The following is a 144,179-nucleotide window of genomic DNA, read 5'->3' as shown; positions in this document are numbered from 1 at the left end:
ATAGGACCTCTTGTAGGATCCTAGTTTCTTCAATGGAGTTTATAATAGTACCAAGTTAGCAATCATCAGACTCCAAACCTGGTTAGCCACAACACTTTACATTAGATTTGACCTCCATTAAGTAAATATCAAAGATAAGTGGACCAAGGACTAAACCCTGGGGGATACCACTAGTGAAAGATCTTTTGGAGGAGGCGGAGTTGCCCACCCTTATTTCCTGTGTTTTACCACATGCCAACATATCGCCAACATGTGTATATTCATTTTTTTGTAAAGCTGTGAAAACCTTATTAGACCTACAATGGTCTGTTTACAAGACCAATGTATAGCAACATTTTACAAAAAGTAAACTGCTGACCTTAGTTGGTACAGTGACCTGTTTTATATGAAGTAACTTTGCTGTTCATCTTAGGATGTTTCGGACATCCTTTAATTATTCAGTATTATGGTTTGCCATTTTCGTTCATAGCATGTAATTACTATTTACAAGCAAAATTCTGACAGAGAAGAATGTTTTCTCCTGTTAACACTATGTCAGAAAACAACTGAACAAAAGATTAAGAAAGATCTCTTCCTTACTGAATAATGTAGAATTGTTTTTATTAATACTTTTTTGACTGTACCACTGTTGTATCTATTATTTGCAGACTCATTTAAAATATGTATCTTTTTCACCAAACTACTAAACATTTCTTCAAACTAGAACTAGCATTCATTACATATATGGTCCTTGAGGAATAGCTGAAATTACTGTTGCAGCAAGGTACAGCAATAAGAGCTAAGATAAGATCTTATTGTCAGTACATAAAACAAACTGTTAATAGCAGCACATTAGAGTATGTAGGATATGCATTTGCATCCATATGGTACAGAAGTTGGACATATAGTGCAATTATTAGCAAAGTACTATTCATACAAACGTTTTAGGTAGATTAATTATTACGGAGGGAGACACCGAGGGAGATTAAGAGAGTGCAATGAGAATGTGTTTATTTTTTGTATTATTTTATGATTTACCTGTAGTTCTTATACAAACAAGAGGCATCATGCGTTTCCTTTACTTTTGTGTTTTCATCTCATCTGTTTAAAGATGTTTGATGTGCACATTGAGTTTTTTTTACATTCCTGATGGTTCTGTGGGAGAGGTGAAGTGAAATTCACCACAGAGAAAGCTCTGTTCTTCTTTAAAACATGCCTGTATTCAGCACATACAAAAAGAGGGGATGCCTCGTGTAAACCTTTGACTTGTAGCTGTTAAATGTGACAAGTGGGAGGAGTGAGGAAAGGACATCAGATAACAGCTTAGCAAAATAAAATGTTAAATAATGGTATTTTCTTTGCTGTCTCGGTCTGTCTAGGAGTAGTTGAAGAATTCTAGTTGTGTTACATGTGAAAACTTCCCTCTGCTGTGGGTGAGCTAAGTTCATTATTACTCTGTCAGTGATTCAGAAATTGTTTAATAACTATTAAATTGAAGAATAGCTGAGAATACTGTGTTATGCCTCTGCTGATGTAAGGATATAAAAACTATAAAATGCGAGTAGCCACTAAGCAACAAACAGAGATATTTTAATAAGCAACTGCTGAAAGTACAGATATTAGTGAAAACAATGATATTTTTATTTAGAAAATGTGTTAGAAAGGGTGTGTCTTCTATAATGCAAAGCATGTACTATGCTAAGTCAGGATCCTAATATGATGGATAAAGATACTAGTCCCTGCAGTAAATGGCACTAATTAATAAAGTGGAATGAGACAGTTAAGCTCCAAAAAGCATGCATAGACAGGACAACATAAACCAATTCAATAAATATAGAAGGTAGCAGTAGGAGGCATGTGGTAGAGATGTGCTGAACACCTTGGTGTGTGAACACACCCCTAAAGACCAAAGGAGTAATAAGGATAGTTCAAAAGGCTAGAGTCAGAAAAAGACAGATAGTAGACTCAGATAGCTCCACTTGTGAAAGCTTCACACTTGTGGAACAATCCTGAACATTACCAGAAAAATATGATAAAGAGAAAAGATGGAAATTAGAAGGGGACAATGATTGTAACAGACCACATCCCATAGGAGTTGATAGCTTTCCTTCACATGGTACTGATATGCCAGCTCAGGAAAGCCCTGACACCAGTCTGCCAAAGGGAGCTTCTACAAGACAACTGCAAGAGAAGATCATAGTAGTGGGGGTCTTCATACTTAAGAGGAAAATATCTGCTGATATAGAGGGTGACTGTCACCTACATCAGTGGAAGTACACCTAAAAATATCAGGTAGGGGCTTCAAAGACTACTAAATGGAAATAATGAGTTTATGGAAATCATAACTTGGGGAGGAAGCAACAGCACAGGCATAACACGATCAGCAGGTATCATTAAAGACACAGGAAATTCACATATCGGCAAGAAAAATATAGCAAGGTCAATACGTAAAGACATACTGCCACAGCCCACATGCAATACTAAGAATATGAAGCAAGCCAATGTAATAGTAATACATCTGGAAACAGATGTTGCAATCAGGTAACAATCATATCTGTATCTGGGAATACATGACAGGTAACTGCTCATACTTTGCTAGGGACAATTACCTTATGCATCATATAGATAATAAGGTTCTAGGATTTAAGCTGGTGAAACTACTGAAAGTGTTTTAGAGCTAGACATTATCCCTCTGCTGAGAACTCAATTATTTCACTGGGGTTAAAATTCCTAGTAGGTAACGCTAGAAAACTTAAAAAAAAACTCAGATTTAGGAAAGTGTACTTTGTCAAAATTTCTGATATTGTCATTATCACTGAAAGCTGATTTAGTAACAACAATATACTACTGGAACTCAAAGGATTTGTAGTCTACCATAATTATAGACTGAATTTAAAAGGAGGGGAATCTCCATATATGTATAAAAAATCATTTTTACAATCCAGCCACGATAAAGTGGAAATTATCTCTGGTGTGACTGATAGTTTTATTCCAATCTATTTACTACTTTGTACAGAAGGCCAAACTTCCCCCATGAGAATTATTATGAAGTAAATCCATGTTGGATCACAGGTCATTCAAATTCACTAACTATATGTGCCAATACATGCACATCAAATAACAACAGTCATTAGTACTTGAAGTAATCAATGATTAATCATTGACACAGGAGGCTAGGCTCCAAACAAGAGGAAAAGTAATTCTGGATGTAGCGTTAGGCATATAAACCACAAAATACAGAGGATGTTCAAGCTAGAAGTAGCTTGGGTAAATAATTAACTAACCCAAGCCTACCTTCTAATAACTATATCTGCCATTGAAGTGGTAGTCATTGTATCAACTGAATTATAGGAGCGTTTCAATGTATGTGCGCCTAATTTATCCATGATGTTTGTCAGATAGTGTAACTATTTACTCTTTGTAAACTGGTATTTTCTGCAAAATTTCTTGAATGTGTCCTCAAACGTTACTGTGAAATCATGTGGGTTAAGTAATTGACAGTTCTAATTGCAATGTAGTTGATAAATACACATTTTGAACCTATCTAGCAAACTCCCCTCCTTTCCAAGGGTAGTGTGCTAATATGTAAAGATCCTCTACCTTTGAAGGTGAGGGCAGCACTAAGTTAGAAAGAGCATCTTCTAAACTAAAACACAAATCTAGCATTTCTTTGAAGAATTAATGAGATGGAACATACGTGTTTGGATGCGAAGTGCTTTGTTTCAAATAATTATAAGTTGTAAACACCGTTGGAATCTTGTCTCTAGACTCTGGTAATTCAAATATTTCTAGAAGAAGGTTAATGAAGCAACTCTGCTGCAATAATTATAGCTTATGAAAAGCAATACATTGTGAAGAAGAGGACAACTGACACTAAGTATTCTCATCATCAGTTGGTTTATATTAACAAGAGTGCTCTTTGGCTGATTAAAACTATCCCTTACTCTCAGAAGAGAGAGGATATCTCCTCATTATTTATCTTTTATTCATCTGAAACTTTGAAGGTACAAATAAATATTTATGTCAGGAAAGCATAACCTTAGATCTGTGTTATCTTCATAAGTGGCCATAGTTAACAGAATCTAATTTGTTAATAATTTATAGTTAAAAAAACATAAAATAATCAAGGAAGCTGAAATGAGTTCTTGAAAGCAAACTTTTTTGGTGTTGTTTCAAAAGCCTTCTTTCAGTTTAATTTGTACAAATGCATATTTTTTACATACCATGAAGGGAATGGAACCCATTCCTAAGACAGGGTATACTTAAAGTTCATAAAATTAGTATTGTTTCAGTCTTTGATGCTAGCCAGAAGTGCTTTTCACAGCACCCGCTGTGCAACAGAATTGCCTCCTTCTCCAATTCATATGGGAGTACACATAATGGTAGAATATTTAAGTACAATTTTAAATTCTTTTTTTATTAATCTTGTTGCTCCTAGTATGACTTTAACTGTCTGGGCAGCTTTTTTTCACATTGCACTTCTTTTGTTTTTGGATTTTGGTATTTTAAGGTTTTGTATATCTCTGTATGTAAAACAGCATAATCACCCAGTGTAGCAATCTCAATATTTACTATCAAAATTCCAAAACTCACTCGGTCGAGTAATGACTTACTCAAAAAAAAAAACAATGAAAATAAAAACACCATTCTATTCAAAATAACGAAAAAGATAATGTTGGCATGTCAGTATTTGACATTATTTACATTACCAAGCTTACTTTGCCTTCTAATAATTTCCAACTAATGTTTTGCAGGGGGGCAAGCCCCCTTGCACCCCCCCACACCCCATGCTAATTATATATACAAACTCTGAGATCACATTACAGTGAGGGAAAAGGGTACATTTCCTGATCCCCTCTGTAGTGTGATCTCCAAGCAGAACATCGACTTCACAACAGCGAATGCACGCTAGCATTCGCTGTTGTGGAGTTGAACATATTTGGTTCAGTGTTACGTGAACTGGAAAACAGCCTTTTGATCATCCAAGTTCACGTGACTGCCACTCAAAATTTTGATAGTAAAACAATTTCAATGATTAATGCTATGCTTGTCTGTTTTTCTTTTGTTACTATATTTGATTTTCTTACAGATATTGTTTTTTGCGTTTTCATTATTAAACTGTTATTTTTTTTATTTTTGATTATTGAGTGACTACGTGGGCTTATTGGATTCCCATTTTTACGGAGGCACAGCCTTTACTGGAGCCTGGCACACTGAATGTTTTAAGTTTTTGGTTCTTGTCAGTGTGTCCTTTCGTGTTTACAGTTTGTGGAATGTTTGCACAATACCCGATGCAACAGTTTTGCCACATTGTTGAGCCTGTCAATATTCAGACCCTTGACCATGAGTACATCACACCCATCTATGATATGTGTAACTCTTTCCATTTCTGTTTTACAGAACCTACCTTTGCCTGTTTCTCCCACTTCTTCAATAGACTTTATAAACTAAAATGTATGCAGTCCCCTGTTTTGGACCACCATTATTACCCTTTCATCTGTTGGTTTCAATTCACCTCTTCAAAAAAATTCATGCATCAAATCTTGGTCAACATGAGGTTGTTCTATAAATTTTCTATACTTGTCGCTATATATGTGGAGTTTCCAGTTTTCTGTTCATTATCTTCTGGCCCTTTTCATTATATTCATTCTAGTTTTTAAAGTCTTTGTCACATTTAGTTGCTGTCTAATTTTTTTGTACTTCTGGTTTGTTATCCATTCCCAGTTTGTTCTGAGATGTTATTGCTAAACTTAACAAAGATGTCATCTTAGACTTCTTCACTTCATGCTTTAGAACTTTCCCTATGTTTGGATCTGATGAGGTCAGCAAATGGGTCTTCAATATATTGAAAGACCACTTACTTGAATCCCAAATCATCAAGATGACAATATTGAAACCACATATCTGTGAACTGTCAAACCATCAAATATGTTCACTGGGAAAGGAACCAATTGGGTATCATGGAGAAGTTTGCCCTTTTCCCCACTATAGTGTGTTCTTAGAGCTGGATTTATTTGGGGGGGTGTGAGGAGTGTGGTGGGCAAAGCCCCACACTTTGGTGGGTTTTACTGGCTTCATTGTGTGTATTTTGTCCTTGTGACCAAGTGGTTACTTTCCAGGTGAATGTTTTTGATGGTTTAATGATTTGCAGATATGTGGTTTCAATATTGTCACCTCAATGATTTCAGATTCGAGTAAGTAGTTTTTCGATATTTTGAAGTAGACCCTAGCAATTTACTTTATTTTATTTTACATTTGTTAACTGGCAAAGCCAACTGGACACAAGTGCAGTTTCAGTGGAGGGCCAGGAAGAAAAGTTTCACAAGAACACGGTCAACACAGATCACAAGTAGCTCACAACATACAATTTGATTAGATTAAATACAGAAAATATACAGCTGTTTCAAGATACACATGAACATAAAATATACACATGCAGATTGAGTTAACAGCATAAGTATAATCAAAAAAATATAGTGAGTTCTTAAAACATCTTAGGTCAGAGAATCAGATATAAACATCATATGTTTTGTGATAACTAGCATATGGTTTGTGATAATTCAGATAAGGGTTACTGTGTGTTCGGAGATTAAACTATCCTATACATGTAGTCAGTTTTGAGGAGGCCCATAACTCCTTCTGAGTGAGGAATATATAATCTTGCTTTGCACTGTTTTATATATAATTTGGGATCCACTATGTAATCCCGAAATACTGAAAATCCCGAATTTCAGTAATTCAGAATTACATAGCCAAAAATACTAAATGCCGAAACCCACAGAAGTGCAAAATTTAAAATCCCGAAGTTCAGAGATGTTGAATCAGCACTTCTGGTGGTGCAGTGTGTGAATGGAAGTTTAGGCAAGTGTGTATGTGTAAGTGTGTTGGTTAGGGGCTTTAGTGTGTGTAAGTGTGTGTTGTGACTGTCATGTGTGTGTGTGTGTGTGTGTGTGTGTGTGTGTGTGTGTGTGTGTGTGTGTGTGTGTGTGTGTGTGTGTGTGTGTGTGTGTGTGTGTGTGTGAGGGATTGTAAAATGTGTGGGTGTGAGTTTCCTTTGTATGTCTGTTTGTGCGATCTCGGAGTTAGAATATTTAAGTAGGGGGTGTGTAGGTGGCACAGCCCCCCACATGGGGGGTGCAGGGGGGCTTGCCCCCCTGCTTATTTGTAGTGTAGGATTATATATTTGATTGTGGGGGGAAGTTGTGTGTATGCGTATGGGCATGTGTGTGCTGTATGTGTAGTGTACATTCAGAGTTTTAAATTTTGCGGTTATGGGGTTTCGGAATTTTGTATTTTTGTAGTATTTTCAGCTATTTAATTTCAAAATACTGAAATTCGGGATTTCAGTATTTTGGGATTACATAGTGGACCCATAATTTGATAAGTATGAAGTGTTTTTTTTTTTATTTGTTTTTTTGTCCAACTAATAAATACCTTTTATGGCTAATCAATCACACCAAGTCAGTAAGTTAAAATAAGAAGAGCAAATTGATTTAAAGCTTGGACTTTATTCTTAGATGCCACAGCCATTTTCAATATTAGCTACTGCCTTCTGAAGTTTTGTTCTAATTTGTTCATGTTTTATCGCTGATCCTTCATCTATTCTACAATATTTATTCACTTCCTCCTGCCTAAGTTATTTTATGTCACATTCCCATCCCAGGTTGATATTTTCTTGGTGCAGCAACTATCCTTTTAGAAATGTTGCTTTTGCACATTTAAAAATATCAAATGCTACTCTTATATCATCTGTGAAAGTTTAACCATTTGTAGATTTGATTTCCGATCCTCATTTGAAGAAATATACAGTTTTACATCATCCACAAACTGCAGATGAGATGATTGCAAACAAGGTTGACTTCTGGGATTGAAACCATAGCCTAATTTGTTAAGTAAACCATATAATGGGTTACGTGTAGGACAGAACATTAGTGGTGACAATTACTTTGGAATATCTCCCTTTTAATTTTTATGGACCATGGTAGTGGTGCTGCAGTAGCGTTGTCACCTCACAGCAAGACGTTGGCACGTTCGATTCTCAGCTAGAGCGTCTTCTGTGTGGAGGTATGCGTGAATGGGTGTGCCTTCATTAAAGGTTGTGCATCAGGGCTGGTAACTCGGCACGTAAAAATCCACTACCAAACATTAGCGGACCAGAGTTCCGCTGTGGCGACCCCTAACCGGGATAAGCCGAAAGACACAATAATCTCCCTTTTAATTTTTATCCCGGGGATAATCATTTACTCTCTGTCATGTCCTAGTTGAAAAGTGGTTTGACATTGTTTTCATAATCACTGCAACATAACTGATCAGTCTATGGTCTATCTTATATATCTGTAACCATTCCATTATCCATGAACAGGGGATATTTATTTATCCTTTGTTGACCAAGTTAGCCCCAGTAGATAGTAACTTTTTTTCAGGGGAGACCTGGGGTGGTATTTATACCATTGGGGCAAATTTGGCCATGACATCAGTGAAATTCCCCTACTTGTCATTGTTGTGAGGGTGACCCATTTTGGAGGAGCACTTCTTGCTTCTATTCCAGGTGCAGAAGTGGCCTGGAGAAACAGGGAGGCAGATGAAGAGAGAAAGAGATGACACAGTGGTGAATAAAATGTAGGAGACAACAAATTTTGGGACTGGAGAATCTGTGCAGGATTCTGACCAATTGTTTCAAAGAAATCTGCTTGACAGAGAGGAGTTAGAAAATGGTGGCTGTATAATTACAACCTTCCAGTCAGAAAGATTGTGGGATGATTTACTAAAGAAATGGGGGTGCAGAGTAGCCAGAAAATGAAGGAGATGTTTCCAAAGGGGACATTATTGAGAAAATACAAAAGGAGGATGCAGCTACAGTCCTGATGAATAGTGGTGAAATGGAAAGGAAAATATATGGCAGAGAAAGTAAAAGAAGGCAAAAGTGGAGTAGGAGAAAAGAAGGCAGAAGAAAAGGAAAAATGAAAGTACATGGAAAGGATTCAAAGTAAAAAAGACATAGAAATGGACAGATATGAAGTGTGGGACAATTTAAAAGTGCCTTTGGGTGTAAAATCACATTAGGTAAGAGCATTTATTGTTATTAAAGAGACATGTTGTGATATTATATTTGGGACTATTTTTTCAATGGAAATTTTTCTTGGAAAATATGAAAAAAGAAATGTTGTAACTCATGGAATCTTTATGTGATAGAAGCATTTAACAGGGAAATAAAAAAGAAAATTCATGTACAAGTATGAACAAAAGTAGAAACAGAGACTTTGAAAAGGCATTTGAAAATGTTATGCAAAGAAGTGCTAGACATTGCAAAAAGTTTATGACAAAAGGGGTTTATGGACTGGTGGATGGGATTGTAATATTGTGTTAAAAATAGAAAGAGAAAATATGCATATACCAAGCATGTTAAATGTGGAGGGGAATAGGGGTGCCATAAAATTCTGTGGACAACCGAAAACATGTTTTTGTGAAGAAGGAGGACATTTGATAGGCAACTATGATAAAATATAACATTATATTTGTGGGGGAAATGAGGCATGATACAAAAACAAAATTAACTGAAATACAAATGTAACAACATCTGGGTTTTTTATGGGTGGATTGCAAAAATGAAAATAAGAGTAAGGAAAATGAAAAAGAAAGAGAAGGAGATATACAAAGAGATGAAATTTTAATAGTAGAAATAGAAGGAAAATAGATGATAAAATAATAAAGAAGGCATAGAAGAAAGTTTTAAAATAAGTGATGAAGAAGAACTAAATTGGGAGGGAGTAAAAGAAATAAAAAAATTCTATTGGCAAAAGGGTAAAAGACAGAACAATGAAATTTAAAGGGATAAGCACAAAAGAAAAAAAAGAAAGGAAATGGGTGAAAAAGAATATACACAGCTAATGACTGGGAGTTGGTCTAATGCTTAGATTCATAGATTCATAGATTCATAGATTAGTACTAAGCTAACTGCCCTTGCGAGTCATTTTAAGCCTAGCCAATTATCCCTTGTGAGACTCAAACCCTTCACCTTTTCTTTGTAAGGCAAGCACCTTAACCATTAGGCCACCCTCCCAACAGGTATATAGAATGCTAACATTTTATGCTTATACTAATTATACAGAAAGGGAAAACTCAGTTCATTAGATTTTAGGTGTTTGACTCACAGATGCAATGCACAATGTTTGATTCTCACCTTTGGGAGGGAAATTGGGTAGGCTTAAAATAGCCTATTAAGAAAACTAGCCTAGTGATTGGCTATGAACTTATGAAACCATGTATCTTAGGAAAAGGGGAAATTAAAAAAATAGAGTGTTTTCTGTATATGTGAATAGTATTAAGAATATAGTAAGAAGAACATGGATTTTGGAGTGGTATAATACATGTGATGCAGATGTAATTATATTATAAGACACAATATTTTTAACAAATGAAGAAAGATTACAAACAGAGAAACTATATGGATGAGACATAATCTGGAATTTAGGAAATGAAAGATATTCTGAAATAGCTGTATTCTATAGAAATACAGTAAGATATTCTATATAACTTTAGCAAAAATGGGAAGATTAACCATTGTTTATTTAAAATGGAAAGAACAGGTATATAGAATGCTAACATTTTATGCTTATACTAATTATACAGAAAGGGAAAACTCAGTTCATTAGATTTTAGACTATGTAGTGATAAATCATATTATAATAATATGAGACTTTGTGATTTAAGATGTATGCTTAAAAAGAAGGGAAATTATATAAGTAAAATGTTAGAAGTTATAAGATGTGGTAAGTTAAAACTTTGAGACAAAAATTCATGAACTTACAAAGGGGTATGTATACAAATGAAATAGATTGTTTTATAGTATCAGAATGTTTAGTTATAGGAGAAGGGGAGGTAGACAAAACAGGATTTTCTGATCATCTTGCAATATGGCTAGAGGTAAATAAAAAAGAATATATAAAAAGAAATAAGGATAAATGATAAGTCATGGAATGAAGAAGGATAGAGATTAGTAATATAGTTCTGAAAAGATCATTTTACTGTGCGAACATTTTATAAAAATGGTCTGAATGGTAGATGATATTTAAGGAAGAATATAACAAATGTTTTTTACAGTGGCAATACCATGTGAGAAAAGTAGAGAAAGGCAAATATAAAAGAACATATAATGATGCAATGGAAAATTTATAACATGATAGAAAAAGGAGAAAAAGTATTATATGAAAGAAATCAAGAAAAAATACAAGAATTGTTATATAAGCAAAGATATTTTTTACAAGGAAAAAGAGAAGTATCATGTTACTTAAGCAGATTAGTAAAGGAAGATGGTAATATAACAAGAAAAATAAAAAAATGTAGAAAGAAAGATAGAAATAACTCAGGAAAAGATTATGACTAGTGCAGATAATTCATACAAGAAATGTTTAAAGAAAAAAAAAAGGGAGTAAAAAAATAAGGAAGTGAATAAAACATAGAAAGTAAAAAAGTTAACAGAAAAAGTGAATAAAGATTTGGAAAAGGAGATTAATTTCAATGAGCTAAATAAAGTATTAAGACAAGGAAATATACATTTGGCTGCAGGACCAGATGGTATAGGGCATGACATGTATAAAAAATTAAGGGAATGGCAAAAAATGTTTGAATGAATGTTAAATGAAGGCTTTATGTGTAAAGAATAGTGTAATACTTAAATTCTTATGGAAAAAGGAAGACAGATGACAATTAGAAACATTGGAGATCAGTAGTATTTAAGAACAATGATTATAAGATCTTTATTAAGATAATCTGAAGAGATTTGAAGCTAAAATGGAAAATATTACAAAATATAATGTGTATTGTATAAAGGGGAAGGGTTTCAAGAAATATTAATAATTGTTAGAGATGTTGTGGATTATATTATGAATAGAAAAGAAGAAGTGAAAATCATGATAGAAGACCTTAAGGCATTGGAGACAACTGGACATGAAATCCTATAGGTAATAATGAAAGAATATAATATAAGTGAGAACGTTATGAAATTATGCATGTCAGTGTATAGTAATAATAAAGTGAAAATATTTGTAAATGGCTGGTTAAGCCAAGAGGTACATATGAAGAGTGGTACAAGACAGGGATGTCCAATGAGTTGTATACTCTTTGCACTGGTTATGAATGTGATAGTATATGAAATAAATAAAAACATGAAGGAGGCAGGGTGTATAACACCTGAAGGGTTAAGAAGTTCAGTGCCATTAACATATGCAGATGGCATAATAATTGCAAAAAAAACAAAATTTGGATAGAAGAAGTAATAATTTGTACAAATGAGTCTCTAGAGGTTTTAGGGATGGTTTTAAATAAAGAGAAAATTGAAGATTTAGGTGATGTAGTATAGATCAGTGGTATATATTTTACAAATGAATGAAATTTCTGAGTTAGGTATAAATATGGGAATAAAGATGTAAGTAGAATTCAATGGGAAACAATGGAATAAATAAAGCAAACATATCTTTTCTGTAGAACATATAAAACATAATTCAGAAAAAGGTTTATTTGATAAACTCAGTCTTGATGAAAAAATAGCATACTTAGCAAGTGTATTTATGCTGCCTACAGTATTTGAAAAGGAATTATTGCAGATATTTTTCTTTTATATGGGGTTTTAGATTAAACCCAGTAAAAAGTGGAGTTTTGTATGTAAATAAAGAAGAAGCAGATTTAGGATTAATTAGCCCAGTGGTACATGCTGCTTCATTAAATTTGTACAAAGTGTTAAAGTGCATAAAAGAAAAATATGAGAGATTAATACTAAAACTGTATACATATAAGTATGATAAATGTTGGGGTATGGTAAAAAGAGTAAAAGAGAAACATATTGCATAAATGAAGGAATGCAATGTTACCAAGAAAAAAATATTTTTGTAAAAAATAAAAAATTGATGATATGGAAAAAGATAGACAAGTGTGATGATAAAATATTACTATGTAAAATCATGGGAAAATCTAACAGATGAAAAAAAATAAACTTATACAAATAAGAAGCAAATGGTATAATCAGAAAATAGAAAGTCAAGATGTTTTGTGAAGACTGGTTAATAGATAAATTGCCAGTAATAGGAAGTATGTCATATAAAAAGAAAAGTGCTATAATATTTTTGCATTGTTGAGAACCATAAACTATGAAACATACAATTTTGAAATGTAAAAGATTAAATACATTATGGGAAAAACTATGTAAAGAAGATTTTTTTTTTCAAAGATGTAAAAGATGTTGGTAAAATAAACATGAATATACATAAACATGGATATTATAGGAATAGAAGTAAAGAATATGTTAAAGACTAGATAAAAAGTTAGCTTATGTTATATGGATTATATGGATTGAAAGAATAAATTTAATTATGTTTAATGGTAAATGGATTTTAGCAACATTAAGTAAAATCAGATGGTGGTTATTGAAAAAAGAGAGGGGGTTTAATAGGGATGAAAATTTAGTATGATTGTAAAGGAAATTATGGATATGTGTAAATGGATTTGTATATTTATATATTTATACAACGTAAATATTTGTAAATAGAGTAATTTGATATATAAATAAGGGTCTCTACTCTTTTGTGAGTAGGGGCACTGCTTGTTGTAGGACTTCCTGCTTCTAGTTCAGGCACAGAGGTGGCTCAAAGAAGCATGGAGGAGTTGAGAGTTCCGAGGAGATATCTGGAAAAGAAGGCAAGAAAGAAATGCTAGAATTCTGTTCAAATGCAAAGGAAACCGACAAGTAAACAACTTACTGAAAATAATTTGTGTGTTTCAAATGCAAAGGAAGTTGATCCTTCAAAAAATGAAGTGGTAGCAGGAGTAGGGGTGTATGAAGGAGCAGAGAAGCTGTTTGAGAAGGGAGATATGAAGCAGGAGAGTGATGTAAAGGTGGATGAGCCTTTATAAGATTCAGAGATCTTGTTCCAGGAGAGATAATTTGAAGGAGAAAGTGAGTTGCTGACAGGATGCATTATTGCAATCCTCCAATTAGGAGGGTTGTGATATGTATATTTGAATGACTTAATAAATCAAAGTGAACCAGAGAGTGAAAAATCTGTGTCATGGGGGATATTATGGATAGAATACAGGAAGATGAGGTGGAGGAAATTAGAAGAGAGAAGAAGAAATTGTATGCACAGACAGTGAAAAAAGGGCAAAAAGGAAAGAAATGAAGAAAGCAGGTTTGGGAAGGAAGAAACTTTTAATAAAAATATGCAGTAAGAAATAAAAAGAGCTGAAGAGGTATGACATTTGGGATAATATAATATAATATTGGCTTTGGGGATATCACCTAAAAAGGTAAGAGTATTTATTCATATTAATACAGTCACATTTTGTGATGTCTTTTTTGAATCAGGTCAGTATATGGAGAAATTTTTAGAACAGTATGAAGTAAAGAAAACATGCATTCTATGTAACTTATATGTTATACCACCATTTAACCGAGAGACAAAAAGGAACATTTATCTGCAGTTATAAAATTAAGTGGAAAAAGAAGTACTAAAAGATTATTTAAAGACTGCATGTAAAAATGTTATGGACATTACAAAATTGATGATAATATTGGTTTATAGACTGGAAGTTGGGAATGTGGTGAATATGGAAAATGAAAAAAATAATACATATTCCAAGTATGATAAATATAGAAGGAAACAGAGGTACTGTGAAATATTGGGGACAATTGAAAACATGTTTATTTTGTGGCAAGAATGATCATTTAATTAGCAGTTGTAACAAAAGGAAATGTTTTATTTGTGGTAAAATGGAGCATGAAGCTAAAAATGTGTAACACAATGAGTAAAATGTGAACAAACTGGGCATTTATGGATGGAATGTAAGGAAAATACAGACAATAAAAAGGAAAGGAGTGAAAAGTATGAGAAAGAACAAGAAAGGGGTTGGGAGGGTGGACTAATGGTTAAGGTATTTGCCTTACTAACACAAGGTACAGGGTTTGAGTCTCACATGGGATAATTGGCTAGGCTTAAAATGACTCACAAGGGCAGTTAGCCTGAACCTATGAGCCTAAGAAAGACCACAAGGACAAAATATAGAAGTAAATCAAGAAAAATAGTGGGAAGAATAAAAATGTTAGCAGAGAATGGAGAAGATGACAAAAACAAAACATAAAAGGAGAGATAAATAGTAGAATTGTGTGAACAAGAATATATGAACTGGAGAGTGATTAAAGAGAAATAAGAATCCATTGGGAAAGGGTAAACGTTAGAAAACAGACGTTTAAGAGTGTAGGTATGAGAGAAGATAAAAAGGTAAAGGATTGAATAAAAATAAAATAAACAATAAAAGAAAGAAGCTAAGAATTTTAACTATAAACATGAATAGTATAAAGAATATCAAAAGAAGGCTAGGTGTATTGGAATGGTATATAACACTTGACATGGATATTATTATATTGGAAGATAACAGAATTTTACCAGAAGGGGAGAGATTATAAGCAGAAAAATTATGGGAATGTGAGATTGTTTGGAATGTGGGAAAAGAAACATGCTTACCTATAGGTATATTATGTTGAAAGCCAATTGGAATTTTGGTTCACACCTTATTAATGTTGGGTAGAGTAACAGTGATAGATGTAAGGTAGAAAAAGCAGGTCTATAGAATTATTGAAGTTTATGTATATGTTACAAAAAAAGAAAGATGATATGTTCAAAAAAATTCTAAATTACGTTAGTGTGGACATGGAGATAATATTAATGGGGGACTTTAATTATGACCTAAGAAGAAGAAGAAAAGATGGAGCTGATGTTATGATAATAGAGATATTCAAAAGGTGGAAAATTATATATATATATATATATATATATATATATATATATATATATGGAATAATAAACATTATACCTCTAAAAGGAATAACATAAGAGCAGAGATAGAATATTTTTTTAATCTCAGAAAGTTTGAAAACTCTACATGTGACAGGATTTTCAAATTATTTAGCAATTTGGATAGATATAATAAAAAGATATTAAAAGATTTCATGAAAACAATTTAGATGATGTATGGTAGACAAAGGGTTAAACAATTATGAAAAGACCATGTTGGCATGGGAGTGTTTTACAAAAACTGGACACATTGGTGGATAAATTTTAAAGAAAAAAATATAAGAAATTTGTTCTTGGAATGGCCGGTTTAAAAAGAAAACAAGAGAAGCAAAAGTATAAGGAAGTAAGTCATGAATTGTTTAAAAAAGTAGTAAGAAACAAGAGAGATTTTTTTAAAAGACAGAGGAATTTATATGAAATGAATCAAGAGAAACATTTAAAAATGTTGTTTAAACAAAGGCATTTTTACAAGGGAAAAAGAAGAGTTTGGACAATATTTTCATAAAATGGTAAAAGAAAATTGAAGAATAATAAAATAAATAAGAAATGAGAAAGGAGAAAATGTAAAACACAGCAAGAAATAATGTCTGTAATCAAAGAGTATATAGAAACAATGTTTAAACGTTTAATATGAATAAGAAGGAAAACAAAAGTGGAAAGTTAAACAATTAACCAAAGATGATAATGAACAGTTAGAAAAAAATAACTGTGGAAAAAATGAATAATGTGTTAAAGGCAGTAAATGTTAAATCAGTTACAGGACTGGATGGGATTGAATATTATATGCATAAAATATGAGAGACTGGCAGAAGAAGTATTTTGTAAAAATATTAAATAAATGGTTAGAGAAAGGTATGAAAAAAAAATAAATATGTGTTGGAGCTATAAAATTAATATGGAAGAAAGAGGAAAAGGAAGATATAAGAAACTGGAGACGGACAGTGTTAAATAATGCAGGCTATAAGATATCTATGAAAGTAATAGAGAAGAGATTAGAAAATAAAGTACAAAATACTAGAAGAAACAATATTTGGAAAAAAAAGGAAAGGAAGTTGAGAACTTCTGATGATTATGACAGAAATTGTAGATTATATAATAAACAGGAAGTCTGAAGTTCAAATTAAAGCAGGTGATTTGAGTAAAGCATTTGATAAGATACAACATGAAACATGATATATGCTAAAATATTATAATATAAGTGAAAAAATAAATATTTGTTTATATGTATGAAACTAATAAAGTGAAAATAGTGGTGAACAGTTGGTTAATTCAAGAAATATATATAAATGGTATGTCCAGTGAGTAGTATTTAATTTGCATTGATTATAAATGCAGTTGTTAGCAAGATAAATACAGGTTTAAGAATAGCAGGATATAGGATGATATAGGAATAGAAAAGGAATTCAAGCACCGGTGATATTTTCCTATGCAGATGATATAGTTTTAACGAAAAAAAATAAAGAACGGATGGAGGAAGTTATCAAGCAACTTAATCAATATTTAAAGCCTATTGGTTTGTTTGTTTGTGTCTTTCGGCTTTTCCTGGTTAGAGGTCGCCACAGCGGAACTCCGGTCCGCTAATGATATGAATATGAATAAAAATAAAAGTAAAGGAACAACAGAAAAATAAGAGGTATTCAGTTTAACAGAGAAGTAATACATATATTAGGTATAAAATTTGGTATTGGCTTGCATAGAATGCAACACTTGGATAATATAATACAAAAAGAAAGGAATATTTAAAGACTATTGGTGTTGGACATGCTCCACTTAAAGAAATACCAATCCATCCAAGCTACATGCTCTAGGGACCTAAACCTTGTCACCACAATAAACAGAACATGCTGGAGGGATAGATTCCTGTCTCAGAGACTTCCCATACTCTGGAACAAACTACATATCTATATCAATGCTCCTCATTAGCACTCTTCAAGAAAAATCTTGATGATTGGATGGAAAATAGGAAATTCACCCTGGAGATCACTCCTGTGACTCTGCTCAACAGGGGCACAGGAAAATTATTTTCTTGAGTGGTGAAAGCCAGAATACCTTTTTGGATAGGCTTATATAGGCCCTAGGGCTAATAGCCTAGTACCTACCTATGAACCTATGAGCCTATTTGTTTTGGAGGACATATAAGTTGATATTTAAGAAAAAAGTATGCTTAATTCTGTCTTATTAGGAAAAATTGCATATTTAGTAAGTATGTTTATGGTGGTTGCTAAGTATGAAAAAGAATTAATGTCAGTTGCATTCTCATTTATATGGGGATACAGATAAAACCCTGTGAAAAGAGAGGTGTTATATGTCAAATAGAGCAGGGAGGATTAGGTTTACTTAATCCTGTTGTCCCTGCAGCTTCATTGAATTTCTATAAAGTGTTGACATGGTTAGAAGTAGGTAATAAACTGAAAACATGGAAAGGATGTTTGATTGAGGATATAAAAGAGTATCAAGACAAAATGTTGTTATGGAAAATAGATATAAACAATATAGAAAAGAACAGGAAAGTATGGTATTTAAATATAATGAATATGTATTATTGTATATATCTATGGAAACAACTAGAAAATTAAAAAAGAAAAAACATAAATGTGAGTGGTGTAAAATATTATGAATGTACAGACTTTTGTGGAGATTAACAATAAAGAAGTTACCAGTGAAAACTAATTATGCAACATAAAAAATAAAAGAAGAGTATGTAACTATTGTGGTAAAGTCAAAACTACAGAACATGTTTTTTAAGATGTAAAAGGGTAAAGGAATTGTGGGAACATTTTGTGAAAATAAGATTGTGGAAGGTATTAAAGGAATAAAAGATAGAGATATGAGTATGTTAAAATGTGGATATTATGGTAACAAAGGGAAAAAATGATCCTGAGAAAATAGATTAAAAGATGTTTTATATAATATGAACTATGTGGAACAAAAGATGAAATGAGTTAAAATGTAATGGAAAATGGATGCTGTCAGAAATATTGAAGAAAATATGATTTTGGCTGTGGAAAAAAGTGATGGTGGAATAATGAATGTAAATAAAAAAACTGGATAGTATAGAAAAAAATAAGTAGTAAAGTGTAAGCATTAAAAATGTATATAACTGTAAATAATGTATAATAAACAGATATAGTAAATATCGTAAATATGATATGGTGTTTATTAAAGCAACAAAAAGACAAGAGTAAGGGTTCTTTATTACTTACTCTTGTCTTTTTGTTGCTGCTAGATGGCACCAGAGGGCTGCTACAGCAGCAATGAAGAGGTCTAAGAGCAGCAACATAAATGAGAGAAAAGCTATGGAGATTTTGGAGGTGGAAAATGGGAGTTTGGAAAAAAAATGTTCAGTATGGAGAGTCAGAATGCAGATAAAGATTCCTGTGTGGTGGATGGAACAAATGACCACTGTTTAGCTGTTTCAATGGAAAATTAAGTAAGCAGTTTCAAGTGCTGCATTTAACAGAACTGGCATTAGGAGAGCTTGCAGATGATGCTCAGTTGAAAATAATAGAGCAGGATAATCCGAGTGATAGTTTTGCTGTTTCATGGGGTAAGACAGTAGATACATCTTTTAGAAGTGCTGAGGATGATAATTTGGAGAAAGAACCAGGTAATGTGGGAGCAGAGAATTTATTTATTTATTCATTTTGCTGACCAGGTAGAACATTAATCTAAATGGGCTTATTTCATTCTCAGCCCAGAAAAATATAAATATAAATGACAGTAAACAAGCAAGTTAACAAGAATTATAAATACAAGCAAAATGTTGTGTGTAGATAGCAGTAATCAATAACAGTAATAATAATAATAATAATAAAGTACACAGTACAGATGACAATAGGAAGGAGTTGTTACAGTAAGGAGGTAAGAAGATGAAGAGAGTTAAATAGTTAAGGGCTAGAGCATAAAGTGTAAAAAATACACCAAATATAAGGGCACACACCTCTTAACCATATATAATATACACAGTGTGGAAGAGATGTTATGTATTAGTGCATGGAAATAATGTGAGAAAGGCAAATGTGTCTGACTGATGAACGGAATTGTGGGGGATTAGGTGATGCATCCAGAGGGAAAGCTTTTGCAAATTGACTCGGACTTGATATGACCTTTGATGAGGATGAAATGATGGGTATGACTTGAAGTTTTTAAGATTAGTAAGGAGGAATTCCCAGAGTTTGGTGCCTAGGATGATGCAGAAGGCATGGTTAATGCAATGAAATCTGTTTTTTTTTTTGAATACCCAAGTCCAAAACAGCAAAAACACACCAATTAAAGAAAAACGCTGCTCCAAAGCCACAAATTGTACTTTAATGAAAATAATGTAAGCACTTTCATTCCCAACAATTACAGAAACTTCATCAGACAAAACAAAATGCTCTACCCCATGTCCTTTATATAAAAAGTAGTGCCAAATAATCAAATATTTAAAAAGCCACTAAACAGAACATTACGCGAGTACAATTTCTTTTTGATGGAATCTCTACAACATAACACACTCTAAACATGTATACATAAATCCTTAAAAAATACTTTAACCCAAAAAAAAATATAATAAAAGTACAATATATTAAATCCTATAGATAAATCCACATGTGCCATTCAAAAAATGAATGCATATAACACATATAAACACAATTATAAAACCACGTATATAAAAAGAACTGTGTAAAAAAAAAAAAAAAAAAAAAAAAAATATATATATATATATATATATATATATATATATATATATATATATATATATAAAATGTGCTTAATCAAATAATACCAGCTTTTAACTTTAAAATAGGTTTGATAGATATATGATCATTTAGCCCTGGAGGGGTGATGGCATTTAAAAATGCTTGCCAAAACAGTTCCCTTCTCTCTACCATAGTTTCCCAGTCACCTCTTCTATCTGGAACACCCACCTTTACTAAAATAAATTCAAACATCTTGTAACCAGAACAAATGGTGGAGTGTTTGTAAAGTGCATTACTTGTGTTCTTGCTTCTATCATATAGGTGTTTATAAATTCTGGTACGTAATGGGCCATTAGTTTTGCCAATATAAAATGCAGGACAAGTGGCACAAAAACAGATGTAAATTACTCCCTTGGTACCCCAGTCAAATTTACCTTTAACAGTAAACAATTTAGGGTAGCTGTGTACCAAAAAACTGCTCACTTCCAGAATATACCTGCATTGTCGGCAGGCCTCACATTTTTCATACAACAGCCACTAGTGTGACTATCCATAACTTGTTTGTTGTATTCAAGAATACTTTTGAAATTTTTGTTGCTTTTATAAACAAATTTAGGTTCCTGTGCCAACCTACCTGTGAGCCCAAGGGATCGAAAAACAGTTACCCAATGTTTTTTGATCATATCCTGGAGTAAGTAGATGACCCGTGTTGTATTGCAATACAAACACCTGTGAAGAATCATGACCACCAAAATCATTAATATTTACTGGATTTACAAAATCAGCTGGGTTAACACCCAAATTGTTTTTACACAAAAGAGGAACATAGCTAAGACTCCTATTCTACATATCAAATCAGTTGTGCTGTCCAACAAGGCTTTAGGACAACCCATTTCCAAAAATGTCTACCAATTTCTTAACCTCTACTTCAAATACGTCTCCATCAGATATCAGTCTGCTTAACCTGATGAATTGGGCCTTTACTAAATACTTTTTTTGCCAAGTTGGATGCTGGCTAGAAAAATGTAAGTATGCGTTAGAAAAAGTTGGTTTCCTATATATATTGGATTCATATCTAGAATCCTGTAAATTTTTGTAAAAGGTCACATCTAAAAAATCAATGGAAGTATTGTGATAGTTGTAAATAAACTCTAGAAAGTTCGTGGAATGGTTAAGGAAAACCATAAAACTTTCTAAATCCACAGGGCTTCCTTTCCACAAAATAAAAATGTCATCCAAAAATCTAACTTACAACCCTAACATGGGTGTAAATTCAGAACTTAAAGCAAAACTAGTTTCCCAAAACCACAAAATCATATTAGCAAAGACAAGGACAGAAGATGCCCCCATCGCAACACCTGTATGTTGTTTGTAATATTACCTTTCAAAATACACAAAGTTATTGGTCAGAACTAACTCCACACATTGATAGATAAGACTAATCTCATTGTTAGCCAGGTTAGAACCTTTAACCAAAGCCTGGTGGAACCAGTCCAAACCAACATCATGGGGAATAACTGAAAAAAAATCTCTGACATCAATAGTCACAAATAATACATTAGACAAAAAGAAGTCCCCGAAATTACATTCAAAAAATACCATGTCTTTTAAAATGTGGGGTCTGTTTGAAAAAAAGTTTTAAGCTTAGTATCCACATGTTTTGCCAGGGGGTTCGGTCTTCGACCCCACAGGTGCCACTATCTGTCTCAATGGAAGATCAATAACTGATTTGTGAATTTTTTGGATACCAAAAATTCCTGGAATCCTAGGTTTACGCACAGTCAGAAAGTCCCTAATGTGGTGAGGGAAATCAAATGTGATGAAAATATCCTCCAAAATGAGGTCTATACTGAGGTAAGCAATATTCATCTCATTTCGTGAAACCTCAACAAAAAATCTTTCATTGTGTAAAAATTCCAGCATCTTGGAAGAGCATAAAATTCTGTCCATAAAAATGACACCCCCTCCCTTGTCTGGCTTCATGATTCGTATACTGGGATCATTTGCTAATTTGTACAAAAGTTCCCTTTTTTTGGATATTGAAGAAATAGACCAGAATGATTAAGACTTATTAAATTGTAATGGGGGGTGTCTGAAGAGGTTGGAGGCAAAGAAAGACAGTAGTGTTCTTTGAGGAGCTTGTAGAGTTGGGATCCAAGAAGCAGGATGGCACATTGTTGTAATCAGTTAACTTTATTAAGCATGATACAATGATGCTCATTTCTAGGGGAGAAGGTAATGAAACAACAGATAGAGTTGCTTATAGTTTGGATTATAGAGGAGTTTCTCTTGGGATGCTGCTGCAACCAGTGAAAGTCCATATTCAAGCTGGGCTAGTAGAATGCCTTTGTCTATGGCATTCTTGGTTGGTCTGGAGAGAAAAGGGGTGGAATTTATAAGACCAAAATAGGAAGTAATTCATTTTCTTCTGTATTTGCTGTAGGTGAAGGTAAAAGTTAGTGTAGGATCAAGCCACATTCCAAGGTATTTGAAGGAGATGGCTTGATCAGTAGTGTTGTTCAAGACAGTCATGGATAAGAAGTAATTGAGAGTTTTTCTGCCATTTATGGGAGGTACCAAGCAACATACTTTAGTTTTGGAAATGTACAGCATTATCTTTTTGTTATTAAGCCATTTGATAACAGACAGGAAGTCTGCTTATAGGTGTTGCATAGCCGAGGAGGTCAGTTTTGTATGAAATATGACCATGCCAGAGGTGAGGGAGGTCAAATGGTAGTTTGTTAATGAAAATAGAAAAAAGGGGAGCCAGCATGGATCCCTGAGAGACCCCTTTAAGGAGAGGGGTGGAAGCAGAAAGGGTGTTCTGAAACTGAACAGAGAAGCACCAATTTGAAGGATATTTTTAAACCAGGGAGCTGTATCTGGGCTAATTCCAATTTCAGTTAGGTGATCTAACAGAATGTTATGGTCAACTAGGCTGAAAACTTTGGTGAGGTCAATAAAGATGGTAACAATGAGGAAGCCTTTGTCCAAAATCAGTAGGATATTATCAGCAAGTGTCCAAAGTACTGTAGAAGTGCTCCTAACAGCCCAAAAGCCATGATGTTATTAGGATAGTAGAATATACTGGGAGATGTAATGAATGAGTTGATTGTAAACTAATATTTCAAAGTTTTTCCCATATATGGGAAGAATGGAGATGGGATGGAAGTCAGTTGTGTAGGATGGAAAATGCATCAGTTAAAACTTATGTAGCAGTAACAGAAAGTGAAAGGGGAAAGCAGTGACAAATTGAAAAGGGAATCTGGTTTCGTGGCAGGAGAGAATGTAGCAGTTAAAAGTTATGTAGCAGTTACAGCAGATATAAAAGAAGAACAGCAACAAACTGTAAGTAAAACTGCTTTTAAAAAGAATAGAATACCAGCTGTGAGAAGAAAATTTAAAAAATGAGACTGAGAAAGACATTATGCATGGAACAATTTGGTAACTGCTCTAGGATTTAAAGCTCAAGAAATTCAGTATTTTATGCATATGTATATACACACACACACACACACACACACACACACACACACACACACACACACACACACTCGCGTGTGTGTGTGTGTGTGTGTGTGTGTGTGTGTGTGTGTGTAGGGATAGAAACTTTTTGTGACTTAATGTTTGAATCTGAGGGACTGGTGATAAAATTTCTGGAACTGTTCGGTGAAAAGAATGACATTTATCTATGGAACAATTTTTTTTTGTTTTGTTTTCTGATAATTTAAATGTTAAAAAAATGTTACTTTGTACTTTAGAACGGATATTAACTGGAAGAGGAAGATGTGAAAAAATGAATACAGGGTTTGTCTGAAATGTTTGATAACACTGAAAGTTAGAGATGAGAGAATCTTATGGAATGGATAGTGGAGGCTGGAAGCTCTTTTAAAATGTGAAAAAAAGCATGATAAACCATTTGCCAAGTGTTATTTTCATGGTTAGTTGTAGAGGAACATTAAGATATGCTGGCCAGCCTAAATTATGTTTCTTTAGTGGGGAAATTTCTCATCTAATTAATGATTATGTTAAGATAGAAATTTACCAGCAAGGGGAGAAAGGACATGCAGCAATAAAGGGTATGGCTGAATGTAGACTGTACAAAAAAGGGATACTTTTAATGAACTTTCTAGCAACAGTAAATAATGAAAAAGAAGGGGAAGTGGAAAAAACTATGCATAAAGAAGGACAAATTGAGGCTGAGGGATAAGATGAACTAGGTGAAGAAGAAAGTGTACAAGAAGAAAAAATATGGAGAGGGAAAGAAGGAGAGAGTTTGCATGCAGGAAAAGAGGTCAGAAGAAGAGAATTACAAAAAAACATTTTGAAGTTCTTGTCAGTGAAAAATCTGATTCTGAGGATTAGGGATTATTTGGGGTCTATATTAAAAGCATGAAAGTTTATTTACCCGAATACTTAAACGCCGACACATATTCCGTGAACCGCAAATACACCGAATGCCCTAAACCGCGAAATTCAAAAACTCGAACCGTAGTTGTCCCACCCCACCACCCGCTACATACTACCTACCCAAACAAACTAAATAAACCACATACATACACTAACCAAAACCCTACTTCTAACCCTAAACTAAACCTTACTTCTAACCCTACACTAAATCATGCATATACCACCATGTATGCACTTACCTTAACCCGCACCCTAACCCTAAGGTCTGTAACTATTGCACACTTACCTTAAGAAGCTATACCCAAACAAACTAAATCATCCACAAACATACACTTAACAAAACCCTACTTCTAACCCTACACTAAATCTCACATACATTACCATCTATGCACTTACCCTAAGGTCCGTAACTGTCACACACTTACCTTAAGGAGCTATACCACAGAAGGGCCAATCATGACGATTCGACATTTCAGATTTCGCGCTTCAGGACGATCAATGTTTTCGTGGTTCAATGAAGATGTGTCAACATTTAGGTATTCAGGTAAGTACACCTTCGTGCTTTTAATATAGACCCATTATTTGTACATAAACCCAGAATAATATTCAACAGGGAAAAGAGAAAAAAATAAGAAAACAAACATTTAAAATTATTTCCCCTAAATTTAAAAAAAAAAAATAAATGATTTTAATATACTTTTGGTAAATGTGAACAGTATTAACAATGTACAAAGGATAGAAATATTGGAACATAATTGTAAGATTTAATGTAGTTAAGATTTTGGATAGAAATACATTTTTACAAAGAAGATTATGAGTGTGACTACAGTAAGTGTACAGTTTTCTTCTGGTATAGAATGTAACAAAGTACTGGAAATAGTACAATAATGTTAGTTTATAGCTGATACATTGTACTGTTCACTAGGCTGACATGTTGAATGTCTGAACCAGAGAATATTCTGTGCTGTATATTTCAACTGTGATAGCAAACTTTCATAGATTTTAAATTAGTGTGTGCTGAATCTTTGATAATAAAGTTTATATATATATTTGCATGTTTACATATGATTTTGTATTCCTTACTGTAATGAAAGAATATTGCATACCACAATGGGTTCCAATCATTTTGTTGCATGTTCATTTGCTCAACAGAATGAACTAAATGGTCATTTGTATGAACAGTCAGTGTAGCAACCATTCATTTTGTAGGATGTATGCTTTATCTAACAAGTAAGTGGTGTGTGTGTGTGTGTGTGTGTGTGTGTGTGTGTGTGTGTGTGTGTGTGTGTGTGTGTGTGTGTGTGTGTGCATACCCAGATGTTTGCATTTTAGGGTTACAGTAAGGGTTAGGGAGAGGGATAGATGTAGTCCATGTATGTGTGTGTGTGTGTGTGTGTGTGTGTGTGTGTGTGTGTGTGTGTGTGTGTGTGTGTGTGTGTGTGTGTGTGTGTGTGTGTCTGAGCCTGTCTTGTTTAGTGGTAGAGTTATGGAAAGGGATTTTTAAGGAAAGGTATGGAGTTGTGGTTAGGGTTAACATGTATTACTAAGGTGATGTGGGGTGGGGGCAAAAGCTCTACTGCATCTCCTTAGTAATACATGTTAACCTCAGTCCTAACCATGCCCCTTCTCTGCCCTTAACCCTAGCCATACACTTTACCTTAAATATAACCTTTCCATAACACTACCACTAATCAGTCAAATTAGAGTCTAGTGCTGTGGTGGGTTTTAGTGTAAATTACTTTCCTTAATTCATCTTTATTTTGTTAAATATTTTGAAGGTTTGGCAGTGTGATTCTTTGTTGTGTTGTATTGGGTGCTTTTATTCAATTTGGTGCTACAGTAATGAATGACACTATAAACACCTCCATATATGTGATGCTTTCTCTGTCTTGTGTTGTTACGCTGTATCATATCTGGTGCATTTGCATTAGTTGGTAAGATGGTGTACTGGTTTCTTTTGAATTTTGTTAAATTCAATTGCTGGTAGTTTGTGGTAAGGGGTTCCAGGCTACTGTGACTGTTTTCAAGAATTCCTTCTTAACTTCATCTTTCAAGCAAGGTGACATCGTTAAAGTGGTTGGATATTCCAAACCTGAAGGACAGATGTAGAGTATTTCCTTTTGATTAAGTTTTGAAGCTAGATATAGACAGTAAGAGCATTTTAAAAGTTTCAATGTTAGGCAGTTTAGCTGAAGTTTTGCTCCTGCTATCCAGTTGTAGCCATTTAGCTTTATGCAATGTAATTTTTCTTGCGCTAGATAGTTGTATGAAACAACCAGTACTGTTTACTATAACCTTAGCTTGTGTGTTTATGTGCTGTGGACTGAATTAAGGACAAATAAATGCAAAAAACAGTCTAATTTAGGTATAGGCATTTGAAATGTTATGGCCCTCCCTGGTTATTGGTATAGTAGGCTGAAATACTTGTAGCCTATATTGAGTTGGGCTAGAGTTCGTTGAGTTATCAGATTAGTGTGCATGGAAAAGCTGAATTGATGATGTAAGATAATTCCTGAGTATCTTTGCTGCATTATACCTGAAAGGGAGGATCCATGTAGGACAGTAATGCATAGGTTAGTCTTGTTATTGGGCCTTTGTTGTGTGCCAAATAGCATTGCTGCTGCTGTTTTGCAGTTTATAACTAACTGCACCCATATTTATTTATTTACTTATTTATTTGTGTATTTATTTTGGTGTGTTTACCAGGGAAGGACACTGATTTCCCTGGAGCAATTTCAGACCCAGCCTGGTGGTACAGAGATTCCAATTAAAGGAACACCATACTATGGTTACAAAATTACGGTAAATACAGTATATGTGGTGATAAGTCAAGTCATAAACTAATTCATGTACTACTAATGGATGTAGGTAGCTCCTAAATGCTTTATCTCATGCATATGTCCCCTCAAATGATCTTTGTATGATCCCACTTATTCTCATTGGGGTTAATATATATTGATCAACTATGGGATGGTTAAGGCCAATCTATAATGATACAGGACAGGTTATTTTGACCACAAAAATAGAAATTGTCAAGGCTTAAAATGGCCAGCAAGGGCAGGTAGCCTGGTACTTACCTAAGAACCTACGACTCTTTGAACCTATAAAGTGAGAGTATATGAAGAAAAGTTGGTGCTTAGTAACCATTATAAGCTAGAAAGACTATATATACAAAATACACACTATATATAGTTTCATAAGTAAGTACCAGGCTAACTGCCCTTACAGGCCATTTTAAGCCTAGCCAGTTTTCCTTTCTGTGCTTGAAATAACTTAGTCCATTTGGTTATAGATCGGCCTTACCTATCCCATGTTTGATAACTACCCCTAATGAGAATAACAGTGATCATCCCGTAGATAATTTGAGGGAGCCCATGCATGGGATAAAGCATTTAGGAGCTGCATCTGTCTATTAGTAGTACAAGAGGCAGTTCAGGGGTAAATTTCCTGTTTCCCATCCATAGATCTAAGTTGTGCTTTAATATGGACAAGGAAGAACTTTGTTTTATGTGGATAGGGAGTCTGTTCCATGGCAGTGGTATCCTTGTGGAGCTATACCTGTCCCTCCAAACCATTTTGTTGATGTTGCAGAAGAGGGTTGGATCCCCGGACCAAGTATTCCTGATGCCATTTGCCTTGCTGATGTACAGTAAATTTATCAGTAATGGATCAGAGGATGTCTTACATGCCAGACACAGGTCACCTCTAAGCAGTTTATAGGATACCAATTATAGTGACAGGGCTTTGAGTCATTTCATGTAGGACAAGTTGTTAAGGTCTTGTATCATTTTAGTAAGGTATCTCTGTGGACATTCCACTTGTTGCATGTGGCCGCACAGATACAAGGGGACATTATATTCAATGATTGGCCTAATGAGGGCTGAGTAAAGAGGAATAATTTCATCCCTAGACCTAGACAAAATATCTTTGTTTTTAAACTGTACTGTACAGAAAAACTTTTTTACAATGATAGACACATGTTGGTCAAAAGTTAGGAAACTGTCTGCATAAGTTCCCAAATCCAAAACAACTGTGCCAACTCTTAGGGGCATATTGTCAATGTGGTAGTTCCCTGGAGTAGATGTCTTCCCAAAGGATACAATAATGCATCTTTATGGCATTTAATTTCTTCATGATTTTGGAACAATTTATTTACTTGGTACAAACCTTCCTGCAGAATTTCTAAGTAATTTGGGGATTCAATGACTGCTCCTAACTAGCAATCATCTGCAAACTTAGTCAGACAGAGTCCTTTGGTATTGGTTTTTACTTCAGAAAAGTAGATGGCAAATAGCAGAGATCCCAGCACAGAACCCTGAGGGACTCCACTAGTGACTGGCCTTTTTGTGGAGGTAATTTCTCCTCTTTTGATTACTAGTGTCCTATCTGTGAGCCTGTTGACAATCCAGTGGGTGACATGGGGGTTTATTCCCACTTTATGTAGCTTTTCTATTATGCCTAGGAATTGTGTCAAAAGCCTTGGTCAGGTTGAGGTGTGCGGTGTGCACCCTTTTGCCTTCATCCATTACTTTTGTGACCTTTTCAAAAAAAATCTTTCAGGTTCAGTAAGCATGAGCTACCTTTGATGAATCCAGACTGAGATGGGTCCAATGTCTTGATGTTCCCTTTGCCCTGATTGATTAATTCCACTATAAACCGTTCCAAGGTTTTGTATATGAGGCTGATCAGACTTATAGGTCTGTAATTGCCTGGGTCTATGGAAAGTCCTCCGTAATACAGAGGAATGAGTGTAATTGTTCTCCATTCACTTGGTACAAAACCTGTATGGAGGCTAACATTGAACAGTTTTGGTAGAGGTGTGACTAACTCATGCTTCATGCTATTTAAGATGCATCCAGGGATATTATCAGAACCCACTGATGCAGTATTTTTAGCTTTCATAGCACTTTTAGAGCTTAGTCTTTTGTGAGAGCTAGAGATGAGTCAGTTTCAGGTATATTTTGAGGAACAGATGGAGGGGAGAGAGGGGTAAGGTTAGAGCTAAATTTATTAGCCAGTAGGTTTGTTATATCTTCGGCCTCAGTGTAGGTAACATCATTCATAAACAGCTCAGCACATTTCTGTGTTGTGCTTTTGAGATTAAGAACATAAAAAAATGCCTTGTGATTTTCTTTGGCCTGGGAAGCTATTTTAGCCTCAAAGTGTTTTTTGCTGGATTTTATTAAGCTTGTAAGTTGTTTGTTTATTTCAGTGACAAGGGCTCTAATGTTCTCGCAATTCTTCTTATTTTTGGTCAAAATTCTTTTCATTTTATTATTAAACTTGTTGACATTATGATTCCATCATGTGGGCTTTTTTCTGAAGTTTGCTTTGCACTTGTTCCCATTTACTTGCTGATATAGTGTGATGGTGTACATTTCGGCATATTCAGTGGAGTTAACTGGGTTCAGTGGAGATTTGAAACTTGCCAGTGACTTACCTCTCAACCTCTTAGAGCAAGAAATCTGGATAATGCCTAAAATGAAGGGGGTACAAAGGCCCAAAAATAGGGATGGATTTTAAATATTGCTTTGATAAACTTAGAAAGCTCCTAAAATAACATATTTTGTATTAGCACGCATTTTCTGAAGGATATGAATTCTGAAACTCAAATCTCTGTCACTAGTGACTTGAATTCCCAGTGATTTACAAGAAAACCACAAATCTTATGAGGAACGCACCAAAAATATGAGGCCAAAATGTGGACATTCTGCAAAAGCCAACAGTTGAGAGGTGTGCCAGTCTATCACTTAGGAGTAGGTAGCTTGTCTTGAAAAAAATTTCTAAAGGTACCATGGGTGGAAGGGATCTCTAGTTTCTGTTTTATTTTGAAAGAGACTGCTTAATGGTCAGACCTAACAATTGATGAAGTTATGCAAGGGATTGTGCGAGATGCTCCCATATTAGTAAAGACAAGATCCAAGATATTATTCCTCCTAGTGGGGACTCTGACTAATTGTTCCAGGGAATTTTCACTGACAAATAAGAAATCTACACTATATGCACAATATATGCAATATATTGGGGTCTACAGAGGAGTAACTTTGATATAGCTAAAAGGGAGTACACTTTGGTGAGGCACCAGGTATGTGTAAGAAAATATAGGTGATGTGGCCAGGACTGTAGCATTTCTATTGGCTTTGGCTGATAAAATAGGCTTTTAGCTGAGGCTTGAAGATAGAACAGTTAGTAAGATCTTTCAATTGTCTGGGTAGAGATTGACACAGCTTGGGAGCTAAAGGGGAAAAGCTGTGGTTTGTACTTTGTATCTTTGTTTTATGTATTTAATTAGACTGGGATCTGAGGGGGAGTATGGTGGTGAAGGTAGACTGGCTTTGTGGTGAAGGGTATGCATGTGTTGAGGTGGAGGAGTTTGAAAAGTAGTGCTCCTAGAAGGTGGTTTGCTGTTTGACCTGGAGACACTTTGCTTTTATAATGGTGGGATAGCTGTGCTCAGATCTGGGGAAGATAAAAATGAACTGACAATGTTGGTCAGTGATTTGAGAGAGCCTACATTTTAGCTAGATGCTGCAGCTGTCAGTGGTAGTCCATATTCCAACTGGGAAAAGAAAGTACCTTTCCCTATGAGTGTTCATTCAGGTGAGAAGAGGTAAAGAAAGATTTTTCTGGCCCAGAATAAGAGGTGGTTGATTGTGGCTCTTATTTCAAACTAAATACCCAGGTATTTGAAGGTGTTTTTGTTTTAATTCCATGATTGTTTTCAACTTTTAACTCGTCACCTCTTACTCAGCCATGCTTGGATGGAAATCTGACTTGGCATGAAGCTTGTAAGAGTGTACTCAAGATAATAGGAGAGTTCCCTATACTCCTGCGATTAAGTATGGTTGTCAAAACATTTAAAGTGTATTTCTGTGAGAATTGATACAGATACATACCTCAAATTATGGCATATGTATGCCTTGTTATGTGGCATGTGTTTGCACAATTTCAAAAATAATGGTTGCAGCTGGAATTTGTATAGAAAAACAGGCTTTATTACAACCATTATACCCATTCCTGTTTGGCCTCGCCTCCCATTTTTTATTTTGTTTAGCAGGCAGTAGGTGTCTTGTTATTTAATCATATATATATATATTGTAGAGTCCAGTTGCTGATTCACCACCCCCCCCCCCAAAAAAAAAAAACACCAAAGTTTCTCTTTTTAAATTGACCTTCCTTTTTTGTTTTCTGCACAGACCTTGTAGCTATAGGCTGGCTGCTGTTGTTTTATGTCACCAGTTCTGTGTAATAGCAGCAGCCAGTTTGATTTTCATCCTCCAATTACATCTCTGCTTTCTGATCCTGTACATAAATATGGCTAGTCAGGAACTGCAGAGACAGGTGTTTGTAGTTCTCTCGATCAGGTCCGCACTGTACTGACATAAGGAGTCTCCTGGTGCATGTGACATTACTTTCTAGTTCTTATTCCAGATGAGCAGTGACATGAACCGGAAGTTATGTATCATTCAAAGTACTATAGTTTGCCATTCCTGTTCCTCCAATTGGTAGTTTACAACTTCAGAAGATTCCTGAACTGGAGTTATTTTGTAAGTGAGCTTCAGAAGAAAGTAAGTTTGCTTTCAGTTTTCTGTCAGTCATTGCACCAGCCTTGGTTGCTTTTTTTAAGTTATCCATAATCCAGTAATGCTTAAAAGTTGTTGCAAGCATATGTGCGTGTGTGTGTGTGTGTGTGTGTGTGTGTGTGTGTGTGTGTGTGTGTGTGTGTGTGTGTGTGTATGCACATGTGCATGCACATGCAGAAATGCAAGTATCTGGATAAAAACCACACAGGAGGAGAGAGATTTCCTTTGTTTGCTTACTGAAATAATTATTTTGCATTCTTGTTTTATCTCTTTTCTCATCATTTATGTTTGCACATCATCAGGCTGTATCTATCCCTCAGTATTCTTCACTTTATCTAGAATTCTTCAATAAAGAAATTGAAAGGTGCGGTTGCTCTGCTTGATTCTGACAACAGCAAACCGAGTTACATTACTGGGCCATTATTTATGTATTTATTCAATCACTTGATCACATGCCTGATGTGTACTCAGTCATACAAGTAGCTGTAATCAATGGTCACATCTGTGTATATATGGAGATGTTGTGATGGAGTGTAGTATATGCTTGTGACAGCAGAGAACAGGTGCATTTTTAGTCCATTATTTATGTATTCACTGATTCATTTTATCACAAGCTATCTGATATTTATACAGCTGTACAAGTAGCTGTAATTGATGGTCACATTTCATGAGAGGGTGAGGTGGCAGAGCTCTCAACTGTCCCTGATTTTGCCTCATTTTTTTATTTGCTCATTGAAAAAAATTGTTTTTTCTGGCAGATTGTTGTGAATTGTAGTCATTACATAATGACAGACATGTGAGTTTCAGACTTTATACTTTTGAAAAAATGCTTGCTAATTTTAAACCTGCTATTCTAGTATACAAGATCAGTATTTAAAAATCTGTACCTGATTTTGGGTCTTTGCCACTGATTCTTGACCTAGGAGGATAAGAGGACAGAAGGGTGTTGCAATGGCTCACAGTGCATGGTTCTGACAGAACTGAGCTGAAATCCATTCCTGGACAATTATTTTTGCATGCATTTATTCATTTCATTGTAAGTAGCCATCTGAGGTGTACACAGTTGTACAGTTGGCTGTGTTTGGAAAATATGGTAGGATTATCTTTGGTGGTTTGGGCAGGATGTGTATGAAAGCAGCTGATCTTTCACAAAGAGGTGTGTACACAAGTTCACTACAACCTGTATGTAGCAGTGTAGAGTTTTTTTTCTGCATTTATAAATGCTAATAATACATGCATATTATTTAAAATAATTAAGAATAGTACTGTCAACATTAAGAAGCAAAGAGACATATGGAAGCTGACATCATTTCTTGTATGGGGGCAGTGATATCATCACTGTGGGATGTGCAGAACTTGAATTATGAAATGTGCTTGCATATTTTCTATATATGTTGTATGTCAGCTTTGTGTTAGAGTGGCTTGTGCAAACAATCAGTAGCATAGTAAGGGTGGATTGAATGGTGAATTACCCCAGGTGCATAATGTTATAAGGTATAATCAGGTAGTGCAGAAGTGCACTTTACTTTTTTTTTCTTGCTGTTCACTTGAAGAGCTGAGGGAGGTGTGGTCTGCTATAGAAAGCAGATTAATACAAATGTACTAATCTACTTGATACAGTGTCAGCCAAAGTGCTTTTCCTTTTTTTTTTTTTTGCTTTTACCTAAGGAATTGGGAGGGCATGAATTGGCTTGTGAATTAGTAAGACAACTGTAACAAATGTAACAATGTACTGACCAGCTTGCTGCTGTGTAATTTTCTTTTCTTTTTTTTTTTTTTGCTATTTCCCGTAAAGCTTACCAATGTAGCATTTGGCTTGCTACTTTCTAATCCAAAGTATTTTGTTTTGTTTGTTTGTTCTTCACTTAAGAGCTGGGAAGGGTGGGATGCTTCATCGGCAAAGGGCACTGGGTGCTGAATGAGCCAGCTACTGCTAGGCAAGCAGGGGCAATTAAACAAAAAATGATAGTAAGAGGAGCAGTTTAAATAAACAGGTCCAGAAATGTTAGTCTTTCTTTCAAGTATAAGTTATTGATATTGACAATATTCTAATATCAATTCTAGTATAACATGAGTGGTGGGCCGACCATTAAGTATCATGTTGGCATCTGCAAACTGATATAGTGCAAGCATGTGCAGTGACATAATCTTACTGAATAAGGCAAATTCACCAGATTTGATACAGTGAAATAATCTTACTGAATAATGCAAATTCCACAGATTTGATACAGTAAAATAATCTTACTGAATAAGGCAAATTCACCAGATTTGATACAGTGACATAATCTTACTGAATAAGGCAAATTCACTAAATTTGATACAGTGAAATAATCTTACTGAATAAGGCAAATTCACTAGATTTGATATAGTGAAATAATTTTACTGAATAAGGCAAATTCACCAGATTTGATACAGTGAAATAATCTTACTTCTTCTTCTTCTTTCGGCTTTTACCCGGTTAGGGGTCGTCACAGCGGATCACCTGTCCGCTCGTGATTGGCAGTGGAGTTTTACAGTGTCGGCAAATTCACCAGATTGGATACAGTGAAATAATCTTACTGAGTAAGGTAAATTCACCAGATTTGATACAGTAAAATCTTACTGAATAAACAAATTCACCAGATTTGATACACTGAAATAATCTTACTGAATAAGATAAAATCACCAGATTTAATACAGTGAAATAATCTTACTGAATAAGACAAAGTCACCAGATTTGATACAGTGACATACTCTTACTGAATAAGGCAAATTCATCAGATTTGATACAGTGAAATAATCTTACTGAATAAGGCAAATTCACCAAATTTGATACAGTGAAATAATCTTACTGAATAATGCAAATTCACCAGATTTGATAGAGTAAAATAATCTTACTGAATAAGTTACATTCACCAGATTTCATATAGTGAAATAATCTTATTGAATACGGCAAATTCACCAGATTTGAAAGAATGAAATAATCTTACTGAATAAGGCAAATTCACCAGATTTGATCCAGTGAAATAATCTTACTGAATAAGGCAAATTCACCAGATTTGATATAGTAAAATAATCTTGCTGAATAAGGCAAATTCACCAGATTTGATACAGTAAAACAATATTTCTGAATAAGACAAATTCACCAGATTTGATAATGTGAAATAATTTTACCTAATAAGACAAATTCACCAGATTTGATACAGTGAAATAATCTTACTGAATAAGGCAAATTCATCAGATTTGATACAGTGAAATAATCTTACTGAATAATGCAAATTCACCAGATTTGATACAGTAACATAATCTTACTGAATAAGGCAAATTCACCACATTTGATGCAGTAAAATAATCTTACTGAATAAGACAAATTCACCAGATTTGATACAGTGAAATAATCTTACTGAATAAGGCAAATTCACCAGATATGATACAATGAAATAATCTTACTGAATAAGGCAAATTCACCAGATTTGATACAGTAAAATAATCTTACCGAATATGACAAATTCACCAGATATGATACAGTGAAATAATTTTACTGAATAAGGCAAATTCATCAGATTTGATACAGTGAAATAATCTTACTGAATAAGGCAAATTCACCAGATATGATACAATGAAATAATCTTACTGAATAAGGCAAATTCACCAGATATGATACAGTAAAATAATCTTACCGAATAAGGCAAATTCACCAGATATGATACAATGAAATAATCTTACTGAATAAGGCAAATTCGTCAGATTTGATACAGTGAAATAATCTTACTGAATAATGCAAATTCACCAGATTTGATGCAGTAAAATAATCTTACTGAATAAGACAAATTCACCAGATTTGATACAGTGAAATAATCTTACTGAATAAGGCAAACTCACCAGATATGATACAATGAAATAATCTTACTGAATAATGCAAATTCACCAGATTTGATGCAGTAAAATAATCTTACTGAATAAGACAAATTCACCAGATTTGATACAGTGAAATAATCTTACTGAATAATGCAAATTCACCAGATTTGATACAGTAAAATAATCTTACTGTATAAGGCAAATTCACCAGATTTGATACAGTGTAATAATCTTACTGAATATGGCAAATTCACCAGATCTGATACAGTGAAATAATTTTACTGAATAAGGCAAACTCACCAGATTTGGTACACTAAAATAATCTTACTGAATAAGACAAATTCACCAGATTTGATACAGTGAAATAATCTTACTGAATAGTGCAAATTCACCAGATTTGATACAGTAAAATAATCTTACTGTATAAGGCAAATTCACCAGATTTGATACAGTGTAATAATCTTACTGAATATGGCAAATTCACCAGATCTGATACAGTGAAATAATTTTATTGAACAAGGCAAATTCACCAGATTTGGTACACTAAACTAATCTTACTGAATAAGACAAATTCACCAGATTTGATACAGTGAAATAATATTACTGAATAAGGCAAATTAACCAGATTTGATACAGTGAAATAATCTTACTTAATAAGGCAAATTCACCAGATTTGATACAGTAAAATAATGTTACTGAATAAGACAAATTCACTAGATTTGATACAGTGAAATAATCTTACTGAATAATGCAAATTCACCAGATTTGATACAGTAAAGTAATCTTACTGCATAAGGTAAATTCACCAGATTTGATACAGTGTAGTAATCTTACTGAATAAGACAAAGTCACCAGATTTGACACAGTGAAATAATCTTACTGAATAAAGCAAACTCATCAGATTTAATACAGTGAAATAATCTTACTGAATAAGACAAATTCACCAGATTTGATACAATGAAATAATCTTACTGAATAATGCAAATTCACCAGATTTGATACAGTGAAATAATCTTACTGCATAAGTCAAATTCACCAGATTTGATACAGTGTAGTAATCTTACTGAATACGGCAAATTCACCAGATTTGATACAGTAAAATAATCTTACTGAATAAGGCAAATTCACCAGATTTGGTACACTAAAATAATCTTACTGAATAAGACAGATTCACCAAATTTGATACAGTGAAATAATCTTACTGAATAAGGCAAATTAACCAGATTTGATACAGTGAAATAATCTTACTGAATAAGGCAAATTCACCAGATATGATACAGTGAAATAATCTTACTGAATAAGGCAAATTCACTAGATTTGATACAGTGAAATAATCTTATTGAAAAGGCAAATTTACTATATTTGATACAGTGAAATAGTTTTACTGAATAAGACAAATTTGCTAGGTTTGATACAGAGTAGCAGCACAAATGTGAGCATCACGTATATTGTGGTCATTACAGTGCAATGAAATTACCGAACAGCATTTGGAAATAATCATAAAAATATTAAATATTGTTCATATTTGCTTTAGTTAGTCAAATATGGAATGTATGCTATTATGCCGTGGGAGCTTATCCAAGTGATGGATTTTAACACAACAATGACAGCATAATGTGGCAGATAAGATGAAAATGCCCACTGATATAAGTGTTTATTTGAAACACATATTGTTAATTAGCAGCATTCCACTCTTTTGGATAATATTGCATGAACATTATATTATGTAAAGGAGCCATATATGTTTGGGGACAATGAATGCAGAGTGTAGGATAAAAAGTGACACTATACACACTAGGATAAGAAAACACAGTCAGACATATAACTATATGTGCTATATTCATATTACTGTTATTATTCTAAAATCCAAACTAATATTTCTTGAAGATATATAATGTGCCAGGAACAAAAGTATGATAGGTACCCTCAGTGAAAACTTCACTGTGGGATATGCAAAGCTTGCATTAATGAAAAGTATTTGTGAGAGGTTATAAAAAATATGAAATATTTTACATATATACATTAATAAAAATTGTGGTAATGTGATTTGCTGGGTATGAACAGTGATATATTCAGCATGGAATATATAGGGTTGCAGTTATTAAAGTGCATTTAAAAAAAGTTATGAAAAATATGTAATATTTTCCATATTTACATTAGTTATGCAGAAATGGAGTATGATATAGTCAATTAAGAGTGGAATATGCAAGCTGTGGGTGTCAATTAAAATGGCATTATAAAATGGCAGCAATCTACCTTCTCCAAGCACGATGCCACAATATGAGCATAAGTTGATTGACTTTAATAATTGGCTCAGTTTTTGGTCTCACTCCAAGAGGGTACAATATTTGTCAGCATGACAGGATATGGACCAACAGACCATGCTGCTTTGCCAGGGAAAGTCAAGACCTGTCCCTCTAGGCTTTCAAATATTGGCTAAAACATTGTTCTCCCCATTGTGTCTTTTTTAGGCAATGTCAGACTAACAAGGCTTCTAACATAAAACCAGCCCTAGAAAATGTAAAGGTGTTACTGCTCAATGCCAGTATAAACAGGAAACTGTAATCCCTCCAAGCTCTCTTCACTCTGGAGAATGCAGATGTTTGTGCACTTATCAAGATATGGTTTAAAGCTATGGAGAGCACCTAGCAGTGCAGGGCTACAATGCCTTCCACACATTTAGACCTGCTACTGAGCAGACAGGGAATAAAGGTGAAGGTGTCTCGATTTACATCAAAAGTGAACATACCTCAAGGCTGGTCAAACAGGATGATTCCCTTGAGCTTCTCCATATCCAAATTGCCATAGGCAAAGTCTCATTACCATAGGCAAAGTCTCATACCATATCACTGCAAGCTGTAGGTCCCTCTGTGTGAGCCAGAAAACTCATAACACATACTTAAACGTACTGGATCCACTCACCATTCAACCCAATACCATATTCATGGGTGACTTTAACTACCCCACTATAAACTGGGAATCATACACAACTCCAAACTTGCAGGTGCAGAGATTCCTGAACTTTGTCAATATAAACACCCTGGACTAGAAAGCCTATATGCCTATTAGCTGCATGAACATACTGAATCTGGTCCTTAATAGCATGTAAGAATGCTACCCCTCCCCAGTGTAATGTCCTATCTGGTATGATGGGACCATAAGGCTGTCTCCTTTGAAACTAAAATAAAATACAGGACCCCTGCAAACCCTGGAACATTTAGGAACTATTCTAAGACAAACTTCCTAATATCACATGATAACTTGGCAAAATTTCAAACCTCTTTGAATCATGATAATATTGCTGTCTATGTAGGATTAATTGCAGAGACCCTGTACAATCATGTTAATAGATACATACAGCTGTGCCCACCAGAAATAAGAAGGAGAAATCTCAGAAATAAGCCACCCTGGTGGAATTCCATCATTAGTTGGTTGTATAACAAAAGGAAGAATGTCATGGCAAAAAAAATAGAAAGTGCAATGTCCAGCAGGATAAAAGCTCTCTCATCAACCTAAACAAGCAACTCAGGAACAAATGAAGTCTACCAAAGTCAAATCTGATTTAAGAATAGCCTCCCAGGTCAAGGATAACCATAAGGCTTTCATTAGCTATTTCTGTAGTCTGAAACACAGTACACAACAATGTGCACGGCTAAGTGTAAATGGAGCCAGAATGAGATAGAGGATATAGCAAATCTACTAGATGACAAATTCAGCTCCTCTTTTATCCCATCTCTTCCCCCAGTCACCCCTTGGGAAATACCATCAAATGTAGCCCCCCCAACTATCACTAAGGAGCAGGTCCTTGATGAGCTCTCCAAGGCTGAGAATACTGCATCTATGAACCATGGTAAGAGCCCAGGATACCTCCTAAATAGTATAAAACATGACTATTAGGACCACTATAGTCACTATTTAACTATAGCCTCCAGATGAGCTTCATGCAGAACTGTATCCAGCACTAGCAAACCTAGGCAGTTGCCTAGAGCCCAGTGGCTTGGGGGGCCCACTGGCTGGTGGTCTGCACAAAACTTAGATTTCTTTTTTAAGAACACACTCTGCATGTGCCTTTAATACAACACATGTACATTTAAACATTCCAACTATGTGAGCCCTGAATTTACAGACAATTAGAGCCTGAATACTCTACACCAACTAACAATCTGTAATCATCAGGTGTATTTTCTAGGACTGTTGAGTTTCAGTGCATTTTCAAGGACTGTTGAGTTTCAAGGGAAGAGAAGCTTACTGTTTATGCTAAGTCTGTTTTCATTGTGAGACTGTATTGCTTTGTTTAGCAAATAGCTATCAGCATTTGTGCTATAGAATCTGAAATAAAAGTTTTAAATATCTCTAATCATTCTAGAATTAAAGAGGAAAATAGTGTGTACACTGACAGGTTTGAACAATGTTTATCATAACTGGGGAGAAATAGCCAAGTAATGGGACACTGGAATGACTGCTGGGGGTGCTGCTGTGGGGTGAGGGGCCCTGATCCATTCATCCCTTTTTACCATCTAGCTTGGGCTTCATGCCATATGAATGGAGAACTGCAATGGTCATTCCTCTACACAAGGATGGGGAATCTATGGACCCCAGTAACTATACCCCATAAGTCTGATTAACCTCATCTCATATGCAAAGTCATGGAAAGAATTATCATGGAAATGATTAACAATGACATTAGAAATCTTGAGACATTGGATCCAACTCAGTTTGGTTTCATGAAGGGCAGATCAAGCCTACTTAACATGGTGGGCTTCTTCAAGAAGGTCACTAAAGCAATGGACAGGGGCAAAATGGTGCATGCTGCCTACCCTCACCTGGCCAAGACATTTGATACAATACCCCACTTGGACATTACAGACAAACTCACAGAATTAGGTATAAACCCCAACGTCTCTCACTGGATAGCCAGGTGGCTCTCAGATGGGACCCAAGAAGTTAGGATAGGATAGTACCTCTCTACAAAAAGACCAGTCACTATTTCAGGCCCTCTGGGCTCTGTGCTGGGTCTGCTCCTTTTTGGCATCTACTTCTCTGATTCAAGACCAACGTCAAGGTCCTGTGACTGACCAAGTTTGTAGATGATTGCTATCTTGGTGCAGTTATAGCATCCTGCCAAAATGCTAATATTCTTCCAGAAGAGTTGATACAAATAACTGGTGCCAGAACCACTGTCTAAAACTCAATGTCAAGAAATTCTGAATAGTATCCTATAGGAAGTTGCCTACCCTGGAAACAATCTCATTGATAACATACCCAAAAGAGTAGACACAGTAGTCAGGGATTTGGTGATGCATGCAGACAGTAACCTGGCTTTCAATCATCATAAATATTGTACATAGTGGTTTCTGCTGATTACCTTCTTGAACCATTTTTTTCTACTGTATATAAACAATTCCTTTGTTTTTAGAGTGATCTTTTATTACACAAATTATTTTTATTTTTTCCATTTGCTGCGTGTTCACATTTTTGGCTGAAAATGATATTAGCCCATTGGGATCAGTGCTCTATTCCAGTTAAATTGTATGCATGTATGTATGTATGTATGTATGTATGTATGTATAAATAAATAAATAAATATGTACCTACTGTTGTAAGGAAATCTTTCAAAGTTATGCAACCTATAAGCAAGGGTATGACATCTAAGTCCAAGGAAATTATTGTCCTACTGTATTCGTCCCTTATCAGACCCATCATTGAGTACAATGCCCCCTTTGGTATGTACTGGACCAGGCACATGCTAAAACCAGAATGTTCATAGAGGTTTCTAACAAAAAGGATACAGGGAATTAACAACATGTCCTACACAGATTACCTTAAAGCCCAATAATCCTTCTTCTACAGACTGTTGAGAGGTGATCTATGCCTGGCATCCAAGGCATCCTTGGATTTTGCTCTGATGGACCTCCTGCATTTCTATAAAACAAATAGTATCAGAATTACACAATCAAGGCACTTTAACCTTTCTTGTGACAAACACAGGGCATGTTGGAGGGATAGGTATTTGTCTCAGAGACTACCCTTCTCTGAAACAGGCTTCCTATACATGTGAAGCAGAGTTCTTTCCTAACCCAATTCAAAAATAACTTGAACTAGTTGATGGGGAATTGGAAAGTCACCCCTTGCCTGGCAGCTATCTCTCTAATGGACAGTGGCAGCCTGCAAATGCTCAACCACCCATGTCTGAACCTACAATATACTTCTTAGAATAATCTTAAAGTTCCTAAAACTTGTCAGATATATTTGGGACGTATGGCTAGGCTTACAAAGGCCACTGTGGTCATTACCCTAGTATACATGTCTATCAGCCTATGAATCTATGAAAATGTTGGGTAATATGAAAGGTTCTACAGCAATAAATGTTTGTTTAGTAAAGTAGTTATGAATATTAAGATACATTTCCTATTGGAATTAATATTGCAAAAGCTGTTTAGCCTACATTCAAATAAATGACGCCGTCTTATACATAACATTATGCCACAGAATTTTGCCACTCATCGTTGACATCAAATGTGAGTAGTTCTGTAGATTAATATTTTTGTTTAGAAATATTGTGAATATGATATGTATAATGTGCATTGATTATGTAATATTAAAAAAACAGCGCTGTGACAACCATTCTTGTCAGACATCACTGGAAAGCTCTTTACTCACTCATCTATTGGGTCTGCCTTGCATAATTTAAAAAAGTGCAGCTTTTGTTTTATCATGTTACTGATACATTTTTATAGGTAAAATACCATTTTTTTAAATAAATTTGCAATATAAATTCAATGTCAGCAAACAGGCTTTTGATACTAATGCCAGTGCATTAGACCATTTACTAACCAGCAGATTTTGCATTTTGCACCACAACATTATCTTTACAGCTCACATTCCATTTCTGAAACATTGCTTTAGTGCATTAGATTTTATTGAAAGAATGCTCAGTAAAACCTGCTGTTTGTAACACTCAGTATTTGAGTTACTACAAACGATATGAAGTGTACTCTTAAATGAGGTTTTGAGAGAAAATCTCTTGGGAAGCAAATTACTTCCTAGATTAAATGATTTCAAGAAAGAAGGGGATTATTTACAGTTCTACTGTTCACGACTGAATGAGTTAAAGGCGTTTTTGATCATTTTTTTAGTTGTCCCAAAAAGCATAGTTTTAGTTTTGCTAGAATTTAACAACAATTTACTGGTGTTAAACTATGTGAGGAGATTCTAATTAAATAATTCCAAAACCTACGGAAAACACTGCAGTTTTATTCTAATCTGATCATTCAGAAAATTATGGAGACATCATGTTTGGTTGATGAACTGTCCTAGTGAAGTAATATATAATGTCATCAACATATTGTATATAACATAGAGTAGGTAAGTCATGCCACACAGCAGCATGTACCAAATAAACCTGCTGCACTAAAGCAATGTTTCAAAAATGTAATGTGGCCTGTAAATATAATGCAGGATCAGAGGTAAAAAAGCACATTTTAATAATGCCAGTACTCCTTGTCGTACCATTTATGCATCAGCACAGAGACAGGAAAAGTGACAGAGTGCCAGCAAGTTAAGTGTTTGATATCACCAGTACCTGCCATGCAGCACACTTACCAGCAGGGCATGCAGGTATCTCACCTGTACATCAGGTTACACCAGACTGCTTCTCCTGTGTTACAAGCCTGTATTTCTTACACAGTGGGCTACCTCATGCACTGAACTGTTTGTGGGACATTTGTCACTCCAGTACTATTATTCTCATACATAACACAGTCTACATAAACTTAGTGGTCTGCTGTCACTGACACTGTACCAGCCATGACACAGGTGATAGGTTGGGCTGAAAATGAAATAATAAATGCATTTAAGTTGTTGCTATTATACATAATGCACAACATGCTTCTTCTCCCAACCCCAAAAGAAAACCACCTTCAGTGTATTCCTACAAAGGTAGACTGGGTTAGCAGTGAAGGAACAAATGGCCAGAGTAATACATTTCAACTTGTTGGCAGACATATATAATAGTATGCATTTTAACCCCCACTCACAAAAGAAAGCCATTTGTATATATCTGATATGTTGAGAAGGAAGTGCAAAATAATGATCTCAATAATATATTCCAATTTGATGCTTACAAGCAGTACACTGTCCCTAGACAAGCTAGAGCAACTTTTTGTGCACTCCTCTGAGATTTGATTCTGAGGAAAGCTTAAAGAAATAAGGACCATATGGTCTCCACCCAACTCCATACAAGCTACAGCACAATTCTGTACACACCTCTGAACAGGGTCACTTTTAGATTATGTAGTAACTTGGTCAGATGTTGAGAAAAGGCCTCCTCCATAACTAAACCTGTTTCAAAATTTCCTTATGCAGCCAGGGAATTTGAGTGTTTTTTTATGTATTTTTTAAAGATAATTACTTGTCAACTGCTTTTAATGTTGGCTACAACACTCTTTTCTGCAGATCTTTGAGTACAGCTGGTTGAAGTTAGTAGGGGACATTTGGAGGTGGGGGTAAGGACACGTGCTCTCTCTCTCTATCTCTCAATATATATATATATATATATATATATATATATATATATATATTTCTATATTTCTGATAGCAAGCATGTATGTGTCCCCTAACTATATAACCATAGATAAAATTGGTGATATTATTTTTCCACATGATTTTCACACACAAACACACATGCACGCACGCACACACACACACACACACACACACACACACACACACACACACATATATATATATATATATATATATATATATATATATATATATATTAAAAAAAAACACAAAATCTACTTGAATGTAGGGGGGGGGCAAGCCCCCACACCCCCCCTACTTTAATATTCTCACTTCGAGGTCGCACTACAGTGGGGAAAAGGAAATTTTCCCTTACCGCACCGTAGTATGACTGGAACAACATTCATACTTATGTGAAAGTGCTGCTTTGGTAAAAAGCACTTTCGCACAAGTATGCTCACCAAATTGGGATTCGGTGAAAGATGCAGTCGAGCATTGTTATGGATCCCATATATATATATATATATATATATATATATATATATATATATATGTATATATGGATCTACTTTAGTAGATCGAAGTTTTAAATGTTCAAAGCTGATATGGCCGAGACCATAACATCGAACATTTAAAAGTTTAAACACTGAAATAAAACAAACAAAAAAACTAAATGTTTGTAGCAGGGGGGCAAGCCCCCCTGCACCCCCACATCCCCCACTACTTAAATATACCAACTCTGAGATCACACTACATTACATAAAAGGTAAATCTTCCTGTTCTGCACTCTATAGGGATCTCCATTCAGTCCGTTCAAACTTTTAAAAGTTCGATCATATGGTCTTGGCCATATGCTCTTTGAACTTTTAAAAGTTCGATCAACTGAAGGGGACCCATATATATATATATATATATATATATATATATATATATATATATATATATATACTGACACTGCCCTAACAAACCAGCTATAACACAAAATGTGTGCATGCCCACAGAGAAACACACACACACTCTCACTCACACTGTACACTTGATACAGACAAACTGGAGGAATTCAAGTTTACCTACATAATGCCTTTGGGTTGCTGAGAAACCAGAACTCCTAAATCAAACTCAAATGGAGACAGGGAGGACATATAGACTCTACAAAGAAGGAACCATAGACAGGAGTCACACATGCACACATATATACCAATTATCATTTTACCCTGATAATAGCAAGCTGAAAGTATTGTATAACACTGCTCTTATCAAGCTAGTTCACTGACTGTTTTACTGTGATACAGTAACTGCAAGGTTAAGTCATTTTTATGTACAGTCAGGCTATCTGCCCATCAATTACAGCCAATTCTTGACTGTATATGTAAACCTCAGATATCTGATTCAAATTTTAAAAAATGGTCACAGCAAAGCATCCCAACTACTTTCACATACATACGTACTAGTTCTTCAAAGCTAGATTAGTAACAGTTTGACTTAATTACTACAGCAGTGTTGGAATTTTTTATCCACAGACAGTCCACATATCCAGCACCTGTAATCACTTTTCAGACTATGCACAGATTAGATGTCTGAATGTGGAAAAAAATATGGCCACAGTAATATATGTCAAATTTGTTTCACACAAACACCCAAATAACTTATCTACGAAAACCAGATTAATTACCATTTAATCTGAGCAAACAAATGAGGATTAATCATTTTTATCCACAGACATTCCACATAGCCAGTAATCAAATCCATTTTTTGGCTACGTACACCTTAACTCATTATATCCGAGTGACACCTCCAGGTGCATCTGCAGTTAACTCCTACTGATGCCTGTAGGTGTCAGATATTGCTTGTTCATATTTTCATCAATAATTACAAAGAAATGCTATGTACAAGGTTTTAAATGATTTCATCTTAAAGCTTACACAATGGCAAACTCAACTGCATTAATATTGGACCTCTGTCTAGTGCAGGTAAAGTGATATTAACTGTTGTTTTTATGATATTAATTTATATGGTTACAATTTTCACATTTTTCTAAATATCTCAACAACCAAGTAACACAGACACAACTCCTAAGCCTCATATGAAAGCTCACAGCTAGATGAATAAAACGCAGCTGACATTATATATGCAACTTCAGTGGTTGCCAAGATATTATAAGTTGTTTGCAAACTATTCCAAACATAATAGTTACCATGCTAACTGTGATTTATAAAATTCAGTTTAAGACCTGGAACCTAAATAATAATACCACTATAAAAATAGTTTGTGCTGAAGGGTTTGCCATTTATACTTCTTTCATAACCACTATGGTTTCAGGGATATGAACATTTGTTTGAAATGTGAGGACATAATTTGATTCTGTCAAAAGGCTGAGGCTTTGCCCATTGAACATTACAGTGCAAACTTCCTGAACTCCATTGGAACGAATGAGTTAAATGTTTGATTGTGATTAAAATGGTCACAATAATGTATTAAAGCTTAGTTTCACATAAACAGTGCTCACAATAAAGTATTCCAATTTGCTTCATACAAATGCAACTTAGTCCTGCAAAGTCATAACAAATACTCTTAAACAGCAGCACAAACAATTAGTTTAAAACACAGACAGCCCCTATACGGAGTGATTGTGCCCATTTTGTTGACTGTGTACACCTCTGCTGTCTGACTGTAATAAAATGAATATAGTAATAATTTACTCCAGATCTGTTTCACACAAGCACAGTTAAATTGGTGCCATTATCCACAGCAATATATCCTTACTACCCATAAGAAATTAAAAAAATCTTAGTCTACTGATAGAAACCCATAATATAGTTTCCACCATACAAAATACTTCCATCACTTTCAGTAGGCAACCACTACAGTCAAGAATAAAGTATTCTTGAACAGACCTACAAGATTAGTATGCAGCTCCTTCCATCATCCTTGAAATTCCCATTGATTCAAAGTGGGTTGTCTGACCATGTTTCTTCCATTTGCAATGCTACATAGCTACATAGTCTTTATATAAGTGCTCAATTTGTGCATCTGGCTTTGGAAACCAAATAAACATTTGAGATGGGATTTTTATCTTTATAATTCTTGGCTGCTAAGTATGCAATTCTTCCAGCACTGTTTTTCTCGTTTTCCATGGGATAATAACTTTGGCTCACCAGGGAATACAAAACTTTTGTCTACAAATAATTCAGAAATGTTCTTATAGTAAACTTTCAAATCTAGATTATAAAACAACCTTTCTTCAGATAACATTAACACTATGGAAAGCTGACAAACTATATAGTCATTCAAACATCTGTGTGTTTTTTACAGGAAGTTCTTGGAAATTACCTTTTATCAGAGCACTGAATCATTCTGGTATTCCTTCTGTCACTTAATCAGAAGTCTCTGGTAATGGAATTCTTAAAGGATTAACAGCATTTTTGTGTCTGTTGGAATGGATTACAAAGTCTGGTAATCATAAGCATAAACAATTACATTGGTGGGCAATTCGTTATGCTCACAAAATAATGTTGACAACAGTGAGCAGTCAGTAACCACCTTAAATTTTCTACCTCAAAAGTGGCGATTTATTTGCTCAAAAATCAAAGATGTAGTTTCCTTTTCAATCCTGAATATATTCCTTTACATGTGAAAGGCAAGTCACCAAAAGGTATAACATAACAAAGTCAAATAAATAAGTGCAATTTCTAATAATTAAAATAAAGAAAAAAAGAGGCAGCTCAACTATGGAGATACTAGAAAGGGACTAGGTGGTTGATAATGAAATATAGTATGATATGTTAGTAGTGGAGTAACTATGAATCTATTGTTACATATAAGATTGAGAAGTGAAGTAGTTAGGAAAGTGGGAATGGTTGGGGCTACTAGAAATGTTATAAGAAATATTATTTGGATAGATGAGGAAAGACAGTGATGAAACTGTAACGGGGGGGGGGGCAATGAGATAGTGTTTCCATTGACATAGAACTGGTTCCTTTAGTGACCTGTACAATGGTGTCAGTACTGTAGAACTGGTTCCTTTAGTGACCTGTACAATGGTGTCAGTACTGTAGAACTGGTTCCTTTAGTGACCTGTACAAATGTGTCAGTACTGTAGAACTGGTTCCTTTAGTGACCTGTACATAGCTGTCAGTACTGTAGAACTGGTTCCTTTAGTGACCTGTACAAAGGTGTCAGTATTGGAGAACTGGTTCCTTTAGTGACCTGTACAAAGGTGTCAGCACTGTAGAACTGGTTCCTTTAGTGACCTGTACAAAGGTGTCAGCACTGTAGAACTGGTTCCTTTAGTAACCTGTACAAAGGTGTCAGTACTGTAGAACTGGTTCCTTTAGTGACCTGTACAAAGGTGTCAGTACTGTAGAACTGGTTCCTTTAGTGACCTGTACAAAGGTGTCAGTACTGTAGAACTGGTTCCTTTAGTGACCTGTACAAAGGTGTCAGTACTGTAGAACTGGTTCCTTTAGTGACCTGTGCAAAGGTGTCAGTACCGTACCCTGGTTAGGTACAAAATTCCCATATTAGTTTTAATAGTGAAGCAATGCTTTTAACTCTCACACAGGTTGCTGGAGACACCTCATGAATTGCTTTTATTTTGTTTGCTGATGGGCAAATCCTTTTTTTAATATGTACCACGCACTTAGACTGTGACTTGCCAAACTTACATTTAGATCTTTTTTATTTTATTTTATTAATTTGTTTGTCAGGAAATTAGGCTCAGAGGTTTAAGACTATGTGGTGTTAGACATAGACCCTGCACAGCCCTGGGCTTGATTTCTGTAAGTCAGAGCAAACCAAATAAATACAACTTGTGGAAGAAAAAAGCAGTTTATTTACAATATCAGCAAGTCAGCACAACATTAAGCATGGAAGGTACAGAAAACAAAAAACTAATTATCCATAAAAGGTCAGTGTTCACACAGTTCTCAGAATTGTACACTTCCATTCTGACCATCTATTTTCTCTCTCCATACTGTCTTGCATATCCCACTAATTTCAGAAAAAAAGTATGATTCCAAACAATCAGAATAAACAAAATGGCATGCAAATGTTATTACACATCTTGTTTTTTTCTCATGCAACTGTGTGGCCTTGTCTTCACTGAACTTTGAAGGGTTTTTATTCTTATCAGTTATGCTGACAGGTATTGCAGGAAACATCCATGCTTGCTGTACCTTGATACAAGAAGGAAGAGCTCAGCATGAAATTTCTGCTTATTTTTTTCTTGGGAACAGAAAAGACAAATTAACCCCCCTACATACAGGTTTATATTTGGTTTTCAGCCCCATACTTTATCCAGTCACTCAGGACAAGACATTTTCATATTAACAAAGTTGTCCTGTTTGTAAGGTATTACTGTCTAGAGTAATTTCACTGTATGCGTGTTTTTACATTTAAAGCAATTAAAGTAAAGTAACAATATAAGAACTTTCACTGACCACTGGGTAATTGCATATTGCTTTCAGTGCATGCTTAGCAGCTTCCAGGTCTGCCCTTTGGTCTGGCATACCCACTTGCAGTTTAAGCTTTCAATGAATCCTTACAATGGAAAAATATCATGCCCCAATCCAAACTTTCTAACCAGCCAATATATGATGTCATCATCATAAGCATTATGGAGAGATGGATCATAGTCAGCCAAAAAGAGGATAGTTGGAAAATTTGTCTCTTCCAAAATGTAGTCATGACTTTCTCCTTTAAACTGCATTGACTGTGCTAGCAAATATTATTTTGCCACTTTTACATCTAAAATATATTACTTATTTTGCTAGTCTTTAAGAATAAACCTCCTTCTGTTTATTTGTAAGAAGTAACTTTACAACACTATGAGGAGTCTGGGGTATGACAGATACAAATGCTACCATGTGCCTTACTTGCTCTATATCCAGTGTACTTTTAAAATGTACTTCAGGTAATTTGTGTATCCTCTTTCAACAAATGCAAACATATTTCTAACATACAGAGCAAAAGCAAAACCACTGCACCAGATAAAGTCCAATTCTAATGCCACAAAAGTAATCCAATGAATTCAGACAGGCAAAGGACCAGCACAGCATAAAAATATTCATATTTATTCAAATAAATGACATATAAAGAGTCATTATTATGAAAAATCAACGTTAAACATTGTAAAAAACTTAGTTAAAAGCAGTAGCATATGTCAAAATTAATAACTGACAAAATAATAACTGACAGAGTATCATAAAATTTACTGTTATATATTGAATGAGATTGTGATGTTTAAAGTTTTATGTAGCATGATAGAACCTGCAAGATTCTATTGATGCCTTTAACACACTTGACTTTCTAATTTGAGTAATTACCAATTAATGATTTTAGGATGTGACTGGACAAGGTGTTTTGTAAAAAAAGGAGTTTGTGAGGGCATTTTATGTCTGATGAAGCATAGTGGTACTATGTGAAAGCGTGTACACTATATGTCATTTGTTTGAATAAATGTGATTATTTTTATGCCATGCTGGTCCTTTGTCTGCCTGAATTCATTGGATATCACTAAAATATCCTAATGGATGTAACTATCAGTTTATTTCTTTAAGAGCTTCTGGCCACCAGTACAGTAGTTTAGCTGATCAGTCCTGTTTGAAACATGAACTTGAATTTAAAATATCTTGATACTGTCAGAAGCAATCAAAATGGCTGATCAAGACAAGGCCATTTTCAGATTGTCAAACATTACTTCTTTATCATTTGTCCACTGTATTTCATCATCTCCTGAATTAAAAGATCATACAGTTGCTATATTCATGCAGTCTAATCTTCAACCAGTTCTCATGAAATGATAACCAAACCTACAAACTTTCTTAGTTTAATCACTATATTTGGTACAGGAATATAAGTATGGCTTTGATTCATGATTTGAGTGGCTAGCTCCCTCTGACAGAAATCATTCCTAACCAAAAAAAAAATAAAGTCAGCCAGCTAAGGAATAAAACCTGAATCCACTTTATTCCACCAAAGTTAACCACATTCATCACAAATACAGTTGTAGGAACTACACTGAAACATCTTACACCTTAAGTATTATCACTAAAAACAACAATTAACCAATGAACTTTAAAAAATACTTAATTACATTACCACACCCATTACCTAACCTTCCTACTTAAAACAGGAAATACATAAAAACATTGCATAAGATTATATAAGTTGAATTAAAAAATTGTTATGCATATTGTATCCAAATATACACACACACACACACACACACACACACACACACACACACACACACACACACACACACACACACACACACACACACACACACACACACATCCTTATAAGAGTATTATACATCTACTACATTTTTCAATTTTAGTGTACAACTAATGCTCACATATTTATTTATACCTGGGCAAATAGTGGTATTCAAACACAATTGCCATTTCAATTTGCATATCTCCAAATGTTCAGGTACTATCCAGCCCTGTGTATCAATGATAGCCTGCTGTATTACCAGCAACCTGAAAGTATGATCCTTGTATAAACCTACATGCCTGTACAAAGTATTTGTTGATTTATGACCTGTAAATGCTCATATACTCCTTCCCTTAGGTGACTGGAAGTTTTCCCAGTGTAAAATGCTGGACATTTCAAATACTTTGCTAAATAAACAACATTTTTTGATTGACAATTATGATGCCCATTTATAAATATATTATTATTCTCCAGCCTAAACTTCTTTCTTGTAGTTATTAAATAGCGGCATTGATTACACATACCACATCCTTTTTCCTACTCATAGGTCTACTCATGTCATAAGAACGCAAACCATTATTTTCCAAAATATCCTTAAAAGACTGTTCTCTCTTGAAAATAAATGTTGGTTTGTTCCCTAATTTATTTGTTACATTTTTATCCATATGTAGCAAATTCCAATTTTTCTCCATAATGCCACATATCTTGGATCAATCTTTCTCCATAATGCCACATATCTTGGAACAATCTTTATTATAAGTCAAAATAAAACTGAGGTTTCTATTCTCCTTCACCCCATTTTCTATTGGTACCAATTCATTACAAGTCTGTTCACCCAATATGAATCAAAATGTATCATCTTTACCAAGCAATTCAGTTGGATACCCTCTCCTTTTAAACATATCATTCCTAAACTGTACTTGTAATCTACCCAGTTAATCTGTGTCTAAGTTCAGTTTCAAACCTGCACCTTCCAGTGCTTGATGCACTTTAAACAACACATTTAAATGCTATTCATAGCTTTCTAAATATGAATATTGTGTACATATTGTATTTTTTGATATCCAAGGTGCAGGCATTCAAAAGACATGTGCCAAGGTTTGTGGAAAACATATTTGAGAATTATAGAACTCCTGTAGTAACCTTGTCACAAGATACGGTTGATCATCAAGAGAAAGTATCAAATCTGAGAGAAGATTCAAGTTTTACAGGAAAGAGAGAAAGAACTATTTACAACACCTAAACAACTGAAGTACTTTGCATCAGTGTAGAGATTAGCTACCAAGTCTGGCGATGTATCACTAAATGAGCTACCTGTGGAGTATAATGTGTTTTTACATGCCATTTGCTGTCTTTCCTCTTCATGGTCAAAACTGGGCTGTTACAAAGACAATTGCGTTTTACTGCCATACTTTGTTCTTCTCATTTACTCATGACTTGCGTCAAGTATGGGTCATCTTCAGCAAAAATGTTATACTGTATTTGAAACCATGGTCATCTCCCTGCATCCACCTGCACCATTTCTTTCACTAACCTGCAGACATTTTTTTCATTTAGCCCAGAGGTCAGGAAATCTTTCCTCTGAGCTTTGGTTTCTACTGCTTTTCTCTTGGCCCTGAAGGTATTTACATCTCATCATCTTCCACCTTTCTACTCTCTGTGGGCCTTCAAGAAGTTGTAGTGAATAACTCTGAACACAAGTACACAGATTTGTATTTCCACAGACTCATATTGCCCAAATACACTGCTGTTACTCAGGACATCAGTTCCCAGGATTATAAGAGAAAAATGTGGATTTACCCAGACATCACATTTAGGTCCTTTCCCTGTTCCTCTCGCAGGTCCATGAAAATATACCATTACTTTTTTTACTTTGATAGGCAGAGATAGAAAACCTACTAAATCCAATTATAATTGTTACATCCCCAACTGTATCTGGAATTAATTTTCATGCTGTGCTTGATGTTGCGACCCCAGTATGAATCAAAATTCTTTACCATGGTCCACTCTTCATTTATTTCTTTTCAAAAGGCATCTCATTCCTCAGGATCAGTGGGGCAAGAATAGATAATAAGGTTGAGGCTCACCCCCATCTTTCATCTATTTGTCCCAGTGTTGTTACAGCTGATGCTAACTTAATATTCTTCTCCAGCAACATCACATGTGTACTTGGTCCTGTCTGCACTTCTGGTTGTTTTTATTTTTGCAACTGACGCTGTAGGGACACATAGGAATTGTCAGTTTATTTCTTTTTCTGGTTGTTAATCAGATCAGTAGAAGATTTACTGTCCTGCTCAGTAGCTACAGTTTGGCTGCATCAGTAGGCATACTTCTCACAAATGTATAGGCTTTCTTTTCATCTGACTGCAAAAGATGTTTCTATTTTTGAATCAAGTTAATTACTGCCTCTTGTAACTTTATAGCTGAATTTAAATCTATAACTCTCCACAAGAAGTGTTTTATCATTAATTTTTGGTCCTCAGGATTAGGTTGTCAGTTTTTTCTCAGGCACTAAGCACAATGTCAAACATAAATAATATGTAGTCTTTGTTACATTTTCTTATTTAGAAATTTTAAATGTGTCCAGCATTTTAATATAAAGTACTCCATGTCCAATGTGTGCCAGAAATACTGCCTTTATCCTTCCGGTAGTATTTTTATATTATTATATTTTGCTAGCATTTGATTACAGGGAACATCTGACTTGACCACTGAGGCCCCATTTTAGAAGAGGCTTATGGAGAAAATCTCCAAAATAAACATAGTAAAAAAGTAAAAAAGAAATGAAGAATGAATACAAAATGTAAATGAATAGTAAAAAAATCAATTACAGCTCAAGCAAAAGTAGAAACCATGTAGATGTGTAGTTGTAAAGTTTCACGTGCTGACAACTTTCAATATCATGTGGACAACTGGTTAATTGAAGATCTCAGCATGATTATATTATATTAAATTCATATAATGTGCACTTTGGTGCCATGGAATACTTAAAAGAAATAAGGCTAATAAATAACTAATTTCAGTTACAAAGGAGATACATATTTTCTTGAAAGAAGTTCTTGGAGGAATTGAAATGTTAGGTGGATGGTTACTTACCACAAACAATGTAAATAGTATATATTTTGACCTGTGGTTGAGTGGCAGGGAAGTATTCAATAGGCGAGGAACTGGTCCATTTGGTTTACCATAAAGTGGTTTTTCAATTAGATTTTGTAGTGGAAGAGTGTTCCAACATTTGGTGTCATTTATAGAATACAGAGCAGACTGGTGTTTATTTATTTAATTTATGAGTTTGAGCAAGGTATTTGTCCTTGGATCTGAGAGATCTGGGAGGAGTTTTTATTAGATTTAGCCTTGCCCCTTTTTGACCAGCATCTACTTGACTAGGTTTTAGTTGTATCAGTAGGCTGTTGGGAAGAAAGGAAATAAATATGCCTCAAAATCCATTCTATTATAATCAAATTGTATTTTCTCAGCCCATTGTTCAAGCATACTCCGAAATGGTGATTTAGTTTTATTTTACACTTTGGGGCACTTTTAGTAACACAGTTCTCTCTACTACAGCTGATGCATTATTTTCAATCTATATCTTTACTTATGCCTAATTTGGACACTTAGTTGTCCTGCCCTGCCTGGCAGATCTGGTTCTGGAATTTCTATCTGAAGGTTTTAAATCATATTTTGCAAGTCCTTTGACTCCTACAAAACATTAGGATTAGTTTTATTCCAAAACTTATTTTACATCTGTAAGCACACCTTTTCCTGGATTTAAACAAAAATTTTCAAGTTCCAGCACTGTGGCCATCTGGTCACAAAGTTTTTGTAAAATCTTAAGTGTCCCAGAGTTCTTCTAGTTTCTTCTTGGTTATTTTTGAAGACATGGGGACTTCTTCTTGAGACAATCTTTTGGACTCACCTCTCATGCTTGCGAAATCACACTACTTTTTGCATCAATCCCCATTCTCCGGGCTGGATCACCCATTATGAGGCTGGATTAACCATAAAACCCCATCTTTTAGTAGCATGAGGCAGTTTATTTGCCATGTCAGCAAGTCAGCACAGTTCTAAGCATGAAAGGCATAAAAAAGAAAAGAAAAGAAAAAATAAACTAGGTATCGGTCAGTAAAATGGCACTCCACTCTTTCCATACTGTTTTTAATTTCTCCTAGTCTTTGGGGTTTCTAATACCATGATGGGAATGGACCCCATTTCTAACTCAAAGTATGATTAAAGTTCTTGAAATTAGTATTGTTTCAGTCTTTGATGTTAGCCAAAAGGGCTCCTTGCAGCACTCACAATGTGCCCAGTAATGACTCCTTCTGCTATTCGTATGGAATTGCATGTATCAGTAACATATCTAAGTACGATTGTAAATTCTTTTTTATAAGACCCATTGCACCTACTACATTTGGACCAGTCTGAGTATTCTTCTTCCACACTGCCCTCATTTCTGACCACAAATCCTAGTATTTTATGACTTTGTGTCTGTCTGTATGTAAGACACTATAGTCAATGGGTGTAAAAATTTCTATGATCATTGCTACTTCTGTCTTCTTTTCATGGACTACTACATCTGGTTTTCTTACATCTAGTTTTTGAACTGTTGGTAAAGGGTGATCCCATGTGATACAAACTTCATCATTTTCTATAATTGCTTTGTGGCTCATGTTTTCAGTGCTTTTCAGCTACTTCAGTATTATAATGTTTGCACAATCCCCAAAGCAACAGTCTTGCCACTTTATTATTCCTTTCAGTATACAGTCTTTCTGCCATTAGTATATCATAACCAGCAACAAGATGTACGACCGTTTCCAATTCTGTTTTACAAAACCTACATTTGTCTGTTTCTCCCACATGTTCAATGGACTTTATAAAGCAACGTGTTTGTATTCCAATATCTTGGGCCGCCAATATTAACCTTTTGTCTTTTGGCTTAAATTCACCTTTTCTTAACCATTCCTGCTTTTGATTCTGCTCAACATGAGGTTGTTCCAAGAGTTTTCTATTCTTGCCTTCTCTTTCACCTTATATTCTTTGTTTTGTTTTTTGGCACATTTAGTTGGTCTGATTTTTATCTACTTCTGATTTGATTTTCATTCTTGTTTGATGCTGATATGCTTCTGCTAAACAAATCAGGGCAATCACCTTAGGCTTATTCTCCTCATGTTTCAAATCTTTCACTACTTTTGTGTCTTGTGAGATCAGCGAATAGGTTTGCAGTCACATGATTACATGTAATCAATTCTGAAGAGCCCCATACCTCCTTCAGAACGGGGAATATATAGTCCGGGTATGCACTGATTTTTATAAATCATTTGATGAGCATGAAGCATCCTTCTTGTTTTCCTGTCCAACCTATCCAACACCTTTTGGGGCCGGTTATTCACACCAAAACTGCAAGCTAGGACAGGAAGAGCAAATTGGTTTATAACTTGGACTTTGTTTCTAGATGCCAATGCCATTTCAGTATTAATTTTAGTCTTCTAAAATACACCTTACCAAGTTTTTGTTCGCATTTGTTCAGTTTTTATTACTGAACATTCATCAGTTCCCAAATATGTATACACTCCATCTTGTTCATGTTCTTTTATATCACATTCCTGTCCCAAACTGAAGTCTTCTTAGTGCTGCAGCTTTTCTGCTTTAAAGGTTGCTTTTGCACATTTATCAAGACCAGTGGTGGCTGGTGACTTCAAATCAAAGGGGTGCTGCAGGAGACAACTGAATGCGTGGGGTCAATGGGAAGGGGTGTGGTCAACTAGAAAGGGGAGGGGCTATGCTCAAAACCACAAAACTAATTTTAATTAAATACGCTGCCCTGGGTGCCAAACTGTCATTATGAGAGTCCAATCAAGACAAAATGAAGTGTAGAAGAATACAAATATTTCAATGCATTGGTTGCATGACAGCTTACTTAATATCTAGATGGAAACAAAAAGGTTGTGAGGCATGAAAAAATAAATTACTTTTTAAATACATTCCTGGAATGCCAGTCAAAATCAAGTATAAGAAAAACAAGCAGCACTCAACTCAAACCACTTCTCCTTGCACTGCAGTTCTAATTATAAGTTATATTCACCTTTATTAAAGTACCAAGTAACACGCTGAAAGTAGAAATCTCTGTGATGCCCCCACTTGTAAAAATGCTTCTTATCCAAAAAAGACCTGCTGCCTGACAACTATCTACTTGTTTCATGAGGAAAACATGATCAAAGTAAAAAATGAAAAGCAAACAAGAAACAAGCTCAAGATACATTGCTTGAAGGATTACTGTACAGGTTATGGACCACACATGATTGACATTCCGTTTAGTTTACGGGTAAAGCCTGCAGAGATTACTGGAAGTCTCCAAAAAGTGTAATGAGCTTCTTAAAATAATGTAATCCTGTTCTTTATTACAAATACTGTCATATGCATTTCAATACCAAAGGCGTATACATTATCTAGTTAAGTATTCTCTGCATGGCAACAACAGAAAGGCTTTCAATGTTGGCAATTCTTTAACAGTATGCTTATTAAAGCTTACTTGCATCTTATGATCTCAGACAAGCTTACCTGATGGTTATTAAAGCATTGCTACTTAAACACAAAGCAACAGGCACTTTGAGTAATAAGCATAAATCAACAGTACAAAAATATGACAAACCAGACCAATCTGCAAAATCAAGGACAGATGAAAAGCCACTGTAGTACTTGTGTCTACCTTGGATGGGGGGATACTCTGCACATTTACATTGCATAACTACTCCTTGCCTTGCTTGGGGGAGTGGGGTGCAACAAGTATGTCACAATTTGAAATGTCTCTGGCTGACTGTGATGGCCCTGACACATTTGTCATACCTCTCAACCTCAGAGCAAGAAATCTGGACAAAGTCATACATAGAAGTGGGACAAAGGCCCAAAAATATTTTAAATATTGCTCTTATAAACTTAGAAAGATAATAGAATAAGTCTTGCATTAGTATGAGTTTTCTGAAGGGTATGAAATCTGAAACTCAAATGTCTGCCATTATTTTCTAACTTCAGTCTTTAATGATTTGTCACTAATTTGCCAAAAAAAACACTTTTATGAAAAATGGACCAAAAATGTGATGCAAAAATATAAAATAGGCACACAATACAGCTGGCAACCTGTCAAATAGGGGACACTTTAATATTAGTACTGCTAACTTGAGCAGCTGATAAAATAAAAGAATCTACACGCATTTCTGAAATAAAAGTAATCTATAACTCTGATTATTACAGTTATTTCTTAATTGTAAACCCTCCATGTTTTCTTCCAAAATTGCTATTTTGCAGAGGGATTATTAGGGGGAAGAGCAACATTTTGAGCCAAAATCGAGGACAGTTGAGAGGTTTGGTTATGCCTAATTCATTAAAGCAATTTATTTGCATGTACCTCTCAACCTGTTAATACAATAAATCTGGACAAGGCCAAATATATTACGGGAACATATAAACAGTACAAAAAATGCTCTTGTATAAACTGAGACAGTTGATAGAATAACAGGTCTTACTTTAGCATGCATTTTTCTTAAAGTTATGAAGTCTGAAATTTGGTGTGTCATTATTTAGTGACTTAATTCCTAAATGATTTGCCAGAAAATCACAAATTTTATGAGGAACAAACCAAAAATAAGAAGCAAAAATCTATTAATTCTTTGAAAATCTGGACAGTTGGGAGGTATAGTTCAGCTGGGGCTGTCTGAGTTTGCCGCCCTTCCCCCTCACAACATGGTCGAATGGAGCCTCCCCTCTGCAGCCATTCCAATGATCCATTACTTGGCTATTTCACTCCATTTACCATAAACACTAATGTGAATACTGCTTTACTTCTATGATGATTTGGACTTCATCTGAAAGTTTTATTTTGCATTTTACAGCACAAACACTAAGACATCTGCTAAACAAAGCAATGCAGTCTCACAATGAAAACAGACTTAGCATTAAAACTTCTCTGCCCTTGAAACTCACATTAATTGAAACAGCATTGAAAACCACATTCAAAGAAAATACATTTTGCCAGTGGCAGATAAAGATTAATTCTGGGCTGTTTTCAAATCATAGGCCTCTTGCATGTGAAACATACATGTGCTCTTTGATACACCTTCCTGATTGTACTAAATTATACTCCTTGTACAATACAGTACAGTTGTTAGAGGGCATTTTAAATTTATTAAACAATGAAACAAAATGCATGCACCAATAATGACAAAACTGCCCAAATCAGAACATTTTTCCAGTAAACAATGAACCAAAATGCATGCACCCATAATGACAAAACTGCCCACTTCAGAACATTTCCATCATAAAAGGCTACTCAAACTTCTACAGTCCACCACTATCAGTAACTATGCACAATTCTACAGTCCACCATTATCAGTAAATATGCACAATCTCTGAAGAAGTAAAAGTCATCTAAATAATTCCACATTAAAGAAATATGTAACTAATGAAGAGGTTGCTGCTAGCAAACACCTTTATATTTCATGGTTTCATCGGAAAATAAAGTGTCTGTTACCCCTGAGGAATAAATTGCCTATATTACATTAAAAAAAGATAAGCTAGTAATATTGCAATAGGAAATGGATGGAAGACTGATAACAGGCTCAGAGTTAGTATCTTTGCCAAGGAAGACATTCTCAGTATGGCAGCATCCACCCCCTGTGGGAGTAGAACCCACAGCCTGCTACATCAAAAGCAAGTACACAACCTGTTGTGCTATTAACAATGCAAGCAGACCTAGCATAAGCAGCACTAAATTTTTCTTCCCCTGCAGCTCTCAGCTCCTTGTAAAATCTACTCAATACTCAACTGCATCTCAACTTTGCAGTACAAGAAATCTGGAAAAAGCCAAAATTTATGGGGGGAGGGGCAAAAGCCCAAAAACCAGGGACACATTAAATATGGCTTGTATAGTCTTGGAAAGTTGCTAGAATAAAATGCTGTGCTACCACCATACATTTTACTGCCAAGGGCCCTATGCAAAACAGTCAGAGCAATATACCACTACACCAAATCAGCTGCTTTGTTAAAGAAAAATGCTGTGTTACCACCGTACATTTTACTGCTAAGGTCCCTGTACAAAATAGTCAGAGCAACATACCACTACGCCAAATCAGCTGCTTTGTGAAAGAAGAAGAAGACTGAAAATTAAATGGCTATCATTTAGTGAATTCAGTTCTCACCATAGCGGTCAACCTCTTAGCACAAAACACCTGGACAAACTCAGTAATGAGGGAATACAGCCCTCAAACATATTCAGTGAATTCAGTTCTTGCCATAGCTGTCAACCTTAGCACAAACAATCTGGACAAAGCCAATAATGGGGGAATACAGTCCCAAAAATAGGGACAAATTTCAAATATTCATCTCATAAACTTAGAAAATTACTAGAATAAAAAGGTTGTGTTACTATGTATTTTCTGAAGAATATGAAGTCTGAAATTCAAATGCCTGTCAATTTTACTTCTGACGGAACAAAAACAATTTTCAGTAGATGCCCAGGGAGAAATACTGCAGGCCCGTCTTTGTAAAATGGCAGGACACCAGAGCAAATCCACACAAACACAGGGGAGGAGATGCAGACTCCACAAAGAAGACACCCCAGCCAAGAATCAAACCAGAAAACCTATAGCTGTGAGGTAACAATGCTACCACTGCACCATCAAATATGAAGGAATTAAGCATTCAGAAACCTGAAGTCTAAAATTCAAATGCCTGTCAATTTTATTTAATATTTGTTAACCATGACAGTTTGACTTGGAACAAAAAAACAATTTTCAGCAGAGGCCCAGGAAGAAATAATGTAGACATGTCTTTGTAACATGGGAGGACACAAAAGCAAACCCACACAAACACTGGGATAAAATGCAGACCCCACACAGAAGGCACCCCAGCCAAGAATCAAACCTAAGAACTTGCAGCTGTGAGGCAACAATGCTACCACTGCATCATCAAATATCAAGCATGTAAACATTTAGAAACCACAGATATTATGAGGAATAGAACAGATCAAATATGAGGCAAAAATCTGCAAATTTTTTACAAATGGTGGTGGGTAGGGAATTCAGGCCCTTAACACCTGCATACAGGGTTCAAGCCTGAGGTATTCCCTACCACAACACCATGAGTTTGCTCTAGCCACCAGTATATAGCAACTGGGGCATTTTACACACACACACACACACACACACACACACACACACACACACACACACACACACACACACACACACACCTGTTTAAATGTGTCAAAGTCCACGAAGTAGTCCGCTCGACATCCATGAAGCAGCAGTACAAGTCGACATCAAAGCCCCGAATCCATGAAGCACAGCAGTAACAAGTCCACCCTCCATGAAGCCCGCCCAAAATCCCTGCGAGAGCTAAAAACTTACCTCACCTCTCTCCTGATTTGTCCTGTCTGCTGCTGAAGCAGTCCGGAGCTCCTCTGTTCTGTGCGGTCATCATAGCACAGATTGCAGGGCACGCATGCACAGAGTTAGTTCTGAGACTTGTGAAAAGAAAGTTTTTGTTTTCTTTTTTCTTTAATTTTATGTTTCACGGTTTGTTTTTCTTTTTGTTTGTAGGTGGGAGGCCTGCAGTCCTGCAGTCCTATAGCATGAGCCACCCCTGATCAAGACCAAATGACATTCTGACATTCTTCTATAATCTGAAAAAGGTTTAATCACTTGCAGTTGTGCTTCCAGTTCCTTAGCTGACAAACTATACAGTTTTAAATCATCTACAAAAAGAAGATGAGAAGTCTTTACACTTTGTTGTTCTCTGGGAGCCAAATTATAGCCATGCTCTAATCTTTTAAGCAGAGAACTTTATGGGTTAAGGGAAAAGCAAAAGAGTTGCAGTGACAAAGAGTCACCCTGGAATATTCCCCATTGAACTTTTATCCCTAGAATAATAATTTATCCTTTATCATGAGTTAACTGCAAAGTGGTTTTCCACTGTTTCATGGTCGCTACAATGTAATCTTTCATTGTAGGGTGTATCTAACACATTTAAACACTCACCATACCTCTGTGTCAATACCAGTTTACCACAAAGCTCTATCCTTAGTCCTCTGCTTTTCAACATTCATAACAACACTCTCTACACATCCACACAACAGGCCTCCCTAACACAGAATGCATATGACTCCACACTCATATGCACATAAGACAAACTGGCACATCTCCAAAAATTTACGCAGAAAGTATTAACAGCCACTGAAACATAGCCTTGTAACTCACAACTCATGCTCAACCCAAAGACAATGACTTTTTTCCCAAATCCCTCTGTTATGAAAAAACAAATTTACAATTTTTTCTCTTAATAATACAGCCATTGACGTCATGTCTCATAGCATATTATTAGGGATGATAGTGGATAAAAATCTTAAATTTAACCTGCATATACAAAATTGCTTAAAAAAGTCAGTGAAAACAAGGGATACTGTATATAGCCAAAAACATTCTCACAAATGCAACTAAAGCTACACTTGTCACTATTTACCTCCTCCCCTCACTACTTTATTGTGCTCCCATCCTTACTAACTTCCAGGCATCACAAAAAGCAAAACTTGAACAATGCTATAATAAAGTGGTAAAATGTGCATCAAACAACTCTTTTAGAACCCATCACTGTATAGCACTAGAAAGCCTAAATTGGTTAGAACTACCCCATCAACTAACATGTACTTCTTCCGGCTTTTCCCGGTTAGGGGTTGCCACAGCAGATCACCTGTCTGCTCATTATTGGCAGTACAGTTTTACGGTGTCAAGTTGCCAGCCAGCACCCAACCTTCCACAGAAGATGCACACACATATACACGGATGCCTAGGGCCAACTTAGAATATCCAATCCACCTACAGCATGTCTTTGTGATGTGGGAGGAAACTGGAGCACCCGGAGGAAACCCACGTCACCACAGAGAGTACCTATTCATACCTTGTATTTATCAGAACGAGTATCTATTCATACCTTGTATTTATCAGAACTAGTACCTATTCATACCTTGTATTTATCAGAACTAGTACCTATTCATACCTTGTATTTATCAGAACAAGTACCTATTCAAACCTTGTATTTATCAGAACTAGTACCTATTTATACCTTGTATTTATCAGAATTGTACCTATTCATACCTTGTATTTATCAGAATGAGTACCTATTAATACCTTGTATTTATCAGAACTAGTACCTATTCACAGCTTGTATTTATCAGAACTAGTACCTATTCACACCTTGTATTTATCAGAACTAGTACCTATTCATACCTTGTATTTATCAGAACTAGTACCTCTTCATACCTTGTATTTGTCGGAACTAGTACCTATTCATACCTTATATTTATTAGAACTAGTACCTATTCTCGCCTTGTATTTATCAGAACTAGTACATATTCAAACCTTATATTTATCAGAACTAGTACCTATTCACACCTTGTATTTATCAGAACTAGTACCTATTCACACCTTGCATTTATCAGAACTAGTACCTATTCATACCTTGCATTTATCAGAACTAGCACCTATTCAAACCTTGTATTTATCAGAACTAGTACCTATTGAAACCTTGTATTTATCAGAACTAGTACATATTCATACCTGGTATTTATCAGAACTAGTACCTATTCATACATTGTATTTATCAGAACTAGTACCTATTCAAACCTTGTATTTATCAGAACTAGTACCTATTCAAACCTTGTATTTATCAAAACTAGTACCTATTCATATGTTGTATTTATCAGAACTAGTACCTATTCATACATTGTATTTATCAGAAATATTACCTATTCAAACTTCATATTTATCAGAACTAGTACCTATTCATACCTTGTATTCATCAGAATTTATACCTATTCATACCTTGTATTTATCAGAACTAGTACCTATTCATACCTTGTATTTATCAGAAATAGTACCTATTCATACTTTGTATTTATCACAATGAGTACCTATTCATACCTTGTATTTATCAGAACTAGTACCTATTCATACCTTGTATTTATCAAAACTAGTACCGATTCATACCTTGTATTTATTAGAACTAGTACCTATTCACACCATGTATTAATCAGAACTATTACTTATTCAAACTTTGTATTTATCAGAACTAGTACCTATTCACACCTTGTACTTATCAGAACTAGTACCTATTCACACCTTGTATTTATCAGAACTAGTACCGATTCACACCTTGTATTTAACAGAACTAGTACTTATTCATACCTTGCATTTATCAGAACTAGTACCTATTCATACCTTGCATTTATCAGAACTAGTACAGTACCTATTCATACATTGTATTTGTCAGAACTAGTACCTATTCACACCTTGTATTTATCAGAACTAGTACCTATTCACACCTTGTACTTATCAGAACTAGTACCTATTCATACCTTGTCTTTATTGAAACTAGTACCTATTCATACCTTGTATTTGCCAGAACTAGTATCTATTCATACCTTGTATTTATTAGAACTAGTACCTATTCATACCTTGTATTTACTAGAACTAGTACCTATTCACACCTTGTATTTATCAGAACTAGCACCTATTCACACCTTGTATTTATCAGAACGAGTACCTATTCACACATTGTATTTATCAAAACTAGTACCTATTCATACCTGGCATTATCAGAACTAGTACCTATTCAAACCTTGTACTTATCAAAACTAGTACCTATTCACATCTTGTATTTATCAAAACTAGTACCTATTCAAACCTTGTATTTATCAGAACTAGTACCTATTCATACCTTGTAGTTATCAGAACTAGTACCTATTCATACATTGTATTTATGAGAACTAGTACCTATTCATACATTGTATTTATCAGAACTAGTACCTATTCATTCATTGTATTTATCAGAACTATTACCTATTCAAACCTTATATTTATCAGAACTAGTACCTATTCATACCTTGTATTTATCAGAACTAGTACCTATTCATACCTTGTATTTATCAGAACTAGTACCTATTCAAACCTTGTATTTATCAGAAATAGTACCTATTCATACCTTGTATTGATCAGAACTAGTACCTATTCATATCTTGTATTTATCAGAACTAGTACCTATTCATATCTTGTATTTATCCAAACTAGTACCTATTCATACCTTGTATTTATCAGAACTAGTACCTATTCATAGGTTGTATTTATCAGAACTAGTACCTATTCAAACCTTGTATTTATCAGAACTAGTACCTATTCATACCTTGTATATATCAGAACTACTACCTATTCAAACCTTGTATTTATCAGAATTTGTACCTATTCATACCTTGTATTTATCAGAACTAGTACCTATTCACACCTTGTATTTATCAGAACTGGTACCTATTCACACCTTGTATTTATGAGAACTGGTACCTATTCACACCTTGTATTTATCAGAACTAGTACCTGTTCACACCTTGTATTTATCAGAACTAGTACCTATTCACATCTTGTATTTATCAGAACTAGTACCTATTCATACCTTGTATTTATCAGAACTAGTACCTATTCAAACCTTGTTTTTTATCAGAACTAGTACCTATTCAAACCTTGTATTTATCAGAACTAGTAGATATTCATACCTTGTATTTATCAGAACTAGTACCTATTCATACGTTGTATTTATCAGAACTAGTACCTATTCATACCTTGTATTTATCAGAACTATCACCTATTCAAACCTTGTATTTATCAGAACTAGTACCTATTCATACCTTGTATTTATCAGAACTAGTACCTATTCATACCTTGTATTTATCAGAACTAGTACCTATTCATACCTTGTATTTATCAGAACTAGTACCTATTCATACCTTGTATTGATCAGAACTAGTACCTATTCATATCTTGTATTTATCAGAACTAGTACCTATTACTATCTTGTATTAATCAGAACTAGTACCTATTCATACCTTGTATTTATCAGAACTGCTACCTATTCAAACCTTGTATTTATCGGAACTTGTACCTATTCATACCTTGTATTTATCAGAACTGGTACCTATTCACACCTTGTATTTATCAGAACTGGTACCTATTCACACCTAGTATTTATCAGAACTGGTACCTATTCAAACCATGTATTTACCAGAACTAGTACCTATTCATACCTTGTATTTATCAGAACTAGTACATATTCATACATTGTATTTATCAGAACTAGTACCTATTCACACCTTGTATTTATCAGAACTAGTACCTATTCACACCTGGTATTTATCAGATCTTGTACCTATTCATATCTTGTATTTGTCAGAACTATTACCTATTCATACCTTGTATTTGCCAGAACTAGTACCAATTCATACCTTGTATTTATCAGAACTAGTACCTATTCACACCTTGTATTTATCAGAACTAGTACCTATTCACACCTTGTATTTATCAGAACTAGTACCTATTCACACCTTGTATTTATCAGAACTAGTACCTATTCACACCTTGTATTTATCAGAACTGGTACCTATTCACACCTTGTATTTATCAGAACTAGTACCTATTCAAACCTTGTATTTATCAGAACTAGTACCTATTCATACATTGTATTTATCAGAACTAGTACCTATTCAAACATTGTATTTATCAGAACTAATACCTATTCATATCTGGTATTTATCAGAACTAGTACCTATTCATACCTTGTATTTATCAGAACTAGTACCTATACAATCCTTGTATTTATCAGAACAAGTACCTATTCGCACCTTGTATTTATCAGAACTAGTACCTATTCACACCTTGTATTTATCAGAACTAGTACCTATTCACACCTTGCATTTATCAGAACTAGTACCTATTCATACCTTGCATTTATCAGAACTAGCACCTATTCAAACCTTGTAATTATCAGAACTAGTACCTATTGAAACCTTGTATTTATCAGAACGAGTACATATTCATACTTTGTATTTATCAGAACTAGTACCTATTCATACATTGTATTTATCAGAACTAGTACCTATTCAAACCTTGTATTTATCAGAACTAGTACATATTCAAACCTTGTATTTATCAAAACTAGTACCTATTCATATGTTGTATTTATCAGAACTAGTACCTATTCATACCTTGTATTTATCAGAACTATCACCTATTCAAACCTTGTATTTATCAGAACTAGTACCTATTCATACCTTGTATTTATCAGAACTAGTACCTATTCATACCTTGTATTTATCAGAACTAGTACCTATTCATACCTTGCATTTATCAGAAATAGTACCTATTCATACATTGTATTTATCAGAATGAGTACCTATTCATACCTTGTATTTATCAGAACTAGTACCTATTCATACCTTATATTTATCAGAACTAGTACCTATTCATACCTTGTATTTATTAGAACTAGTACCTATTCACACCATGTATTAATCAGAACTATTACTTATTCAAACTTTGTATTTATCAGAACTAGTACCTATTCACACCTTGTACATATCAGAACTAGTACCTATTCACACCTTGTATTTATCAGAACTAGTACCTATTCACACCTTGTATTTATCAGAACTAGTACCTATTCATATCCTGCATTCATCAGAACTTGTACCTATTCATACCTTGCATTTATCAGAACTAGTACAGTACCTATTCATGCCTTGTATTTGTCAGAACTAGTACCTATTCACACCTTGTATTTATCAGAACTAGTACCTATTCACACCTTGTACTTATCAGAACTAGTACCTATTCATACCTTGTCTTTATTGGAACTAGTACCTATTCATACCTTGTATTTGTCAGAACAAGTATCTATTCATACCTTGTATTTATTAGAACAAGTACCTATTCATACCTTGTATTTATTAGAACTAGTACCTATTCACACCTTGTATTTATCAAACCTAGTACCTATTCATACCTGGCATTATCAGAACTAGTACCTATTCAAACCTTGTATTTATCAAAACTAGTACCTATTCATACCTTGTATTTATCAGAACTAGTACCTATTCATACATTGTATTTATCAGAACTAGTACCTATTCAAACCTTGTATTTATCAGAACTAGTACCTATTCATACCTTGTATTTATCAGAACTAGTACCTATTCATACATTGTATTTATCAGAACTAGTACCTATTCATACCTTGTATTTATTAGAACTAGTACCTATTCACACCATGTATTAATCAGAACTATTACTTATTCAAACTTTGTATTTATCAGAACTAGTACCTATTCACACCTTGTATTTATCAGAACTAGTACCTATTCACACCTTGTATTTATCAGAACTAGTACCTATTCACACCTTGTATTTATCAGAACTAGTACCTATTCATACCTTGCATTTATCAGAACTTGTACCTATTCATACCTTGCATTTATCAGAAGTATTACCTATTCATACCTTGTATTTATCAGAACTAGTACCTATTCACACCTTGTATTTATCAGAACTTGTACCTATTCACACCTTGTATTTATCAGATCTAGTACCTATTCATACCTTGTATTTATCAGAACTAGTACCTATTCATACCTTGTATTTGTCAGAACTAGTACCTATTCATACCTTGTATTTATCAGAACTAGTACCTATTCACACCTTGTATTTATCAGAACTAGTACCTATTCACACCTTGTATTTATCAGAACTAGTACCTATTCATACCATGTATTTGTCAGACTAGTACCTATTCAAACCTTGTATTTATCAAAACTAGTACCTATTCATACCTTGTATTTATCAGAACTAGTACCTATTCATACATTGTATTTATCAGAACTAGTACCTATTCAAACCTTGTATTTATCAGAACTAGTACCTGTTCATACCTTGTATTTATAAGAACTAGTACCTATTCATACATTGTATTTATCAGAACTAGTACCTATTCATACCTTGTATTTATTAGAACTAGTACCTATTCAAACCTTGTATTTATCAGAACTAGTACCTATTCATACCTTGTATTTATCAGAACTAGTACCTATTCACACCTTGTATTTATCAGAACTAGTACCTATTCATACCTTGTATTTATCAGAACTAGTACCTAAACAAACCTTGTTTTTATCAAAACTAGTACCTATTCAAACCTTGTATTTATCAGAACTAGTACCTATTCATACCTTGTAGTTATCAGAACTAGTACCTATTCATACATTGTATTTATCAGAACTAGTACCTATTCATACATTGTATTTATCAGAACTAGTACCTATTCATTCCTTGTATTTATCAGAACTATTACCTATTCAAACCTTGTATTTATCAGAACTAGTATCTATTCATACCTTGTATTTATCAGAACTAGTACCAATTCATACCTTGTATTTATCAGAACTAGTACCTATTCAAACCTTGTATTTATCAGAAATAGTACCTATTCATACATTGAATTGATCAGAACTAGTACCTATTCATATCTTGTATTTATCAGAACTAGTACCTGTTCATATCTTGTATTTTTCCGAACTAGTACCTATTCATACCTTGTATTTATCAGAACTAGTACCTATTCAAACCTTGTATTTATCAGAACTAGTACCTATTCATATCTTGTATTTATCAGAACTACTACCTATTCAAACCTTGTATTTATCACAATTTGTACCTATTCATACCTTGTATTTATCAGAACTAGTACCTATTCACACCTTGTATTTATCAGAACTGGTACCTATTCACACCTTGTATTTATGAGAACTGGTACCTATTCACACCTTGTATTTATCAGAACTAGTACCTATTCACACCTTGTATTTATCAGAACTAGTACCTATTCAAACCTTGTTTTTATCAGAACTAGTACCTATTCAAACCTTGTATTTATCAGAACTAGTACCTATTCATACATTGTAGTTATCAGAACTAGTACCTATTCATACATTGTATTGATCAGGACTAGTACCTATTCGTTCCTTGTATTTATCAGAACTATTACCTATTCAAACCTTGTATTTATCAGAACTAGTACCTATTCATACCTTGTATTTATCAGAACTAGTACCTATTCATACCTTGTATTTATCAGAACTATTACCTATTCATGCCTTGTATTTATCAGAACTAGTACCTATTCATACCTTGTATTTATCAGACATAGTACCTATTGATCAGAACTAGTACCTATTCACACCTTGTATTTATCAGAACTAGTACCTATTCATACCTGGTATTTATCAGATCTAGTACCTATTCATACCTTGTATTTGACAGAACTATTACCTATTCATACCTTGTATTTGTCAGAACCAGTACCAATTCATACCTTGTATTTATCAGAACTAGTACCTATTCACACCTTGTCTTTATCAGAACTGGTACCTATTCACACCTTGTATTTATCAGAACTAGTACCTATTCATACATTGCATTTATCAGAACTAGTACCTATTCAAAAATTGTATTTATCAGAACTAGTACCTATTCATACCTTGTATTTATCAGAACTAGTACCTATACAATCCTTGTATTTATCAGAACAAGTACCTATTCACACCTTGTATTTATCAGAACTAGTACCTATTCACACCTTGTATTTGTCAGAACTAGTACCTATTCATACCTTGTATTTATCAGAACTAGTACCTATTCATACCTTGTATTTGTCAGAACTAGTACCTATTCATACCTTGTATTTATCAGAACTAGTACCTATTTATATTTTTTATTTATCAGAACTAGTACCTATTCATACCTTGTATTTGTCAGAACTAGTACCTATTCACACCTAGTATTTATCAGAATTAGTACCTATTCACACCTTGAATTTATCAGAACTAGTACCTATTCCTACCTTGTATTTATCAGAAGTAGTACCTATTCATACCTTGTATTTATCAGAACTAGTACCTATTCATTCCTTGTATTTATCAGAACTATTACCTATTCAAACCTTGTATTTATCAGAACTAGTACCTATTCATACCTTGTGTTTATCAGAACTAGTACCTATTCATACCTTGTATTTATCAGAAATAGTACCTATTCATACATTGTATTGATCAGAACTAGTACCTATTCATATCTTGTATTTATCAGAACTAGTACCTATTCATATCTTGTATTTATTAGAACTAGTACCTACTCATACCTTGTATTTATCAGAACTAGTACCTATTCATACCTTGTATTTATCAGAACTAGTACCTATTCAAACCTTGTATTTATCAGAACTAGTACCTATTCATACCTTGTATTTATCAGAACTTGTACCTATGTATACCTTGTATTTATCAGAACTAGTACCTATTCAAACCTTCTATTTATCAGAACTTGTACCTATTCATACCTTGTATTTATCAGAACTGGTACCTATTCACAACTTGTATTTATCAGAACTGGTACCTATTCACACCTTGTATTTATCAGAACTGGTACCTATTCACACCTTGTATTTATCAGAACTAGTACCTATTCACATCTTGTATTTATCAGAACTAGTACCTATTCATATCTTGTATTTATCAGAACTAGTACCTATTCAAACCTTTTTTTTTATCAAAACTAGTACCTATTCAAACCTTGTATTTATCAGAACTAGTACCTATTCATACCTTGTATTTATCAGAACTAGTACCTATTCTTACCTTGTATTTATCAGAAATAGTACCTATTCATACCTTGTATTGATCAGAACTAGTACCTATTCATATCTTGTATTTATCAGAACTAGTACCTATTCATATCTTGTATTTATCAGAACTGGTACCTATTCATACCTTGTATTTATCAGAACTGGTACCTATTCAAACCTTGTATTTATCAGAACTTGTACCTATTCATACCTTGTATTTATCAGAACTGGTACCTATTCACACCTTATATTTATTAGAACTAGTACCTATTCTCACCTTGTATTTATCAGAACTCGTTCCTATTCACACCTTATACTTATCAGAACTAGCACCTATTCACACCTTGTATTTAACAGAACTAGTACCTATTCTTACCTTGCATTTATCAGAACTAGTACCGATTCAAACCTTGTATTTATCAGAACTAGTACCTATTCATACCTTGTAGATATCAGAACTAGTACCTATTCATACATTGTATTTATCAGAACTAGTACCTATTCAAACCTTGTCTTTATCAGAACTAGAACTTATTTATACGTTTTATTTATCAGAACTAGTACCTATTCATACCTTGTATTATCAGAACTATCACCTATCCAAACCTTGTATTTATCAGAACTAGTACCTATTCATACCTTGTATTTATCAGAACTAGTACCTATTCATACCTTGTATTTATCAGAAATAGTACCTATTCACACCTTGTATTTATCAGAACTAGTACCTATTCACACCTTGTATTTATCAGAACTAATACCTATTCATACCTTGTATTTATCAGAACTAGTACCTATTCATACATTGTATTTATCAGAACTAGTACCTATTCCTACCTTGTATTTATCAGAACTAGTACCTATTCATACCTTGTATTTATCAGAACTAGTACCTATTCACACCTTGTATTTATCAGAACTTGTACCTATTCACACCTTGTATTTATCAGATCTAGTACCTATTCATACCTTGTATTTATCAGAACTAAAAACACAGTATGTTTCCACAAGCACAGACCCGAAGCACTGACACTCAAAGAGTTGGAATAAAATCACTCTCCTTTATTAAAACACAATTGTTCAATTTCTTACTAATATTTCCACCCCTGGGATTAACTGTAGCTATATCTAAAATACCAAAATAAAAAATACTACAACTGTTACTTTCAGCTAAATGTCTCCAGAGGGCATTATTAGTATTTTTTTTGTTTATTTTATAATAATGGTAATTTATTCTTTCCCTGAGACTTCTGTCGGTCTTCCCCACATAATAACAAGGACAGTTTGAACATTTGGCTAGGTACACTATATGCTGCGTTCTACAGTTTCCTTTCCTGTATATTATCTCAGTACGATTAACATCTTCCAACTTTATACTGTTCTCTGAGATAATATACCTGCACTGATTGCAAGTGTCACATTTTGCTGTGCCTTTCACTTCTATTTCCCTTCCAATAGTCTCTTTTTTCCTTTGCAATTCATTTTTCATATTAAACCCATTCCTTGATACAAATCTAGGTGTTTCCCCTACTTTATGCGATTCATTGTGGAGTGCAATGATAAAAAAATATGCATTTTAATGAATGAACTGGAAATATTAAATGAGACTATTGTTAATGATTTACTGTATAATGAATATGAATATTGTTTAAATACACAGTATACCTGGGTGCAAAACCAGGTTGATAAACAATATGAGAGAAAATGTAGGAAGTATCAAAGAGATTTGGACCAATACACTAGGGGGCATGCATACAGGTGGGAACAAAAGGACTTTAACAAAGGGAAGGTACAGTTTAAAAACATGAAAGGTGTAAGGAAAGGTAGTACAAATGAGTACCAGGATGGTGGATACAGCTTTAGGGATAATTTTGAAGATTTTTTAGGAGAACAGAGGGACAAGGGAGATACATACAATGGGCCAAACCATTGGCACCAGAGAGAAAACACAATCAATGGGGGAAAAGGAGAGGAATACAGGAATCAGTATCCACAGGTAGGAAAGAAGGGATAGTGAAGATGAATAATATAACTAGTGGATACAATCAGTTTTTCATACACAACTATACCCATTTAGAGTTGAAGGAAGAGCATTTCACCCTATTTAGTAAAGGAATTAAATATGTGCCAGTTAAGAGGTTTAAAGTAGAAGATTATATCATTGATTTTAAGAAATATTTAAGGAAATTAAATGTAGCAGTGTTATTTCACAACAACACAATTAAGGGGGAAAAAAACTATGCGTTTAAGAAAAAAAGTGTATACACCCCACCCCTAAATGGAACTTTAGGTATATATGAAAAAATGGTAGTTGAGGAGACGTATGCCTATAGTAATAAGGTAAATAAAAATAAAGTTAATTACAATTTGAATAATAATGAGGCTACAGTATTAAGAGAGTTACAAGCTAATAAAATGATAAGAATAATGAAACCGGACAAAGGGGGAGGGGTGGTTCTTTTCGATCAGGAAGAATACAAGAATAAAATCAATGGAATTTTACTAAATTCAGGGAATTATAGTATTTCATCCTTAAATGAGGTGAATATAGGATACAATAAAATTAATTTATACTTGGAAGATCTGTTAATAGATGAAAGAATTAGTGGAGACTTATATGAATATCTGAAAGTTGAATTTCCCATTATAAGTACCATGGTAGGCATACCCAAGATCCATAAAGAATTACAGGACCCCCCGTTCCGGCCAATCATCTCTGGCAATAGGTCAAAAACATTTAATTTTGAAAAAGTAGTGGACGTGTGGTTAAAACCTTTATATTCTTCCATTAAGCATATTATTATAGATTCCTGGGACTTTCTGGGAAGGCTCAAGAATGAAATGTTAACATCAAATGCTGTATTAGTGACAATAGATGTGGTAGACTTGTTCTCCAGCATTCCACAGGGGGATGGATTGCTCAGATTGGAAAACTGCATGAAAAAATTAAGTAATTTTTCGTGGGACAAGATAGGACTTATTGTGGAATTTATGGAATTGATTTTGAAACACAATTACATCCTGTTTGAAGGAGAATATTATATTCAAACGAAAGGAGTAGCAATGGGGGCAGCCTGTGCCGCCATTTTCGCCAATCTGTACTTATATGATTGGGAGGAAGAACATATGTTTAGAAGTAAGTGGTATCATGATATGTCCTGTTATTATTGATTTTTGGACGATATTTTTTTGATCTGGAAAGGTAATAGAGAAGAACTTGATGAATTTAAAGAATATCTGAATTCGAGGTGTAATGACTTGAAATTCACCTTCAATGTTGATCCTTTAACTATGGCTTATTTAGATACATTAATTCTAGTGGAAGATGAGAAAATCAAAACCAGAATTTATAGGAAAGAGACCTTTAGTAACGGGTATTTGGAATACACTAGTTGTCATCCTATGAGCCAAAAAAAGAGTATAATTAAGGGGCATGCATTAGGGCTGCTAGGATGACATCAGAGTATCTGGATTTAGTAAATGAACTACAATTTATAGGGGATATGTTCATCCAGAGGGGATACCCCAGATGGTTAGTTAAAGATGTAACCAGCTATGTAGAGAGGGAATGGGGTAAGAAATATGTACCCTTGTTAGGCAAAGGACCTCTAGTTAAAGTGAACAACATGGAAATAAATGATAGGGAGAACAACATTGAATACACTAGAGCTTGTATATTACAACATACACCATGGACCTCAAATATTAAAAATATCATTACAAAAAATTGGAATATATTAAAAATGGACAAAAGAATTATGGAAATAGTAGGGGAAACACCTAGATTTGTATCAAGGAATGGGTTTAATATGAAAAATGAATTGCAAAGGAAAAAAGAGACTATTGGAAGGGAAATAGAAGTGAAAGGCACAACAAAATGTGGCACTTGCAATCAGTGCAGGTATATTATCTCAGAGAATAGTATAAAGTTGGAAGATGTTAATTGTACTGAGATAATATACAGGAAAGGGAACTGTAGAACGCAGCATATAGTGTACCTAGCCAAATGTTCAAAGTGTCCTTGTTATTATGTGGGGAAGACCGACAGAAGTCTCAGGGAAAGAATATACGACCATTATTATAAAATAAACAAAAAAGATACTAATAATGCCCTCTGGAGACATTTAACTGAAAGTAACAGTTGTAGTATTTTTTATTTTGGTATTTTAGATATAGCTACAGTTAATCCCAGGGGTGGAAATATTAGTAAGAAATTGAACAATTGTGTTTTAATAAAGGAGAGTGATTTTCTTCCAACTCTTTGAGTGTCAGTGCTTCGGGTCTGTGCTTGTGGAAACAGACTGTGTTTTTGGTTACGTTGTCGACTGGTTCCAGCATTCATCGTTTTTTATCAGAACTAGTACCTATTCATACCTTGTATTTGTCAGAACTAGTACGTATTCTTACCTTGTATTTATCAGAACTAGTACCTATTCACACCTTGTATTTATCAGAACTAGTACCTATTCACACCTTGTATTTATCAGAACTAGTACCTATTCAAACCTTGTATTTATCAGAACTAGTACCTATTCACACCTTGTATTTATCAGAACTAGTACCTATTCACACCTTGTATTTGTCAGACTAGTACCTATTCATACCTTGTATTTATCAGAACTAGTACCTATTCATACCTTGTATTTGTCAGAACTAGTACCTATTCATACCTTGTATTTGTCAGACATAGTACCTATTCATACCTTGTATTTGTCAGAACTAGTACCTATTCACACCTTGTATTTGTCAGACATAGTACCTATTCATACCTTGTATTTGTCAGAACTAGTACCTATTCATACCTTGTATTTGTCAGAACTAGTACATATTCATATTTTGTATTTATCAGAACTAGTACCTATTCATACCTTGTATTTATCAGAACTAGTACCTATTCACACCTTGTATTTATCAGAACTAGTACCTATTCAAACCTTGTATTTATCAGAACTAGTACCTATTCATACCTTGTATTTGTCAGAACTAGTACCTATTCATACCTTGTATTTGTCAGAACTAGTACATATTCATATTTTGTATTTATCAGAACTAGTACCTATTCATACCTTGTATTTGTCAGAACTTGTACCTATTCATACCTTGTATTTATCAGAACTAGTACCTATTCATACCTTGTATTTATCAGAACTAGTACCTATTCAAACCTTGGATTTATCAGAACTAGTACCTATTCATACCTTGTATTTGTCAGAACTAGTACCTATTCACACCTTGTATTTATCAGAACTAGTACCTATTCATACCTTGTATTTATCAGAAATAGTACCTATTCACACCTTGTATTTATCAGAACTAGTACCTATTCACACCTTGTATTTATCAGAACTAATACCTATTCATACCTTGTATTTATCAGAACTAGTACCTATTCACACCTTGTATTTATCAGAACTAGTACCTATTCACACCTTGTATTTATCAGAACTAGTACCTATTCATACCTTGTATTTATCAGAACTAGTACCTATTCATACATTGTATTTATCAGAACTAGTACCTATTCCTACCTTGTATTTATCAGAACTAGTACCTATTCATACCTTGTATTTATCAGAACTAGTACCTATTCACACATTGTATTTATCAGAACTTGAAACTATTCACACCTTGTATTTATCAGAACTAATACCTATTCATACCTTGTATTTATCAGAACTAGTACCTATTCATACCTTGTATTTATCTGAACTAGTACCTATTCATACCTTGTATTTATCAGAACTAGTACCTATTCATACCTTGTATTTGTCAGAACTTGTACCTATTCATACCTTGTATTTATCAGAACTAGTACCTATTCATACCTTGTATTTATCAGAACTAGTACCTATTCAAACCTTGTATTTATCAGAACTAGTACCTATTCATACCTTGTATTTATCAGAACTAGTACTTGTTCATACCTTGTATTTATCAGAACTAGTACCTATTCATACCTTGTATTTATCAGAACTAGTACCTATTCATACCTTGTATTTATCAGAACTAGTACCTATTCAAACCTTGTATTTATCAGAACTAGTACCTATTCCTATCTTGTATTTATCAGAACTAGTACCTATTCATACCTTGTATTTCCTTACTCCTCATATATTACTCACTTCCTAACTTCAATCATTTTCTCTCTTCTGACTCCCTATCTAAATATGCCATAACCCTGTTTATTTTTCCTCTCACATTGCAATTCTTGTTTGCATTATACTAATTTATCTTTAATTTCTCAAAGCTTGCTATCATTTCTCAAAGTATTGAATTATTGTCACACAAGTTGCATATATTTTTAACCAATACTATCAAAGTATGTCTAATTTGGTATAATTAGTTAAACCGTAGATATTTTTGTATTATTCTTAAAGCTTGTAAATATATTGTTCTTAAGATGTTTTTGTTATTCTTTGGAGCTTTTCTATATGGGCCTCCAGTGAAAATTGGCACGTACACAATTGCACTTTCCGAGTAATCAAATGTCATTAAATAAATAAAATAAATGCATACCTGTGCACAACTTCTGCATAATTTGTTTTTTTTTAATAGTGCAAGATGGTGATGGGCAGGGCATACTGTAGCTTTGGCAAGAATACATTTTTATCTAGCGCAGCTCTTTCTTAAATAGACAGCAGTTTGCTTATTGTATAATAGAGTATTACTTGGCATATCACTTTATTCACCACAAGTTCTGAATGGAATTTAAAGGACTTTTTCAGATCCATATACAATCTGAGGTACCTACATTGTATGACTTGAGACATTGCCTGCCCAAGTAGCCAGATACTTTTATATAAACAGTGCTTTGTATTTCTTTTTTGATGGCTGTAAACAGCAGTCTAGCTTGTCTATCTTAAATATAAGTTAGCCCTGAGTTATTCATTACCACAAGCCAACTATATTTCAGTTTGTATCTAGAGTGGTTGCAGACTTGTCAGATGTAAGTATGATTATTCAGTCTGTATTATGACATCAAATGATGAAAACTCTACAGAAAAATCGTTCAGATAAAATGAAAGCAGAATGGGTTACAATACAAATTCCTGAAGGACTATACTTGTAAGCATTCCTCTGTCAGAGATATTGCTGTAAATGATCACTTGAAAAGTTGAGTGGTTAATGTTGTTTTGAAACCAGTTAGACATTCAAGAATAAAAGTCAATTAATTCAAGCTTGTTGAGCAGTATGGTGTTAATTGGTGGCATCAAAGCCCCTTGTCATATCTATAAACAGACATTCCCTATAAAGTCCATTGCCTATGTTGTTATAGAGTATGTAACTTTACATAGGGCAGTAATCGGGCTGAATCCTGTTTTAGATCCCAGCTGTACATCAATAGGAAGCCTATGGGCAAGTATACATAAGTGGCTAATATGTATGAAGACCTTGATGTGACTGGGTGGTTTGAGAAGAGGTATTATAAAATGTATTTCAACTGATATGGAGATGGCTCTGAGATAAGCAAAATATGTATTATAGTTTCCTAGATGAATACTTCTGACATTTTTAGAAAAGCTAGGTGCAGTGCTTTCCTTTTGTTTTTTGGTGCTGGACCTGCCAACCATTAAGCCTCCTCCTATCAGCTAGATCCATGAATTCCCCCATCTTGGGTTTTCCCCAGTGAGAGTGAGAACTAGATGGGTAGGCCATCATACAGGCAACCTTAGTGGTGGTTTGCATCCTCCCCAGTATTGTTGCAATGAAGGCATATTTGATATAGCCCTAATCCCACTCTTAGATTTGATTCAAGTAACATGTTTCACTACAGTAGACATTATTCCCTCCCTGTGTGAGGGAAGGCTGTCATCCAGCCACAATGAGGGTAAACACTTTTGTGACTAGATGGCTGAACTGGCCACTTCTGGACTGTCCTTTGTATAACTGTCCCTCTTCTGACAGAGTGTGGCATTGCACGGTCCATATCTGTCCCATTCACTAGAGACAGACACAGTCATCCTCCTCATGCCAGTTCCAGCAAATGCCCAACCCACTCAACAAACCATCCATGATCCGGGCTTTATCCTGCTATATGAATACACTGGCTAAGATCTAGGTGTAATTTACTGAGCTTTGAGGATCATAACCTCAGTGATCACTGAGGTTTGCTATTCATGTGAATTTTGTCCAGTGATTGGGCCACTAGCATTAATACTGGTCACCAAAAATAATACTGTTTTTGGGGCATTTCACTGACATCTTTTGATATGTGTGTTGAGGCAGAGTCAGACTTTGGTGGTACCTACATTATTAGGTTCATAGGTAGGTACTAGGCTATCTGCCCGAGGGCATTTATAAGCCTAGCCAAAATGTGTTGGCTTTTGCCAGCCCTTAGATTAGTTCCCTGTGCCTCTGTCCAGCACAGCCACTGAAGTGATCCCCGGGGTAACCTTTCTGTTTCCCATCCACTCATCAAGGTTTCTCTTGAAGAATGTTAGTGAGAAGCTCTGCCTAATGTAGACTGGAATCTTGCCAAAGCATGGGAAGTCTCTGGGACAGGAATCTATCCCTCCAGCACGTCCTATTTATTGTTGTGGTGAGGTTTATATCCCTAGACTGTGTGGCTCAAGGGGATAAGGCTTTCTTTAGGTGGAGCATGTCTATCAATTCTGGGTTGGACATGGCCTTGTATGTCAGGCAGAGATCACCTCTGAGTAGGCGGTATGCAACTGAGTACAGCTGGAGTTTCTTCAGTTGAGCTGCACAGGGCATCTGTTTGAGGCCAGTGATCCTCTTGGTGAGTTACTTCTGTGGTCTTTCTAGCTATTGTAGGTGTCTTGTAAGGTACATCCCAAATGAGGTGTTGTACTCTATGATGGGTCTGATGAATGATGAGTAGAGGGGCACAATGACCTCTTTTGATCTGGATGCAAACCCTTTTGTGATTAGGTGGACCACATAGAAGGATTTTCTAACCACTTTGGCAATGTGATTATCAAAGGAGAGATTACTATCTACTTGGGTCCCCAGATCCCTTATTACATTTTCTGTATTTAGGGGACTACCACCTATGTGGTAGTTTGTGGGTACTTTGTTTTTTCCAAAGGGGATGACTATGCACTTTTTGGCATTTAGCTTGAGGCCATGATTTTTGACACCAGGTATCCATCTCAGTAAGACCCTTTTGGAGTATATCTGTGTCAGCCGGAAAGTCAATTATAGCCCCTAGTGTGCAGTCGTCTGTGAACTTGGTCAGCCATAGTCCTCCTGTGCTTGCCTGTACTTCTGAGAAGTATATGCCAAACAGGAGGGGTCCTAGGACTGAGCCCTGGGGAAAGCCACTTGTAACCGGTTTAGAGTCAGACCTAGCTCCCGCATCTCTCACCATGTGGGTTCTGTCCATGAGCCAATTGGCAACCAATCTTGTGACATAGGGGTTTATGTTCAGGCTGGTGAGCTTGTCTATAATACCAGAATGGTGAATGGTGTTGAAGGCCTTTGTGAGGTCTAGGTAGGCTGTGTGTACCACCTTTCCCTCATCTATAGCCTTGGTAACTGTCTCGAAGAGGTCCACCAGGTTTAGGAGGCATGATCTGCCCTTAACAAAGCTGAACTGGGTAGGGTCCAGTGTTTGGAGGTTCCCAATGTCTCTGTTAATGAGTTCCATGATGATGCGCTCCATAGCCTTGCAGACCAAGCTAGTCAGGCTTATAGGGTGATAGTTCCTGGGGTCTGTTGTGGCTTCACCTTTGTGGAGCAGAATAACCATTGCTGTGCACCACTCTATGGGTATGTAGCCTGTGGAGAGGCAGAGTTTGAACAGTGTGTTTAGGTGAGGGGTTAATTCATCTTTGAGCTTGTGTAGGACGCAGCCTGGGACACCATCCATTCCCATTAATGCTGCGTTTTTGGCTTTGGAGAGGGCTGTTTTAACCTGAGTGTCTGTGATTTCAGGGGCTCTACTTTCTTCTGGTATGGTTATGGGCTCTTTTGGGGGTGAGAGGGGGTAAGGTTTGCACTGAAACTGTCTGCCAGAATGCTGGCAATATCGGTTGGTTCAGTGTATTTTGTGCCATTCTGCACTAACTCTGAGCAGATCTGTGCATTGCCACTTAGATTCTTGGCATAGCTAAAGAATGTCTTGTGGTTATCTTTGGAGTCCTTGGCAATTTTTCTTTCAAAGCTTGCCTTGGACGATTTTATGAGGGCTTGTAGTTTTTTTGCTGATACTGATCAGGGATGTCTTCCCTTCTTGGGATTTTACTCTTTTCTGTACTAGTTTCCTCCTTCTATTGTATAGCTTGTTTATGGCAGGGGTCCACCAGACTGGTTTCCTTTTCTTGGAGGAGTGAGTCTTGGTTTTGCTTGGGACGATCCATGCATTCTTGTAGGTGCCTGTAGAATGCATTAATAAAGAATTTTGCAGCATGGACAGTGTTATCTTTTAGCATGGGGGCTTTGAAACTTCCCACCTCGGTCTTAAGTAACGTGAAGTTTGCATTTGAAAAGTTTTTCATGGTGGTTTCCTTGTCCGGGGGTAGGGGCGAAATGTGGATATCCAAAGTGGTTTGTTTATGGTCAGATCTAACCAGCGAGGGGTTGACCTCCGTTGTGAATACATAGTTTTGTGGTGTCCTAGCAGAAGGTTTGACATTCTCTAGTTTGGTGCAGCTGCATCATCTGGGGAAAAGTTAGTAGTGGATAGATAAAGGACTATTACTGACTTGTTTTTAGTGTAAGTAAGAGAGTTCTTCCAACTGTCGTTGCACCTGGTCTTTTATCAGTATACATGTAGGACTTATCCATAATGAAGACTGGGGTGCATAAATTATCTATTAGACATGTTTAAATAATAGCTATTGTGTCAAAGTGTTTTGTGAATGCCCAGGATTCAAGATGTGTGTATTTATTGGTTAATCTGTTTATATTAAGTTGGGAAACATTTGCTTTAATCTGTGGCTGTAATATATTTGTATGAGTAGGACTGGGATCATTTTTGCATTACCTGCTATAATAAATGTAAGGATTATCAGGTACAGTTTAGTAAATTTTAGTTTAATGATAGTAGAAACAGCAAGCGTTTTTTGAATAAGTATGTGAGCATAGAGTGGTTTATGGATGAGTAGTGCTTCTTTGGTGACTAGTTGGATGTGTAACGAAAATGGTTCAATTTTTGAATAGTAGTGGAGTTTTATTTTATATCTTGACAACAGGACTGAATGGAATCACAATATGAGATACTATTGTGAAGTACAATTATAATGTGAATTAGGGATATAGAATGAGTTTTTCAGTTATTAAAGTAATGAAAGTGATGGGGTGAGTTTATTCTTGATCAAATTATTTTGAATGATGAATAGTAAAAGTCAGAAAATGTGTTAAGAATATATTAATGCTAGATGGTAGTAATATGCTGTTAACCTAGGAGAGATGGGAAGTAGTGTCTGGTAGGAAACACTATATATATAATATATATATATATATATATATATATATATATATATATATATATATATATATATATATATATATATATATATATAGATAGATATATAAAACAAATGGTCCCTTAGCTTTTGCACAAGAATGGATCTAAAGAGTAGTAGGGGATTAACTTGTTTGAGTGTGGACTTGATTGTAAGGAGTGTGGTTACCTTAGATTACATGGTTTTGTATTGGTTGTTGTAAGGGTGGAAGAGACTATTCAGCTATAAGTTTAATGATGAAGGATGTGGGAATGGGAGTAAGGTGGATAGTGAAGTGAAGCCAAGCAGAAATAGGTAGAGTTGAGAAGGAAAGCACAGCTTAGCCAATAAAAGGAAAAAAAAAACAATCTGTGAAAGCTGCTTGAAGTGAAATATTACTTTTCTGAGCAACTTTTTTTTTTGTTCTTCAGCCCCCTGTATTTTATGTATTAATTCACTCTATTCAAGTCAAGAAGGCAAATAAAATTAACATGGTTGATTTCTCACCTAACATATATTAGATTTCTAGATTAATAAAACTGTGATCATATTTAGCAATATATTTTGAGGTGCTCAGTTTCTATCTTCACGGTGATCAGTAAATCATTTAGGTAGATGATCACATACAGAGATAATTCCTTACAAAAATGAAAGGGGCCAAACTCACCACAATCTGTTAGACACAGAAAAGCCTTGCTGCTTCTTTATAGTTACATATTTTTAAAATTGGAATTTAACAGTACCTGTTCATAAACAGATGCTAAATCAGTTTTAAGGGTGCAGTCCCACTACTTGCATGGTTATTACCTTTTCCAACGGTGGTAGTAGATACATCCAGATTAGCAGTTTGGATGACAGTTCACTTGTAATTACCATGTAACTGGACAGTATTGCTTTTATACTACTTGTATAATATACATCATTGTGTTTCACTGGACTATTTTCTTTTTAACCTTTATCAACATTTTTTATTCACTACAAATGGGATGAATGTTACAGAACTTTGGAGAAACATTCATAGTCACCAAAATTATGGCTTTCATGCTGTGTGCCTGGTCCTTTTCATAACACTTCTGTATCACTTTCAAGTACTTTTTTTGATGTTTTTTTTCTCATTTTGCAAACTTTGACTCACAACTTTGTTTCCAGTTCAACACATCATTTTCTATCCAGCTTCTTCTACACAAGGCTTATCCTTCTCCCTTTACCACAACTCATTGCCGTTTTTTTCCCTTCATTATTCATTGCATACTGCAGAACAATCTGACCAAATACTGATAAATTGTGTCCAATCTACATTTTAAATTTAGCTGGTTGGGTATTCCAGTGGGACTGCAGGAGTTCCATCAGTAACTAGATCAGGGGTGGCCCGTGCTATTGGACTGCTGGACTGCAGCCCCCTCAAAACAAAAAGAAATAAAAATAGAAAAAAAAAATTTTTTAAATTTCACGGACTTCGCGCATGCGCAGTAGTCCCGACTACTGCACGTCTATGCGCATGCTCCAGGCAGTCCGGCAGTCCCCATAGGGAAACACAAGGAGACGTCTGTGCACTTTTAAAGTGCACAGACTCACTGGGATAATGTGTCAGGGCCGGACTGCAACAGCAGCAGTCAGGAATACAGAACAGTCTCATCGGGAAGGAGATTTGATTTCAGGGATCTCACGGGTTTTTGGAGTATTGCGAGGGCAGGATGTACGTTAGCTGGATATTATGGAGAACGGACAGGTAAGTGTATGGTGCTTTTTACTTTTACAATGTATGGTACTTGCTGCTTTTATACTTGATTGAATTTATGGTATGTGTGCTTTTATTTACTGTTTGAAGTATGGTGTGTGTGCTTTTATTTACTGTTTGAAGTGTGTGTGTGCTTTTATTTACTGTTTGAAGTGTGTGTGTGTGTGTTTTTATTTACTGTTTGAAGTGTGTGTGTTTATTTACTGTTTGAAGTGTGTGTGTTTTTATTTACTGTTTGAAGTGTGTGTGTGTTTTAGTTACTGTTTGAAGTGTGTGTGTGTGTGTGTGTGTGTGAAAATGCCCCAGGTGCTCATGGTGGTGTGGTAGGGAATACCTCAGGCTTGAACCCTGTACCCTGTATGCAGGTGTTAAAGACTTGAGTTCCCTACCCACCACCATTTGTAAAAAAATTGCAGATTTTTGCCTCATATTTGATCTGATCTGTTCCTCATAATATCTGTGGTTTATAAATATTGCAATGCTTGATATTTGATGGTGTAGTAGTAGCATTGTTGCCTCACAACTGCAGGTTCTCAGGTTTGATTCTTGGCTGGGGTTCCTTCTTTGTGAGGTCTGTTATCTTCTCCCTGTGTTTGTGTGGGCTTGCTTTTATTTGATGGTGCACTGGTAGCATTGTTGCCTCACAGCTGCAGGTTCTCAGGTTTGATTCTTGGCTGGGGTTCCTTCTTTGTGGGGTCTGTTATATTCTCCCTGTGTTTGTATGGGCTTGGTTTTATTTGATGGTGCACTGGTAGCATTGTTGCCTCACAGCTGCAGGTTCTCAGGTTTGATTCTTGGCTGGGGTTCCTTCTTTGTGGGGTCTGTATCTTCTCCCTGTGTTTGTGTGGGTTTGCTTTTGTGTCCTCCCATGTTACAAAGACATGTCTGCATTATTTCTTCCTGGGCCTCTGTTGAAAATTGTTTTTTTTGTTCCAAGTCAGACTGTCCTGATTAACAAATGTTAAATAAAATTGACAGGCATTTGAATTTCAGACTTCAGGTTTCTGAATGTTTAATTCCTTGCATATTTGATGGTGCAGTGGTAGTATTGTTGCCTCACAGCTGTAGATTTTCTGGTTTGATTCTTGGTTGGGGTGACTTCTGTGTGGAGTCTGCATCTCCTTCCTGTGTTTGTGTGGATTTGCACTGGTGCCCTGCCATTTTACAAAGACGTGTCTGCAGTATTAATCCCTGCGTCTCTGCTGAAAATTGTTTTTGTTCTGTCAGCAGTAAAATTGACAGGCATTTGAATTTCAGACTTCAGGTTTCTGAATGTTTAATTCCTTGCATATTTGATGGTGCAGTGGTAGTATTGTTGCCTCACAACTATAGGTTTTCTGGTTTGATTCTTGGTTGGGGTGCCTTCTGTGTGGAGTCTGCATCTCCTCCCTGTGTTTGTGTGGATTTGCTCTGGTGTCCTGTCATTTTACAAAGATGTGTCTGCAGTATTAATCCCTGGGTCTCTGCTGAAAATTGTTTTTGTTCTGTCAGCAGTAAAATTGACCGGCATTTGAATTTCAAATTTCATGTTCTTCAGAATACATAGTAGCACAACCTTTTTTTCTAGCAATTTTCTAAGTTTATAAGATGAATATTTTAAATTTGTCCCTATTTTTGGGACTGTATTCCCCCATTATTGGCTTTGTCCAGGTTTTTGTGCTAAGGTTGACAGCTATGGCAAGAACTGAATTCACTGAATATGTTTGAGGGCTGTATTCCCTCATTACTGGGTTTGTCCAGGTGTTTTGTACTAAGAGGTTGACAGCTATGGTGAGAACTGAATTCACTAAATGATAGCCATTTAAGTTTCAGTCTTCCTCTCTTTTCAAAGCAGCTGATGTGGCGTAGTGGTATGTTACTCTGACTAGTTTTTGCTCAGGGACCTTGGCAGTAAAATGTATGGTGGCAACACAACATTTTATTCTAGCAACTTTCCAAGATTATACAAGCAATGTTTAATGTGTCCCTGGTTTTTGGGCTTTTGACCCCCCCCCCAATACATTTTGGCTTTTTCCAGTTTTCTTGAGCTGCGAAGTTGAGATGCAGTTGAGTATTGAGTAGATTTTACAAGGAGCAGAGAGCTGCAGGGAATAGAAGTTTAGTGCTTTGCCTAGTTAATACTATAGCACAACAGGTTGTGTACTTGCTTTTGATGCAGAAGGCTGTGGGTTCTACTCCCACAAGGGGTGGATGCTGCTGTACTGAGAATGTTCTCCTTGGTGATGATACTAACTATGAGTCTGTTATCAGTTTGCCATCCATTTCCTCTTGCAATATTATTACTAGCTTATCATTTTAATGTAATATAGGCAATTTATTCCTGAGGGGCAACAGACACTTTATTTTTCGATGAAACCATGAAATATAAAGGTGATTGCTAGCAGCAACCACTTCATTAGTTACAGATTTCTTTAATGTGGAATTATTTAGATGACTTACTTCAGAGATTGTGCATATTTACTGATAATGGACTGTAGAATTGTGCATATTTACTGATAAAGGTGGACTGTAGAATTGTGCATATTTACTGATAATGGTGGACTGTAGAATTGTGCATATTTACTAATAATGGTGGACTGTGGAATTGTGCATATTTACTAATAATGGTGGACTGTAGAATTGTGTATATTTACTAATAATGGTGGACTGTGGAAGTCTGAGTAGACTTTTTATGATAAATGTTCTCAACTGGGCAGTTTTGCCATTATGGGTGCATATGGTTTGTTTCATTGCTTACTGGAAAAATGTTCAAAACAAATTTAAAACACCCTCTAACAAGTGTACTGTATTGTACAAGGAATATAATTTTAGTACAATGAGGAAGGTGTATCAAAGAGCACATGTATGTTTCATATGCAAGGGGCCTATGATTTGAAAACAGCCCAAAATTAATCTTTATCTGCCACTGGCAAAATGTATTTTCTTTGAATGTGGGTTTCAATGCTGTTTCAATGAATGTGAGTTTCAAGGGCAGAGAAGTTTTAATGCTAAGTTTTCATTGTGAGACTGCATTGCTTTGTTTAACAGATGACTTAGTGTTTGTGCTGTAAAATACAAAATAAAACTTTCAAATGAAGTCCAACTCATCATAGAAGTAAAGCAGTTTGCACATTAGTGTTTATGGTAAATGGAGTGAATTAGCCAAGTAATGGTTCATTGGAATGGCTGCAGAGGCTCCATTCAACCATTATTTTGTCAGGGGGGAAGGGCAGCAAACTCAGACAGGCCCAGCTGAACTATACCTCCCAACTGTCCAGATTTTCAAAGAATGAATAGATTTTTGCTTCTTATTTTTGGTTTGTTCTTCATAAAATTTGTAGTTTTCTGGCAAATCATTTAGGAATTAAGTCACTAAATAATAAGTTTCAGACTTCATAACCTTCAGAAAATGCATGTTAAAGTAAGAGCTGTTCTATCAACTGTCTCAATTTATACAAGAGCAATTTTAGTACTGTTTATATGTGCCCCAATATATTTGGCCTTGTTCAGATTTACTGCATTAACAGGTTGAGAGGTACATGCAAATAAATTGCTTTATAGAATTAGGCATAGCCAACCTCTCAACTGTCCCCAATTTTTGGCTCAAAATGTTGCTCTTCCCCTAATAATCCCTCCAAAAATAGCAATTTTGGAAGAAAACATGGAGGGTTTACAATTAAGAAATAACTGTAATAATCAAAGTTATAGATTACTTGAAATGCATGTAGATTCTTTTATTTTGTCAGCTGCTCAAGGTAGCAGTACTAATATTAAAGTGTCCCTTCTTTGACAGGTAGCAGCTGTATTGTGTGTCTATTTTATATTTTTGCATCACATTTTGGTCCATTTTTCATAAAATTGTGATTTTGGCAAATTAGTGACAAATCACTAAAGACTGAAGTTAGAAAATGACAGACATTTGAGTTTCAGATTTTATACCCTTCAGAAAATTCATACTAATGCAAGACCTATTCTATTATCTTTCTAAGTTTATTAGAGCAATATTTAAAAATTGTCCTTATTTTTGGGCCTTTGTCCCACTTCTGTGTATGGCTTTGTCCAGATTTCTTGCTCTTGAGGTTGAGATGTATGACAAATGTGTCAGGGCCATCACAGTCAGCCAGAGAGATTTCAAATTGTGACATGCTTGTTGCACCCCACTCCCCCATGTAGTGACTCTGAATGTGTCCAAGCAAGGCAAGGAGTAGCTGTATCTACCTTGGATGGGGAGGACACACTGCATAAGTACTACAGTGGCTTTTCATCTGTCCTTGATTTTGCAGAATGGTCTGGTTTCTGTCATTTTTGTACTGTTGATTTATGCTTATTACTCAGATTTATGCTTATTACTCAAAGTGCCTGTTGCTCTGTGTTTAAGTAGCAATGCTTTAATGACCATAAGGTAAGCTTGTCTGAGATCGTAAGATGCAAGTAAGCTTTAATAAGCATACTGTTAAAGAATTGCCAACATTGAAAGCCTTTCTGTTGTTGCCATGCAGAGAATACTTGACTAGATAATGTATAAGCCTTGGGTATTAAAGGACAGGATTCCATTATATTAAAAAGCTCATTACACTTGTTGGAGACTTCCAGTCATCTCTACAGACTTTACCCGTAAACTAAACAGAATGCCAATCATGTGTGGTCCATAACCTGTACAGTAATCCTTTAAGCAATGTATCTTGAGCTTGTTTCTTGTTTGCTTTTCATTTTTTACTTTTATCATGGTTTCCCCATGAAACAAGTTGTCAGGCAGCAGGTCTTTTTTGGATAAGAAACATTTTTACAAGTGGGGGCATCACATAGATTTCTACTTTCAGCATGTTACTTGGTACTTTAATAAAGCTGAATATATTATAATTAGAACTGCAGTGCAAGGAGAAGTGGTTTGAGTTGAGTGCTTCTGGTTTTTTTATACTTGATTTTGACTGGCATTCCAGTAATGTATTTAAAAGTAATTTATTTTTTCATGCCTCACAACCTTTTGTTTCCATCTAGATATTAAGTAAGCTGTCATGCAGCCAATGCATTGAAATATTTTTATTCTTCTACACTTATTTTTGTCTTGATTGGACTTTCATAATGATGGTTTGCCACCCAGGGCAGTGTATTTAATTAAAGTTAGTTTTTTGTGGTTTTGTGTATAGCTCCTCCCCTTTCTGGTTGACCACACCCCTTCCCCTTGACCCCACCCATTCAGCTGTCTCCTGCAGCCCCCCTGTGATTTGAAGTCACCAGCTGCCACTGAACTAGATGGTTTCTTGTCTAATAACAGACTATGAACGTATGAACCTATAAACTGGGGTGGTTTGGAATAATTGCTTTAAAAACACTGACTGAAAAACATTTTCCTCATATAATTGACAGTGTTACTCCTATATCAGTTTTCATGAGTCACCAAAAATGTAGCTATAATTGATTACTTCTCTAATACTCAGCACTAAAATTCAGGCAATTCCATTTTTTTGTATGTTCACTTTATGTATGCTTCAGAAAATTGTTTACTTTTACATTGTAACTGCATTTAAGTATAATGTAGTTGCTATATTTGTCACATATTCTGAAAAGTAAAGCATTTTAGTACATTAAAGGTTTATTCCTGTATGCTATAATTTATGTTATGACAGTGATAGCAAACCTTTTACCTTTCCTGTTTAGTGCCTGAATTTTGACTGTATGTACAGTGTCAACATACCTCATGCTTCAGTCACAGCATATCTGTCTGCTATTTTTATACTAAGTGCAATTTTGAATTCTCCAGGAAATCTTTAATTCAAATCAGAGAGTAGCTTTATCTAGCAAGCTTCTGTACAAATACCACTGATGAATCCATTTCTTAGTTCTTCCTACAAATTTGCAGCAAATTTACAGTTCAGTGTATTTTGTTTTAGTTTATCAACATTGCTGCATCTAGGTTTCCCTGGTCTTTTGACTACAATGATAAAAGTGAATTCTGCTATTATTTATTGATGGTGTGAAATTATTTTTTTAACATTTTAAAGCTCTGTTTGTCGCTTTCATCTTAAGTTTTCATTAGCTGAAAGTTTTGAAGTAGCCCATACATGGAAGCTCATATCCCTTTCATTAATGTTGTCACATGCTTATATTTTACAATGATACTGTTTTCAGCTTAAATTCTTCAGTCATTCTTGCTTCAGACTGAATCCTTTAATTGCCTTGTCATCACTTTTTCTCTTCAGTACAGCATACTAAGAGTGATTACCCAGGGAGATCATTTATACGCTTTACGCAAACTTTATTTGAATGTTGCAGTTATGCAGAGTTTAAGTTTATGCAACAGCATAGCTCACTTTTAGGGACAACTGAAGTAGGGTTGCCACCTTTTCAAATGGCCAAAGTGGGACATTTTCGGGACACACGTCAGATTTTACAGGCTGACACATACCCACGGTCAGTACAAAGGATAGAACTTAACTTTTTTGCCTAAATAAAAGCTTATTCTTGTAGCATTTTAATTGCTTATTCTGTTTCTTGTAACATTTAGGTATTTTAGATACAGAATAACTGTTTCATGCAACTGCTACATAAAATATGGAACATAATTATGTCCTATAATCTCAGGACATTTGCCATTTTTAATATTTTTTGTTAGGACACAACTGCCCAAAGAGGGACTGTCCCTCACAAAGTGGGACAGGTGGTAACCCTAAACTGAAGTTGCCACAGAAAACATAACAAAGCTGAATATACTATAACCTCTAACAAAGATAACTGAACTCTTATCTGGTGTATATGTTTTCTGTGCTCCAATAATACATTATGTGTAATTCACAATAAGCTGTATTAAAGTACACAAACTTGTCTTAAGGCAGGCAGAGGGAAATTAAAGGTAAACAACAGAAAGAAAACATTAAGATTACACAAATCTAGATTTGAAATATTGAAGAAAAAAGGGCTTCAACTGTCACTCGATACTTTTTTATAGAATACTTCAAACAGTATATAAGTGATGCACTTTTCTGAGTGTATGGCACGAAAACAACATGGTGCACTAGGCAGCATGTCAGTGATTAAAATCAGTGCCTTATAGTTTCAGGGCCCAGGGTTTAATCCTGATCTCCAGTCACTGAGGGGGTCTGCATGTTCTCCCTTTGACTGAGTGAGTTTTCTTCAACTACTCGAAGTTTCTTCCCACTTCATAAAAACATGCTGCTTGACTGGCTACTTTAGAGTGACCGTATACTGCATTGACCATTGCTGTTATGAATAAAAATAGTCAGTGATGCCAAGCTCACTTAATGTTAGTAAATAAATGAACGAATGAATGATTGCATAAGTAAAATACAACATTTCAAAAACAGTAACTGCTCTGTCCTAGCAGGAATAAAAAGTTTCCACTTCAGAGTAAAATACAGTTTGAACTCTATAACTTACACTTTCACATAATTACACAGAACAATTTTGGCTGCGACTCAGTTTTATCAGAAAGATTCCAGACTGTCAAAAGTCTACACCCTGTAAGATATGGAGCTCAAACTGCAGATAGAAAAAATGCTGTTGTTTGAAAGTATTTGGGTGACCAAAGCTTAATAAAGTTTAAACAAGCAAGCATTGACTGAATAGCATTTAATACAAAGAGTGCATCTGTGATGTCTCCAACAAAGAGGTAGCCAAGAAAGTGTTTACAATGTTGCCCAGAGACATTTCCTTCAGAAAGTAAGAAGGAGCTGAGTGTTCCTTTGGGTCCAGAGCATCCTAAGAGACTGCCTGATGACATTTTAACTGAATTCGATGCTAGTTTATCAGAAGAGCAGAACACAAATCCTCTCCAAGCAGTGCCTGGAAAGCAGCTAGATATTTAGAATGCCCAGAAGACTTAGAATTACAGATTACATTGAGTAATATTTTAAATATGTTGCTTTGTTAGTATTAAAATGTTTTGCTTGGTACCTGATTAAAAGGAAACATGTTTGTGATTACAGGGTACAGCAACAGAATTTATAAAGAAAAACAGTAACATGCCTGAAAACAAATGTTCTTTCTAAGTTGCTTTATGTGTATGAATCTGTATATCATAGTTAGCCACTGTTACAAACCAGAAATATTTTTGTGTGGCAACTCTAATTGCTGCAGCTTTCTTAACTATAGAAACTATTTTACATGAAGACCAAATAATGTAACCTAGTATTCCAGGGCAAACCAGTGCATGGTTTGTGCTAGCTTCTACATTTGTAAAATATTCAAGAGACTGGGACATTGGATTCATCAATATGTTTGCACTATTTGAGGCATGCATTCAAAATGATGTACCCCTCATCCTCTTGTGAGGATTACAAGTTACAACTCTTTCCTTCAATCAAAGAAAACGAGATGACAAGCTAGACTTGACTCCTACAATACAACTTCCTCAAAGGTTCATAGGTAGTTCCTAGGCATGCAGTCGAGGAGATCATTGAGGAACCTAGCCCAATTTCCCAAATTCCGCAGAACATTTTCTGTTTAATTAACTTGTTCAGAGCTAGGCAAATGGAACCTGCGGAGGTCAAAAGTTTAAAAAGCAACTTGTTAAACAGTTCACAGCTTTATATCTCTGCCCTGTCTGCCAAAGTAAGCACAGAACTCCTTACATCCTGCTGTGACTAGGATCAAATGAGCTGAGATGGCAAAAAGGACTCAATGTCAATCTCCATTTTAAGCAAGCACTTTTTCCCTATGTTTTGGGATTGAAGTATTTATATGTTTTACAGGTGGATGGTGCCCCCCTCACATGTGAGATGAAGTGTGAACTTACCTAAAAAAAACATACTTTGAGAGTTGCTGAAAGTTATTTTCAGTTATTTCATTTCATGGTATTGTCACTTGTTAAAATTTTGCTTTGGCAAGTTGGCAAAAAGCTGTCCAAGTACCAGTAACATACCAACAAAGATTCTAGAGCAAATCTCATAATTAAATTATGTTTTTTATTGTTCTCATTTTGAGTGGCTATATGTCTCCTCCAGGCATGTTTACTACTTGACATCTCTGTATACACATTACATCTTTTTTTTAATTTAATTTTCATTTTCACTATCGCACCAAGGTAGCTGCCCTCCCCACTTTCCCACCTATTCCTCCTAACAAATAATCATTTAATTCTGAGCTCCCCGGTATATCGTTTTCCTTCTCCTGTTGACACTCACTGTTCAACTTCATAGTCTGATGAAGTACATATTTGGGTTGATAGTGTGTGTCTAGCAAAATGTTGGCGATCCTCTCCATATGTAACCTAATGTGATCCACCTCTTTCCTATGCTCTCTCCATCCAAATTCATTTCCTGCTTCTGTTTAGTTTTGTTTTCCTTCACTTAGCTGCTAGTTCACTCTATTAACCTGCTATTGGCCATTGCTGTAAGTCACTTCCATGGACAGAATTCTCCCTTCACCTCAGGTTCTATTAAACTCCATTGATGCAGTGATTTTAGCCAACTCTGTTAGTGTGGAATGATAAAAAACTCACTGCAGCCCATATGATCCTGGTTCGATTCACAGGCCAGGTGACCACTGATACTGGCATAAAAGCAAGAGTGATGATACAGTGGGCATTGGGTGTTGGTGGGGGAAGATCAACTTACAGAATGCTAAGTTTAATTAGAAGAGTGATGGTATATGAATATCTGGCCTAGGAGTGTTTGTTTAGCTCACCAAGCCAAAAAGTGATGTTAGTTACATGGAAAGGCATTGCTGCCACCTACAAATATATGGGTCATGCATCCTACACCCAGGTGGTGAGGTTAGGATTTATTCATGAAGCCCCTGATAACTGCAGTAATGGCTGACGCTTGCCCATGAGAAATTAATGGACCAACTGAGGGATGGGAGAACTAAGGGTTAGCTGGCAATGGAAAAGATGCCAAGAAATGTATTGCTATCCCCTTTGGGAAAAAACATGTACCCGTGAATTACCACATAGGTGGCAGTACACTAAACACCGAAAGTGTGATAAGATACTTAGGGACACAGGTGGACAGTGGTCTCACCTTCGATAACCACATCGCCACAACAGTCAGGAAATCCTTCTATGTGGCACACCTCATCACTAAGGGCTTTTCATCCAGAAAAAAGGAGGTCATTTTCCCACTGCACTCATCCCTCATTAGACCCATTATAGAATACAATGCCCCATTTGGTATGTACCTCTCAAGACACCTGCAACAACTGAAAAGGCTGCAGAAATACCTCTCTAAAAGAATCATAGGCCTAAAGCAGATGTCCTATGCTGACCGCCTTAAAAAACTCCAACTATACTCTGTTGCATATCGTCTACTCAGAGGCGATCTCTGCTTAACATACAAGGCCATGTCAAACTCAGAGCTATTGGACATACTACACTTTAAAAAGTCCCAATCCCTCAGAGCCACATGCTCCAGGGATCTAAACCTTGTCATCACAATAAACAAAACATGCTGGAGGGATAGGCTCCTGACCCAGAGACTCCCCAGACTCTAGAATAGACTGCCGATACATGTCAAGCATTGTACCTCTTTGGCCCTCTTCAAAAGGAACCTTGACGATTGGATGGGAGAAAGGAAATTCACCCTGGGGATCACATTAGTCACCCTGCTAGACAGGGGTCCAGGAAGTAAATAGTGTGAGAAGAAATAGCCAGGAAATTGTTATGGCTAGGCTTGTATAGGCCCTAGGGCTGATAGCCTAGTACCAACCTATGAACCTATAAAAACTGATGGGGTACCTTTGAAGCAAGACCCCTCCAAGTCCCCAGAGATCTGAGAAACATTTTCTGATATTTTTCAAATATTTAAGATAACAGTATAACACAAGCAATTAAAAATCTGTATTCGTCTGATGAAATCCATTCCTTGGATGAAACCTTACATTGTGGATTATCTGATGTGAGTTTCTTTCCTATGGCACAACAGTTAAAGTTTTTGAGCCTGTTCCAGGGCAATCTTTTTTCTTTTTTTTTAAACACCTTTAGTAAATTATTACTGAAGATATAGGCAAACATACATTAACAAAAAAGAAAACAAACCATGTTAACATTTTTCCATTTGCATACATTATACATCACATATCTTTTCTTTGCAACTATAATCAGGCCAACATTACATAAACTGCTGAATTCCTCTCTCCTTTGACCTCATTCCCTCCTCCTTCTCAGAGTTATTCTGCATCTATTATTCCCACAATTTCCATTTATTTCTATCTTTATAAGTTCATAAGTTCACAGTAGGCTAACAACCGCCAGGGTCTTTACAAGCCTAGCCATGCAACTCAACCCAGAGCTCCTTGGATACCTATACGGTGGGGTATGTTAGCAAAGAGGCAGCTAAGGGTTATGTGTCTGGGGAGTATATTAGTTGGGGATTAATTTACTTACTACCAGGCCAGGGATGAATTTTGATTTCCCATCCAATGATCGAGGTTTGTTTTGAACAGGCTCAGGGATGAACTCTGCTTCATGTAGACAGGGAGCTTAATCCATAATGTGAGAATCCTTTGAGACACATATTGTTCTCTCCATCAGGTTCTATATATGTTGCAGAGAAAGTTTAGGTCCTTGGATTTGTGTTACCGGTGTTGTTTGTCTTGTGGATGTGCAAAGGATCCATCAGAGCTGGATCTGAGGACATCTTCTACGCTAGGCATACATCACCTCTCAGTAACCTGTAGGAGAGTAAGTACAGAGCTAGGACTGGTGATCTGTGTAGGACTGCGTATTCATACCCTGGATTCTCCTGGTGAGGAACCTTTGGGGGCATTCCAACTGTTGCAAGTGCCTGACCAGGTACATGCCAAATGCGGCACTATATTCAAAGATGGGTCTGATAAGGGCTGAGTAGAGTGGTACTATTACTTCCTTGGACCTGGATACCATACCCTTGCTTATGAGCTGGGCGACAGAATGACTTTCTTTCTAATCTTGGATATCTGTTGGTCGAATGCCAGATTACTGTCTACATATGTTCCCAGATCCCTAACTATTGGGTCAACACTTGGGGGTGTTTTATTGATGAAGTAATTAGCTTAGGTGTATACTTTCCCAAAAGACACTATAATGCATTTCTTTACATTGAGTTTTAATCTGTGGCTTTTGCATCAGTCATTTATTTGTGTTAAACCCTCTTATAGAATGATGGCATCATGGGGTGAATCTCTCTGATAGCTCCCAATTTACAGTCATCTGCAAACTTGGTGAGTCAGAGGCCTTTGGCATTAGCCTTAACTTCCAAGACGTAGATGCCAAACAGGACCAGACCCAACACAGAATTCTGAGGTACCCCACTAGTGACTGGTCTCTTGCTGGAGATGGTCTCACTGATCCAGACTTCTTGGGTGCTATCTGTGAGCCATCCAGCAATCCAGGGAGTTATGTAGGGGTTTATGCCTATTTTTGAAAGTTTTCTAACAATACTTGAGTGGGGTATTGTATCAAACACCTTGGCCAGATCAAGGTAGGTGGTATGCATCATTTTCCCCTCATTCATAGCTAAGGTGACCCTCAAATAAGTCTACCAGGTTAAGTAGGCAAGACCTTACCTCAAGAAAGCCAGGATAGGTCTAGTGTCTGTAGGTTGCCAATGTCCTTGTTGATCCTTTCCGTGATAATTTGGTCCATGGCTTTGCATATTACACCTGTCAGACTAATAAGTCTGTCATTCCTGAGGTCAGTTAATGGTCCCCCCCTTGTTAAGAGAGATGACCATTGTGGACCTCCATTCATCTGGCATGCAACCTGTTTTGAGGCTGTACTTGAAGAGTCTGCTAGGTCATATGTTAGGCTATTTAGGAGGCAACTGGAGATTTTGGCAGGGCCCATTGAAGCAGTGATTTTGGCCTTATCAAGCACCTCCAGGACCTCCTCCTCCTTGTTGATAGTTGAGGGAGATATGTTTGAAGGGATTTCACAGAGAGTAGTGGGAGGACTGGGAGTGAAAACAGAACTAAATTTATCAGCCAGTAGATTTGCTATGCTACCATGGTCAGAGAAGGTTGTGTCATTTACCACCAATTCGGTATACTGTTGACTATTACCTTTAAGATTTCTGCCATAACTGAAGAAGGCTTTGTGATTGCCCTTAGCCTGGGAGACTATCCATAATTGGTCATGCTGGACTTTATTAGACTTCTTAGTTTCTTGACAGTTTGAATCAGAGAACTCTTGTCTCTATGATGTTTTTTTTTCCTGATATCGGTCTTGACTTTTTTCTTTTGTTATCTAACCTGTTAAGGCAAGGATACAGCAGCCTCAGTACAGCCATTTACATCATTGTACAGAGTTTCTGTAAATAATTCTGCATAGGTAGCTGTGTTCTTGGAGTTTGGAGCAGTCGTAAATGTTTGGCAAACTGCCATTTAATGGGATATAGTTTGCTTTAGTATAGTTACTAACTGTTATGAGTTTAGTTGAGTTTTCTGGATTTAATTTTTTTTTTCTCAAAAAATTTTTTATTAATTATATGAATAGCAAGACAATTAAAAGATTATACATAACAAGAAGGCATAAATGAACATATAACAATTCATCTAGTGATAACAACCTTCATGAGATTTTGATAAGTTATTTAGAAATAAAACATACACCATATGTACACTATATACAAGTTAGGCAACCTGAGAGAGAAAAAAAAAATATACATTAACTATTTAATATGTTTAGAACCTTTTCTAACACAACCTTTCTAATAGCTTTTTTTTTGGACTTCCACCTAAGTATCTTTGAGCATCAATAAATTTAAAAGCCATTTTCTGGAAAGTAACCCATTTTAATTTAGAACGATCAATCCAATTTTGTATTATATAAAGTTTTAGTAATGAGCAAATAAAATGATAACATGAATATCAACTTTTGAAAGATGAATCAATGGAATATGTAGAATAGCAAATTCCCGTCAATGTGGATTTTGATATCCCATTTTCTGCAGTCTGACTTTCAAAGATGTCCACAATCTGTGAGAAAATGACAATACCATAGAATATGAAGGAGGTCTGCTTGGGGATGAGAACAGCATGAACACGGACTTATTTGGGTTAAATTTGTTTAATTTGATTAAGTAGGCATCATTATTAATCATTAATTGTGTGTATGCTAATTTTTAAAAGGGATAAATTCCTTAGTGTGTCTAATAGCCAGGACTTTCTGAGATTCTGACAATTGGGAATTATAATTCAACCAAACATTAGATAAAAGACAGTTGTGGTCCATCATTAAAGAATTAATTAATTTATATGAGTTTGAGAGCATTTTATCAGATGATGAAAGTATTTTGATAATCGTGTTAAGGTTTTTCAATTGTGAGTCTATGGGGACCAGAGATACAAATTTGTTTTTAATTATTGCTCTTAGCTGTGTAAGAATTGGTGAGTAATTCCAGTTTACTTTCAATAACTTACGCCAGTCAGATAAAGGCAAGTCAAGATATTTCAAAACATCTCCTACTTTTAGATTTTTAATTAAAGGATAGTTTGTTAAGTTCAAAAGTTTATTGTCCAATAATATATTTGGGTTTAGATGAATTGGCTGAACATGGTGCAGATCTTTCTAGTTTACACATTTTGAGTAAGGTTTGGAAATCTCTAATCTTTTGTTTAAATACTGTAGATATATTTTTAATAAATAAACTATCTAGAGAGCTAAAGGAATAGCTTCAGGATTTAAATTATTAGAAATGACATAATTATACCATAATTTTATCCATAAAGAGTGATTTGGATAAGAAGTGTTATTGAATTTAGAGATAGTAAGAAGTTTATTGGATGAGACAATCAAATAATAGAGATAAAGATTAGGTAAACCCAAACCTCCCGTGTCCTTAAATGCCAATCTAGAATAGGAAATTCTAACAGATTTAGGGAACCATATGAATTTTGCCAAAGCTTTATTTAGAGACTCAAAAAATTTTTTGAAATTATCTGATCAGATGATGAGAATTGGTAAAGAAATTTAGGCAGAATATTCATTTTAATAATGGCCACCCTTGAAAGAAATGAAAGGTTTAGATGCTTCCATCTGTCCATATCAGACAATATAGAGTTCCATAATTTATTAATATTATTTTGAAAGGAAGATTTATTATTGTGTTCTAAATTGATTCCTAAATATTTTATATTATAAGTAAACTGAAAATGAAAACAAAAAGATTTGTGTGCTAAATGATTTAAGGAAAAATATGAGTTTTTGTAGAATTTAAAAGATAGTTGGAAACCAAAGAAAAATAATCAATAGAATTCATTATTTTTCTGTAATCAGATAATGGAGTTTGAAAGTAGATTACTAAATCATCCATAAAAGCAGAGAAATGAATATTAGTATTAAGAATTCTAGGGATGTTATGAAAAGTATTTTGAGTAATAAACAATAGCAAAGGTTCTAAGTAAATGTTGAAAAGAAAAGGGGACAATGGACAACCCTGTCTTGTTCCTTTAGTGATCTTTATCGAGCAGAAAATTGACCATTAATGTATAGTCTAGTAAACATATTCTTGTATAAAACTTTTAAAAATTTATAAAGAATAAGGAATATTAAAACATAACATAGTTTGAAATAGAAAGTTCCAACATACTCTGTCAAAGGCATTTGATGCATCTATAATCAAAGCATATATAGGGTTTGGATTTTTCTTAATGAGATGAAGTATAGTCTCTAAAGATAGAGTATTATCCCAAGCATGTCTCTGAGACATAAAACCTGATTGATCTGACGAGATAATTGAGGGTAAATTTCAATCTGTTAGCCAGAATAGATGACAGAATCTTAATATCCACATTAATTAAAGAAATGGGTCTATAATTTACTGGGTCAGATTTATCTTGATTATTTTTAGAATTAGAATGGTTTTGATGTGTTCCAATGAATATCTGAGATATCATTAACTCTTATATGATTGTAAACTTTAAATAGAAAGGGAAGAACTACCAATTTGAAAGTTTTGAAAAATTCTGGAGTAAAACCATCAGGTCCCGGAGATTTACCCAATTTAAGATTATCTATTTAATCCGAGATTTCGGTAGAAAGTAGTTTTTGCTGATTATCATTAAGTTTAGGGAACTGCAAAGAGTCTAAAAAGAGTTTTGAGTGATTATCTTTAACAGAATTAGAAGAACCTGAATATAACTTAGTGTAAAGAGAGGTGAAAAGTATTATATAATCTGTTATTATAAGATAAAGATGTAATATTTGGATTTCTGAAGTTAACTTTAATAATTCTCGCTAACAATTTAGATGGAACCTGGGCCCACTTTGAATATGAAGCAAGTAGCTTTTGTTCAGCTAAGGAGAGGTTATTTTGGTGAAGCAGAATTAAATCTTTCTGACAATCAAAAAATTGTTTTTCTAAAGTAGCATCATAGTTCAGACTAAGATGATTTTCCAACGAAGAAATTCTTGATTTTAAGAATTCCTCTTTCTTAAAGTATTGTTTTTTGAAGAAATCAGCTTTACTAATAAATAAACCTCTTAATCTTGCTTTACATGCAGCCCATTGTATGTCATAAGGAATGTCTGATGATTCAAGACTATTCACCATTTCATTTAGGATTTCTGAAGCTTGTTTGCAAATATCTTCATTTGACAATAAGTTATTATTTAAGGTCCACTTATTAAACATAGTTTTATTTTTGATATTGGGTTTTATGTTCAATTTTAGTGAAATTCTTGAGTGATCCGAAAAGAATCTGGGTTCTGTAGTAAAGTCCACAATATATTTTGAAATATAATCTGAAATTAGAAAGAAGTCTAATCTGGACCACGAATGATAGCACTTAGAATAATAAGTATATATATCATTCTTGTTTATATTTTTAACGGATCTATTAAATTATATTCTGTCATCAAATCATTTATAGCCAGAGTAGATTGAAGATTATAGGTGACAATTACAGGGTTTATAACTGCATTCCAGTCACCACCCACTATAATATGATGATCCTTATAGGATGCAAGAACATTGTAAATTTTAAAATGAACAAATGTTGTGAATTACATGGGCCATATAGATTTAAAATTAATAAGGGTTTGTCCAAACCAGCAATAGAAGCGTAAATAAGCACCACCTCCCTCATCATCAAATTTCTCATCAATAATATTCCCAATGAATTTTGTTTAATGATTATAGCTACACCTCTGGAGTTAGATGAGTCACCTGAAGCTATAATCTTTTGATCCATTTTTAACTCTTTATTCCAATCAATACGTGAAATATGGGTCTCTTGAATAAAACAAATGTTAGCCTGTGATTTAAAGATCATATGAAATAATAGTGACTTTTTCGCTTTATCTTGAATGCCTCTAACATTCCAAGAATCTAAAATTATGTCAACAGGCATATTCTACAAGTATAATCATTATTGATGCTATAAAAGTGAACTCAAGGTGCAAATCCAACACAACATTAAAAAGAAGAAGAAAAATAAAAGAAAAACAGTCTTTAAGTATTCAAGCAAGTCATCAAATAACATTTGTTGAAAAAAAAGAAAAAGTTTTTAAGAACCATGAAATGTATAATAATAACCTTTATCCTAACCCTAGTGCCTACCCACCAATCCCCTGTGATAAAGGAAGAGCAGAAGAACATGAAAAACATTGTAATTATAGATAATAATAACCTCAAGTTAGAATACAAATTACTCAAAGGAAGCCTAACATAACATAAAGTCCGAGTAATACTACTAAAAATATATACAAAATTAACTAATTTCAAGACGCCCAACATGCTTAATCCCTACTTCTAATACTAATCTAAAGCTCCTATCCTTAAATTGAAATTTATAGTGATTAAATGTATTTCCTCAAGTATTTCAAGAGAAAGAGAAACAAGTAAATAATAAATAAATCACACTCTGCTTAACTAGAACACTCTATCATAAGAAGTAATACAATTAAAACTGAAAGATATGTAAGATAACATATATAAGTATAACAAAACCAACTGGTAACATTATAATATAAGTAAATAAGCATAGCATTACTGAACTAAAGATAATAGTCATGCACTATCTACTGAACCTTCTTTAGTACTTTAGTGATAATTTCATTAATCAACATGACCATTAGTATGATAAAAGCACTAATACCTGTAGAATGAGTATTTAGTTATAGTTCAAATAAAGCAAAAACAACTATCAAACCATATCTCAAAATGAAAACAATTCAGTCTGGAGATGCATCTATTAACTAGATAATAATAGTACAGGAACTATTCAAAATGAAATATTATAAGCTGTAAGGTTTTAACACTAGTTAATATACATGAATAAAGTATAATTATATTATTAAATAGTAACTTAAACAGCATCATATATATTGGACTGAATGTACAACAATGTGCATACATATAATTTTAAATCTACTTTTGAATATTTTACTAATGACTCTGTTAGGTTATGTAGCCATACTATTCTTCTAAGCTATAGATGTAACATAGCAAAACAGCATGAAAAGACAAGGCTTTTAAAGTAAACATTTTGAACATCTAATTAAAACAGAAACAAGCAAGCTAAATGCAGTAAATCTAAGGGCTTAAATATATACATGTAGATTCAGCTAATCATATTAAAGATAGTTATTTCAAACCTTTCAAATAAGTAAAGGCTTTCTTAAACATAAACTACTAATCATAAATATCACATCCAGCCTCTGAGAAGAGAGAGAGAGAGCAGAGAATAGAAAGAACATGAAACTTTCATATGAACAGGTATACTTTGTAACATTTGTCAAATTAAACACTTCAGTATAATATAAAATATTGTATGAAAAATATTCTGAATAGGAAAATATGTTCATTTCTTTACACATCCTTTAGAATTTTAATATATAAAACTAACCTGTTCATTTGTTTTCAGAAACATTTTCACTCTGCTTTATGAAAGTAGCAGCTTGCTTTGAAGTCATGCAGACACACTAAAAGTCACTGAATATATTATGTGACATGAATCTGTTTAAATTTAAAAGCAACCTTCATTTATGAAGAGAAAACACTTTAAATAATAGCCAGATCTATTAAAAAGTTAGTGCTATTGAATACTTGTTGAAAACAAGCAGACTTGTGTATTTGAAACTGTCTTTTTTCCTCACAAATGATGACATCACCATCCATCTCAGAGAGACTGTGTTCATGCAGAGCATCAGCTGGAACTCTGAGGGGAAGATTTTCTTGCTAGAATGTTGAGATGGAATGTTTTTCCTCCAAAATCATTTAGCTTACACAGAAGGCTGTAACTCCAAAGCTTGTAGTAAAATTAACATATTATCTATTTACACAGCAAGCATATGTGAGAGAAAGAGAAAAAGTAAATACAGGAATTTAAATGCTTCTATTAATCCACACAAATCTAACAAGCATATATCCTGTCACTGCACACTGTCACACCAAATCCATCATGTGTAAATTACATGACAAGTTCTTAAGGTAATATAATTATGTCACACCAGAATTACAAATCATGTAACACAAATACTGTCAGATTAAAGAAAAGAAAAGATCAAACCTTATTGTAGTTCTTTAACAGTAGAATATTAAGATACAGTGTCAGGAAGCTTTTAAATGTTTTAAGAAAAATGTCTTTTGCATCTTTAGGATCTGAACATACAAATCTTTTGTCATTAGCTGTGAAAGACAAGGTATTAGGATATGCCATTTGAAATCTAATCCCTCTTTTATCAAGTCAGCACAATAGGGGCTAGTTTTTGTCTATTTAATTTGATCTGTGCAGGAAGATCTTGGGAAAATGATAGTTTGTGAGACTTCCATATGAATTGTTTCTTTGTTTTAGCAGTTTCTAGGATCTGGAAAGTGTCTTGAAAGTTTAGTAACTTAGTATAAATTAACCTTGGTGTGGAAGAATCTTGCTTTGTACGCAGTGCTCTGTGTGCTCTCTCTACAATTATAGATTTTGAAGAAGCTTCACAATTTAACAGTGTTTCAAAGATATTTTTAGTCACAGATAACAAGTTTTTATTGTCATAAGATTCAGGTAAACCACGAATAATGATGTTATTTCTTGACTCCTGGCTTCCAGATCCAATATTTTAGCTTGTAAATCTGAAACAGTTTTATCTCTAGATTTAAAGTCACTTTCCAATAAGTCTGTTTTAACCTCCAAAGCTAAGATTTTATTTTTAATAGTAACAATACTATCGTTTATTTGCTTTAAAGATTTACTAAAGTCTGCAAACTGTTCTGAAAAGTTTTGTATAGCACTTTGGATTGGTTTTAATGCTATTTTTAGTTCTTCTAAAAGGAAATTTGAGCCATTTAAATCTTTATTACTTACATTAAAAGTTTCTGTAGGTTGTCTAGATGATTTCAGTCTTTTGAACCTGAATCTTTTTCAGGAGAGAGCATTGAAGTATATTTGGCCTTTGTAGGCTGAGTCTCCATGGAGTCAGATTTTGTAGCCATGCCCAGAAATGGAATGCAGTTAACAGGATACCAGGAACCAGGAACAGACTGGAGCAGTAGGAGTCCCAGCAGCAGAGAGACCAAGAATGTTCTGAGGTAAAATAAATCCCAGGATAATAATTCCAGAAGAAAAATAATCCAAATGAAAGATTTATAAAATCTTTTAGTATAAAAATTTGAGGAAAAAGGTTGATGTAAAGTTGTAAAAAAAAACAAAAGTTAAATAGCTGTGAGGAGCTCAGAGAGTAAGGACTAGACTAGTCGGCAGCCATCTTGGAATGGATTTAATTTTATTTTGAGGGATCAGCTGACCTCGATGTGATGTCATTGTGTGCCATGGCTGGAAGAATAGATCCTTCACTGTAGATGTTTGTCTGATATGAGAGTAGAATTCTCATGGCACCCTCCTGTTACTTTTGAAAACGATCTGCTATAAAAATCAGATTCTGAGTCAGTTCATTCAGTTGTTTCCAGAGCTGTTCAGTAGTAGTAGTAGTCCAGTTGTTTCCAGAGTAGTTGTTCCAGTCACTGAGTCTGTCCTGAGCGACTTGAACAACTACTCCCTGGAAACTATTGGACTACTACTGCTGAACTGCTCTGGTAAACAACTATTGAACAATAACCTGCTTTTTATAGCAGATCTTTTTCAAAAGTAACAGGAAGCTGCCATGAGAATTCTACTCTCATATCAGACTTTGAAAAGTAAACAAAGAGCTGCAGTGAAGATTCTATTCTTCCAGCCCTGGTACACAATGATTTCACATCTAGGGAACTTGTCTATAAAGACCTGGATGTGGATGCACTCTAGAGCATCATCGTGTTTAATCAGCTGAGAGTTGTATTTGCTGATAGCATAGAGTGAAGTACCTCCACTTTTAGCCCATCTGTGCTGCCGTTGGTCTAAATTTGCAGAAGGCACTGTAGCCTTCCACTGCCAGAGTACTTTCTACAGCTTTAAACCATGTCTCAGTAATAGCACAGATGTCTACATTCTCCAGATTGTGGAGTGTTTGTAGGGTGTGGAGTTTCTTGTTTAAGCTTCTAGCATTGAACATTAGCACCTTAAGGTTGCTCTGAGCTTTTTTTTAATTTGTAGCTGGTAGTTTTCCCATTTTGACATTGCCTGAAATGGCTGTAAGGAGATGGATAAAGTTTTAGCCAATATCCAAAAGCCCAGTGGGGACAGCTACAGGCTATCCTTGACAAAGCAAAGTGATCTGTTAGCCATGTCCTCCCTTGCTGATACATACTGAATTCTCCTAGAGTAACACCAGAAACTAAGCCACTTATTAAAATCAATAATTTTCTGTTCATACTGTGGCATCATCCTTGGTGAAGGTAAAATGCTGCTCAATGCAAGGCTCATACGTATCTCTAACACATATTCTGAGAGATCCAGTATGTCTCTATGTTAAGTTGTCATTCTCGCCTTCATTCTTGCTGGATGGGTTCAGAGCCGATCCTCGGCTCGACTCGGCCTATACTATAGCTCGAGAGCTATTTTTACCGGCTCGAGGCAGCCCTACAACCCACAATACCATGCGCTAACTCCCCAGATCTCGTTTGCCGCTTCGCAGCGAGGTTGTCTTTTTTTACCGGCTCAGGTCAGTAAAGAGAATTCTTTCTATTAAACTAATTTTCAGGTAGTTTTTCCAGTTAGATACCCTTTGTTAGGTCCCTACTGATTGTCTTTTTCATTACAACCCTTTTGTAGCCCTTCTTCCCTTATTTAGTTAATTTTTATCTTTGGGCCTACGGGCTTTACCTTAGTTTTCCCCACCCCTTTCAGTGTCTGTGTGTGGGTTTAGTCAGTTCCCTTAACTTTGTCTAGTTTTAAGTTGAGTGTGTGTGTGGACTGACTGTGATTACTGTGTTTACTGTTGTTAGGACTATGTCCAAAGACACTAAGGTCTCGGGATTCAAGAAGTGTGACTTGTGCTGTCAGAAAATGTCTCTGACAGACGGTCACACTTCTTGTGTCTATTGCTTAGGGCCTTTACACCTGCAGGACTCTTGTTCCGTCTGTCACGGGTTTAGTTCAAGAGTCCTGCAGGAGCGGCGTAATAAGCTCATCTTAAGGGGCTTGTTAAAGCCCGATGACTCCCCATCCAAGTCTGGCTCGGGGAAGTCTTCAAAAACCGCCAAACCCTCGGCTCCAGTTTCTGAGTCAAGGGTTGGCGTTATTGAGATGGCTCCGACATCGGTTCCAATCGGATCCGAGGTGGCAAAGTGGTATCCGCTCCGAAAGCAGCATCGGAGCCGACCCCAGCACTCAAGCGCTCTAGATCCCCCTCACTAGAATCCGTCCGATCGGCTCCGAGATCCCCTCTCCTATCGGAGCGGAGTCATAGGACTCACTCATCTAGGTCATCCAGGCTCTCCGACCACGACATTGAGAGGGTGGTCAGTAGGCTCATAAAATCTCAGGCACTAGCCCAAATGCTCCAGAGCCCATCTCACCAGACTGTGGCTCCTTTGGTACCGCTATCGATTCCTCCTCTGACTCACCTCTCGAGTTCGGATCCGGAGTTTGTCAGAACCATAACCTTGCCCACATCGGAGCCGATGCTCCCACCTTCGGCTCCAGTGTCGTTGGCTCCGACCTCTTCATTGGTTCCGTCCGTGGAGAGGTCCGGGCGCTGGGACTCCATTGTCGGCTCCGAGGGGGTGAGTGGCATCGGACCCTTGTCCGACCTTGCTCTCCCTCTCGGAGCTTCAGCTCTGGTTAGTTCAGCCCCGACATCATTCTCAGAGCCTTCTCTGTCAGTGCCGGGGGCGGTTCGGGTCTCTTCGGAGCCAGGACTACCCTTGGTACCTGATAGGGGAGCCTTCGAGGTGATGAGGAGCATGCTAGACCCAGTGTCCACTCCAAGGTTAAGTTCTGCAGCTCCTCCCTCTACAGTGCCTGTTACGGTCTCTGGCCATCCTCCTGCATCTGACAGCAGAGATCCAAAGCGTAGGGTAGCCACTTTGGGTGTCTCCTCCTCTTCCAAGTCCTCCCCTGAAGTTTCAGGGGAACCCCCTAAGAAAAGAAAGTGCAAGAGGCAGCACATAGACTCCCCTGAGTTTGTCACATCGGACACTGACTTGGATGAGTCGGAGGGTTCCCTGAGATCCCCCTCTGAGGATGTCTCTTTTTCAGACATCCTAGAGATCCTAAAACAGATGGGAAATTTGTCCACTCTCAAACCCTACAAGGACGAGTCGGTTTACCTTGACGCTTTTGGATCTCGCCCTTCCACCTCCTGGGTGTCTCCCCCTTTCAACCCACTAATGGAGGTAGTGGCTAGAAAGGCATGGGCAGCTCCTGATTCAATGGAACCTACCCCTAGGAGGCCCTCTAAATTTATTTCTGCACCAGAGGACAAATCCTTTCTCACCAAAGGTGTTACAGTTGATGCTATGGTGGTAGCAGCAGCCACTAAGAAGGAATTGGCTGATCCTTCTGTACCTGTTCATCCTCCTAACAAAGAGTCCAGGACCATGGACAGGTACGGCAAGCAGACATTTGCTTCAGCGACCTTTACTATGCGATCGCTGAACTATTTATGTCATTTCACCCGCCTTCAGAGAGACTTGCTCAAAGAACTGGGTGAAACTGTACAGGATCCTTCTGCTGCAGGGTATCAGGACAAGATGAACTCCCAGCTGGCCACCCTGAACTCCATTGTTAACTCCTCCATGCGGCTTATCTCCTACGCAGCCGATGGAGCGAGTAGGGCCACTGGCACAGGTGTTGCGTTGAGACGTCAGGCTTGGATGCGACTCTGTAACTTTGCCGATCCCTTCAAGGCATCCTTCACCAACACCCCCTTTGATGGTTCAGAATTGTTTGGACCTTAGGTGAAGAATACCCTCACCAGATGCAAGCAAGATGGTAAGACTTTCTCTGCCGTGGGAGTCCATTTTTCCACACCTTCTAGACCTTATCCTAAGGAACAGAGGGGTGAAAAGATGTGGTTCTGCAAACCACAGGGAGTCGTGCCTGCAGCACGTGGTGAATTTCCCCCAGAGGCAGAGGGGGGAATAATAACAGACGCCACCCCAGGGGCAGAGGGGGTCCACAGAACCAGGGTTCCAGGGAATATTTCCCTGACCAACCCTTTCAGCATCCCTGAGAAGCTGCCTGACTGTCCGCCTTTGGAGGCAGTCGGGGGAAGATTATCTCTGTACCCGGAAGCCTGGCAATCCCTCTCCCAAGACACATGGGTACAGAAGATCATATCCGAGGGTTACAAAATTCCCTTCACTTCTCCTCCGGTACAACTGCCAAGACCCCTACCAGATATACCACCCGCACAAAGGGGTCAGGCACAGCTAAAAATAAAAAAGCTGTTAGAAAAAAGAGTCATCCAGGCAGTCCCAGCAGATCAGCTAGGATCCGGAATTTACTCCAGATTCTTTTTGGTACCAAAAAAGACTGGAGACCCATTTTGGACCAAAGCAGATTGAACAACTCTGTATAAAAGACAAAATTTCGGATGGTAACACTGCAGTCCATTCTACCCTTTTTGGGCAGAGACAACTGGATGTGCTCGTTAGACCTCTAGGATGTGTACTATCATATAAAGATACACAGGCGCTCCAGGAGGTTTCTCCGCTTCCGGCTGGGAGCCAGTCATTATCAATTCAGAACACTGCCCTTTGGTCTCACCACAGCCCCCCGGGTGTTCACCAAATGCTTGGCAGTGGTCATGGCTCACCTGAGACAAAAAGGATTCCAGGTGTTTCCATATCTAGACGACTGGCTCATTTCCACTACCACCAAGCAGCATCTTATAATGGCCAGAGATTACACTATTCAACTTTGCAACAATCTAGGTATTTCTATAAATTTTGCAAAATCCTCCTTGTCACCTTGTCAATGTATAAACTTTATAGGCGCCGTATTAAACACCACAGAAATGTCTGCAACTTTACCACCTCAGAGAGTGACAGACATAAGGTGGAATGTTCAATCCCTGTTTCAGACTAACAGAGTTCAAGTCAAGCTAGTATTGAAAGAGTTAGGCCTCATGGCAGCGGCGATTCTTCTACTCCCATTAGCCCGCTTCCACATGAGACTCCTCCAGTGGATGCTGTTTTCTCAGTGGTCCTTTCAACAGCTCCCAATGACTCACAACATCTTGATAACCCCATCATGCAAGAATCATCTCTCCTGGTGGATGGTTTCCCCTCAGCTTTTTCAGGGCAGACCCTTTGTCCCCCCCCCCCCCAGTTGCCACGGTGACAACGGATGCCTCCCTGATCAGGTGGGGGGGGCATTATCAGGGCAGGATGGTCCAGGGCACATGGCAACAATTAGAACGCCACCTGCACATAAATGTCCTGGAGATGAGGGCGGAGCTTTTGAGGTTGCAAGCCCTTCAGAGCTCTCTTCCCACAGGGACTATAGCAATTCAAACGGACAATATGTCTGTGGTGTGGTACATAAACAAGCAGGGCGGAACAAATTCCTACCCCCTATGTCGAGAAGCACTCAGACTTTGGCAATGGGCAATTTCCTCTCAACAGTTTCTGATAGCAACGCACATCCTCGGGAAGTCCAACGTCATAGCGGACAGATTGAGCAGAACTATCCTCATGCCTCACGAGTGGTCTCTAAATCAAGCGGTAGCAGACAGAATATTTCAGAAGTGGGGCTAGCCTTGCTGCAATCTTTTCACAACTCTTCAAAACAGCAAGTGCCTCGACTTCTTCACACTCTTTCCTCTACCAGGCCATCTCCCCAGAGATGCTCTTGTTCACGATTGGCCCCGGGGTCTTCTATATGCCTTTCCTCCCTTACCATTGATCCTGCAATTAATTCAGAAAGCAACCGCATTGAGATCCAAAATGATCCTCATTGCTCCGTTTTGGCCTCGACAAGTATGGTTTCCATTCCTGCACAGTTACCTACTGGAACAGCCCTGGCATCTGGAACCCCTTCCGGATCTGTTAACCCATCTCATGGGCAAGCTGTATCAGTCTCTTCATTCCCTCAACCTCACAGCTTGATTGCTCCACTTCCAGCCATAGCCAGGCTTCCCCTTATTTCTCCTCCTGTTCGTGATATCATTCTGGCTTCCCATAAGTCCAATACTAGGAAGACGTATGCGAGTAAATGGAAGCGTTTTTCACTCTGGGCACAAGATAGGTCCTAGGTTCTAGACTTTCTGGCGGAACTCTTTCATTCAGGGTCATCGTCAGCCACTATCAGGGTACAATTAGCGGCCATTGCTAATTTTCATGTGGGGCTCTCAGAAGTAAATATTATGTCCCACAAACTTTGTAAAGCCTTCCTCAAGGGCATCTTTTTGCTTAGACCTCCAGTTAAAGATCCACCTCCACAATGGGATTTGAATTTAGTTCTAACCTCATTGATTCTGCCTCCCTTTGAACTTGCAGCTTCTTGCTCCCTCAAGCTTCTTTCTTGGAAAACTCTGTTTTTAGTAGCCATAACATCCGCCAGAAGGGTATCGAAACTTCAAGCCTTGTCTGTCCGTTCCCCTTATTTGGTCTTTCACAAAGACAGGGAACTCTCAGAACAAACCCTTCCTTCCTACCAAAAGTGTCCCCTGAAGCAAATCTAAACCACTCCACTGACTTACCTGTCTTCTACCCAGACTATTCCAACAGGGCTGAACAGAAATTACATTCATTGGATGTTCATCACCAACTACGATATTATCTAGACAGGACAAAACAACTCAGAAAGTCAGACCAGCTCTTTCTCTCTTATGCTGCAGGAAAGAAAGGGCTTCCAGTATCAAAGGTTACTCTTTCCAGATGGTTGACATCTATTATTACCTTTGTCTATGAGTTGAGACACAGGCAACTTCTGCCTAAGCCTAAGGCTCATTCAACCAGGGCACTGTCAACATCAACGGCCTTTCAAGCAAGGTTCCCTTTAGATGCCATATGTGCAGCAGCTGCATGGGCTTCCAAACATATCTTTATTGCCCATTACAAACTTGATATAGCCTCCAGAAATAGAGCTGACTTTGGTTCCACTGTACTCAGGAGTCTGTTCCATTGAGCCACCCAGGACTAAGGTGCTAGGGACGCTGTCCCATCCAGCATGAATGAAGGCGAGCATGACAACTTAACATTAAGAAGTTATGTTCTTACCATAACGTTCCATGTTAGTTGTCTTCTTCTCACCTTCTTTCTTGCGTCCCTCCCTTCTGCCCCCTAGCCTGGACAGACTTGAGGTCTCTGAGTCCTTCCATTTCTGGAGATACAACATGTTACGATTTCCCCGTATCCTTAGTGTTACTAGCAGGGAGTCCATACTTGCAAATGAGGATTATAATAATGTATTTATACTATGTCTTAGCTTCCAAACGAGATCTGGGGAGTTAGCACATGGTATTGTGGGTTATAGGGCTGCCTCGAGCCAGTAAAAATAGCTCTCGAGCTATAGTATAGGCCGAGTCAGAGCCAAGGATCGGCTCCGAACCCATCCAGCAAGAAAGAAGGTGAGAAGAAGACAACTAACATGGAACGTTATGGTAAGAACATAACTTCTTATTATAGTCCAATAAAGGTAAGTCTCAGGTCATTTACACATGAACTATGATAGAATTATATTGGTACCTGTGGTGCAGATCCTGGTTTCAGATAGGAAACTAACCATTATCTTCTCCTTGTCCATCCTAGTCAGAGGAGTACTTATGTGTTGTACAATAGAATCTCCTAAGACAAGAGTACTACGTAAAGTGTTCTCTTTCCTTCTGGGTTTTGTTCTTGGTGGATAATTGGGTATAGACTTATGTAAAGTGCTAGGTGTTGCTTTTGGTGTGTGCTTTAGTGATTGCTGAGGGGTGTTGCAATTTGATGGCTTATGAGGTCTTTGAGATTCAACGAGTTATCTTTTAAGTGCCTCAGCATAAGAGAGTCTATGTGTGTGGTGAGCAGTATGCATGAAGGATGTATTGGGTCTGTCTTTCACAACTTTGATTGTAAGTGAGATTTTTGACTCCAAGGAAGTTATGTATATATATATATATATATATATATATATATATATATATATATATATATATATATCTCCCACAAACTGGGTTAGTTTCTTTAAGGATTAAAGAGAGTGTCTGGAGCGTTTCTCCCTGGGCCTCCGCTGAAAATTGGCTTCATTCCAAGTCAGACTTTCCCGGTTAACAAATGTTAAATAAAATGGCGATATTGTAATTGAGGGCCTCATCAGATTCGCAGTAGCAAGCCCCGCCCAAAACCCACCCCCATGATATGTCATTCATGAATATGCATTCCCTCTGAATGTACAACAAAATGTTAAAAAGAAAACAAGCGCACTGACATGTAATATGACAATAAATATAACAGTAAACTGTTACCAACATCAGTAATTGACAGGTTTTATTGCACTATAACCAGCGAAGAAACAAAACAGTCAAATGCTAGCAGCAAAACACATTTCATCAGGCTTTTTACTGTCCAAACAAATGAAACCAAAAAAGATTCAGCAAAATCAAACGTTAGCAGCAAAACACGTCATCAGGCTTTTTTTACTGTGTGAGAGGCATGGTTCTGACTGTTGACTTAGGTCACCTTTATTAACACTAAGAAAGTGTATGTGTTATGGGCGTTAATTGTCAATTTTTTCCACATTTGTAAATTCCTGAATTATAGAGTGTGCTGTTAAAATTTCAGGTTTTCTGATTAAGTAGACTGAATGAATGTAAAGTGAGATTTGCAAGACTGCTTACATTTAATTTATGTTAATATTCTCATATCATGTATGCACGAGCAAATTACATATGCAGACCGGGTCTTTTTCGCGACACGCCCACTTCTGCGTGAAACAAACTGGTGAGGCCCTCAAGTACAATACTGCCAATAAAATAAATAAAAATAAAGCAAAAGTAGACCTGGAAAATGAAATCATTGAAGCAAGGAAACACTCACTTAACAGCCACTACACCAGTTTATTAAGCACTTTCGTCAGCAGTTTGCCTCACAACTTCATTAGAATAACAATTGAAATTTAAAACACTCCATTAAATACATACCAAAGTGAATCACGTTACAAACTAAAAACTTCATAGGCTAATACCCTAGTCAATCACATTCTTGACAACAGAAATAAAACTATACTAAAATTACAATACTTCTAAGGCAAACAACTACCATTTGATACACCGGATTTTCTATTAGTAAAATTTCATCACTTTAAGTTAATTACAAAACATGCAACTAGTCAAAAAACATAAGGACAAACTAATGGGAAACTCGAGTTGTGAAATTCGGACTTTAATTTAAAAAAAAATAGAGATGGATACCATATCATTAAGACCAGTATGTATGGCATCACATCTGAGCGGCCATAGCAGCTCCTTGTACTCAAGAAACAGGTCTATCGGACCTACCCTACTAGCTTCCTTGTACACTTGTTCTAGGACAGAGAACTTAAAATTATGTTGTGGGAACTTGGTAATATGTTTGGCCAGGGCATTATTCAAATTGCCCTTCCTGATATCATACAGGTGCTAATATATGCATTTATTCAAACTAATCGCCATGGTCAGGGATTCCCTATTTGGAGATGACATTGGGAACTCTCCTGCTGTTCCTCTTCTGGGCACCGTCTGTGATAGATTCCTATTTTCTGAAGAAGACTCTGGGAGAAGGGTTCTCTCTTCACTGGTTCTGATACTGGTGTCCTGGGGGGGCTGGTTGTGAGCTTTCAAAGTGAAGAAGGCCATCCACCTGTACGATGGAGCCTAGGCATGAACAGTCATCAGAGCCGATGTAGGTGCCAAAGACAGCACTGAAGTCAGTGATGCTGTATTTGGAACCGAGATAGGAGTGAATACCATGGTCGACACCGAGGGAGAGGACACAGATCTTGATGCCGAAAAGGTGTGCGCCAAGAGTGCTGGTGAAGCACGTAGCCGACTCGGTTCCATAACTGATCAAGATGCAGGAACTGAGTGACTCCATTTTTCCTTATATTTTTTGGTCTTAGGAGGGGTGAGACCTCCGACCCAGATAGAGCCTCTGAGAAAGGTGTCTTCAGTAAACCTTTTAAAATAAGTTTATTCTTACGTTCTGTTAGTGTCTTATTAGAAAAACCAGCACAAATGTCACAATCAGCTTTCAAATGATCCACACCCAAACAGTAGACACAACGAACATGTGTATCTGAGTTATGCATTTTATGTCCACACTTGTCACACTGTTTAAAACCCAACTTAACTTTGTCTGACATGGCAAATGAAACAATACTATCCTGTAGAAAAAATTTAAGGAAGAAATAGCAGTGGAGTTATGTTAAGGAATACCACTAGTAAAAGGGGCCTGTCAAAGACAGGAGAGAGGGACAGTCAAAAGTGGTAAAAAATTAAATTGCCAAGAAAAAGGGTAGGAAATAGGCCTAAGTTATAGGCGACAGTGATAAAAGACTAACTTGACTAAAAATTTTGAAATTCAGAAGAAAAACTGTCATAAAAACAATAAATTACTACTTAGCTTGTGAGAGATGGCTAACACGTCTGACTAGGAACACAGCAAATGAGATCTGGTGTATCTAGGAGAGGGGCATTGTGGGTAGGTTCTTAGCTGAGAGTTTTTGGCCTGCGTGAGCTGGGAAATGGCTGTATCAGTTCTGAGGATGGAACTGAGATCCTAACTTTAAAGAATAAATAAAGATTTACAACTTCAGATAATCATTTTCTTAGTTACACCGGTTTGCTCACCCAACTTTCTGGCAGAGTTTTTAAAATGTGTTAACTCATTACACTCCCAAACATATGTTCCCAGTTACCTCTTTCTCCACCATCACACCTTTAACATTTGCTATCTACTTAAGAAAAAAACATGATTTGAAGTCTGCTTGTAGTATAAAAATACCCATACAAACACTTCCAAGCAAAAATCTTAAACCTTCTCAACTTGGTTGCATACTTGGTAGCCATACATATATCCTCTAATTGCTCTCTTATGAATTGCTTTTCCAGTCTCTCTTCAAAATCTTTTCTAACATCCTCTGATTGATTCTTATGGTTATCATGCAACATTTGTATGCCCTGTGATGTCAGGTAGTGCCAGCTATGCCAGGAGGAGTAGGGTAGTGTATGTGTAACATATGCCAGCATAGTTAATTGGAGTTTTGCAAAGAATTATATGTCATTTGAATATCAAACTGATTTGTACAGATGCTTGTGTTAAAAAATGTATTTGTAAAGTTGCTTGGTTTAAAAATGTATCAGCAGTTTGTCCTGCTGGGGAGAAAAGAAATACACATGTATTTATGTATTGTTGTAACTGAAGAAATGTATATATATCAACAGAGAATACTGGAAGGGAAGGGAAGGGAAGGGGTTAATCTTAACCCAGCTATCCTTAAGAAAAATAGCCTTAAATTAAATGACTTGGTTTAGGCCATAAAGATTTTATCTCACAAGTCTGAATGCTGCCAGAGAATAGCTTATTAGTTTCTGCAGGAAGGGTGGAATTGTTGGAATTGTTTTACAGTTTCTAGATGCTGTAATAAAACTTAACTAAAATTCTATGCGTGTATTATGACACATCAGTGCCGGATCCTGCATTAGTGTGGGAATCACAGAGTCAGGTGACCAGATGTGATGTCATTTGAATACTACTGAGAGATGTGAGGTATGCACTCTGTTTTTGGACCTGACAAGACACTCATCCACATTCATCTTGCCATGGTATAGTAAGTAACTAGAGAACAGTAATTCTTCACTCAGTTAGAAAAATCTAGTGAGAATAGCTAAATGTAGTTTTTTTTCCTATATCTGTCCAAGTCTTCTTTCTATCTGTGTTATTTTTTATATTAAGTGTTATTGAAACTCTGGTGTTTAAAGTAAATAAATATTCAGTATTTTCATGTTTTTTATTATTTATTATTAAATATATCTAAACCTTTCATTGTGGCTGATCTTTTAAAAAATATTTAGCTTTTGAGAGTACCTGAATTTATTTAGTGGCACTGTGGCTTCACTGTCCTGAAAGTCTTGCTGCTTGGTTAAACACTACAGTTTATATAAGTATTAATTGTAATAAGTGTAATTGGGTACCCTGGTAAGAGCCTGAAAGTAGCTGGCTTTGAGTGTTCTGGTGGCAGTTGATCTACCTTATAGTCTGGGTGGCAGAGAGGGTAAGCTGTGCCAACCTTTCCCAGGTGTGTGTGTGTGTGTGTGTGTGTGTGTGTGTGTGTGTGTGTGTGTGTGTGTGTATAAATCAAATCTCAAAGACAGTGTATGACAGCTACTGTAAACAGGGACACTGAGAGCACTAATTTCATAGAGTGGATGGTGGAGGACTTGGCTTGGAACACTCAGCTCAGGTTTCAGCTCTACTGTGGTCAGTGGGGAGTCTTATTTGGGGCCTGAAAGAAAGCCCAGCCTTAGTAGTGAAGTGTGCATTACCTGTGTGCTCTTAAGGGAACTTGTACTTGGTACAGACAGCTGCATCTGAAAATACTGAAAATACTGAGTGTGTCTTTTTTTCTCACTGTAAATGTTATCCACCACTGTCAGTGGTGAGGATTAGGACTCCTTGATTATTGGCCCAGAGGAGGGACATCACTCCCTACTAATTATTACTTCTTTAGCAACAGGTTCTGTTCTAGATTCAGCTAAAAGTTCTATCAGAGCAGTGCTTTCACTTAAGATTCCAGTTTCCTTTTCTATTTGCCTATACTATGATATTAATCCCTTGGAGGGAAGGCAGTCTCTAGCCAGCACTTCAAATGTCTTTTTGGCCTCATCCCACAATATTATCTTTCCTGCTCTTATCCTTTGTTTGTAATATCTTGGTTTCTTTGCCAGTTTTCTCTAATAAATTCCTGCCCTCTCTTGCCCATTTTCTGTACCCCTAGTTTCAGTTATCTCTACTGAGAAAATTTTCTTTCCATCTTTCTTCATTCTTGTCTTGGCTTATTTCTTAGAATACTTTCTGCTACTTTATGAATGCAATAATCTGCATGGTTGTTATTATTCTCCTTAAGGATCCGCATCCAAAATCCCACTCTCGCTTTATTTCTTGAACTTTTCCCCTGCTACATCATCATCCCTTTCTATTTTGAATTATATCCTTCTGCTTCTGTTATGTATATGAGCTTTAACTGTGTAGCATTAAAATACCCCTTCAAATCAGGTAATCCTAAACCAACTTGTCCTATTGGAAGGATCAGTGTATCCCACTTAACTCTGCCCTTGTCCACTCCCAGATAAAGTTCCTCAATTCTTTATTAATTATGCTCTGCAACTTATCCTCTGGTTGATAAAAATATGCCTGACCCATGTGTAAAACAAGAGGCTAAAAACATTTTCATCATTTGTAACTTAATATCCATATCCATAAAAAGAGCTTCCAGTTTTCAGTTTTTGTATTATCTTTTGTTTAATCTCTTCCTACATATCTTCAGCTGCCATAACAGAAGCCTTTTTTCCATACTCCTAAACAGTTCATCTTATCATGTTTCCATAAATATGGGTATTGTTGAACCAATTTGTGTGTGGGTACAGCTATAGCCTTTGTTTTATCTTTGTTAATTTTATATCCTGAAAAGATATGAAACTGTCTCAAATGTTCCACAACACAGAGATGTCCTTTTGTGGATTTATCAGGTAAAAAAATAATATCATCTGCAAATATTTTTTCCTGATTACCATACCAATTATAACCTTACATTTCTGAGTCCCTTATTTCCTTTGCCAAAAGCTCTAAATATAAAACAAATAACAAAGGAGAAAGATAATGCCACTGCCTCATTCCTCTGTTCAAACACAACTTATCAGAGAGCATCCCTCCCACTTTAATTCTTGCCTCACATCCTTCATATATCCTCCTAATAAAACTTATTATTGTATCAGGGAATACATATGCTTCCATTGCCATATTCATGAAATCCCAGCTTATTCTGTTGAATACTTTCTCTGCATCAAGAACCCCCAACAAAGTGACATTTTCTGATATTTTGCTTCCTTCTGGATCATCATTATTCTATTAATCTCAAATGTTTACCTCCCCTTCACAAAACTACATTGATCCATATCTGTCAATTTTGTCTACATCTTTGCTATTCTTTTAGTTAGTATATACATAAACACTTTATAATCATGGTTTAAAGTTGAAATGGGTTTGTACAAAGCTGGGTCAGATGAGTACTGTCTTTACATACTACAGCCACCATAGCTTTCTTCCAAGATGCTGGTGCTTCCCCTCCTTTTAAAATGATGTTAAACAAAATCTTCCAGATCTTTATCAATTTGCCCTCTGAAGTTCCAAACTTTCACAGGAATACCATCTGTTCCTTGAGACTTTCCTGAGATTTGATTATACATCACCATTTTTATCTCATCTCCTCCTATCTTAAGTTTTAGTTGTTGAGCCTCATCTGCTCTAACCTTGGTATAATTCAGTCTTCCATAAATATCTATACATATTTTTTCTTTCTTGATTTCCACATTTCCACTTTATAGAGATTTTCATAAAATTTCTGAAAAATCTATAATACATCTGGTTATTTTTCTAGTTATAGGCTCCCAAAGTTTGGCAACAACCCTTTCTTCTTTCTGTTGCCTAAGTTATCATGCTAAAAGTTTTTGTACTCTGGAATTGTTATCAAAATAATTGCTTAACAACAATTTGTCTAAACTCATGCATAGTATTATTCAAATATTCCCTTATTTTCTTTTTAGCACTCGGCATTTGCACCTCATCTTGTTCTGTGAGATTCTTATTATTTTACAATATAGGTTTAGGTTTATAGATTAGTACTAGGCTAACTGGCCTTGTGGGCCATTGTAAGCCTAGCCAATCATCCCTTGTGAGACTCAAACCCTGCACTTTGTGCTTGTAAGGCAAACACCTTAACCATTAGGCCACCCTAACCTTTAGCCAAACAAGGGTCTGAGCAAATAAACACCAAGAACCAAAGTAAGGCACAGAATAGCAACTCCTATGCACAATAAATGAACCATAATTAATGGCACCAATAGAAGCAATCAGTTAGGAAATAAAAATATACTTTTAATAAGACTGAGCGCTTTCGTCTTTACATATCTAGACTTCATCAGAACAAACTTAATTCACAATGGTTCTATTTAAATAGGCATATAAATTAATTGCCTTCAATTAGGTTAATTAAAAAATTCCAAATGTAAATTTACATGGTTAATTTGAAAGACAAATAGATAAACAGAATAAAAGATAAAACATTTTATTAAGACTATTATAATATAGAAAATATTAAAGTACAGTAAAAAGTTTTTTCTTTTTTAATTTATTATTAATTCATAGTCTAGCAGTCCTTAATTTCAAAAGAGAGGCAATAGATGTATAATCATTTAGCCCCGGTTCATGATTTTCTCCCAGGAATAGTTGTCAGTACAACTCCCAATATTCAGTTTGGGTTTCCCATGTCTTTATCTGAGAGTCCAATGGTAGCTCCTCTAAAACAAAAAGGAAAGAAACTACGCATCTCACATTTTTTCTTGTGTTTAGCCAAAGCATTATTTTTCACATCCCCTGTTTTTATCGTATATATTTTTGTACATCTATTTTTTCAGGGTCTCTCAGTTTTCCCAACATAAAATGCTGGCATACATCACAAACTGTGGGGTAATAGTTTAACCTTTGTCAACCCCTCTAATTCCTTTTACTTAATGATGTCTTTCTCTTTCATTTCTATTTTTTAAACTTCATTTTCATTTTATCCTACTTACTAGCTGCAACTTCTGAAGATATTTCTATCTTTCATAACTCTTGAATAATTCCCACTACACATTCCTTAAATTCTTCTCTTTGTAACAGGGAGGTGGGAGGGTATCAGTGTCTCATTTTTACTTCATTACCCTCCATTTTTGTCAGTGCATGATCTGAAATAGCTTTTTGATGTGTGTCAAGGTTTTCAATTAAATGCACATGTTCCTGTGAAATATAATTTCTGTCTAGTCTAGTCCAGCTATTGTACCTTGGGGACTAATTTGTAAATTCTGTCCACATTGCTACTATTGGATTCATATATTTCCATGCCAAATATTTTCGTGAATTTCTTCAAAAATCTGTCCCCTTTTGTTATATTTTCCCTTCTTGGTCCCCTTGATACTTCTTTACTATTACAAATCAAATTCCAGTTCCCACCTATAAGTAATATTCCCTGTGAAAGCTGATAATTTTTCTCATAATTTGCTTAATCTCCATAATAGCAGTTTCTGAGAGAATATAAATACATGCCAGTGTAATCCTCCTTCCTTGCCAATAACCTCCTTACTACAACAGATTTACCAGTATTATCTTTTTCCCTCTTCCATCACTATTGGAGCTCCTCTAGCAAATAGTAAAATAACTCCCCTTTCCCTTTGTCCCTGGTATCCTGTTGAATATCCATCCTGAAATCCTTTCTTTATCAAATTCACATGCTCATTTCTTTTTGAATGCGTCTCCTGAAGTATTGATATTTGCACTCTACCTTTCTTAATATAATTCAATATTCTTTCCCTTTTGCCTATACTTGTATGACCATTTACATTCCAGGATAATATAGATAGAGTAATCATTATACTAAAGAAGAACTCAGCCACTGGGGATGCACAAGCCAGTGCATTTCTTTGTGCCAGTCCCAAGCCCAGATAAATGGGGAGGGTTACGTCAGGAAAGGCATCCGGCATAAAACTTCGCCAAATCATTTCATGCAGTCACCAATAAACATTTTCATACCAGATCGGTCGAGGCCTGGGTTAACAACGACTGCCACCAGTACTGTTAGCCTACAGGGTGCTGGTGGAAATTGGGCTACTGTTGGCTGAAGGAGGAGAAGAGGCAGAAGACATGGCCGAAGGCAGCAAGAGAAGATAAAGGCTAGGGCTGTGGTAGTGAGGGTCAGAACTTTGAATGTTGGCAGTATGATTGGTATAGGGAGAGAGCTAGCTGATATGATGGACAGAAGGAAGGTTGGTATATTGTGTGTGCAAGAGACCAGATAGAAGGGGAGTAAGGCTAGGTGTATTGGAGGTGGGTTCAAATTGTTTTATCATGGTGTGGATGGGAGGAGAAATAGCGTAGGAGTTATTCTGAAGGAACAGTATGCTAAGAGTGTTTTGGAGGTGAAAAGAGTGTCAGATAGAGTGATGTTTATGAATCTGGAAATTGATGGTGTAATGATGAATGTTGTTAGTGCATATGTTCCACAAGTTGGGTGTGCAATGGATGAGAAAGAAAACTTTTTGAGTGAATTGGATGAAGTGGTGATGACTGTACCCAAGGGTGAGAGAGTGGTGATTGGAGCAGATTTCAATGGACATGTTGGTGAAGTGAACAGAGGGGATGAGGAAGTGATGGGTAGGTATGGTGTTAAACAAAGGAATGCAGAAGGTCAGATGGTAGTGGATTTTGTGAAAAGGATGGACATGGCTGTGGTGAATACGTATTTTAACAAGAGGGAGGAGCATAGGGTGACATACAAGAGTGGTATCACATCTGAACAGAGGAAGGATGACAAGAGAGTGTGTTGATGAAATAGTGGAGAAAAAGTGTTTTGGTACTGATTTTTAAGAATAAGGGTGATGTGCAGAGCTGTAGTAACTACAGAGGGATTAAATTGATCAGTCACAGCATGAAGTTATGGGAAAGAGTAGTGGAAGCAAGGTTAAGATGGGACGTGATGATTAGTGATCAGCAGTATGGTTTCATGCCAGGAAAGAGCACTACAGATGCGATCTTTGCTCTGAGAGTGTTGATGGAGAAGTACAGAGAATGTCAGAAGGAGTTGCATTGTGTTTTTGTAGACTTAGAGAAAGCATATGACAGGGTGCCTAGAGAGGAGTTGTGGTATTGTATGAGGAAGTCAGGAGTGTCAGAAAAGTATGTAAGAGTGGTACAGGATATGTACAAGGGTAGTGTGACAGCAGTGAGGTCTGCGGTGGGAGTAATGGATGAGTTTAAGGTGGAGGTGGGGTTACATCAAGGATCAGCTCTGAGCCCTTTCTTATTTGCAATGGTGATGGACAGGTTGACAGACGAGATCAGACAGGAGTCCCCTTGGACTATGATGTTTGCAGATGACATTGTGATCTGTAGTGAGAGTAGGGAACAGGTGGAGGAGACCCTGGACAGATGGAGATATGCTCTAGAGAGAAGAGGAATGAAGGTCAGCAGGACTAAGACAGAATATATCTGTGTGAATGAGAGGGAGGATAGAGGAATGGTGAGGATGCAAGGAGTAGAGGTGGTGAAGGTGGATGAGTTTAAATACTTGGGGTCAATAGTTCAGAGTAATGGTGAGTGTGGAAGAGAGGTGAAGAAGAGAGTACAGGCAGGATGGAGTGGGTGGAGAAGAGTGTCAGGAGTGATTTGTGACAGACGAATACCTGTAAGAGTGAAAGGAAGGTCTACAAGAGGGTAGTGAGACCAGCTATGTTATATGGGTTGGAGACAGTGGCATTGACAAAAAGGCAGGAGTTTGAGCTGGATGTGGCAGAATTAAAGATGTTAAGATTTGCACTGGGTGTGACCAGGGTGGACAGGATTAGGAATAAGTATATTAGAGGGTCAGCCAAGGTTGGAAGGTTTGGAGACAAAGCCAGAGAGGCATGATTACATTGGTTTGGACATGTGCTGAGGAGGGATGCTGAGTATATTGGGAAAAAGATGCTAAGGATGAAGCTACCAGGTAACAGGAAAAGAGGAAGGCCTAAGATAAGGTTTATGGATGTGGTGAGAGAGGAGATGCAGGTGGTTGGTGTGACAGAGCAAGATGCAGAGGACAGGAAGAAATGGAAACAGGTGATCTGCTGTGGAGACCCCTAATGGGAACAGCCGAAAGAAGATGATGATGATGAATCATTATACTAAAGAAGCTATTGTTCCCACCTGTTATGCATGAAAGTTTTTTTGAATGTGTATTTCCAATTTTTATTTTGCATGCACATGCTTAGGTCTGACAGGAATACCTTTTATTCAGTTTGAATCTATGTCACATGCTTCAAGACTTTTTTGTTTTAATAACCATCAAACAAACAAAATAAATACATTTTCACAACAACCCCATCCCTTATTAACTTAGAGCAAGCACATAAAACTATGCACCTCTTCAAAAAAAAGTTTAACACTCCATATAGGAACAATTGCATTGGCGGCTGCACTCATAGGCATTACCTAGCCTAAAATATGGTTACCCATGATAAAATGCATGCCACGACCTGTCTTCCTACTTACACTCATTGCTGTTTGTTCTTTTCTTATCTCTCTTTCCTTCCCAGATGTGATAAATGGCTTGTATGCTTTCAAAAAACATTAACTTTTAGCCCTAAGAAAAAATCACTGGCTATCTTTAAATAAAACTAAATTGTACACTGTTCTATTAATGCCAGAAAGTATTATGCTAGGAAGGCTGCTGCTATTTCTTATTCACTTCCCATAATTTCAAAGATTCGTTTCCACTGAATTTCTTACCATTGTTCCTTTAAATTTTGCATTTCCCTCAGCAAAGAATGCTCAGAAGTATCAATATTAATTGTTTTCACCTGCAAGCAGGTTGTCTCCCTGTAAAGTTGTCAGCAGTGAATCTTTAATACTTTCACTCAGAACAGAATGCACAAATACCTTCAGCTACAGACTTCTTGACTCCCACTGAACATTTGCTAATGAAAAAGTTAATATCTTTGCAGAGGTAAGAAACTTAATTTTTCATGGCTTTCATCATTTGCCTTATTGTTCTAGCCTACCTTCTTAGAAAAACACTTGTTTATAGCTTAAGCCAAGATCATCAATCTAGAGATTCACCTTTGTAAAAATAATACAACATATCTTAATTCTGCATATAATATAATTAGTGCACTTTTACAGCACTCCCTCACCCAAAGTCTAAGATCACAGTATATTCACAATAGACTTGCTTTTGTCAAGCCTTTTTATTCATGTTATACTGTAATGCCTATATTTCTTACAACTAAACAAGTAATTGTTTACTGTAATATCTTTAACACATACAACAGTCACTTAAAAGACTCCCCCAACATTTAAAATACCAAGACTACTCACTACACAAAACTGCTTTTCTATATAAAACATGCACTTTATAACTTGAAATGTTTTATACAAATAATAATTAGAACATAACATGTTTTACTTACAGTTATTTTATCACTTTTAGAGTCCTTCTAAACATTACTGTCACAAAGTTGGGTATATGGTACACAGCCCACCCAAAAGTTTAACGTCAACAAAAGTCCTGTCTTTCTCAGCCACTTTTTCTTGCAAAGCCATATTTCACAAATGTGAATGATGATTTATAATCTCATATTTATTCACTAATTTCAGTGTTGCTGGTCTTCCTACCGTTTATCTCCATCTCCCAACACCAGATTCTGGTTCAAGTCCAAGGTACTCCTGATTCTTCTAGTCAACTCCTGTGCTTTTTTTCTATCTCTCAAGCATTTCCCTCTGGAACATTGGAAAAGGATTCACTGGCAAAGTCTCTGTATGAGCTTTATTGTCAGACGAATGGGAAACATAGTCCTCTTCTGTTCGCTGTCTCTCTTTTTGTTGGATAAGCTTTTGTATTTCCTCTTTAGCCTGTTCCACATCCAAAAATGTCATTGATTCTCCAGGAAAAACAGTCTGAAGACAGCTGGATACAGCAGCTTGAATCTCACATCTGCCTCTTGACATTCTCTGAGTGCTGGGATAAATCTGCTACCCTTCTAACTGGTGTCAAGTGAATAATAATTTTCCACAAACACTCTACTGTCTCCAATTTTTAATATCTTCTTCCTCTGCCACAGTTTTGACAAGATTAACTCTTAATGCTGGCATGATTGCATCTTTAATAATACAGGCCTTGGCTGCTTTCTCATGGCCAGATATAGAGCATGCACTCGATGTTCCCTTTCGTTTAACAAATCCTAATCCTGCTGTTGAATATCAGTCTAGTTGCTTAATTGTGCTTTCATAAAATTAATACTATCTTTTCCTTCTAGTTTCTATTGCACAACAAAAAATCTCAGGTTTTCTGTATGCTCTGTCTTCTAACTCTACCATTTTTGAAACAGTGTTTCCTGAGAAGTCTCATTTTCACCCAGCCCTTTCTTCATCTCATCCTCTGATTTCTTAAGTTTTATCAGTTCATCTGAATAGCTAGTTAAAGCTTCTTCTATTTTTCCAAACTCTTTTTTTATGTGAGTTGATATACTCCTTCAATGTTTCATTTATTTTAATCACCTCTGAGGACATTTGCTTTATTTGTTCCTCTAAATTACTGGAAGCCATCTCTTGTACCAAAGCTGAAACTTGGACTTCGTTTCACTGGACAGCTACAGGATTCTTCCTAGACAGTGTTTTCACTTCACCTTTATGGTTGATTTTCTTTCAGGTTATCTAAATTCCTTCTATGCTGACATCAAGGCAAAATACTTACCCCACATGCCAGTAACTCAATTCTACCCAAAAAGATAGTTTCACTGGCTCCCTTTTCTCAGATTCTGTTTTCAAAACACTGAGTGAGCTTAAATGAAGCTGTTGATCAGTGCCCAGCTATCTTGGAAGTCCAGTTCCAGGACAATCATGAGCATGTTTCATTTTTAGTGTGTGTGTGTGTGTGTGTGTGTGTGTGTGTGTGTGTGTGTGTGTGTGTGTGTGTGTGCGTGTGTGTGTGTGTGTGTAAGTTGTTAGTAGGGTGGGGTGAAAGGGGTGAATGCTCTGGGCACATGCTTTCAAAAGGTACATTTGGCAGTGTAAAAGAGGTGGTGATTGGGCCATATAAGTACTCTTTGCAAGCAGTTAAGCAGCCACAATCTCAACCATGGCTACGTAAGTTCTATTATTTCAGTTACTTGTGTGATTTTTGCTATGGGATGCAAGTGCTGATTGGTCTTTGCAGGCACTTGCAATTACAAAGCTACACACAGTATCAGTAAATTTTTAAGCAGACACAACTGAGAAGCATAACTTGGATGGTACAAAGAGTACAGCTGCCCTGTGTGCAAGGTTTTAGGGAGTGCGATCAGCAGGTGTTTGATGGGTAGCGTGATGCCATTATGTCAATGAATTCCTGCACTGCATGAGTCATGAGGGTTGAAGCACTTGTTTCAGTGCTTCTTGTATGTTCAAAAAAGAAAAAACATTGTAGCTACAAATGTAACTAACAGTTTGCTAAATTTTTAAAGACAAAATCTTGTTTTTTGATCCTCATGACATGATAGGAGGACAGAGGGACACATTGGGTCTGGCTCTCCTCTTATTAGAGACAAGGGAGGAGTGCAAACTCAGAAAAATGTACATTTTTTTTTTGCTCATCAGCTTGGTGTTAAGGTGTGCTAGATCAGAGAGCAGCAGGGTATGCAAGACAAGCCAGCTACAGCCCTGATTGCAACTGCTTATATAATTTTGAAATCTACTTGCAGGCTGTGTGTGTGTGTGTGTGTGTGTGTGTGTGTGTGTGTGTGTGTGTGTGTGTGTGTGTGTGTGTGTGTGTGTGTGTGTGTGTGTGTATTTGCATATGTGTATGTATGAGTGCACACTAATGAGTGTGCCTGTGTTTTTTGCCCATATATTTTTTTTTTTAATTTTATCCTGAACTCCTGAGAACATTTTTACTTTTTCTTTTAGGCTGAAGAGAAAAACCAGTTCAGGCATCATACATTTCACACTTATGTGCTTGCTCCAAAAGCAAAACAATACACAATCTGTCAAATACTATATAGTGCAAATACACACTCCATTCAAAAACATCAGTGGACTCATAACTGAAATACAGTCATGCACGCACACGCACACACACACACACACACACACACACACACACACACACACACACACACACACACACACACACACACACACACACATACACCATATAATCCCTGTTATATACATATATATATATATATATATATATATATATATATATATATATATATATATATATATATATATATATATATATATATATATATATATATATATATATATATATATAGAGTTAGGCCATGGCTACAATTTAGCTTCTAGAAAAAAACAAAGACTAATGACTTCTCTTCTTCTCTTGATCAATGATTTAAAACTGTATAGCTCATCAGATGAGGAACTGAAAGCACAGCTGCAGCTTGTCAAAACTTTTTCAGATGATATTGGAATGTCATTTGGTTTTGATAAATATGCAAAAGCAACCTTTAAAAAATAAAACTACAGCACCAGGAAAACAGCAGTTTGGGACAAGAATGTGATATAAAAGAACTTGAGCAAGAGGGAGTGTATAAATACTTGGGAATTGATGAAGGATCAGCAAAAAACATGAACAAATGTGACTAAACCTCAGTAAGGAGTACTTTAGAAGACTTAAATTAATCCTGAAAACAGCATTGACATCTAGGAACAAGATTCAAGCCATAAATCAGTTTGCTCTTCCTGTCCTAACTTATAGTTTTGGAGTGATTGACTGGCCCCAAAAAGTGTTGGATAGATTAGATATTAAAACAAGAAGGATGCTTCACACTCACCAAATGATTTATAAAAATCAGTGTATACCAAGATTATATATTCCCCATTCCAAAGGAGGGCTGGGCCTCCTTGAAACTGATTACATGTATAGATCTGCAATCGTGGGACTCCACACATATCTACTGACCTCGCAAGATCCAAATGTAGTGAAAGTTTTGAAACATAAGGAGAATAAATCTAAGATGATATCTCTACTTTATTTTGCAGAAGCATATTGAGGTCAAACAGGAATGGAAATCAAACCAGAAGTAGATAAAAACCAGGCAGCAACTGAATGTGATAAAAAACAAAAGAAAGAGTATAAGGTGAAGGAACAGATGAGAAGGCAAGAAATGTGGAAAAATACATAAATATAGTTGCAAGTATAGAAAACTTCTGGAAGAACCTTATGTTGATCAAAAATGAAAGCAGGAATGGTTAAGGAGAAGTGAATTCACATCAAGAAATGAAAGGTTAATATTGGCAGCTCAAGATAGTGGGCTACGAATATGCTGGTTTACAAAGTCCATTGAACATGTGGGAGAAACAGACATATGTAGGTTTTGTACCAAATTGGAAACAGTCACACACCTTGTTGCTGGTTGCGACACACTAATGGCAGAGGGACTGTATACTGAAAGGCATAATAATGTGGCGATGGAGCTTATATCACATGGGATCACCCAATACCAACAGTTCAAAAGATAGATGCTGGAAAACCAGATATAGTGGTCCAAGAAAAGTAGCATTGATCATTCAGATCGCTACACCTAGTGACTTCAGTGTCTTGTGTACAGAGAGACACAATGTCATAAAAGACCTTGATCTGGAGGCAGAAAAGAGAGCCATGTGGAAGAAAGATACCCAGACAGTTCCAGTAGTAGTAGGAGCAACTGGTCTTATAAAAAGAATTTACAATCGTATTTAGATATGTTACCAATTCATGTAACACCGTACGAATTGCAGAAGGAGTCATTGCTGGGCTGTGAAGAGAACGTTTGGCTAACATCAAAGAGTAAAACAATTCTAATTTCATGAACTTTAATAGTACTTTGACTTAGGAATGGGGTCCTTTCCTGTCATGGTATTAGAAACCCAAAAGACTTGGAGAAATAAAAAAAAAAACACAAACATATACACACACACACACATGCATGCACGCACACACACACACACACACACACACACACACACACACACACACACACACACACACACACATGCACACACGCACGCACACACACACACACACACACACACACACACACACACACACACACACACACACACACACACACACACACACATGGTTTCTTACTGAATCTCCAGGCCATAGATTATCACTACACATAATTAGATGAAACAAGGCATGATCATAAGATACCTGAGAAAAATGCAACCCAAGCAAAAGATCCTTCCGCTGTCATGGTCATACTAGAGACCTACTCATTTCACTCCGCTCCAGGATGCTACAGAAGTGCTGAGCTGAGAAATACTTATAAGAAGCTTTCATCTGCCATGTGCGCTAGATCACACAGAAAGTTTTAAGAATCAAACTATGTCTGTTGTTGAGCAAGTATCCGACTGTGGTTTCCAAATCCTGATGAATAGGTCATTAATATTCCTGCCTCCAATAAATACCATAATGAGTACGAATAAGGAGAGCGCAGCATCATCTACCACTGCAGACAGACTAGTGAGTACGAATAAGGAAAGCACAGCATCATCTACCACTGCAGACAGACTAGTGAGTACGAATAAGGAGAGCACAGCATCATCTACCACTGCAGACAGACTAGTGAGTACGAATAAGGAGAGCACAGCATCATCTACCACTGCAGACAGACTAGTGAGTATGAATAAGGAGAGCATTGCATAATCTACCACTGCAGACAGAATAGTGAGTACAGTGAGTACGAATAAGGAGACCACAGCATCATCTATCACTGCAGACAGACTAGTGTACCTAAGAAACACCTCAGATTATGTTCACATATACAAGTTTGTGTACAAGTAACTATGACTAGATGCCAAATTCCATGAAGACTAAGATCATTCTTCCTCCTTCCCACTCATAATGGATAGAGTTGACAATTTTCATATTCAGTAGCCTTTGATGTCTGAGCTGTAGCAAGGGATTTGTGCACTATACTCATTTTATTCCCCATCCCTTTCTTGTCCATCTCTGTTCCTGGTCTGCCTCTTATAGCCAAATGAAAGCCACAGATTGCTTACTTATTAATCTGTTTTGCTTCCTATCACTGCACAGGTAAAAGTTAAGTAAATCTTAATTTGAGGGTAAAAGAGCAAGAAGATTGTGACACCCAGCTAAGACTAACAGTGATCTATTCTATTGCAATTAAAGTTGCTGATCATTAACACAGACCCTGGCCACAGAAGCAATGACATTCATGCTGATTATGGAGCAGGACAGCAGGTTAGCCTGAAATACTGAAAATTAATATCATTTCACTATTCAGAAAAGTAAATGGGCAAATCTGGCATGTTTTCCATGTACGTTATGAGAACATGGTTAAGAACAGAGAGAGGAAGAAAAGGCTGTCCTGGAACAAGTACACATCAGCAGAAACCTCTAGTGCATTACACAAGGCTTTGCGCAGGTGATACACATGAATATGCGACATGCTAATTTTAATCAGGACACTTTGTGAGAGCAGGACTCCCTAACGTATAATACAATTAATATAGTTTTATCTACCACTGAAACCCCTGACACCCATTGCTCGTGACTGTCCGATTTTGCAAGATGTCCTTGATTTTGCCATATATTTGTGCCCCGTCTCTCATACACTTTTTGATTTTCTGGAAAATCATTGAGGATTATAGTCTGTCGATAATGCCAAACATTAGAGTTTCATACTTCATATTCTTCAGAAAATGCGTGTTTGTGCAAAACTGGTTATTCTGTTAACTTTCTAAGTGAATTAGAGTCATTTAAAAATGTCCCTGTTTTGGGCCTTTTCCTCACATTATTTTTTGTCTTTGTCTCTGATTCTTCAGCAAAGTGCAACCTGGCATCCAGGGCAACAGGCCCATTTGCCTTGTCCTTCCTATGTCTCTGCTTGATGTGTCCTCATTTAAATGTATGTAATTTGCTTCTTGATGCTCTAGTTTCTTCTAATCAAGTAAACTGCTTTTATACAATATTGCCAAATATAATGCAAATCAGAAGAATTCTGAAATGGTATTTTTTTCTAGGAAAATGGTACAGGAAAAAGACATATGGTAGTGGATCTTAACCAAGACACACAGCTACAGAAAACCAATCATCTGGTAATGCATTGATTGAAAAATAACCAAGTCTCAAAGTATGCACCTTAGTATGGAATTCATCATCATCATCATCACCATCATCATTTTGTGAACTGCTTGCCTTGTGAGCTGACCAGGGTATATCAGATTTTCTATTGCCCAGAAAAAGTCTACATCACACCAGGTGGAATTTTCATGCATTCCCAAACTAGCTGATAGATATAATCCCTCTAACATCTTCTAATCCACCCAGGGGCATCATCGCAAGAGGCTGTACCTGGTGCACTTCCCCTGGAAGGTGTCCATGCTGAAGGCAATCACATAAGCTGCACAAACCATTTCAAATGGCATACCTGAATACACAGAAGTAGCTGTATTCCATGGTGCAGATGGTGTGTCATGCTTCACCAGTTATGATCACGCAGCTATCCCATAGCATGGTCTCCAGGTGTCTTCACATGTGTGTTAAGTTATGCCAAGCTGTCTCTTATGCACCATTTAGGGTGTTTATTTCTTACACGATGCATTATTTCAGGTTCAGGAGACAGCATTGACTGTGGGGCATTTGTTACTCCGATACAATCATTTTAACACAATACACAGACTACAGCTATTTAATGGCCACTTGTTATTGGCACTGTGCCATCCATGACTAAGCTAGAACAAGACAATAATTTGGTCATGAATCAAACCCTTCCTAAATCACAGTTATCTGAAGCTTGAAAATTAAAATCCTGAAAAGAGGTTTGGTATCCCCTGGCACAACTGTCTTTGGTTTTGTCCATGTAGCTATTAGTACATTAACTAGCTAGTTCATAGGTTCATAGGTTCATACTAGGCTATCTGCCCTAGGGCATTTATAAGCCTAGCCAGAATGTGTTTGGCTTTCACCACCCATTTTAAATTTATTTTGCTATGCCCTTTTTCGAGGTTAGTATACTGTGCCTCTGTCTAACAGTGACACAGAAGTGATACCCGGGGTAAACCTATGATCTCCCATCCACTCATCAAGATTCCTCTTGAAGAGAGTCAATGAGGGACTCTGCCTAACCTGGACTGGGATTTTATTCCAGAGTGAAGGGAGCCTCTGGGTTATGAATCTGTCCCTCCAGCATGTCCTATTTATTTCAGTGCTGAGGTTCAAGTCTCTCGAGCGTAGCTCGATGGGATTTGGATTTTCTGAGGTGCAGCATGTCCATTAATTCCGGGTTGGACATGGCTTTATACATCAGGCACAGATCGCCTCTGAACAGGCGGTATGCCACTGAGTAGAGCTGTAGTTTCTTTAACCGGGCAGCATATGGCATCTGTTTGAGCCCTTTGATCCTCTTGGTGAGGTACTTTTGGGGTCTTTCCAGTTGCTGCAGGTGTCTGGTAAGGTACATCCCAAAAGGGGCATTGTATTCAATTATGGGCCTGATGAGGGATGAGTAAAGAGGCACGATGACGTCCCCTGATCTAGATGTGAATCCCTTCATGATTAGGTGGGCTATATAAAATGTTTTTCTAACCACTTTGGCCACGTGGTTGTCAAATGAGAGATTGCTATCAACTTGGGTCCCCAGGTCCCTAATTACTTCTTCTGTACTTAATGGATTACCACCTATGTGGTAATTTGTGGGCACTTTGTTTTTGCCAAAGGGATGACTATACACTTTTGGCATTTAGCTTGAGGCCATGGCTCTGGCACCAGTTGTCTGTTTCTATGAGGCCCTTTTGAAGGATGCTTGTGTCGGCTGGAGAGTCAATTATGGTGCCCAGTTTGCAGTCATCTGCGAACTTGGTCAGCCACAGTCCTTCCATGTTGGCCTGTACCTCCGAGAAATATATACTGAACAAGAGAGGTCCCAGGACTGAGCCTTGTGGGACACCACTTGTAACTGGTTTGGAGTCTGACATGGCTCCAGCAATTTTAACCATGTGGGTTCTGTCCTTGAGCCAGTTTGCAATCCATCTAGTGACATAGGGGTTTATATTTAAGCTGGTGAGCTTATCTATAATGCCCGAGTGGGGTATTGTATCGAAGGCTTTTGCGAGGTCCAGGTAGGCTGTGTGGACCACCTTCCCCTTGTCAATGGCCTTGGTGACTGTTTCAAAGAAATCAACCAGGTTTAAGAGGCAGGATCTGCCCTTAACAAAGCCGAACTGGGTAGGATCCAGTGTTTGTAGGTCCCCAATATCTTTATTTATGAGGTCCATGATGATCCTTTCCATAGCTTTGCAGACCAAGCTAGTCAGGCTTATGGGGCGATAGTTTCCAGGATCCGTTGAGGCACCACCTTTATGGAGAGGGACCACTGTTGCTGTACGCCACTCTTTGGGCACATATCCTGTAGTAAGGCTGACATTGAACAGTAGTTTTATGTTTGGGTTTAGCTCTTCTTGGAGTTCATGTAGGACGCAGCCCGGGACACCGTCTGGTCCCATTGATGCTGTGTTTTTGCTTTGGAGAGGGCGGCTCTTACCTGAGCATCTGAGATGTCAGGGGGGCAGCACTCTGCTGGGATAGATATTTGCCCTTTTGATGGGGAGGGGGGGGAGAAGTTTGTGCTGAACCTGTCAGCTAGGATGTTGGCAATGTCTGTGGGTTCGGTGTATTTTTTGTCATTTTGGACTAATTCTGAGCATATCTGGGAATTACCACCCAGGTTCCTAACATAACTAAAGAAAGCCTTGTGATTATCCTTAGTGTCCTGTGCAATTTTTCTCTCAAAGCTGGCCTTAGACAATTTTATGTGTGCCCGTAGTTTTTTGCTAATACTGATCAGTGATGCTTTCCCTTTTTGGGATTTTGCTCTATCATTTAGTAGCTTCCTCCTTCTATTGTATAGTTTGTTTATGGCTGGGGTCCACCAGACAGGATGTCTGCCTTTGGAGGATTGGGTGTTGGTTTTATTTGGGATCGCATGATCCATGCATTCCTGAAGGTGTTCATAGAGTGCGTTTATAAAGGATTCTGTGGTCTGGGCCGTATTTTCCACAGGCCCGTGGGGTTTGAAGGATTCCACCTCAGTTTTGAGGAGTGTGAAATTTACTTTAGAGAAGTTTTTCACTGTGGTTTTCTGGGCAGGGGGTGGGGTCGGGATGTGAATATCCAGTGAGATTAGTTTATGGTCTGATCTTACCAGTGAGGGATACACTTCTGGTCTGGAGCATAGAGTCCCCATGTTGGTGATGATCAGGTCCAGTATGTTTTCCCCTCTTGTGGGAGTGGTAACAAGTTGTTCCATAGCATTTGAGTTTATAAATTCTAGGAACCTTTGGGCTAGGGTGTTGGAGCTAGAGTAATGCTCCCAGTCTATGTTTGGGTAGTTGAAGTCACCCAATATAATGGTGTTTGGAGAGACCTTCATATTTTCCAGTGTTCTCAGGAAGGCCGAGTGGGGTTCCTGGGTTTGGAAGGGTGGTCTGTAGCAGGCTATAAACTGGAAGGCAGTTTTACCCACTGTTAGTTGCACATGGATAGTTTCTGATGCTTTGTGCTTTGCCACCAACCTGGAGGTGTGGGTATCTTTGATGAATATCGATACTCCCCGTCCTTTTGTGGTTCGGTCCAAGTTTTGGGGCTGAAAAGCATGGTATGAGGTATAACCTGGTAGTGCTGGGGTGCTCTCGGGAGCCCTGAACCAGGTTTCTGTTACTGCACAAATATCAATGTTCTCCATGCTAAGGAGAGTTTCGAGTGCGTGCATCTTGAGGTTTAGACTTCTGGCGTTGAGTAGCATTACTCTTAGTTTCTTATCCCTTGTGATAGCTATGGAGGTGGGTTTGTCTTTTGAGCCTTGCCTAAAAAAGGCACTATGGGGGTAGCAAGAGCCTTTGCCAATATCCGAAAGCCCAAGGGTGACAGGTGCAAGCCATCCCTAGCGAAGCATCGTGGCTTGTCGAGCATATCATCCCAAGCTGACAGGCATTGGATCCCCTTTGAATGACACCAGTACTTAAGCCAATTGTTGAAATTGATCATCTTTTCTTCATATTGTGGCATCATTCTTGGTGAGGGTAAGATGCTACTCAAGGTCAGGGTCATACCGGCCTGGGCTACATGCTCAGAGAGCTCCTTTATGTCTCTTTTCATGTAGTCCAGGGAGGTACATCTCAGGTCATTGACACCAGCATGGACAATGACTGAGTCATATTTGTACTTGCCTTGGAGTGACCTGAGTGCTTGTGTTATGTGGCGGATCCTAGCCCAACAGGCTGCTCACCGTGACCCTCTCCTTGTTCAGCCTGGTGAGCGGGACGTCAGTGTGCCTAACGATAGAGTCACCTATTACAAGTGTATCAGGTGTGTTGTTTAGTCTTAAGGGCTGTGACTGTTCGGCACACTGGCTTTGTGAGATATGTGTTGCACGTGTTTTGTTTTGGGGTAGCGGCTGCTTGGGTGTCTGCTTTGGAGGTCTCTGCTGCTTTGGCAGATCTTTATTTAGAGCCTCCGAGTATGTTTTTGTGTGATTATGTGTTTCGTTTGCTGTCGTGGTAGGTCTATGTGAGACTGGAATTGTAGTGGGTGTGGTTTCCTTCTCCTCCTGACTGGTTATGCCAGTACTGAGTTGAGAGAGCTTAGCCTCCAGTTTGGCTATATGGTTGCATCTCTCACATATGTTGGAATTTGTTGGGAGGAGGAGAGGGTTGTCTGTGTACATGAGGCAGTTGTAACATTGCCTCAAGATTCCCAGATTCACCAGCTGGACCGGAGAGGAAATTGACAACTGACCTTTGGACATGCTAGAATAATATTGGGAATTCCTTAATAACTGAAAACCAGGGCCAGTGGGGAGTGAGGGTGTAGTGCTTTTAATTTTTAGTGCTGACTTATATAATTGCTTTAGTGAGCAAGTGCCAGGTAACTTAAGTGCAATGTGTTACAGGTAACTTAAATGCAAAAATGACAAACAGTAACTTTCTTTCAAGTGAAACAAGGAAATAAGTACAGTAAGCAATGCAGATATCACTACTGATCCACAGAAGCGCTGAGAAGACGCGTATTAGGTGGAATTAGCGTTCCAGGGAAATAACAAGCAAACAAACAACAAGCATATAAACAGGCCTGGATCTAGTCTATGCTACAGCAAACAAGGTGTACCAATTTCAGTAAGATACAGTTCAAATATTCAGGCACTATAAACCTTTAACCAGAAATTCCCAGCTCAGAAGGGCAGAGTCCAGCCACTTCTCCCACAAGAGTGCAGACCACAAACCTTCTTAATGTAAAATAACTGGCCTGAAGCCCAAGTGCTTAAACCAGAACTAATACACTTTAGGAATAACAGACACTGGGCTCTCAATCAGCAGTTCCCAACTTAGAAGGATGAAAGCTACCTGTCCTGCCACCACAGTGCATGCCACAAACCCTCTCAGTGCAAAACAACTGGTCTGAAGCCCAAGTGTTTAAACCAAAAGGCTTAGAATGAGTTACACCAAGCAGTAATAAATACAATTGAGTACTTTTAAGATGATGCAAAAGTAAAATAAAGTAGGTAGAAACACAAGTACAGTAAAAGCAGATGACATTTTTTTTTTTTTTTCTGAACAAGTGCTGAGATCAAAGAAACAGATTTGAGTGCTGAAACTAGAAAACTGGCCAGTTATAAGAAAAAAAAAACTAAGCTAGAAGGCTTCCCTCCAACACAGAAGGGCTTGGGGGCTCAGAAGCCTACAAATAGTCTATACCACTTAACAGGAAAGGCAGGAAACAAGCTTAATCCAGTCCCATGGTTATGTGTTAAGTTCTAAAGGAGACACACTAGTGAGATTTTTGTTATTCCCAGCAGTTAAAATAATCAGAATGAAAAAAAGAACCGCATTCCACAGTCAAGGTAAGAAAATTATTGTTAAAACAGACATACAGTGGAGGCCTGTGAACTTCTGAGTGACTACAGTAAAGTCATGACTTGTTACCACTAAGGAAAAGCATCCTCCCTTTCTATTTACTTTCACCCAAATCAAAGCAAAGTCTATATTGTAACCAAGTAGATACTCACAGATACACAAGTAATGTTAGTCCTGAAAGGATATAATGTCAATGGGCCACAGATGTCTGCTTCTTTGGGAGTGTGGCAGCATTTTATGAATGCCCAGAGAATTCATTTTCAGTATGGAAGAGTTTTTTTTTTTTTTTTTAATTAAGACTACTAAACTGTTATATGCTGAATAAACAACCTGACAGAACCCTAGTGTTATCTCCCCAGGGACACCTTCTAGCATCATACTACCCCTTGACTGTACAAGAAAGATGCTGCACCCTTCTGAACTCCCACAACCTTTCAGTCACTGTTAAATAATGAAACTTTGGCCAAGTCTAGATCAGTCTGTTATGGTACAAGGCTTAATATGTTCAGGCTCTTTACTGATGAGTCTGTACCTTTGCTTTTATCTTTCCACAACATCAGTATGAAATGTTACAAGAACTAAGTGTTTACTTTATTGTTATTTTTTCCTCATAAGAAATAGAACTTATCACTGATAAATAGTGGATGACCCATGGTAGTGACAGTGGTGAGAATACTAACAAAATATTGCCTTAAATTCCTTTTAAAAGACCAAAATACATCACAAAATGTAAGAATGTTCTAGGTTTCAGCCCCCCCTCCCCACCCCACATAATTTCCAAGAAAATTACAAAATTCTCACTTGGGAGTTTCAGTGTCTGTGCTCAGAATACATACTTATACCTACTCAAGTTATTTTATTAAACTCCACATTAATTAACTATCATATATCAGGCATGTGGAAATCTAAGAAAATTAAGACTGATTTTTTTTTATATTTTGAAGCATTGAAGCAAAAAAGTAAAAGCTATCACTTGATACTTTTGAAATAATATTTCAGAAAAGAATATGAATGATGTCCAGCTATTTTCTAAGCAAATAATATACTTCATTACAAAAAGACAACTTCTATATCCTATCCAAAACCAAAATACCCCTGCTTCAAAGTTCATGCATTTGAACCCTGCGGCTTAACCTCTTCCACAACTAGGGCTGGGACAGAAATAGCTCAGATGCTTTTTGAGAAAAAATATCTTTAATGCTAAAAATATAGGTCCCCAGGCTGTTTGGGTCAAATCTCAGACAAAAAACACTGGCTTAGTTGAATGTATTTGGTAATCCTGCACTTAATTCATGTTCTTGAGAGCTCAGTGAAAATGTGAAAAGCAAGCAAATACTTGTGGTTCATAATGGTATAATGGCTAAAATTGTGTGCAGTTTCCAGACCTTCCTCAAAGCTGTGACCAACTAAAAAATGTTAGTAATTTGGAAACAGTTGTTATATATCTGAGGGCAAAAAGGCACCTACATCTAAAGAAGAAACATTATACACCTTAAGCATTGAATGTTAGTTAATTCATCTGGCCCAATACTATGTGGAAAAGGAAAAAATTCCCCAAAAAAGGTTCCAGTTATTCCAGCAGATGTGCAAGTTACTTGCATAAATAAATACATGGTTTAATTTCACCTGCTAACTGGTTAGCCAGTTTTGTAAAATGTATAAATACAAATACAAACATTACACATTCTGTCTTCAGCACTGTACTATCTTGATATCTAACGTAAGCAGATACCAAATGAATCGAAGTTTTGATTGTTGGCTGAATAACCTCTTACAGTATATATTCAGTATATCAGACATTTTGTTTGTCATCAGTTATGTCTCCTTTAAAGAAATGAAGGAATTTTAATGTTTTGGGCAATGACTGGTCATCTCTTTGTAGTGCCTTTCTTTTTTAATTGCATGTTTTAAGGCACATCTTTAGCCAAGCATAGGTTGCACAGATGATTTGGTGGGGGTGGGGGGTGTGATAGAATCTTTGCATAATAGGATAAACCAGGAAAGGAGGCTGTCATTTCCAGGAGAAGCGTCTGTAGGGATTTGATCCCGGAAGTTAAGTATTTCTTTAGCAGTGGTTCTTCAGATGTAGAATGGAGGTGTAAGGGGGTAGAGGGGAGGTAGTAAGTACTGTTAGATGAGTGCTGAATTATTTTAGAAAGTCTATCGGTGGAGTGGACTTGATGTAATAGGTAGTGAGTCATCTGGAGTTATACCTTTTTGTCTGTTTCTAATTGTAATGTTATAACCCCATAACTTAAATATCTTATCATACAGCGTCTACTTTTCTACTGCTACTCACCACTTATCTCTACAACCCTATATTCTCACATTTGGCTTTCTCTGTATTAACCTTTCTCTCTCTCTCTCTCTCTCTCTTAACAATACCTTACATACTCCTTTCCCCAAGAGGAAATAACTGCCAACCATATTGTACTCTTGTTTTGACATTTGTAAAACACTTTCTTTACTGCAAATCTAAAAACACCTATCTACTTGTATTAAATGTGCAATATTGTATCTTCTCTCTTTTGAGCCTGAAGATCGAGCGACTTATCAGTGCTGTAGTCAGATCAACAAAATGGTCAACAGCTGTATAAATAAAAATAAATAAAAAGAACACAGTGAATATGATGATAAATGTGTTTGAAGAATGATATGAATGGATGTAAAGAAGAAAATATTAAAATACCTATATTTACTATATAATGTTCAGTGTTTAAAGAGAGTTTATAGTGGGCTCTACTTTTCTATAAATGATTTTTCCTCAAAACTTTAAAGTTTTTCTATCTAGTACCTGTGCGGTACTGAATAAAGGGCTTTATTAAGGTCCAAGTAGAGTATACCCACCAGCATTAGCCCAACAAATTTACCAGAAAACCAGTCACAAAACTGTATCTGTTTAACCGACAGTTCATTCTGGTTACACATCTATCCTTATTGCTGTCTTGTAGATTGCTGTCCTATAGGAATCCTACAACCATTCCATTCAGGTGTCTCCAGGACTTCCTCTGCCATTGCTTTTAAACTAATAGACTTGTATTTCCCCAGATTTTTGCCCCACCCCCTTGTACACTAACACCATGCTTGTTATCTTTAAGTCCTGAAGCAGTTCTGTACTGGCCAGTGTGCTGTTGAGGATATCTGTCAGGGGGTCATCTGGACAGATTCTTGAGGAGTCAGGAGGTAGCGCAGCTGATTTCTTGTTCTCTATTCTCTATATAAGGTCAGACATTTTCCTTTCCATCTCCTCCCTGTCAATACTGGTGTTTGTTTGTCTGTGTCTCTCTCTCTCTCTGTCAGCTTGGTAACCCAGTTGTTTTCATTTATAAGAACTGAAGCAAAGTATTTTTTCAGTTCATCTGCATTTCCCCACTCTTCTGTGAGCTTTCTGCCATCTTTTCTCAGCCTGGGCAGGTTTGTCCCTCCCAGGAACTTACTGGAAAAATATTATTGGACACAAGCAAGCAGCTCAAAAAAGATGGCGTGCCAGATACACTAAATCAGCTTAATTACACTACTCAAGCTTGCAATTACTTCAGAAACCATTTACAAGTGTTGGATTCAAGTGTTTCTAGCCTTATGCTCACCAAGTATTGGGATAAACTGACTTGAGCAGGTAACTAAACAATAACCAAAAAAAAAAAAAGAAAGTTATAATTAACCATGGCATATTTTGTAACATAGAACTATATTCATGCCTGCATTTAGGTACTTCTAGGCTTGACAGGATTATGCCTTTTTTAAATTTGATCACAAAAGTACATCTGAGGTTTACACACTTAATCGCGTAGCTATAATTGCTGGGTAAAGGGGTTGCCTGAATCATGAAAATAGCTCACCCTGCTGTCATTTGATTAATACTTCATCCTTAAATTTTCAGGGTCTACTTATTAGTTTCCCCTCAAGTGTTTGGCAGTGCTCTGTACAGACTCAGACACCTTGAGTGACATTTTTTCTGTAAAAGCACAATTGAAATTTCTACAATACCTAGGTGCACACAGGACAACTAGTTTGCAATGATAAGCACTGTCTCCATAGTTGCAAACCAGATACTCCTGGCAGTGATTGATATTCTCACTCCAACTGTCTAATTAATAAAAAAGGATCTGTTGCCATGGGTATGAACTTTCCTACTGTCTCCGTTACTGGTTTGGTGGATATGAGATGAGGCACTGTAGAAATTGCCTGTTTACTGACAACCAGTTAATTCTCAATCAAACTTGATAGGGTATGTGAGAGATGTATTTACACAATGTCACTGGAGGCAAAGCTCTCATATAAAAGTACTCCTAATGTCAATAAGGTTGTCAGTAGTACACACGCTGCACCCATCACACACAATTCAAAACAGACATATAGACCCACATATGCTGAGGCACTTAAATGCAAGCTTCCTAAACCTCAAAGACCTCCTAGATGAAGTGCACATAACAAATACCCTCAGCAGCCCCGAATGCATTCTTTCAAAACAACACCTACATCAACACATAGTCACATCTCATAGGACCTTTACTTCTAAGCCCATTAGGCAAGTCACCACACAGTCCAACATTCTAGTCATTGGAGACTCCATCATAAGACACACTGATGTCCTTATCACCAGGCTGAGTAAGGAGAAAGTCACGTTCAGTTGCTTATCAGGGGCTAGACTCCACCACATTACACACACATTCAGGTCATTGGACCACAATTACCAATATGACTCAGTCATAGTCCATGTCAGAATAAATGACCTGAGACATACCTTTTTAGACTATATGAAGAGAGACATCATGGAGCTCTCAAAATATGTGTCTCAGGCTGGTATGAGCCTAGCATTGAGCAGCATTATACCTTCTCCAAGGATGATGCCACAATATGAACAAAACACGATTGACTAAAAATTGGCTTACTTTATGGTGTCATTCTAAGGGGATGCAATATTTGTCAGCATGGAAGGAGGTGATCAACAGACCACACTTCTTTGCCAGGGATGGTCTGCACCTCTCCCTCCTATACTTTTGAATATTATCTAAAACATTGTCTTCCCCCCATAGTACCTTTTTTTAGGCAATGCCAAACTGAAAGTACTTCCAATATAGTAAATCAAAACCAAGAAAATCTAAAGGCATTACTGCTCAATGCTAGGAGTCTAAAAAAATTCCACTCCCTAGAAGCTCTCTTTACCCTAGAGAATCCTGATATCTGTGCGGTCACTGAGACATGGTTTAAAGCCGCGGAGATCACACCAACAGTGCAAGGTTATAATGCCTTACACATATTTAGGCCAGCTACTTCACAGGCAGGGACTAAAGGTGGAGGTGTCTCTGTTTACATCAAAAATAAATATACTTCAAGACTGGTCAAACAGGACAATGCACTTAAGCTGCTCCATGTTCAAATCACCATAGGCAAAATCCAATACCACTTCCTTGCAAGCTATAGGTCTCCCTCTATGACCCCGGAAACCCAAACCATGTATTTAAACTTATTAGAAACACTAACCATCCAACCCAATACCATATTCATAAGTGACTTTAATTACCCCACTATTAA

The sequence above is a fragment of the Protopterus annectens genome, chromosome 9.part0 (assembly GCF_019279795.1).
Source record: "Protopterus annectens isolate FY-2018-M chromosome 9.part0, PAN1.0, whole genome shotgun sequence".
Taxonomy (NCBI): Eukaryota; Metazoa; Chordata; order Ceratodontiformes; family Protopteridae; genus Protopterus; species Protopterus annectens.
Note: the sequence above shows the minus strand (reverse complement) of the source record.